General features: G+C 37.8%; 7 protein-coding genes and 1 non-coding gene across 10 annotated transcripts; 7 read left to right on the top strand and 1 right to left on the bottom strand.

Annotated features, from left to right (window-relative positions):
* Positions 1-1,012: 1,012 nt before the first annotated feature.
* Positions 1,013-4,081, top strand: LOC122837336 (leucine-rich repeat extensin-like protein 3). The gene is made up of 5 exons (XM_044127629.1): positions 1,013-1,038; positions 1,325-1,386; positions 1,467-1,511; positions 1,605-1,768; positions 3,111-4,081. Exons 2-5 carry the CDS (start codon positions 1,332-1,334, stop codon positions 3,888-3,890), a joined length of 1,044 nt encoding a protein of 347 aa, XP_043983564.1. The 5' UTR covers positions 1,013-1,038; positions 1,325-1,331; the 3' UTR covers positions 3,891-4,081.
* Positions 4,082-4,704: 623 nt separating this feature from the next.
* On the bottom strand, positions 4,705-10,748 carry cops6 (COP9 signalosome subunit 6). Its single transcript, XM_044127630.1, has 10 exons — positions 10,509-10,748; positions 9,084-9,209; positions 8,761-8,892; positions 7,978-8,066; positions 7,812-7,874; positions 7,672-7,719; positions 7,458-7,572; positions 6,619-6,711; positions 6,327-6,427; positions 4,705-4,902 (listed from the first exon to the last, which is right to left on the bottom strand). Exons 1-10 carry the CDS (start codon positions 10,549-10,551, stop codon positions 4,762-4,764), a joined length of 951 nt encoding a protein of 316 aa, XP_043983565.1. The 5' UTR covers positions 10,552-10,748; the 3' UTR covers positions 4,705-4,761.
* Positions 10,749-12,131: 1,383 nt separating this feature from the next.
* LOC122837338 (F-box/LRR-repeat protein 12-like) lies at positions 12,132-15,462 on the top strand. The gene is made up of 3 exons (XM_044127631.1): positions 12,132-12,502; positions 12,602-12,677; positions 13,420-15,462. The coding sequence occupies exons 1-3, from the start codon at positions 12,402-12,404 to the stop codon at positions 14,470-14,472; spliced, it is 1,230 nt and encodes a 409-aa protein (XP_043983566.1). The 5' UTR covers positions 12,132-12,401; the 3' UTR covers positions 14,473-15,462.
* Positions 15,463-16,511: 1,049 nt separating this feature from the next.
* Positions 16,512-20,483, top strand: aurkb (aurora kinase B). Its single transcript, XM_044127632.1, has 9 exons — positions 16,512-16,628; positions 17,143-17,181; positions 17,341-17,419; positions 17,500-17,545; positions 17,621-17,809; positions 18,613-18,751; positions 18,859-19,007; positions 19,105-19,279; positions 19,618-20,483. Exons 1-9 carry the CDS (start codon positions 16,518-16,520, stop codon positions 19,789-19,791), a joined length of 1,101 nt encoding a protein of 366 aa, XP_043983567.1. The 5' UTR covers positions 16,512-16,517; the 3' UTR covers positions 19,792-20,483.
* A 53-nt stretch (positions 20,484-20,536) lies between these two features.
* On the top strand, positions 20,537-20,618 carry trnal-aag. Its single transcript has one exon. It is a non-coding gene; the product is annotated as a tRNA-Leu (tRNA).
* A 764-nt stretch (positions 20,619-21,382) lies between these two features.
* On the top strand, positions 21,383-36,399 carry bod1l1 (biorientation of chromosomes in cell division 1-like 1). Of its 3 annotated transcripts, none has more exons than XM_044127633.1 (31): positions 21,383-21,638; positions 22,044-22,168; positions 22,859-23,049; positions 23,163-23,639; positions 24,239-24,388; positions 24,502-24,668; positions 24,789-24,885; positions 25,867-25,993; positions 26,089-26,149; positions 26,249-28,760; positions 29,001-29,062; positions 29,135-29,252; positions 29,346-29,453; positions 29,531-29,574; positions 29,669-29,714; positions 29,797-29,859; positions 29,950-29,993; positions 30,094-30,166; positions 30,300-30,358; positions 30,448-30,502; positions 30,915-30,958; positions 31,043-31,199; positions 31,358-31,437; positions 31,607-31,733; positions 32,906-32,958; positions 33,040-33,112; positions 33,221-33,291; positions 33,397-33,511; positions 33,745-33,886; positions 34,136-34,207; positions 35,508-36,399. In XM_044127633.1, exons 1-31 carry the CDS (start codon positions 21,522-21,524, stop codon positions 35,626-35,628), a joined length of 5,751 nt encoding a protein of 1,916 aa, XP_043983568.1. In that variant the 5' UTR covers positions 21,383-21,521; the 3' UTR covers positions 35,629-36,399. The 3 variants fall into 3 exon arrangements, with proteins under 3 accessions (XP_043983568.1, XP_043983569.1, XP_043983570.1); XM_044127634.1 differs by having other exon boundaries at positions 21,395-21,638; positions 33,224-33,291; XM_044127635.1 differs by having other exon boundaries at positions 21,395-21,638; positions 30,918-30,958.
* A 10,635-nt stretch (positions 36,400-47,034) lies between these two features.
* nkx3-2 (NK3 homeobox 2) lies at positions 47,035-50,855 on the top strand. The gene is made up of 2 exons (XM_044126646.1): positions 47,035-47,643; positions 48,210-50,855. Exons 1-2 carry the CDS (start codon positions 47,271-47,273, stop codon positions 48,632-48,634), a joined length of 798 nt encoding a protein of 265 aa, XP_043982581.1. The 5' UTR covers positions 47,035-47,270; the 3' UTR covers positions 48,635-50,855.
* Positions 50,856-53,946: 3,091 nt separating this feature from the next.
* rab28 (RAB28, member RAS oncogene family) lies at positions 53,947-87,086 on the top strand. Its single transcript, XM_044126645.1, has 8 exons — positions 53,947-54,146; positions 54,263-54,406; positions 59,433-59,529; positions 62,777-62,865; positions 65,857-65,986; positions 80,729-80,832; positions 80,916-80,993; positions 85,750-87,086. Exons 2-8 carry the CDS (start codon positions 54,332-54,334, stop codon positions 85,840-85,842), a joined length of 666 nt encoding a protein of 221 aa, XP_043982580.1. The 5' UTR covers positions 53,947-54,146; positions 54,263-54,331; the 3' UTR covers positions 85,843-87,086.
* The last annotated feature ends 56,774 nt before the right edge of the window (positions 87,087-143,860 follow it).

The following is a 143,860-nucleotide window of genomic DNA, read 5'->3' on the forward strand; positions in this document are numbered from 1 at the left end:
TACAGCTTCAGATTTAACATCTCAATCATCAAAGTCTGGACTTTGACTAAGCCATTTTAACACAAAAGTACAGCAAGCTTTGATCCAAACTCTTAAATTGTAGCTCTATATGTTCAGTAATTGCTAACAATTTAAACTAATATGAAATTACACACATAGTGACCTTTATTACTGAAAAGAAGGTTACTCTGAAAAGGTAACTGATACTCTAAGAATATTAGAGTTCACTTCAAGTTATTTGAAAAACTTTGTGAAACCATTTTATCATTTTCTTCCACCTCATAAGTATTCACTTTTACCTGAAATCCAAATAAACATTCAAGTCTAGTTAAAAATACTTTTTCAAGACGCCCGTGTGCTTGGAGTATTCCTTGCAGTAATTGAGATTACCAGCTTTCTACATGGGTATGAGACTTTTCCATGGTAGAAAAATAGCAGCTATTAAACTAGTCAGGTTTATATGGAATGACATCTCTGTGAAAGAATGCTTCACAATGCTAAGCACTTTAAATTTAATAGTGAACATGCTGAGGCAAAAAGTGTGAAAATGCAGCTGTTTCGATAGCTGTCCTCAGATGCGGAGCTGTTGGGAAAGCAGGTGTTCTTACAACTGCAATAACCACTTAGAGGACATAGCTATGTTTTAAAAACCTGGGAAACTTCTTTATAAATATACCTTTATGATTATGATCTATGGTTTCGTTTAGATTTTTTTTTCTGCTGAGGCATTTCTTTTCCTCTGTGCTTATAGTTGGTCCCAGCAGGTGATGATTTCCTTCCAGAACTAATGGGGTGTTTCCATTTGAAGTCTTGTTGTTTATGGCCTTGGTCCAGAGGCTTTTTATTCCTAATTGGTGCTGAAGGGGGTTCACTTTAAACATTTTTTTTTTTTTTAAAAAGGAGGAGACAAGACTTTGGTCTGAAAGTTTGGGGAAATCCAATTGGACAGAGGATAAAATTACTGAAAGGAGGACAGAGGGGTTTGATATTTAGCCCACCTGGTCCTGTTGGACCAGTGGAGACAACCTCCTCGGCCTGGTAAGTGGAACATTTATTTGCAACATGAACAAATTTGCAGCTACAATATTCAGTTAATTGTGTTTAAGCTGTACTTTAAAAATTAGGAGATGTACAAGTTTTTTTTTTTTTTTATATGTTAAATAGAAATACTAATATGTGCTAATTTCTTAGAATTTTTTTTAAAATAGAAAACATTTTTAAGCCAATCCAATACGACGAGGATCAGTAAGTTGATTATTGTATACTGTAGATATATATTTAGATTGCAAATTTTTTAACCTTTTTTTGGTTTTATGGGCTGCAGGTTCAACATGATTTCTTTACCCTGCTTGCTGGGGCCGCTATGCGGTTTCCTCTTTCTCTCAGGTCAGTGTTGATTTCTTTCACTTTGCAGCTATTTTTGGAAACCACTATTCAATAATCAATAAACGTATTTCCTGTCGCAGGCCTGATGGAGGCCAAATCTTTGCTCAGTGCCATCAAACAGGAAGGTACAGATCCTAAGTATCTTAAAGCATTTTAATCTAAGCAGAGTCTTTGATCTTTTTTTATATACATATAGATTGTGTTTTTCTTTCTAACAGAGATGGTGCCTTTGAGTGACGTGAGTATCCACTCGGAGAAAGCCCACGAGTTTCTGTCTCACTCCCGACCGAAGCGCAACGCGGCGGATCCCAGGTGGTACCGAGGAAACCCGGACTTTCAGGCGTACTACAGATACTACAGCAGCATCGGGCACACCGAGGGGGTAATCTTCCATAATAATGTCAAAATCAAATCAGTTCTCACTAGCTTTCAAATTATAATGTTTCATTTAATATTTTAAATTAAACGCCAAGCAACACCTCATAAACTGATATGCTATCCAACGTGTCAAAACCAGAATCAAGTTGTTTACAATGAAACAGAATATTTCCAAGCCAATTTTCTATTATTTTATTTGCTCACTTTTTTTTCTTTTCAGCTAGAGAAAAAATAGATTCTTCTTTTATTACGTGTTTAATACTTGTCATTTGTTTTTTAATTGTCACGTGACTGACAACCAACCCCAACAGAAATCTTTGGCTAGCAGTTGTGCTAGCAAGCACATAGAACTATTATAACTTTTGTACTTTTAAATGCTAGTAAGCGTTTAATTCTAAATCTGTTGTTTAAAGACAACTGAAAAGGAACACAAAAATACTCAAAAGTTACATTAATATGGCGTGAAAATCACAAAAAGTCCTCTCACCGTGTCAAAGTGCTAAACTAAAAATGTATCTAGTCTGAGACTTTTGCTTGGAGATTCACACACACAGACAGTTCCTAAGGTATATGTCAAACTCAAGGCCCGGGGGCCTAATCCGGCCCGCCATAGGTTTTTATGTGGACCTCTGAGGACAACATAAACAGAACCTTCAAGATAAAAATTCTTAAATAGTATTTTAAACAATCAAAGCAGTTTTTATCCCTATACTACCAATTTACATCAAAGTAATAAAATGTTCATTTTTAAAAAAATTTTAAGCAGTATTTACTGAATACAGAGGCAGCTATTTATTAATGTTTGAACAATTTGTTAATGTTTTTTTTTCCAACACATCCTGATACAACTGGCCTTATGAGAATATTCATGATCTTGATATGACCCAAAGTGGAAATGAGTATGACACCCCTACCTAAGTGGTGGGATTAGCTAAGTTCCCATTGACTTTAAAATTGTACAAATTGAAATTATTAAAATAAATTTTCTTAATAGAAAACACTACAATTTAAAAAGTTAAACAGTTATTGCACTACGATGAGGTGGTTTTTCGGCTGTATAAAAAATAGTGCATTTTGCAATGCTACCAATGGAAACACTTTTTTTGGGTCACACGAGTCACATTATTAGTAACCGGATGTTACTAGATGAAGAAGACGACAGGAAGTTATTTTTAATGCCTCATTGCATGAAGAAACCTATTCACCTGAGATTTTAATTGAGTTTCTTATCTCATGGAAACACAATTGCAAAATTGTATATTTTTTTGATATTAACAGAATATTGACAAAGTGTTCTACATATTTGTAGGTTGTGACAACCACATTGATCTGTCCTTTCTCCTCAGCTCTATGAGATCGACAAGCTGCGGATGCTCTACCAGCAGATGAGGTACCTGGAGCATGCCTACGGCCCAAACGCCTCCTACTTCCAGAGCAAACTGGGTGTGCCAATGATCATGTGCGACCCAGTCACAGACAAGAGGTGCAAATATGCCGCTCCTCCTCCACCACCCCCAATGAAAGGAGTCTCAAAGCCCATCAATCCTACGGAGGCTCCACCTCCTCTTCCTCTCGCTCCAGCCATTTCCCAGGCTGATGTGCTTTTCCTGTGCAACAACAAGGACCCCCTCTGCAAGCCGCACATCGTCTACTTGCCCACCGGCGCTGTTCCGGTGCTCTGCGACCCTCGGTACCACCCCCACTGTACCCCGCAGAAAGCCCCGCCGCCTCCGCTGATGGTTCCTAAGCAACCTCATTATAAGAAGCTGCCTCCGCCTCCTCCGGTCTTGGTCAAGAAGTCTCCTCCTCCAGCCCCCATCCGCGTCTTCAAGGGTATGGAGTACGACTGCGACCCCTACTGGGACCCAGACTGCCTGATTGACAACCCTCCAAGACCTATCAAGGGGAAGATCATGGGTCCCCCACCTCCTCCTCCACCAGAGGAGGAAGAAGAGGAAGCTGTAGAGGAGCCAGCGCCTCCTCCGCTCAAAGAGAAGAAACTCAGCTTCCAGCCTTACCCCTACTTCCACCCCAAATCTTATGACCCCAGGGATGAACTGTACGACCCAGTCCGCTTCCAGTACCCCCAGCCAGATGATGCTGCTGACGAGCCTGCTGACGAGTGAGCAGTCCTCTCACTGGCTGAGAGAAAAAAAAAAGTCATGTTTCCACGGACTTTGAAACATTGTTCAAAGAAATGTGTTGATATGTTAAAAAAGACATCTTATTGTATTTATCATCACTGTCACAATGTTAAAAAAAAAATTTGTTGTCAGCCAGTGTTTTAGTAAAGAGGCAATAAAATAAGATAAATTTGGTTTCATCAGTTAATGAGCTGAATTTCGCCCTTTAAAAAGGTGCAAAATGATGGAAGAACAAGGTTTGCTCCTCCCAGAGCCACATGGCAGCTAAAAACAAACCTTGTAAACGCTTAACACACAAGCAGGGGGTCATTATGTCGGCTTCTGCTGTGCATTTAATACCCAAGCAAATGCTGACTCAGGTTATCCACGTTAGTCTCTACGGCTTCCTGTGCTGCCACGTTTCCCTGCCTCCTTCAACCCCTCTGCAGGCAGTCACGCAGCAGGAACGCAACTTAAAACAAAAAACAAAAACGAGTTGACTGTAAAACCGTCAAAGCTCCAGATAATAAACCCACAGCTTCACATTACAAAACTTTCATGGGCTTGTTTAAAACTGCAGACATATACATTTATGGGGTCTTTATAATTACTATAGTAAAAGCCCAAAAGAATGCCCTTCTGGAAGAAGACACAAAGCACCATGAAAAAAAAACCCATTTTATTACATACAGAAACGTGAAACAATAAAACGAACCGGGTAAAATAACGTCCATGTTCAGCGATCTCACTGCTGTAGAGAGGTTTTAAACTGATCTGAGTGGTTTTGGATAGATTGAAGGTGTAAAATCTTTTTTTATTATTTTAACACAAACAAAAAGAGAGAACAGAAAAGAGTGTTTGCCTCCCTGTCAGCTCAAAAGAAGAGTCCTCTCATCCTCCGGCCGATGCCCTGCCTGTCGTACAGGACGTTGAACTTGTTGATGAACTGGTTCATACTGTTGCAGGTCTTGGTGATGGTGCCTAAGTAGGCCATGAGCCCCACATCGTTACATTGCTGCAGGGAAACAGGAAATGAAAACAGTGAGAAACAGCAAAAAGTGTTCATCTCTGAACTTACTGTAGTTGTTATGTTGAACACTAATCTGTTGCCACCATTTCAAAAGCCTTAAAATGTTATTCTGTTGAGCCATGAATTTTCAGTAAAACACCAAGGCTACGTTCACACGGCAATCAAATCCGACTCAAATCCAACTTTTTCTCAGCAATCTAAACGGACCAATTCTGACCTTTTCACCAAAAAAAAAAAATCTGATCTGTGCCACATCTTTATGTTTTACTACGTTGGATCTGCATTCGGAAAAATCAGAAAGGCCCCGATGCTTTTTATCCAACACTGAAGTGAGACATGCATCACAATTCTGCACCTGAAGATATCAGATGGGGGTAAATGCAGACATAAATAATGGCTGGAAATTATAACTATGAACTTATAAAAGAGCTCTATCACTGTGGCACATTACAGACCACTGCTGGTTTGACAAAGCATCCTAACAAACTTCTCTACAGAAGTTACAGTAAATGCTCCACAAAAGGCCATTTCCATTAGTTTTGCTTTTTTTTGTTAACTTCCTTTGTCTAACCCAACTATGTAGTTCCTCTAGGACAATGGTCAGATTTTGTTTTGAGTTGCACAATTTCAGAAGATCTTGCAATGGCATTAATATTGACAATATTTAGATATTAGATATCAGATGCAATATTTGTCAATTTTCTTTTTTCCTTTCATTATAACCTCGGGTTCCTGACCTTCTTTTACCTTTAGCATATTGGGAAGTCATTTATGTCCAGTGTAAGCATCTGCAGGCATGAGACTCTGTCCAACTAAATATTACATCAGCATATAAATTAGAAGTTTATAACATTTGGAGTCCAAACAGTCCTTGCAATAAGAAACTAGCACACACTGATATTGTACAGATGCAGCCTTAATTTTGTTGTGTAAAAAAGTATTTGACCTTTTCCGACCCAGAGCCACTGGACCAGAGGAACGAATCATTTTTGTGCCAAGTTTAAAAATCTGGAATTTATTTGTTTTGATTGGTTGAATTAAAAATAAAAAAAAGTTAACGTCACAATAACACAGCCTGTCTCCAATTTTCTTCACAGTCATGGAGTTTTAATAGGTGAATGCGCCACGTACTGCTCATCATTTTCTCCTGAATCCATAAACCCCATTTCTGACTCAGCTCTATAAAACTGTTGGTCTTTTAATATAATCAGGCAGTGTTAAAGAAAAAATTGCTCTCAAAGCTGTGGAACTCGTATTTCTCGTGCAGATGAAGTATCAGCTGATTGAAGTGTTCATATTAAGAATTTTGCCTGTGTTACTTCATAATATAGGTAGTTAAATAAGTGAACTCAAATCCTTGTTAAAAAAAAAGAAAGAAGAAGAATCCTCAAGTTATGGGGATTACATACATCATAGAAGTCAGTTTTGAATTTTGTGGTGCTGAGGACCGGCAGTCTGTGGCAAAGAGCGTTTGCTTCTCGCAGGATCTCGTGGTTGAACGGAACCTCTCCTGTCACACAAACACAGAAGAAAGATGAATCCAGTGAGGTAACGTTTCAGGATATAGTCTCAGTGCAACTTAAAATTAAGGAAGCGTTTTTGCGGAAAAAAAAATAAAAAATGGAGAAGAATTATTTGGTAACAGCTGCTTTGTATGTATATTTCTTTCCCCTTCTGTGCCTCATAAATATGATTGCTTACCTGCTTCGACGGCTTTGACGTACTCTAGAATGATCTTTACTCGGCTGTGGAGCATCTTTATCGCGCTATGCTGGACAATGAGGTGTTCAGCCACTAAAGCAGAAAACAGAGGGACAAATAAGTATCAAAGCATCCAGTTACTCAACTATAAAATTCATTTAAATGACAATATGTACCATCAAACTGATCTGAATGAGAAGGAATTGTATATTCTCATGTAATCTGTGCTACATGTACAAAAAAAAAATTTTAAAAATCAAGACACATTTGTTAATCAAGCCTGTCTACAAAAATAACGATATTAATCTTTCATGTTCGGTAAACAGATAATTTCAAATGTGGATGTTTGTCTTGGTTTCGGTTTGTAACCAGCCTCTAATCATCCCTTTAAGAGTCAATCGTTCGACCAGAAGGCCTGTCGTAAAACCAAATGTTCTTCGATGATAATCCTAGAAATCATTGTAATAATTATTATTGTAATAAACGATAAAATGATTGCTTAAAGACCATTTTCAATAAATATAATGATAATTGCACAATAATACAAGCTTGCCCTCTCAAAGACCAATAAACTAATTTTGTTAAAAATAAATCACTAAACACTGGAACTGGAAGATATTTTAAATAAAATAATAAATACAAAGAAACAATAATCAAATACAATATAAACAAAACAACTTAATAAATAAATTGGAAATAAAAGTCACAAACCACCAAAACCATAAGTGAAATGGATTATGAAGTCTCTGTAAACACAGTTGCCCTTTAAAAAATATGAATCATTAGAATGGAATTTATCAAGCACCAATTAAGTGATTTATGGCGATAAGCTTACTTACCAGTTGAATTTTCCCCAGTTCCAGTGGCTGTCATTCGAGCCACATGGTCAACACCAATTCTCTCTGCTTCCTCTGTGGCTAAAGTGTATGTCAGCTCAGCAAACAACATGGTGGCCTGGTTAAAAATAACAACAAAAACCCCATAAATAAATAGGAAATTAAGTTAATATGGTAGGAAAAAAGCATTTCGACTGAGCTGGGTAGGAAGTCTTACCTCGCCACTGATGATGTCTATCACAGATTCATAAACGCTAACAGGAAGCTGAAGAAAAAAACAAAACAGAAGCGACGGGATCAAAATGAAATCCATCCACAGCTGCTCCAGCCTTGAACTGGAAATGCAGGTAGACTTACGTCAGTGTGTTTGGTCATCGGGTTAAGTTTGAGGAAGAGGGGGCTCTCGATGATCTCACACACCTGGTGCAAAAGGAAAACAGAAACACATAAATACTGTTGTTTCATCATTTTGATCACTGAAATCAGCCTTAAACTGCTGCCACTGGCTTTTGTGTTCACAAACCTGTTTGTGGATGTGAATGTCTGACTGGTCTGGAGGACCACCTGTGGTGTACCAACCTAGGAACTCCATGTCCTTGAAGACCTGTTTAACTGAGGGACATAAAACTGGTGTCATATTTTATAAGGTTTTATTGCTGCATAAACAAATGTTCTACAGGGCTTTGTGATGGGCACACCCAAACATTAAATCTGTTGTGTTTTAGCCACTTTGTAACTGATTTAGGGGTAAAGTCAGTGCCATTGTTCATTTGTAAGACTCACTTACACTGAAAAGTAAGATTTAAGGCTATGTTTTATTGGAAATGTAATTCAATTTTGTTACATTAATCTGCAAAGAAATGGCAGGCAGGCATAGAAAAATGTTAGCAAGAGAGGGTTGTTTCCCTCAGAGCAAAGAAGAAAGATGAAGTAGAGGGTTATGGACATGACATCTCAGTTCCTTATTTATTTCTCTGTTTCGTGAAGGCATGATTTTTCAGAAACTTTTGTAACCTGTTTTCATGCCTTTCAGTTCTTTCCAACTCATGAAGTTACTTGGTTTAAGACAAGTTTTGCAAACATTTCTGACTCTCCTTAGCAGGTTACCAAAGCTGAAAAAATGACTAGAAATAATCCTTTCATTTTATTTATTTCTTCCAAAAAGATTAAAATTTTAACTTGTGAAAATGTTAAAATTCAACATTTTCACAAATGTTGAATTTAGGCTCCTTGAAATTGTCTTATGCTATTCTATATGTGTCAAACTGTTCTCTTTGGCATTGATAACTAAATAATTGATTCTTACATTGTTCCTCCTTAGTGTAGTAATACTCCTTGTCGATGTGCACTTTCTCATCTATGGTGTGAGACATTAGTTCAAAGGAGTTCATCACCTCAATGTTTCTGCCCTCCTGTTTCCCGATCAGAGCGCCAATCACTGAGAAGACAGAGCAGACAATAAACAACAGATGTGTATCTAAATTGATGCTGCTATAGACAAACTTCTGTTGTTCTTTTAAATATAAATGCTTGTCAAGATATGCCAAAAAAAACCCTAAGATGGTACTGTCTTTATAAATACATAACCATATGTAAAAGAGTAAAGAACTGAAGTTAAATGACTCTTACCCTGCATTGGTCGGCCCTCCTGGGACCGAATGCGTATCCAGTGGTCTGATATGTTGAGGATAACCAAAGGGTGTAAGGCCACAGAAACACTCCCAGTGACCCCTGAGGCCATAACACTGGGGGTGGCTGCAAATATATGAAGAAACACACAAGGTGGGCTTTAGCAGGAAATTGACTAAAACACACAAAAATCTGGACTATCTAAGTAAAAACAACACCGACAAAGGAATTAATAATGCCTACAGACAAGAATGAAAAGAGATCGGCAGAGGAGGTGGTGCCAGTTATCAGATTATCCAATAAACCAAAACCATGCGGTTTTGGTAATCAGATTAATCAAACTATATATAATTATATAGAGATTTAAATTTGTTTGCATTCACTCCAGTCTGGTTTTGGTGATAACTAAGAACAGTCAAATTTAGTTTATAATTGTTTAACCCAATAATTAGCAGACTTAGATATAGGCTGTCTAAATTGCTTGTTACTTTATCCAGATCAACCTCAACTTTAAGTGTCTGGCAATTATTCAGTGTGTTTTGGCTGCTGTTTTTTTTTTTAAAATTGAATTTTATCTTACCTTAATTATGCCTCTAGTTTTACCACACTTTATAACAATTAAATTTTTTTGTGATTTTTTGTTCATTAATAAATGCTTATTGCAGTTCCCTAAAACAATTGCACAATTTAATTGACTTATATTTTATTTACTAAATTATTTTATTATTTGTAATCTCATTTTCAACATTTATTAGAATTTTAGAGTCTCTGCTTGTCAGGATTTTTATGTCTACCTCTAGTGTCTTATCAGCAAAACCCTGTTTATCCCGAGGGGTTTGCATGTCACAGTAATAATAAAAAGTGACATCATCAAGCTGAATTTTGTAATTTAAAACACACACACAAAGACCTGCTAAAGACATGTTCTAACAAGAATATACCAAATATATACTGACATTAGGTAGTGCATGAACAATTAAGTGAATAACACCGAACCAGGGGGAAAATACATTTCCAAACTGTTCAAAACGTATTTAATACCAAATGTATTGTTAAAATTAGTATACACAGATTAAATACTATGCCTGCGCTGTGATCTTCAAGTGACATTTTTGTTTGCCGACTGAAATAGGCAAGTAAAACAAAGATTCATTAAAATATTGTCGGTGGAGAAAGATTAAGATTCACGCAATAAATTCAGTCTCGGGAACAGAGTGAATGAGAAGTGGCTGTTTAACATTCAAAGTGAAAAATAACAGAAGACAGAGATGTGAACGTTGTCCTGGTTGTGTCAGCAACCTTAAAACACGACAAAATCTCCATTTACGATCATTTACAACCAAAATATACAACACGGGATGCAATCTCCATGGTCATTCGTGTTGGTGCTAGGTTTATGTGGTGGGTTAAATTATAATTACTTGCCTGTTCCATCCACTTCCATACCTCCACCATTGCTGGTCGCCATCTTGTCCGGTGTTGTGTCGACAAAAGCATCGCCGTCAGGGGAAGATCATTTCAAGACGCTGGTTTTCCTGTTTACGTTTGTTAGTGTGTTCTCGCAGTTGAATGAACAAAGTAACGCGTGTTTTCCAGTGCTGCTAAATGCCTTATACTGATATCAGTTCTCTAACTATCTTGACAAATAGTCTATTATTAGACAAATTTATTTTCTGGGAGTTACAAGAGAATTTCCGGGTGAAAATCCTAGGAACTGAGCCTGCGTCTATTGCCACCAAAAATAAATAACTTAATGTATATAACGTTATGGTTTCACTGTTAGTTGGAAAGCGCATGTATATTTATTATTTTTGAATTTAACAGAATTTATTGATCAATACAAATGTCTTAAAAAGACGCTTCCGGTGACTGAATAACATGCTTACGGTTGGTGTACCTTTTTCAGCGCAACACCGGTAAACCGCGCAAGCGCAAGAGATTGTTCGCTTAATGAACGTTTGGTGGCAACACTTCCTCTGATACCAGAGGTTAATGTAGATTTGCAAATTAATACAATGAAAAATGATTGGAATTTAAATGAAATAGTGATAAAGACTGATATTTATTTAAGAACTACATATAATAATTACCTTAAAATTTATACAGATGGTTCTAAGAATTTAAAAGGATATGTGGGAATAGGAATATATATTCCAGAGTTTAAAAAATGTATTTATAAAAGAATATCAGATCAATTGTCGGTTTTCTACAGCAGAAATGGTGGCAGTTATATTAAGCTTGCAATGGGTGGAGGAGATTCGACCAATCAGGGTGGTGGTGTGCACAGATTCTAAAGCAGTAGTGGAAAGTATTAAGGGAGAAGGAAATAATAGAAAAGATTTGGTATTAGAAATTCATCATATTTTATTTAGATTATATAGGGGTGGCATTGATGTTTGGTTTTGTTGGGTGCCAGCACATGAAGGAGTAAAAGGCAATGAAAAGGCAGATAAATTAGCTAAAAGGGCTTTAGAGGGGGAAATAACAATTTCAATTCCTTTTGGGAAAGGGGAAGGGAAATCACTTATTAAAAGTAAAGAAATGGAGGAATGGCAAAAAATATGGAATGAAGATAAGAAAGGAAGAAGATTATATGAAGTGCAAAAGTCAGTTTGAATTCGAAGCATTGATGAAAGAAACAGAAGAGAAGAAATAATAATTAGTAGATTAAGAATAGGTCATACCTACTTAAATGACATGCTTTATTTAATAGGGAGGAAAAATAGTGATAAATGTGAGAGATGTGGAGAAAAAGAAAATGTAGAACACATACTGATGAACTGTAAGTCATATGAACTCGAAAGGGAAGAATTAAAGAGAATAGTGTAAATAATTAAAGTATAGGGCATGAATGGAATCTTAAAGGTATATTAGGAAATGAAGGAAACATAACAGATATTCATAAATGAAGTAAAGCATTGTTTATCTATCTTAAGAATACAAAATTAAAAAATAGAATCTAATAGATGTGAAGTAACGCTGCTACATACTCATGTACAGTAGGTGGCGGTATGCACCTTAAATTTGCTTGTGATCCGCCATAATAGAAAAGAAGAAGAAGAAGAACACTTCCTCTGCCTGTCTTCTTAAATAAGGTCCAGTCCTTTGCTCTTTTTTAAATACTTTTTTCAGTGTCATTTAGAGAAAGGCTGCATCGACCGAGTCGCTATTGTACCAGCGAAAACTAATACATAGTTGTGATTTCATCACCTGTTTAGGTCACTCAGTTTATGGGCAACTGTTTCTTGGGGATTGCTGATTTAGGCGCAACCCTTGTGCGTCAGGATATAGGTCCGTGTTGAGAGTTTTGTTTACAAAATGGATGAATTTAAAGGCTGTAATCTTGACTACTTCCCAGAGAACATTTTAATTGACGTACTCTCGTACTTAAGCGTCAGAGAGCTCGTCAGAGCTGGGAGGTAAGTATTTTTGCTTGTGAAACAAAAAGCTGTTTTTTCTTTGTTGTGACTCATTCAAATGAGTTTTTTGTTGTTGCTTTTGTTTTTCCTGCCGTGTAGAGTCTGCAAGAGATGGAAACGCCTCGTTAAAGACCAAAGGCTGTGGAGAACAGTTGATCTGACTGCATGGAAAGGGGTAAGAGTAGACTTTTGTTTATAATTTGTTGTACAAAAGTGTTTACGTCCTTTAAACTTTTCCACATTGCCACAAGCTTCGATATATTTTAATTAGGATTGTATTTCTTACAGCAATACAAAATAATTCATAATTGGGGGAGGGGGGCATTAACGGATATAGGGATCTCAAAACATTCTACAAATAAAAATCTGAAAAGATTGGTGTGAATTTGCAATCTGCTCTTTTTACTCTGATATACCTGAATAAAAGCCATATTGATGAGGACAAGCTTTTAGAATTAGTGAAGTGTTAGAAAAATTAGAAACGTTTACGTGACTTGTAAAAGCTGTGACCAAATAAATTGCTCACATCTGTGTTTAATTCAGAATGTATACGTTATGTATTTTTTTTCCCACTACTGTTTTATGTGATATAGAATATACCATATTTAAAGTACATTTCTAATTTGTTCTTTTACTGTGTAAAGTACAAGTTATCCTGACTAGCACTATACATTTTTATTACGGAAAATGTTTGTGAAAATACTAATTTCTTTATTTTCTAAAAATTCTGTGTGTGAAACAATTTTACATTGTGTTCATGTATGAAGCTATTGTCTACAGATACTATATTATCCTTCTATGTCACTATATGTGTTTGGGTGCATATAGTGACATAGTGCAGTCAGTGATAGAAACTAATAATTTTTTTTCTTTCCACCTCTCACACTTCCATTCATGGTCTGTCCTCTGTGTATTAGGTGACGTCTCGGATCCTGTGGTTCCTTCTGCGTCAGTACCTGGGTTGTGGATTGAGGTGCCTTCGCTTGCGTGGTTTGTTGCTCTCTGCCCGAGGTGGCACCTTTCTTTCTGAGTCTTGGCTCAAGGCTTTGTCCACCAAATGTCCCCGCCTGAGTAAACTCTGTCTTCTGCATGCTGATCTCAGAAGCTTACCAAACTGCCAGATCCTGCCCCGATCTTTGCGGGTGCTGGAGTTGCGTGGCTGTGAGCTGCCTCGTAGTTTTTTCAATCAAAGCTTGCCTACATCACCTGCTCTACCTCATGAACGAGCTGAAGCCACATGTAGTGTTGGTGCTCAACCAAAAGGACGCTGTCAGAAAGGGAAGGGGATTGCTTCTCCTTCAGGAATTGGTGTCGAGAGGTTGGTCCTCAACAACGTCCCATCTTTTACAGACCAGCATCTGCAGAATTTGGCATCCTGGGAGAGACTCAGTCGGTTGGAGTTACGTGATACCTTTCGTGTAACAGCAAATGGACTTAGGAGCTGTGCAGCCAAAGAAGGCCTGTCAGGCCTGGAAGGGCTTTCACGACTCAAATATCTTGAAATAGGCATTACAGGACGACAGGGCTACCAGTTACAGATGGCCTCCCTTGGACTGGGGGCAGGGTGGCTTGGACTAGAGGAGCTGAGTCTTGGTGGGAAGGAGGTGGGACCGGGCTTGCTCTGTGCCAGCCGTCTGAAGGACCTAAAATGTCTGCACCTTTGGGCCTGTACACTCAGCGAGCTGCAGATCGTGCGGAGCTGCAGGATGCTCCGCGGGCTCCGCCAGCTGGAGTTTTTAGACGTTACATTCCAGCCTCGGCAGAGTCCTCCTGCAGAGGAAGGACAGGAGCAGGAAGGTGGTGAGGAGCAGCAGAATGAGGAGGGAGGTACTGGTAGAGAAAGTAATGATGACAACAGGACACTGGAGGGGACTGATCCCTTCCCAAGTCTGCGCCGTTCACTGGCTGGTCTGTTGCCATCATGCTCGCTGGTTTTTACTAACTGCTCTGTTCAGATAAATGTAGACTGAATCTATTCAAGTGGCTAACAAGCATTTATTCCCTTTACAAGACAGTTTCTGGGAGAATTTGGAGTTTCTATAGACAACATAGAGAACATGACAGGGTCTTGCAATGACTATAGACTATAGTTTAACAGTTTGTGAATATGTTTTTATAAAATTTGTCAATGTAATAGGGAAATAGAGCTAGACAATCTTGATTGGATATGGCCTCCATTGTAGAGCTCTTAGTTTTGTTACACCTAGTGCACATAATTTAGTATTTCAAGCAGGAAAAGTTCTAACATTTACATGCAAAGCCACATAAAAATAGAAACAAAGAAATTTATTTTAAAGAAAATGTTGATCTTTCAGATTTCCGTAGTTAGATCTTTAAAAGATCACTTTTTTCAAAACTTATCGATTTGCTTGAACAGTTTGATGAAACAACACAAAATTCTTCAGCTCTGTTTCTGAGCTGCATGTTCATCAAGTAACAGTTAAGTTTAACTACAAGTATTATCTTACTGTTACTATACTAATTTAAACCAGTTGGTTTAAAGTAACTAAGGTTACGGAGAAACATGTTTTCACATTCACGAAAAAAATGAACCATTTGCCGAACATCTTAATGTCAACAAGTGAAAGCAGAACATTCACTTGTTGGCTGTCAACAGACATGCAGGTGTTTGAGTCAAAGCACTGAAGATGTCATAAGAAATAATCCACCTGTTTCCTGTTTCCTAACTGCTTTCTAACTTTGTATACACTCAAAAAATCATGTATTTTCTCATGTGAAGGCTGGTTTAACATTTTTATGACTATATTCTTTCACTGAGTTTTTGCTGATGTGAATTTTAAAGGCGATGAGTACAAAATGATATCAGTGTTTTTATTTTACTATCAACAAAAATCATGGAAGATTTGGAGTAAGGATCTAAATAATGTTGCATTTGACTTCAAATCTTGTAATGAAATTGTTGAACATTTTTTTTTTGCAAATAAATTCTGAGTCATAAATTGTCTTTTCTTGTTTTTGAAAATGTCAGGTTTTTTGAAGCTTTTCTTTAGGTAAAGTGTCTCTACTTTGGTTTTAACATGTTAAGTGACAAGAAAGAGTATTTGCCTCCTTGTAGATTCCTTCTATTTTGACTTTTTCTCCCATTGAAAGATTTTTTCATCATGAAGCAAAATTTAACATCTGACAAACATTACAAGAGCGAATGCAACACAATTTTTAAGTGCTGATCTTTATTTTTAAGCAGAAGAAAACATCCACAACCACCATTTAATAAAAAAGTTAATTCCCTTCTCGCATACAATTTATTGTAATAAAAATAAATGTGTTTAATCAATCCAACATAGAAATTTAGCTACTTCGAAACCTATTTGAAATATATCAACGATTTTCTTAGTTATAACATTTTGACATAAAGAAAGAAATTAGTTAAAATTAACAGAAATTTGTGGATCTCATTTGTTCAGCGTAGTAACACAATTCTATATCAATTTGAAAACTTTTGGTCACATGAAGCTCGCAACTGTTAAAGAATAATTCATCAAGTTACGTACAAATATTAATATAAAGTAACACAATTCTGCATTGATTCTTAGTGTATAGGCCACGTGAAAGCTATTAAATTTGGGAGGTATTTTTGTTTACATATTTCGACCAACTGGGATGTGTTGACGGTCCCTAATCCAAAACAAACGCTTTCTTCAGGTCTCTCTAACCGGCGTCATGACACATTGCTGCCTCTAGTCTAGTGCATCACAGAGACAATGTCCGTAAAACATCCAACTTAAAAGTAAATTTACTGCAGGAGTACAACCACTATGAGAGTACAACCGAACATTTAGAGTGAAAGAAGGATTTGTCCAATCAAAACGGTTTACGGGTAGAGTCGCAGATCTAACTTCAACAACTACCTAGCCCCTCCTCATGCCGTGGTCCAACAGCATGCGAGCACAACATAGGGCGGGTCAAATGATATTAAGGACCAATCACGCACTTCCTTCCGCTAGCTGTTCCAACCAATGGAATGGATTTGTGTATAAAATGACTGACAAATCCTATGCGAGCAAACGGACATTTTGAAAACGTTGGCGGCCTGAGTAGTTTTAAAGTCAAAGCTGGGCTCTCAACGGTTTTAAAATTAAAACCTTTATTTGTTTCTGAAATGCAGGTAATTATTACGTTTTTATATCAACAATTAGATGCAAGTAGATATAATTGTAGTTTTTTTTAGACAGCTTTTCGGAATATGTTGCTGATGCAGTCTTTAGCTAATTTTAGCTTCGAGTCTTCAAACAAATAACATTAGCAGGAGGCCAAGTTGTACACTTAAAATGACCTATTTTCAGCTAAACTTTATATAAATGAGCAAACATGATGTACAGTGGTGATTAAAGTAAACTCTTGGGTCTGAAATATTAACTTTAACGTCAGCGTTCTTCAAAGTTTTTAAAGTAAATGCCTATCTTTGTTTAAATAGGCTAGATCGTACTAACAACATTTTGCCAGCAATTTCCAACGTAATACAATTCTGACTTTTACTTTACCCCCTACATTGTCGGCAAAAAAGCAAAAAGTAGGAAATTTTAGCTGTAGATGAATTTGACTCGGCATTCAAATCTGTTATTTCTTCAGAATAGGGGAGCAGTAGAATCTGATCCTTTTTCCCCCCCCTTTGTTCACAGAATAAGGAAAATCATGAACCCAGGGGTCTTCAAAGACAGGTTAGTGGTAATTCTCCATTTAAAAAAAAATAAGATCAACCTTCTTTGTGGTAAGCCTATAAAAATACATTTACTTGCATTATGGGATTCCATATTGGTTGAAGTAATAACTTTTGTTATAAGGTGTGATTGTACCATTCTTTCTATTCTGAATTTCAGTTTGCACCCCCAAGTGTGACTGGGCCACAACGTGTTCTTGTGAAGCCAAAAGTTGATTCAGAGAAAAGTTATGTTATAGGTAAGTCTTTCCTCTTATGTGCAAATCAGATTTGCATAAACTCACGACTGTAGTAGTTTTTCATGATTTATTCTTTTAAGGTCCTGGGAGAGAATGTGCTAGCTCATCTTCAAATTCACCCCCAAAGTAAGTGCATTAAAAAAAGCATCTTGTCTGTTTATTTCTCTTTATGATGATAAACATTTTGAAAATTTATATCAGGAAACTTACAATTGACGACTTCGACATTGGTCGACCTCTTGGAAAGGGCAAGTTTGGCAATGTCTACCTCGCAAAGGAGAAGAAGCACCAATTTGTTGTGGCGCTGAAGGTGTTGTTCAAGTCCCAGATGGAGAAGGAAGGTGTGGAGCATCAACTAAGAAGAGAAATCGAAATTCAATCACATCTGAAGTTAGTAATTCAGGTTTTGTCATATTTTTTTATGTTGTATTTGTTGTATTTTACGTAAATTATATAAATTACTGTTATAGCATTTTTGGACAGCTCAAAACTTATCTCAAACTTATACATGGTCACAACAAAGTTTATAATATTATCTTTTAAGGTATTTGTGTAAATATTTCACATCAGTAATGCATACCTAAAAGATATTGGTTGCACCACTTAAGATTAGTTGAGTTTAATTTAGTAGTAAAACACTATCTTTGTCATGGTTATTTGACTATTTTGGAAAGATTTTAGGTAAAAATTCTGACTACAACTAAGTGTCTGTTTCTTCAGTATAAAGCTTGCAAAGTCAGTCATACTTTTACCACATTTTATGTATTTTTGTTAGAATTTAGAGAGACCAATACAAAGTAGAGTATAAACTTCAAGTGGAGGGCAAATTATACATGTTTGTTCTTTTTTTTTTTTTCTTTTAAAATTATGTTGATGAAGTGTGCGTTATTCGGTGCAAACGTCTCTTGTTTTAAGATGAGCTAGTTTATAAAGCAGTATCTTAAGCCATGGGCATTTAACAGAGTCTGTTTTATCTATCTTCCAAATATGGATATTATAGTACAACTACACATAAAATGTCATAGAAAACACTGAAGTGCTTGGTTGTAATTTGAAACAGGTTTTTGAGTTGGACTGAATGGATAACAGTGACAGATTCTTTTTATAATTATTTTTTACTTTAAGGGCATATCTTATTTGACCATTTTTACACATGTTAAGTCTGTTTATTCAGTTATATATTTTTCTCTTAGACACCCAAACATCCTGCGATTCTACAATTATTTCCATGATCGCAAGAGGGTTTTCTTGATTCTGGAGTACGCTCCACGTGGAGAAATGTACAAAGAACTCCAGAAGTATGGACAGTTTGATGATCAGCGCACTGCAACGGTAAAGGCTGATTTAAAAAAAAAAAAAAAAAAAAACGGAAGATGTTGTCTTCAATTCCTTGCATATTTGCTTCAGTGCATTAATCAAATGTTGATTTAAACTTCCAGTACATGGAGGAGATATCTGACGCACTGATATACTGCCATGAGAAGAAAGTGATCCACCGTGATATCAAGCCAGAGAATCTACTTCTTGGTTTTCGTGGAGAACTGAAAATAGCTGACTTTGGTTGGTCTGTCCATGCACCTTCTCTAAGGTAAGAACATAACATTTTTGAGAACCACTGTTGGATTATGCTGCCCCTTTAAGCAACTAATTTCAGCTTTTTATGCTCTTGTTAACCCTCCTTACAGACGTCGCACTATGTGCGGGACATTGGATTACCTTCCTCCTGAGATGATTGAGGGACACACTCACAGCGAGAAAGTGGACTTGTGGTGCATTGGAGTCCTATGCTACGAATGCTTAGTTGGCAACCCCCCCTTTGAAACAGCGAGTCATTCAGAAACTTACAAGAAAATTATGAAGGTTTGTGTTTCTTTGCAGGTATAATAAATTTAGACTGCTGAATTCAGTAGTTGTGCACAGAAAAGTCCGGTTACTTGGTAAATAATGTGCTTCAAGAATACATTTTGCTATATTTGGCTTCAAAGTAGGAATGATTCTGTATAAGGTTATTACAATGTAAACTAATTATGGTGATATGGTACTTTCACATTTAAAACGTGTCTTTAATTAAAAAATGACAATTCTGCTTCCTGTTAAATATATATTGTATGACAGTATTGGTTCTAAATACCCTGTGAAATAAATAAAAACCTAGATATTTTTCACATGCTGATCAGTTTTTTTTTCTTTCTTCTCAGGTGGATCTGAACTTCCCCAAAGTCATCTCTGATGGTGCACGGGACCTGATCTCAAAGCTGCTCCGTCACAACCCCATAGACCGTCTGCCTCTTCAGAATGTTATTGACCATCCATGGGTGAAGGCCAACTCACACAGACTCCTTCCTCCCACCTGCCCTACGAAGAAGCCCTGAGCCCCCTCACCTGCGGCCTGTTTTCTGAACGTTTTTAACTGTCCTTCTAAAGGTTCTGCACTAGTCTTATCACTGCCATGATTCCGGTGCATTTTGTAACTGGGGATACATTATTCTGATAAGCAGTGGATATCTGCCTCTTTTAGCTGAAACCTTTCAATAGGAGTTTTTTTAAATTAAGGTTCACTTCTTTTGCTTCTAGGTAAAAATGCATGATTATTGTAATTGATTAAATTGCACCTATTGCTTGCAAATGTAACAGCTTTTTTTAATACAAAGTTTCTTTTTTGTATTTCTGCTATTTACGTTGGTGGTTTAATTGTTGTTCAGTGTATTCCTTTTAAGATGTTGTATACTGCCTTTGAATAATATGCAAGTATTTTCTCCAGATCAAGATTGGGTTTTTGTAGCTCAGAATGGAAAGCATGCATAATTTTATCTTCTGTTAAAAGTTTTTAAAATGATATTCTTTACAGTAAACAAGTTTGTACTATGTTAAAAGATTTTTTCTTTTTAAATGGCACAGACACCTTTACATGTGTCTTTGCAACACATGTAAAAGTTAACAGATTTTTTGTTTGTTTTTGTGCTTAAATATGTTAATCAACTTTGATCTTTGTATTTAATATAGCAGTTCCAATAAAGTTTAGTACTAATAGTGACAGCAATTACAGAAAGCTGTCGGCAGTCATTAGTTGCCCTGGAGCTGTTTATGACAGCAATTTTTCGTACATATAGGCAGTAAGGTAGCGTGGCCGAGCGGTCTAAGGCGCTGGATTAAGGCTCCAGTCTCTTCGGGGGCGTGGGTTCGAATCCCACCGCTGCCAAGTATCTTTTGTCGCTTTCGAGTAAAACTACAAGGGTCTAGGGTTTTAATTTAGCTAGAATCTTCTTCTAATAGTTTCACGCATGAGTGTTTTGCTGTTTGACGTTCTGTTAAGTCAACTGTAAAACGCATTTGGTAGCCAAGAATTATACACTTTTATCAAAACAGTATTTAACATACCGTTTTTGAAATGGGTCTAATTTTCTTTCTAACTTGGTTTTTGTCTTCTCAGAATTGAATTAATTTGCTGAAACATGCCTTCTTCTTTTATTAGTAGACAGAATTTGTCACCACTTGGGGGCGCTCTGGGTTTAAAACATACACATTGACAGCAGAAAAAAATATTTCCAGTAATACACAACGGTAGAATACGGAGCCCCCAATCAGCAAAAACAAACAAACAAAAAAAAACATTTAAAGTGGATGAGTGATAAATCTGAAGTGAAGCACAACTTCCCTGATGCCATTTTAGTAAATTTGGGTTATTCAGCTCGACAAAGGAGAGGTTAAAGAGGTTTTTGGATACTTCGATAGAATCGATTGATCCGCACTGCTTGAGTGTCTGAAAAGACACATCTAAAAACGATGGCTTTTAACCTTAATCTTACATTCAACACAATTTGTAATACAGTACTACCACTGACATAACGTACTTAATTCTAAAAGATCTTTAAAAGATCCTTCAAAAGTTTTTAATTTTGTTCTTTATCTAAATGTTAGACTTTTATTTTGGTGGGGAAAACTATTACCAAGTTCTTCCGGCTCATTCTCGAAGCGCTTTTCTTCTAGTGGACGTCACATCCCCAAACAGATAGCTTGTGCTCTTAAAGTGGGACAGCCCCTGATGTTTATTCAATTTCTGTCCTATTTTAATCCATAAAATAAAGCCAGGTTTCCCCGAAACATGGCTGGTTTGCCTCCGGGGGACCCGCAGCTGGTCTCAATGATCGTCAGTCATTTAAAAACACAGGGACTCTTCGACCAATTCAGGAGGGACTGTCTAGCAGACGTTGATACAAAGGTAACGGTCGAAATCATAACTTCTTCTTTATCGGTGTTTATACTGCTCATGAAAAGATTACAGTTTAAGTAGATGTCCTGTTGTGTTTCATTAGTATTTTCAATCCGTAGCATGTTTAGTAAATATGTTTTACGAGTTCCTCAACGTGAGCTATTTTCTCCTCATCGGATTTGTTTCAAAATGAGTCTTCAGTTTAATTTGAATCTAAATTTGTTGTAAATGAAAAATACAAGATTATTAAGTCTTTACAAAACCCACCGTATTGTCACACCATACTTGTGACAATGAGTTTCTTGGGGTACTCAAGCAACCATTGTCAGCATGCCCACTTTGTAGATGACTTTGTAGCTTTTTGTTTGTCTGTGAGTCGATATTTGCGAAATACTTGTGATTAATGTTTTGCAGCCAGCTTACCTGAACCTGAAACAAAGAGTGGACAACTTTGTCTCTAATCACCTGTCTAATCACACATGGAGCCCTCATCTGAACAAAAACCAGTTGAGAAACAACATCCGGCAACTCGTCCTGCAGTAAGGAAAAAACTGTATATTTTTCTTATTTTTTTAAAAGAAACAGAGTCTTTGTAATAATCAGTACTTTTGAAGCCAGATATTTACCATAAACACATACCAGAACGTTTTAGTCACTTTTATTACTATTATTAAGTCAGAAACATACATACACTAGATTGCTCTTGACGCAATTTTCCTTAAAGTGCCACGTTTATCTGAAAGTATAAACCCCATGAGAATGGACACATTGCTGTTCAGGCAGGAGGTGGTGGCTACTTTGTCCAAAGAATACACTTGTTTTTACAGGGCAAAAGGAAAAAACGTCTTGAAAATCCTGGCTGAAGCTGCTAAGACTGTCATTATCCACAGCAAAGAAAGTTAAAACAGACAGCAGCATGAGAAAAGTATATTATGTAAAAGTATTGAAGCAACATCTCAAGAGCCATTGGGTCTTCCTTAGTATAACACTAAATTAGTCACAAAGTGGTGTAATGAAAAGAAAATTTGTTCTAGCATTTAAGAAATCGAAATAATTTTGATGATTTAAAACAGGAAAAATTTTGTCTGGTTTAATCTCAGTGAAAAAAAGAGTTGTGGTGTGTAGTTTTTCTATAATAGTTTTTTTTTTATGCAATCTTTTTTAATATCTGGTTTCAGTTACATGAATATATGATTTTCTGACACTTTTTGTATTTGTTTCCCTTACAGATCTGGAATGCTGGAGCAGGGAGTGGACAGGATAGTGGCCCAGGTGGTTGATCCCAAAGTTAATCACATCTTCAGGCCGCAGGTGGAAAGGGTGGTCCGTGAATTTCTGTCTCCGGGCAGCTGCTCCGAGGAGCCGCCACTTCCTCTGACAGCAGCAGAGATAAAGACGGACAGCAGCGTTCCTGAACAACGTATGTAACTTTTCATATATTCTCTTGATGCCTTCTATGACTGCAGAATAATCTCTTTCTGTTTATTCTACTAATTCAGAAATGATCTTAAACGCATATTGATGTGTCCACAGCTTCATCATCAGCTTCAACTCCCGGCAGCAACGCCATGTCCATCCTGGATACCATAACTTCTCTTAATCAGGAGGCAAACGTCAGGACCAGCTCAGCAGCCGAAGGAGGCGGTAAAATCCAAGTTCTGGATGAACCAATGGAGCTGGTGGAGGAAAATGAGGAAGACATGGAGGTTGTTGAAGAAAGTGACGATAACCAGGAAGGAAGGTCACTGGAGGAGACAGAGGTAGGAGAAATCCACACAGCAGAAGTGAAGACAGAAAGCTTAGAAGAGCAGATGGAAGTGGAAAAAGAACAAGTAAAAGAGGAGGTTAAAACTGAAGAGGAGGAAGCAGGAGCTCCGGTGCAAGCAGAGGAAAAGAAAGAAAAACCTGCAAGCAAAGTGAGTGGGAAGGTCTCAGATGACAAGTCTGATGATGAGGCAGTGAAATCTACTAGTCAAGCCAAGCAGAAAGCCAGAGAGCGGATAAAAGAAGGTGAGCTATTTTTTATTTTTATGTTTTATGAACAAACAGCTGCATAATTCACTGAGTACAGTGCATTTGTGTTAATAGAGATATTTATTTTCTTGTTTTTGAATCATAGTTCTTAATAAAGCATTTTATTGTGAATCAGACTTGTTTTTTTTAAGAAGGGTGTTTCCATTGTAAACATACAATTTTTGGACATAATTTTTACGTCTTATATTTTAAATGTGTTCATTCATTGATTAGTTTTGGAAAGTAAAATAAAAAAGAAAAGAATAATTTATTATCTAATCTAGCTATTTTCCTATATTGTTTATATTCTTGTTTTTGAAATGATAGAAAAACCTTGGTGCCTAATTCCAAGGTGACTATTCTTATGAACCAAGTAGGTGGATAGATATATTTGTGGCTCATCTGCAGTAATGTGGGCCCGAGTTCAGTTATTGTCAGGAAGGAAGAGGTGGGTCAAAAATCTTTGCTGCTGCTGCTCCTACCTCTGGTCATGAGATGAGGACCAAAGGAACGAGATCAGTAGAAATCTAGTCCATAAACCAATATGTTTTTTCAGGCTAAAAGATTTGAAACGATTGTATTTATTTGGTTTGCAGAATACTCTTTGGAGGACTCGGACCTCGAAGGCCTGAGTGACATCACGGTGAGCTCCGTCCACACCAGCGACCTTTCCTCTTTCGAGGAGGAAAGTGACGTGGAGGAGCAGCTCTCTGATTCTTCCGAAGAGGGCCAGCTTCCACCAGACGGTCTCTACCTCCAGTTTTTCCATTGTTGTTAAAATTGTTTAAAACTTTTTATAAAGAATCAAAGTCAGAGTTGGAGCTTTTTTGTTCTAGTTTGCATATTGATTTATCTGCAGATGAAGATGAGAAAGCGGAGAGGAAACACCCCAGTGAGGAAGCGGAAGGCGAAGACAGGGAGCGTAAACCCCGGCGTAAAGCATATGTCCACAAACCCTTCCTCTACTCTCGTTACTATAGCGACTCGGATGATGAGGTCACTGTGGAGGAGCGTCGCAGATCTGCTGTGAGTTCACAAAAATTTGGTTTAAATGACCAGAACTTTTGTTTTTCATGTTGATAGTAAATTTTTAAGCTGCACGGTCGCACAAAGAAAATGTAAATTTTGGATTTGTTGATTTATCAGGCAAAAGACAAAGAAGAAAGGCTGCTGAAGAGGCAGCAGAACAGAGAGCGAATGGAGGAGAAGCGCAAACAGAAAGCTGTGCAGGCTGAAGAGCAAGGTGTGTTTATTTGGATCTTTGTCTTGGAATGACACATAAAAGTAACATTCTTCATACAATTTCAGCCAACACAGACTGATTTTTAAATTTTTTTTAGAACATATGTTATTTCCAACTAATTCAACCTCAACCCAGGCTTTAATTAGGTCTATGTTACACCCAACAATTACTTTTCTGCACTCTTTATTTCATTCCCACATTTTCTAGTTAAATAGTTGAACTTTTTTATGTTTTGCCACACTCCAGTTACAAACTTCAATGTATTGCAGTGAAATTTTTATGAAGTGGAAGGAAAATACATGTTTTTTTTTTTTTTTTTTAATTGTTTTGTGTATTATTTTTATTGAAATTTTTGACCTATTAAGTATTTTTGGTCTAGTTTCTAGTGCAAACATCTTTGTACACTTGAAATAATATAAACTACTTTGTTGTAAGTAAATAATTCCTCAATATTGAAAAGAAATAATTTTATATTGTTTGCCTTATATTAGAGTTTTTCCCATGTTATAAGTGCAAATAATCTGCCAGTTGAATTAGAACCTTTTCATCAATATGAAGTTTTTATTGACTTATAACAAACTCCTATATCTTGCTGAAAAGTTACTGTAAGTTACTTTTGTCTTATTTGAAGTGTGCTAAGATATTTGCACTAGAAATTAGACCAAAAATACTTAGTAAGATTTTGTGTGTTGTCAATGTAGCAGAAAACACAACATGTGAAAGAAAGCTAACACGTTGTTATATCATAGCTTGTTCATGTGTTTGAATGGCTTAGTCAAAGTTCAGACTTTTATCTCCAAGAATCTGCAAGAAGACTAGAAAATTAATGTTCACAGATGCACTCCTTTAAACCAGAGCGGGACTGAGACGAGCTAAATTAAAATATTTTGCAGGTGTCTTAAAGTGTTGAATACCATGTTGTAATTTCCCTTCGCAGTGTGAATCTACTGCATCGTTTTAGCATGTTTTTATCTTAAACAGACAGCAAAAAAGCAAAGTGTCCTGACGCTGCTGGCATGGAGAGCCCCAAGGCAAAAGAAGCTCGCAAAGAGAAGAAGGTCCTGGAGAAAAAAATGGCGCTCAACAGGAAGAGGAAACTAGACTCGAGGTGTGTTACTAGAAGCTCCACTTCTAAAAACAGCCAGCGCTTTAGAATTTTTTTGAGGATTTCTAAGCTTTAAAAATGTTGTAAATGTCTTCCAGAAAAGAGGGAGATGTTTCGACCAAGAAAAAAGGAGAAGCAGGAGAAATATCCAGGAAAGTGGTATGAGAACGCCAACAGAAAGAGGATCAAACATCTTTGTCATTTTTGATGGGTGAGCTGTTACAACCCTCCACTTTGTTCTCTTGTTTTGAAATCCAGGAAGTGAAACCCTTAACCTCAAAGACCCCACAAGCTAAACTAGTGCGACATCTGTCCGAGTCTGCATCGTCTGACGACCGGCTTGGGCGGACGAGTGGCGGTGTCTCTGAAGATCCCTGCGACACAAAGAAGCTTCCTGACAAAAGCCAGACTCACTCCTTCATCCTGGATCTGGAACAAGGCTCCCAAGAGGCACTCAAGCATCGCTCGTTTGGGAAATTTGACCGTCTGCCTCGCAAAGAACGCAAGGAGAAGGAGCGCAGCCAGTCTGATGAACGTTCCAAGCTCAAACAGAAACACGAGAAGAAATCTGAGTATACGGTGGAAGAACCTCTGCAGAAGGACAGCAGTGCTAAAGTTTCCTCCGAAGAAAAAGTCGAAAAGAAGCTTAAGGTCAAAACTGAGAAAAAAATTTCTGGAAGTATTCGAGAAGGAAAGGTGATTGAAGACAGCACTGATGAAGGAGGGGCTAAAGATGCCAGGAAGATAAAAGGAGGGTCTGTGGAGAAGGAGAAAATAAGAGAAAAAGAGAAGAGCAAAGAAAAGGAAAAAGCTAAATTGGACAAATCTGCCTTTAAAAGTGATCTGAAGCAGTTGCTTCGCCCAGATTCTGCAGGATCCTCTGAGGATCGCTCTGACAAGGAGCCTGGCTCAGACGTCAAGAAGAGAGAGAAGCACTCCAAGGAAGGGTTGAAAAGGTCAAAGAGTCACTCTGAGGACAGAGCAGGAGACAAATCCAAATCTAAGCTCGACGGTGAGAAAGAACGGAGTAAAGCAGAGAGCCAGAAGACACAGAAACCAAACACTGACGCTGACAAAGATCCTAAAAAAGCTAAGCCTGCAGAAAAAGAGAAGAGTGCAGAAAAACCGAAGGCAAAATCCAAAGAGGAGGGAAAGTCTTCCCTCTTAGTGAAAACAGAGAAGCAATCTCAAAGTCCCGACATCAGAAGCGCTGGAGGATCTGCTGTCTGTAAACCTGAAGCAGCAAAAGAGAAGAAAAAAGATGGAAACACTAAAGAGCAGAAGAAAGTGTCTGAAGACGCCTCACATGAGAAACCAGAGCTTAAAATTTCGAAGAAGAAGCTGGAGAAGAAGGACAAAGTTCCAGAAAAGAAGGGCGAGAGTCCAGAAGATAAACCACAGAAAGACGACGGACCGGAAACCTCGGATCAATCCGCCAAGTCTTCAGTCGTCGAGACGGAAGATCCACCGACGAAACAACATCCTCTACAAGACACAAACACCGAGTCTGATCCTGTCGCCGCCACGGTTACTGCATCCTTCTCAGACGACACCTGCGATGCTTTAAGTGACATCACCCCCGAGCCGTCAGAGGGAGAGACGGAGTCACGGCTCCGCGAGATGCTGGGGGTACCGGCTGAGGCCGACGCCCTGCTGGCGCTCATGGACGTCTGTACGTCGGCCGAGGCCAGGCTTCCATCTGCAGGCCTGAAAGAGGAAGTGACTCCCGAGATGGAGCTTCAGGACGCCGACATGAAGATGAAGGAGGCTGCTCTGACGCTGCTCTCCATGGATCCTGACAGCACGGTTTCATCCACCCTAATTGTCCAAGACATGAGGGAGGAGTCGGCGCGGCGAACGCCGGATCCACAACAGATTGAAACGACCGCAACTGAGGAGGAGAAGCAGCTCACTCCAGCGGAGCTCAATCAATCAAGTCAGCAATCAGCCGCCGCAGAAGAAGACGCTCTTTTCTCTCCAGAGGAAGCGTCTCTTCAAACTGAGCCTGAAACTACTGCATCTCAAGAAGCTGCATCAGGCGAAGAAGAGATGCAGCTCTCTCCAGTGGAGGTAGCGCCGCAGGTTCAGCTTCAACCTACTGAAACTTCGCTAATCACATCTCAACAGACTGCAACAAACGAGGAGGAGGATCCACCAAATGCAGCAAGTGGAAATGAAACCATAGAAACAACATTTCCACAAGATGCTGCGGCTGAAGAGGAGAATCAGCTTTCTCCCTGTCAAACAGAACCAGACGTTGAGCTCATTGCAACTGAAGCCCTGGCCACGGCGTCTCCACAAACTGAAGCGGTGAAGCAGCCCTCTCCAGTGGAGGCAGAACCTCCAACTGAGCCTGTTGCAACTGAAGTCTCAGTGGATGCACCTCAACAAGCTATTGCACATGAAGAGGAAAGTCAGATGTCTCCAGAGGAAACGGCACCTTTAACTGAGTTTACTCCCTCTGAAGCGACACCAGATGCAACTCAACAAACTGCTGCAGCAGAAGAGGAGCAGCAGCTCTCTGCAGTGGAGGCAGCACCTCTAACTGAGCACACTGAAACTGAAAGTTTACCGGCTGCATCACACCTAGATGTGGACGAGAAGCAGTTCTCTCCAGTTCAGATGGCACCAGAAGCCGAGCGTCCTGCAGCATCAGCTGCCTCTCAGCAAGCTGAGAAAGAGAAGCTGGTCTCTCAGGTTCAAACAGCAGCTGAGGTTGAGATGAATCCCACTGAAACTTCATCATCTGCATCTCAACTTACTGCTGCAGGTTTGTAGAAATTAATCAATCGTTGAATCTCAAAGTACCTTTTTTTATTCCATAAAGTAGTCAATGAATACAATTTAAAAAATATTGACAAGACATTTTTCTAATCCTATAAGTGGGGGGAAAAAATTGCCAGTGGAACTGATAATTTTTGTCAGTATTAAAGAATTATTGACTTAAAACAAGTTCATATATCTTGCTGAAAAGTTCCTTGTAAATTGCGTCTTTTTATTGATGACTCAGAACACTCAGAATCCAAGATGGACACAATTGAGTCGGAGATGTTGGAGACGGCTCCACCGCCGGTAATTAATCACCGAAACATTCACTGATTAATACTGTTATCAGAGAAAAACTACGGCTGTGTTTCTCTACAGGAGGATGAATCCACTTCCGACAAACATCCAGCTCATTTAGAGGATGAAGTAATGGAAGCTGCTGAGATTTCAGCAGACAGAATAGTAATAATAGCAGCACAAGCAGCCAAAGATGAGGGTAAATTCTTAAACATGGTTTTTATTCTACTTTTTTTTGTCGTTTAGATCTTCTGAAAAATGCTTTCTATTTGACAACCTTTTTTTCCATCAGCGTTGTTACCTGTTGTTGAGCCGGAAACGGGAGAAATCACCAGCAGCAAAGGAGAGAGCTTGGCTTCTGACTGCACTCAGCAAATCTCCCAGATCCCCAGTAAAACTGGTGAGTGCTGACAGACTGATGTTGACTTGAATGTTCCAGCTGCCATTTTGTTGTTTTAACCTGGTCTTGTCCTAAAGAACGAGAAGAACAAAGTGCTGCAGTCCTAGAAACCAGCAGCGAGGTGAGCAGAGAACAACGCTACAGTGAAACAAATATAACTTACTTTGGTTTATTTCAAGTATAAATTCTGACAATTATCAACCTTTAAATTCTAGGCAGTGAAGGGAGAAGGGGAGGAAAACCAGACAAAAGATGATCAGTGTAAGGTTTCATCATATATGCTGTTTTTATTGAATCAAAGAATTATATTTAGCCACTTATTTTTAATCATATACACATATAGATGAAAGTCAGAGTAAAACGGTGGAGGAGGATAGTGAAAATAACCAGACAAGGATGGATGATCGTAAGAAAAAAAATCATTCCAGGTTTATCAAATGCGTTCTTTATTTAAATAAAACAAATAGTAAGGAATTATTTTCTTTTAATCATGTAGGTGAACCTGAGAGTAAGACACCAGAGGAAGGTGATGTGGAGAAGGTACGTAATCGTCTTTTTATTAACTCTAAAGTTCCCTCCAACCAATCGTATTCATTATTATTATAATTTATATATATTTCTCTGCTTCAACTTGGTGTAGATGGAAGTTGACATATCTGACGAAATTGAGCCTGGAGAAACAAACTCAGAGGCCAAATTAGTCAAACAAATCAGTGAGTCGAATGTTTATTTTTCTATTCTACTAACATCTATGATTGTATATTTAAGTGTGATTTTCTCTTCCTCCCACAAAATATTCTTCCTTTTGCACTTAATCTATTTTTGCTGTCTGCCTGAATCTTGCAGGTAATGTCTCGAGCACAGACAGTCAGGAAGATGGGAAAAGCTCAGATGTGTCACAAAAGGTGGGCTGTTTAACATCCAGCTTTATATTTTTAAGTGAGAATGTTTGTTTGGTGACTCGGCTTTCATCAGGAACAATTTTGTTTTACAGGAAGAGAAGACTGAAAGAAGAAGAGGACGTAAAAGAAAGCTTTCACTTAAAAGTGGTGCGTTTAGTATAATATATCGTTATATTTTAATCAAACTTTAAGATTATATAGCCAAAACACCTCTTGTTTTGGCTATAGATGAAACATTTTTAATTATAGGAAATTAATTAATACTAATGAGGTAGATTGCAATATTATTCTACGTGTCTTTAAGTTGGAGTTGGAAAATGTCATCACTCTAAACCACCATCCTTTACAGTTTGTATTGTGATCTCTTTCTAAAATGTTAGTTTCACAAGAAATGTAATGAGACTCACTAAAACATTTCAGTGTTGCAAAATCCAACAGCAGGAAAAACAAGGGCACCACTGTATGCGTCACAACAGTAAATCCATCTAAATAAAAACATCAACAGTGAATGTGAGCAAAATTGAGCCATGGTGAAGTTCTGCTGTTATTTTTCACACAGTAGACGGCACTAAGGATGAAAAGGATGAACAGCAGCCTGTTGAGGTAAGTATGACCTTGATCAGATTTTAGCTTTGTTGTCAAAAAACGTTGGGGCTAAAGTATTTAAATGAAATCTTAAATCATTAGGAAAGTGAGCAGGAGGTGAAAACACCTCGCAGAGGGCGATCATCCAGAAACGCCGAGCAGCTGGAGAAGGAGCAACAAAAAGAAGCGGAGAAATCAGAGAAGATGCCGGGTCGTAGAGGAAGACGTCCAGGAGCCGTAGCTAAAGAGGCAACTGATGGTGGGTCGGCCATGTTTGATGAAGAAGATATTTCAAATTTTAAAATGATGACATTACAAAAAACCCCGCAATTTTGACAATGAGGTATATATTGGCTTGTTTCTGGTGATGGGTGATGTTTGATTCTCTGATGTTTTTGTCAAAATTTTTAACTTTAGATAATCAGGGGAAAAATGAAGCAAAAGTCGAGGACAGCGCTGGTCAAACAGCATCGCTCGAAGAAGCAGAAAAAGAAGAGGTTGGTTCAGAATATTATGTATTTATGTGGAGCTGCAGCTTTTATAGCAAGTGTTTTGCACATCATAATCACATAATGCATAAGAAATGTACTAAATTTTGAACTGCAAAACTTCAAATACTTTCATTTCCTTCAAAAAAAAAAAAAGTTTTACTTTTAACCTTTTCAGAGCCCTGAACATAAATGTGAAGCACAGAAAAGTAATCAAAGCGAAAGTGAAGTCAGCCTGCCTTCTCCTGCTGCAGACGAACGTGAAGTTACTGGAAAGCCAAACCCCCAGGAGAGCGGGGACACGCGTGAGTTTGTTTTACTATCACAGTGGGGCTAATTTTAGTTTATTCGGCAAAGTGAAGCTCTTGAGTTGAAAAGGAAACTCTGGTAGCAGTACAAAGTCCCAGAAAAAAAAATGGCTGTAATGTGTTTACTTTAGAAAGTATTCCCTCTTCTTGTGTGGAAATGTGTGGATTCAGGCTGACTGAAATGCAAACTGGGCTTCTGCAGGCCCTAAAGTTGCTGTGTATGAAGAATGAAAACTGTGTTCCTGGAGACATAAAACTTGATTCTTTTTTTTTGGTAACTAATAACATAACACTGGACTTCTTTTACTCAGACCACAAACTAGAAATGTCTTATTATTCAAGTTTTTTTCATCCATCTAATCTGTTGGTCTTAATGTTTTGATTATTGATTAATCTAATGATTCCTCCAATAAAATATTTATGTCTTTAGCTTTTCTTTATACTAACTTTAAAATTTTATGCATAACTCAAAATAAAATCTAAAGATTTATACTTTACATTGTAAAATATAGTTTATACTTTGCAATGTAAAAGCAAACTGAATTCTTTATATGATTCCAAAAAAGCCTTTGTTTTCATCTGGGCAAATATTAGAGCTGAGATGACATGTTTAATTTCTCAGGATAATTAATTTGATTATGATTTATTAGACTCAATCCGAACTAGTAATGTAAAGCTATGGCAGTTAAAATTAAGTTCATTGCAATAAATTATATTTCTCTTTAATTAGCCAAAACATTTAATATAATTTATGCCACATTTCACTAACATGTAAAGTAACTTGTTTCTTTAGAAACAGTTTTCGCCTCAGCAATTTAAGATTAACACAATTCTTCTGATATGAGAAGAAAAACAACAATACTGTCAGAAACCTCTAATACCAATTAGAGGTTTCTGACAAAATGATTGACAAATGATTTGACAATGATACAAACACTCAGTTATTAAATACAGTTTTAAGTTAATTAGATTTTATGGCTCAGAGATATTATCTGTAACATCTCCAAAATTAAAAATTAACAGTTGATTTTCACAGTTTTCTGGCAGTTCTTGGTTATAAAAGTTTATTTAATAACCACTAACAAATCTTTGTATAAGAGGACTTTTGTGAAGAGCAGTTTGCTTATCTGTCATTGCACATCATACAGTAAGCCATGATTAATTTCCAGGTAAACAAGGAGTTAAGAGGAAGAGATCAGAGGAAACGGAGGAGTCTGGAGAGGTGAGAAGGTTTTTTTTCGTTTTACTTTTGGTCCAAACTGCTGCTGTTGTGTTTTAATTTCCCCAATTTTCAATTCTCCAGGAAGCTGAGGCTCAGCAGGGGCTGGCAGAGGATGAACAAGAACAAAGTGAGGAACAAGATAGCAAAAATGAAGGTGAGAAGCTCATCATTAAAAAGAAATAAACAATCAGATTATTAGCATGGATCGGTTACTGTAGTGTTACGGATGAATCCTTATAAAACATAAAAAGTCTTTTTTCAGCAGTCTCTGCCTCTCAGAGCCATTCAGAAGATGTGAAAGAGCAAAACTGCAGTGAGAAGAAGCCAGAAAATGTATGTTGGCAATGAAATAGAAACTTCCTATTATATTTAGCTGCAAATTTTAATACAATCTGTTATTAGTACTTCTCTTTTATGTGGAAATCTATTTTTGATCAGTCTGCGGAGCAGCAAGACCCAGAGGCAGCTCCAAAGAAACGAAGAGGACGGCCACCAAAGGCAGCTGCTGCCGCCGCCACCCCCACACCCACACCCACCACTGCAGATGATTCAGGTAAATAAAGAAGAAAAATAAAAGAGCAAAACATTTAAAATATTTTTTTAGCTCTATCTAGGTAATCCCTGCACTCCCTCAAAAAAACAAAATTGGGTTTGATATTTCAAAATCTATACTTTGTCTAATAACTTTGATAACGTTAAGCTGTTTGTGTTGTTAAATGATTTGCAAGACATCTCTAAAGTAACTTTTGCATGTTAAAATAAAAATTTTAACAATTATTTATACAGTTAAAAAGGAGAGTAAAGCAGATGAGAAGGAAAAGGAGCAAAACGATGAAGAGGGGGAGGAAAGCGACAACGAAGAAGACGGGGAGAAGGGAGCTGCAACCAAAGCAACGACTCGGTCTGCAGCTCGCCTCGAAGCTGAAAGGTAATTTTAAGTTTTCTCTAATAAATTAACTGTATAGATCAGCCTCAGCTGTGGGTCCCTTTTCTTAAATCTGCTGGAAAGAGCTGAAGCAAAAAGGAACCCGTTCATCTGTGGTGGCACACAAATATCTGATCAGTGAAGGTCTTAATATCTTCAGACTGAAGAACCCATTGACGCCGTTTCATCACATTTAATGAGAGCAGGGAAGATTTAGCACTAAAGCAATAATTTTGTTTTATTGCTCCTCAGAAACAAGCCAAGTAAACCCTCCACCCGGGCGAGTCGACAGAGCGGTAAAGAGGAGACCACAGCTGGCACACGGTGAGTCCGTCTCATTGAGGCTCAGCAGCACCAACGAGCTTTCAGGAGCAGGCGACCAAAAGCGACTGCAACCGGATGCCCTTTCTCCCTAAAAAGAACATTTTATTCAAAAGCTTTCCTGGAATCTCGCGTTATTAGTTCCCAGAATGAAAAGAATAAATCTGTCCCGTGAACTGTAGGAAAACAGGTTAAACTCGCCTTAATACGATCTGGATTTTTGATCGGCTTTCTAATGCTTTTTGGAGAAGCTGTCCATTCCTGCTTTTCAGGAAAAAGAAATAATAATAAAAAACGATTTCTTTCCTGAATTTTCTCTCAGGGAAAAACCCGCTAATCTTAACAATTATTTGACACATTCATCTTCAAGTTCAGCTTAGTAATATCATGTAAAAAGTTCATTGCTTAAAAAAAAAAATCTGTTTTTGATCCAATATTTTTCCTGATTTATTTATTTTATTTTTGTCATAATTTTTTACATTAAAGTTTTACAATAATGCTGGAGTCGAGACCCATTTAGCTACCATCAAGATGTACGACATTCATTTTTTCTTTTTATTCAAAGAATAATATGAATCCAACATGTAATAAATCGATCATAGAAAGTGTAGAATAACACCATTCAGTCAGAATCAGTTCAGGATTTTATGCAAAATAATAGTTTGTTCAGGGCAGTGTCATTATCAGGCCATCACTTGTATTCAAATAAAAGTTTAAAATAAAAACATGAAACTAAAACATGAATACTCTGCTTATTCAGAGACTTTCGCAGTCAGTTGGAATTTTGTAACTGTTTGTGTGTTATTTGCATTGAATGCGCAGTAATGAGGCATGTTTTATGCAGTAATAAGCCACAGCATTAAGTCCACATATTTCATTAAAACTAAAAGTACGGTAGCTTTATTTCTCCACATCAACAAAGTCATAAAAGAATTTTTGTCATTGAAAGAACTTTATGATTCTGGTTGTGATTGGAAAGATTGTATTTTTATGGTAAAATAAATTTTGATCATATGTTTCTTTGTGTCTTTTAAGATTTTTTTTTTTCTTAGTTCTGGTTTTTAGAGCAGATTTATTTATTTATTTTGGTAACACAATTATCTTTTTTTTTACTCTCGATCTGAAACGGCTTCTTTAAGGGAAGTTAGTTTCTGGCAAAACTTATGGACTGAAACGACAACAATAATATTTTTGGTGGAAAGTCTTCAGTTTGTGTTCATGCAATAGGTACTGAGCAACTTCTTCACAAAATCCGTTGAATTAACAAACGAACCTACACTCTGTCCTTGTTTCCCTCGTGCAGCGGGACGAGGGCCCAGGGTTCAGCCAAGGGGGGCCGTAAACCAGAGGCTAGCCCCCCTGCTGTGCGAACACGGGGAGGACAGAAATCAGAGGAGCCCCCTTCTAAGAGAGCCAAACGCTGAGACCTCTGACAGCGGTGGAGCAGCGCACCCCCTCAGAGTTGTTTTTACTCTGCTTATTCAGAGACTTTCACAGTCAGTCGGCATTTTGAAACGGTTTGTGCTTCATTGACCGTTGGTATCGAAAGCCTCTGGATGTTATTATGCACTCTGCTCTGATGGCTGAGTGTAAACCAGAGGATCAGTAAGGAATCCCTCAGAATGCCTTCTGCTGCCCTGCGCCCATATGGTTCGGATCACACTCGTCATTCCACGGTTTATTCAGTAATTCCCAGTGAACCGGAGCATTTCAGACCAATCAAAGGCCTAATGTGCAGCCGAGCTGAGCTTTGAGATAAAGAGGCAGCATCAGAATTAACTGTCAGTCAGCAGAGAGGCCACATCTCAGTCACAGACGACTCTGTTACCCTGACACACACTTGGTGCTAAAGGCGTCTAATCTTTGCTGTGCGTTTTATTTCTTGTTATTCATTCTGTGAATGAAAAGTAAACAGGTTTCCCATCACTTTTGTCTTTTTTTTATATAGCCTTTAAAAAGAAGTATTAGTGAAAGAGAGCTGCAGGAGTTTTGATGTAAACATTGTGTTCCTGTTGGCATTTTTAATAACAGCTGCTGCAAATAAAATACTGTCCCGATCCCAATAAACACATTTGTTTCATAATTGTAAAGTAGTCAGTAAGAGATTTGTTTGGGTTCTCATGTTTATCCATTGTTTTTTGCTTTTTTAAATAAGTTCTTGTTTGTTTTGTTTTTATAATAAATTCTCATCTGGACCTTCTTTGTGAATATCTGCAGATATTTACGTAGTTTCTGTTTTGTATTTATTGTATTAGCTTAAGAGAGAGAAAATATAAGCAACCACTCTATTCACAACATTAACATATCAGTGGATGTTTGAAATAGGATAGGAAGAAGTATAAACTTACTCATTTCTATCCAAGTATCTCAAAATCAAAGTTGTTCCTGTCTCATCATGCTAAAGGAACCATCAGGCATCCTATATTAATATAAATATTCAACATTGGTCTTTAACATGCCTAACTACAGCAAAAAAGACATTGTACAACAGATACAAACATGACATATACATCAAACCCTCAACTAAATGCCATTTTTAGTGAAATGTCTTTAAATCTTATTTTAAACTGGGTGTTGTTTGGACATTCCTGTATTTAGAGACTGAAGTTATTCCCCAGTATCAATCCACAGATACATTCAGTCGAGTATCAGACAAACATTACCTGATTAGCACATGACTGTCTCATAAATTTTCACTGAATTCATAATTTACAATGCCAAAAGCGTTCATATTCTTTTGAACTTATCTGCATTTTGTCACAAACTTGAATGTATTTTACTGGAATTGGATGTGAAAAACCAACACAAAGCCGTGCATAAACAAAAGGAAAATCATATCTGGATTTCAAAATTTTTACTAGTAAGAATCAAAAGGGGCCCATTTATATTCCAACCAAGCAGTAACTACAGCTGCTTGTTTTGGAGGCTCTTTCTCCACCTACTTTTTGCTCAATTCTCCTTTACAAAGAAAGGACAAATATTGTTGCATATTCGCAGCGGGATTCAGATCTGGGCTTTAACTAGGCCATTTTAACACATTAGCTCTAGGTGTCCATTTAGTGTTGTCCTGCTGGAAGGTGAACCTCAAGTTTTATTTTGACTGTAACAGAACTCTTCTCCTATGTGTTTGCAGTGTTTCCTGCATGACTTGTGGCAGGCAGATTGCAAACAGGACCTCTTAGGTCCCTGGTACAACAACAGTTTTCCTCTTTTCACTCTTCCGTAGCAGTTGGACTTTTAGAGGCGAGAACTGTGGTTCATTTGAGCTCCTACATGGTCTTGGCTTTCTTTTTCATTGTCAAGCCTGTATAGAGTTAATTTCCTGCCAAAATGTTGCAAACTAATAAAGCATTATAAACTGTCCTCAAACACTGCAGACATAAATCACATCTGTTGTAGAATTACTTAAGTCCAGTTCTAATAAAACATATGTCAAATAAAATATGTAGAACATATTTTATTTGTGTGCAACATTTTGGCAGGAAATTAACTTTGCAAGCCTGTCTGCTTAAGTGGGCAGCTTTACATACTAAAGCTTAAACTCTGCTTTAAAGTTGTAGTATGTAACTTTTATTTAATTTTTTAGAGAAAGTTCATTTAACATATTTCTTAGAATTGTCATTGTGACAGTACAATATAGGACAAATAATCTGTGAAAAGAAATTGAGCTCTTCTACTTTCTCTTTGTAGACCTGGTGTTAACTGAATAAATACACTGCTCCATCAGAAACAACCAATCAGAGTGAGTAGGTGGGTTTTAGCGCTGTCAGTCACTGCGTACTGCTTATCCCCCTTCCTCTCCACCTCTTGCTCTCTACTACTGCTGCAGCTTTTCTAGGTCAGCAAAGCCTACCATGAATGCTAAGGCTAGCTATCCCCTGATGATGGCTCATAAAAGGTTCTCCTGTAACTGTAAGTTACTTCTCTGTCATTGGCGCAAGTACATGAGGATGATTGACAGCGCTGAGACCTTCCTCTTGGTTCTGATTGACTGTTTTTGACTGGAACTGGTGTATTTATTCAGATGGAAATAGTAACGCTGGGAGGAGGTGGAGGAGCTCAATCGTTTTCACACATTGTCTGTCTCATACCATGCTGTCATGATATAGTGACAGTCTTAACAAATTTGTCAAAAATATATTTTCGTAAAGATTACATACCATAGCGGTAAACTACATACTGCAGGTGTTTCTGATGCTGTTCAGAACAAACCTCTGAGACTTTCACATATGAGCTGGATTTATACAAATGGACTCTCTTTACTGATTCAGTGACTTCTGATGGCTATCATTAGCACTGGATTTTCTTGAAGGGTATCAGATTTACAGGGGCCGCCGACTACATTTGCTTGAAAAAATTAAAGGGGGGTTATTATTACTTTTATGAACATTCAGTTTTTCTCTCTTTGAGCCAAGCTGCTGTAAGCAAACATTCTCCTGGTCTTCTTTTCCTTTTCTTTCTTGAATCTGTGAAAAGATCAAAAGGCGAAGCTGATTTATTTTCATTAGTTTGCCCTCATTATATCTGAAACATTATACTCTGTTTCCCCAAATGGATGTGCTGTGTGCCGTGTGTAAATAAGCAACGACCTTAGCCAATCACCTCTGTGCAGAGGAGAAGAGAGGACATTCCTGCCTGCTAATGGAGGATAAAACTGACAAACTCCGAGTGAAATATTCCACCGTCATTAACACATTAGAAGCCTTTAATCGCTGCACCTGAACCTTTAGGATCCAGGAGGGAGGGGATGAAAAGCCAGAATTGGAAGATTTTTCCAGCCATTCCTGTGGGCTGCTAGGTTTTTTAGTCGTTAAAGGTGTACCTCTCTCAGGTATTTCCTGATTCTGCAATCCAAGCGCTAAAATATCAGACCAACAAATTAAATTAAAAGGCTTGGATTAGGTTTTACTCAGCCAAAAGGTTTGGCAGACAAACACTGCACCTTTCACTCACTCATGTCATTACTGCGAGTTATTTACATTGTAGTCCAAATTTTGTATTTTTTTTCTTTGTCATCCTTGCCAAAGAAGGTTTTCTACACCTATATTTAGGGCACATAGACAGATTTATGGGCCACCATTTTCATAAATGGATTATAAAAGGACCTCACAGCTAGAATAGGATTTAAAGGGGTGCATAAAAAGCAGCAAACTGGGACCAAAATATAAATCAATGAATTTAAATCCTTTTCTTCAAACTGGAGCTACTTTGTAAATGTCGATTGCATTTTTACCCATTCCAACCACAAACTTCTATGAATTTTGCTCAGATCCTAAGCAATAGATGGGGGTGGGTGGCGCTCAAGTCCAGTCCTCGAGAGCAACCACTCTGCAGTTTTCACATGCATCCCTTCTTCAACACGAATGATGCACCTCTTTCTGCTCTGCAGAGGCCTTCTAATGAGCTTTTCATCTGAGTCAAGTGTGTTCAGAAGGAACGCATCTGAAAACTGGAGGATGGTAGTTCTACAGGACTGGACCCGCGCAACCCTACCATAGAAAAGGATACATGGATGTCAGTATTTTAGTTCATACAAAACTGAAAAGTGTGGCATTCAGTGAAGTCATTACTATCTAGAATCACCTGTTGGTGGAATTTCAGCTAAATAAAAAATGCCTCTATACTTTTGCAATACTTGAGACATAAATACCTGCCCAAGCCTTTTTCTTTCTCTCTTTCTTCCTTCCTTAATTTATTTCTTTCTTTTTTTTTTTTTTTTTTTTTTACAAAATAATTGTGTCTTTGCAAGATTTGGCTTGTTAATTTCCTAATAAAAACAACAATCTCTGCCACAGTCTGAAGTATTTTTAAAGCTTCCCTGTTGCCTCTGAAGAGAAGCATCTGAGGTGGCCTAATGTTGCTGGAGATGGTGTACTGAGAGAAAACATTACTGTGATGTGTGGCTTCATTTCAATAAAGGCTTCAGGTTTCATTTTTGGAGTGCAAGACAAATCATAGTCCCTGTCAACAAACTGAGATCTCTGCAGCTCCTCCAGTTACCGTGGAGCTATTGGCTGCTTCTCGGATTAATGCTCTTTTCCCCTTTTAATTCAGAACATACATAGATATGCTCTTTCCATTTTCACCTGAACTACAACGATGGAAACGAAAGACAAAGTACAATATTAAACAGGTACAGAAGAAACAATCTCACAGCTCTTTCCCCCCTTCAGCAGGTCTGCAGGTGGTAACTGTATAGTTTATGCAGCAGAGCTGTGAAAAGATGGCGGTTTCGCATGGCTGTCAACTAGAATTGAGCTAACTTTTGGTTTGAGCGCCGGGGATCCCCGAAGGCGACTGCAGTGGGAACAGAGGGGCTCTCTCCTGCCCCTGTTTCTCTGCTCTGGGAGTGGTCTTTCCTCTACTGGGGATTTGCCCCAGCCCGCTGGCACTAAATGCATTGCTTTAACATGGACCCACTCCTCTTACAAAACATAAAAGTTAACAGGTGTTTAATGTCAAAAGAGTTTAATACACCAGTCTTGGAAATAGCCAGCGACAGGCAGAAGGGAGGAACGGTGACGTTGAGGTTTTCAGCTTCTTTTTCAAGAAGTAAAGAAGCACAGAAAAACATGTTAGAATTTTGTTTTCTCACAGCAGTGTGGAGTGATGTTCTTTGCAAAGTAGCTGTAACTTTTTTTACAGTCGTATAAACAACATGTGTTACTTCTTTGCTTAATAGTTCATAAGAAGCATATTATTTAGGCTTTTTGTTTTACTGCTGCTGGCACTTTCAAATGCCATTTTCAACTGTGTTTTCTATTAAATCCATTTTCTTTTAAAACACTAATTTCTTGTTTTATTTTACTCTAGCTAGCAGAGTGCAATTCAAGCGAGGAACTGCGCATAAGGTAGAAAATGAACCCTGGAATAAAACATGGTGCATTAAGCTGCTGGGATGAAGGGACAGAGAATCTCAATGGGGTTGATGAGAAGGTGGATAGAGCTAAATACAGGCTGAAAACAATCTGTAATTTTGTTGATTTTAGATCTATATTTAGATTTAGAGATCTTGTAAAATTGACATATTTTATTGCTTCTAAATTGAGAAACACTGCAGTTCTATATCAATTTTGGGCACCATTATTAAGAGATTCTTCAGCGGGCTTGAAGGGTCTTGTGTGGTTCCAGAGCCAGATGTTGAAGACCCTAGATATAGATATCTATATATCTTGATATATAGCCATAGCTGCAATGGGTTAGATTAAAGCATATTCATCTGTGACAATATCCTAGTCAAAGTCTAGACCTAAACAAAGTTGAAAATCTGTCGCAAAAATGTATATTTACAGAATCTCATCATCCAACCAATGTGAGTTGAGTTACTTTGCAAAGAAGAATGGAAAAAACACATGTGCCAAAAATATTAATTTGGAAACATTTTTGAAAATCATATATGATTGGCTTACTACTTTACGGTTATGTTCTACTTTGTTGGTCCCTCTACTATGCATTGCATATGTCACATTACATATGTGGTTGTAATGTGACAAAATGGTAAAGAGTTCACGTGATCTGAATCATTTTGCAAGCCACCATTTGACATTCACAGATTAGATCAATTCTGCAGCGTTGTTAGTCATGAACATATGTTTAGTTTTCTCGTGTTTTATTAACTCTGCAGTATCAGAAAAAAGAGGTGAGTTAAAACAGACAAATCTTCACCTGTCATGGTTCTGTTTTGGACAACCTGGACAGGTTTAAACTTTTTTTTTCTTTCTGCATTCCACAAAAAAGGTGATTAATCAGTTTCACAAACTGGGTCCCTGAATTAGATCGAGGTTGCTGTTCCTCGGACACTTCTGAGAGAGATAAATGCAGCGCTTGCATTCATGAAACCAAACTGCAGCTGCTGTCTCTGATTCCCACTTCACCGTGTGAAAAGAAGAGAGCCTTAATATCTCAAGAATTTCTAAATGGCCCTTGAAGTATCCATAACCACATCCACTCCCGCGCCCAAGAGTGATATTTTTTGCATGTGACATGAACCCGGTGAAAGGATTTGAAGGACATCTTTATTTAGGCGTGAGCGGAGGAGAAAAGAGCCCTGAGTAGGCAGCCAAAGGCCCTTCAGAGCCCAGGAGCCTTTTATGATGTGCTTGAGCTGCATGCATTATGTGTTGCATGCCAGAGTCTGATGGGAGCTCGTTTGTCAGCACGACGGCGGTGAAAATAAACTATAAATCACCCCTGTGCTATCTACACATATTAATTGGACTGTAACAGTGAGGAGCTTCTGCTCTTGTGTCTGCAGTTCTGCAACCATTGTTGGGCTGCTTTAAAAAGCTTCCAGGAGACAGCAGATCCTTCTCTCTGCTTGAGTCTTGCTTCCATTTGCTGCTAAGTGTTCTGTCTCAAGTGCTTTGCCATTTTAAAGCTCGGTTGCATGCAAGGATCATTATTTCTTTAAAAAAAAAAAAAAAAAAAAGAAGCTCTGGTTGTAGCTTCAGCGACTAAAACTGCACTTAGAGCTGGCAGTAAGCCCCCACTTTCCAGTGCTGAAGTTGATCAAGTGTGCGATCAGACATCTGATGAGAAATCTAGAGGGCGTTTGGGAGCATTTACTGCAAATGACTCCTGGCACTGCCCTCTCTAATATTGCTCCATCTGATCACAATTTGGCATCAAAAGGAAGAGGGAGGCTTGGGTATAATTTTGGTGCATTTCTCCTTTTTTTTTAATACTGCACAAGAGGAAAAAGAAGAAAATCAAAACCTGTCATAAACACAGCCTGAAGAGGGGAGGAAACAGAGACATTACCAGAGTACATGATGTGCTGCTGCATCGGGTGAGATTTTTTAAAATCAGAGGATTAAAGTTAACAGAAGTGACAAGAAAACATGAGTCAGGATGGCAGAGGTGAAAGTAATGGTGTAATTTGCCATTAAAGTTTATTTCTTTACTGGAAGCGTGGCAGGAATCTCACCTCAGAGTTAAAATGAATGTGAGCAGCCAAAGAATCTGAAAATATCAAAGGATTCATGTCATCAGTGGTGGTGGGGGATAAAATACACAGTTTCCTGGCATTGCCATTATGAAATAAATGTCTAATGTTTCCAGTTTCATTCTGCTGTAGATGTTTCTTATTCCTACCACCAGAGGGAGCCAGCACTCACAAAAGACCCAGTTGGTTCAGGTTTAGTTTGAAATGTCAGATTTCTGGAGAAGGGACCTCAAGAATTTCTCAAAATTCTTGAGTTGTTTATATCTTTCTTTTCACTCTGACATATATTGTTGACATTTTTGAAAGATTTGAAACTTATAGTCTAATAAAAAATATGTCACTCCTTTGTAAAGTGCTTTCCTAAAAGATGCGGTATCTTTTTCTGGAAAGATAAAATTAAATAAATTGAAACATGACATAAACGAAAAAATGTTTCATCTCAGCAATTGTTCGTCGTCTATCTTAGCAATTGTTCGTCGTCAACTACAGAACAAAAAATATTACCGACACTATATTTAACACATTTTTGGGTTTTAGTAACACAAAAAGTTAATTTAAAATCACAATAAATTGTTAAATTGTTAAAATGTCATAAACGGAAAAAAGAAAAGAAAATTCTTTGTGACCATTTAATAAATATATGCAAATTATACGCATTCTTATTAATAATAAAAAATTATGTCATCACAAATCTTACAAAAACGTGTATTTAAATAAGAAAAATTTGATCATAAACCTAAAAGTTTAATTTGTCTTTTACTGCTCCATTTAATTTTTAACATAAATACACAGTGTATTCCTTAAAATACTTCGAACTGCTCTGCTTTTATTTGTCGACCATAGTGTTGTCGATATGAACATGTAATACTGGAAAATAAATCTGCAGTCGATGTTGAGGAAAATCAAAATTAGATTAAACGGGACACGGGAACCATTTCATATTGAAATTCATTCATAGGTTTTCCACTGAGAGTAAAAGTCTGTTGGTCCATCCTATCATCTGCTTAGATAGACAAGAGAGCAGCGACATTTTATTATTATTATTTAAAATATAATTGATTCACTATTTAACAGAAAGGGGAATGACTGTTGGATTTACTGCAGTAAAGCAGAGGAACACCATGACGTTTTTTTTAATTCGGTTTACATTGAATGGCGATGCTCTCTCCAGAGAAGAAGAAGACGAAGAAGAAACCAAGCTGCTGTTTACATTTCCTGCCACTTACTGCTCCTCTTCCTCGCAGTGAGGTTCAGATCAACTAGCAGTGCTCTGCTCCACATCACCAGGATGGCCTCTCATTGTTGGACATCTCTAGTTACCCTCCACTTTTCCCAGTTTGTAAAGCGGCAGCGGGTCAGGGAGCCTGATTTTAGGACAAGAAAAAACAAGAGTGTGGCATTTAAAAAAAGTGTACGAAGGACAAAGAAATGACCAAGAAAAAAAAACCCTAAGCATATTCCAATAGTGGTCAGTAGAAAATGGGTGTGATGTTGGCCTTGGGCGGGATGAGGAGTTCCTGATAGAACAAGGGCAGGGTGTGTGAAAATCTCCAGATGTATCTGCGGTTTGTGTTTCCCACCAATTTCAGTTGTGATTTTTATGTTGCGGCGACAGACTTTTTATTCCCAAGGAGCCTGCAGTCCTGAGACAATGACTCACAAGTCTACGCACCATTATAATTCGCGTTTATCCCACACAGCAATCCTACGTCATATAGTTATTGTTTATATAAGAAATCTGCCGCTGATTTGGGGTGAAATTTTCACCATCTGGCATAAAATATGCAAAGTTAGTTTTACCATGTCTGGTCAGACAAGACATTACGGACGTAAAAGATGTAAATAAATAAATAAATAAATAAATAAATCAGAGAGGTATATTGAGTGACCACTAGATGGTATGATCTGTCGGCTTTGGACGATCTGACCTCAGATCATTTTCTTTGAAATTCAGCATAAATTCAAACTCAGCACTACTTATTATTTATTTAATTCCCTTAAGTTATGTGCAGGCTATGACATCAATGTGATGCTGACTTTATTTAAGGAGGGTTGCGTGTTTTTTCCCCCTGGGATTTATAAAAAACTATTTCAAATATTCTCTAAACGACGAGCAGCAGGGATAAATTGTTTGTAAGTGTTTATATATATATATATATATATATATATATATATATATATATATATATATATATATATATATATATATATATATATATATATATATATATATAACATTTGAAGAACACACGTAGTATATTTTGTCTCTTCAAACGATTTGCTTGTGCACAACGCACAAACAAGTGTAAACTATATACACTTTAATTTAAAATAGTGTTATTAATAATAATAATAATAATAATAATAATAATAATAATAATAATAATAATAATAATAATAATAATAATAATAGACTATTTTATAATTTCCCTCAGTTTAATTAATACATTTCATTTTAATCAACCAGGTCCAGGTTCTCTTAATAAAGGCTTAATAAAGAAAACTTAAATGTGACAGAATAACTCTATAGATAACAAAATAAATAAATAAACAAACAAATAATAATAATAATAATAATAATAATAATAATAATAATAATAATAATAATAATAATAATAATAATAATTGGCCTCCAAACATGAGGCCAGAAATGATTCGCCTAAATCAAATGCCTTTCCAGAAAGGCGAGAATGAAGCAAAGCATTTGGATCCTAATTATGCGGTCATTTTATTATGCACTGCGCACTTAAACAGGCAAAACCTGCGGTTTGCAAATGCGCCTTGCTTTTAATCAGACACGTCCTGCTGTAATTTGGTGGCGGTTTAAGCTGTGAAAGGCGGAGGGTGGAAGGTCCTGATGTGGGTCTTCTGGGCAAATATTCAAATTTCTAGATTCCGTGATGTCGCTATGGGCAACATGTCAAGTATTTGTATATTCTTATGTTTATAGACTATTAAAAAACTCAGGTTTTCTTATTTCTCAAATATTTTCTCAGCGCGCAATTTTACGCATCTTTGGGTCACTACATATGATCTGAGGCTTTAATGATATTAAACCCACCTCAACTGAGACACCCCGCAGTCTACAGCTGCATTCAGGCCCATATTATCAGGAACAGAGTGCACATGTTGAGGTCTACCTGCTACTTTCTTTCTTTCTTTCTTTTTGCTTGTTTTTGTAGCAGCACTTCGACTGTGGTGCAGGTTAAACAAAACACAACAAACCCCGAGTGATCCGGAAAGCATGCTTCTCCCACTTTGTTGCGTCAATTCTAGACTTGCTTCCCAGTTTAAGGAAACACTCATATTAGGCTACCGACAGAGCTGTCAAAATGATGAAGTAAAAATAAATAATAAACCCCTGTGCGTAGATTGTAATAAAGCACAATAATGTTGGATTTAGGCGATGTGGAGAAACCTGGGTATGCTTTCACATTTGTTTTATTGTTTTATTGTGATATTGGATTGTTTTATTTTTCTCTTTGTGCTTTAATGTGTCTATTCCATAAAATGCTAAATTCTGACAATACAAATTGTTTTACATGACTTCAAAATATCCAAACTCAACCAACAAGCAAAATCCAGTCCTACAAAGATATAGTTTGATCGCTGATTTGGAGAAGTGCTATGTTAAAGAAATAGATGAAGATCCAACCTGCTTGTCACTTCAGGGTCCAATAATTTAAAAGAAAAAGCTTCCTTTAAACTTTTCTTCACTTTCCCCCACCCGATTGAAGGCAGCATGACGTCATTTATGCAATGCCCAATCATTAAAAAGGCTTCCCCGCAGTTTAGCCAATAGCCGTCAAAGGGGAGTGCATGCGAGTCACAGGTGAGGCTGTTTGGTTGAAAAAAATGGGCAAAAAGGGCCGGAGTCTGGAAAGAGTCTGAGCTGATGGCAGATCTGTGCGGTGGATAAGCATCGCGCCAGCGGGTTTTGCAAAGTCTCCTCTTTTTCTGCGGGAATGAGAGCGGAAAGGAGCGCTGGAGGGAAAAAGTTCAGTTTGAGCAGAACTCTTATGAGGGAGCAGCCTAAAATGTGGATGAACTGACATTTCCTCCTCCACCAGGGCTGATTACTCAACTTCAACACCGAGCAAAGCGTCGCTCCCCTTGGAAAAAATGGCCGTCCGTGGTAACTCGCTGATGCCTTTTTCCATCCAGGCCATCCTGAACAAAAAGGACAGCAGCAGACACTTACCAGAGCTGGACGTATGTTTCTCCAAAGCGGCGTGTTGGAAAATATTCGGAGAGATGAACGACGAGTCCGGGAGGACCGAGGAGGCGTCCTGTGTGCGTACAGAGCAGAAAAGCTACGACTCGGACTCCGGACTCAGCGACGACAACGACGGAAAAACTCCGGCCATGCGCAAGACTGAGAGGAACGGCGAGCCGGGGTCAGATGTGCCGGAGGAGAGCCTGCAGGAGGAGACGGACCATGAATCTGCGGCTGCGGAGAATGCAAAGAGTGACAGTGAGCCCAACAATACTACGGGTGGGTAGGCCTTTAGAAGACGCGCATACGTGCGTAAATACACCTGAATGTGTCACAGCGACTGTTTTTGAGTTAAAGCTACAAATTTTGAGTCAAACTGCGTAACAACTGTTAATAATAGATGTTTTATTTTGTGGCCAGAGATGTGTCGACCACGACGGTCGTTTAAGGACGTTGGATCTAATTTGCGAATACCTTTCCACATTCTGCTCTCTTTTACGCACGAATTGTTCTCTGCTTATGCTTGATTATGAATGGGAAGTCTGGCACATTTTTAAGCCCCTCACTATTATATGTATGTTTCCTGTATTAATATTCATTTATAGCCTACTGCAAGATAGAATTGCGGAGTTCATGAGACATTTTTCATAGGCTATTATAATATTCTACAAATCTTCTGGATAAATTGGAGATGTTTCTTTATAACTGAACAATCTCAACAAGATAATTCAATGCAATTTATTTACCCGAAGCCAAATAATTTATTTTTAAAAAAGCGAACGACGTAAATTATTGCCGAATATCAGAAATTACATGCACGTCCAATTTGTGTATCTTCTCCGCAGACTCCAGCAACCCAGACGAGAAGAGCGTGGAGCAGCCCAAGCAGCGGAAGAAGCGCTCCAGAGCCGCCTTTTCCCACGCACAGGTCTTCGAGCTGGAGCGCCGCTTCAACCACCAGCGGTACCTCTCCGGGCCCGAGCGGGCGGACCTGGCGGCCTCCCTGAAACTAACAGAGACACAGGTCAAGATCTGGTTCCAGAACCGCCGCTACAAGACGAAACGCCGGCAGATGGCCGCAGACTTGATGGCATCCACCCCGGCGGCCAAAAAGGTAGCAGTGAAGGTTCTAGTGCGGGACGACCAGAGACAGTACGGCCCCGGGGAGATCCTGCGACCCCCGCTGCTCTCCCTGCAGCCTTCCTACTATTACCCGTACGCATACTGCCTCCCTGCGTGGACACTGTCTACGTGTGCGGGGAATCAGTGAGAACCCTGAGACTTTTATTTATTATTCATTTGTTTGCTTCTCTTCCCGGGAACCAACATAACATTACGGTTTTTTTTTCTGACAAGAAGAAGAGCCCTGAGGGGAAAGTTAATCAGCTCTGCGTCCCTGATTTGTCATCGGATTGTTCCTAGACTTTTTTACACTCTCAAATACTTTAAATAATATTTTAGTAAGAGTCTGTGTCTGATTTGCAGATGTCCTCAAAAACTATCTGGAATGATATGAAAAACTGATTTGTGTCATTTTATCTCGATGCTGGGACCCCCTCAAGAACCCTATAGACTAAAAATGACACCTCATATAATTTTACAAGCGCCTTCCTACCTCTGCAGTGATTGGAAATAGATATATTCCGTTGACATTTTTTTTAAAACAAACAACTCTCTGTTAGAAATTGTGTTTTTTTTTATTAATTTTTTGCTGTGTTTGTAAAGGTAAGATATTTAAGCACTTTTGAGCATATATGTCATTTTTCTTCGTGCAAAATGCATGCAGCGCGCATGCTCGGGTTCGGACTTAAAAGAAGGGCTTGTTGGGCCTGAGAGTGGCACGAAGCGACTTCTGACTGAAATTTGCATGTTTTTGTGTTGAATGGTTGCTTAGATCGAATAACATTAAAACATATCAGGCATTAATTAATGGATCTCAATTATTGGATTAATTTGCAACTTGGCCAGGTAAAATGTACGCATGATCAGTAATAGTAATTACTAGTTCTCTAGATTGTATTCTTTAGTTTATGATATACCCACCTGCAGTGACCAGGGCGATGAACTGATTTGGTTAAATCATTTCCATGCCTTGAACTGGTTTTTCTATGTTTCCTCCTTGGAAAACTCCCGGGGTTTGATATATATAAAAAAACAAAAACAATGATTTACCTAGCAAATAAAGTGTAATTTATTTCACCCTCTCGTCTCTTTCTAACATAATCCCTCAGAGATTTTATTTCACCTGAGCCATGGTGGCTTTCCTCCTGTCACTCCATGATGAATTGCTCTGTAATTCCTGCACAGGCCGAACTGACAGCTACCTTTACGGCTCTATGTCATCACAAATAGAGGAGTATTCCGGGGTTAAGGAGGCCCATGTCACTTCACCTACATTTGAACAAAGAATAGGTTTCTCGTTTTGCCCTTTGAGTGTTTTTTCCCTCCTTCATGCTAAAGAAACGCTTAAACGCCTCTTTCTTCGCGAACTGAGGTCTTTATATTGGAACTGAAATATTGCAGGAGTCGCGTAGACTTGTTGTTCCGAGTATATTTACAGCCTGGGTGTTAAGTTGAGGTCAGAAGGGAGCTGCCGTGCAATACTCCCTCATCTTTGACCTTGTAAAGGCTTATTCAATCCCTTACTGACACTACTTGAAAGCACTGGACTGCAGATCAGTCAAAACGTACTGAATCACTTAATATTGTCTGCTTCAGATGCCTGTGTATCAACTGTTTCTCTTCATTTTTGTTGCGCAACAGTTTTACGCACCGCTGATCTGTTTGATGCAGGCATGCGATCCAGAGCAGCCAACGCATTCTTGGTTGCTTCAGATTTCGAAATGAAACACAGTGATGATAGTGACGAATGGACCGTCCCATATACTTTACATGTATATGTACCTGCATATGTATATATCTGATACAGAGGGACATACAGGAGCAGGTATTCCTTTCAGCCTTGTATTTAGGAGGGAAACACCCGTATTGGCGTCCATTAACATCCTGTCTCCCCATTATTTCTGTATTGCGTAAACGCTACTGGCACAATAATAGCCCAATTTGAGCGATAAATGAGTAAATACTCTTTGCAAGTAAAATGAATTTATTTCTATAATCCAAAAAAAAAAAAAAAAGTTTGCAAGAAAATTATTCACGGACTTTAATTCCTGCTCAAAATATTTGGGATTTTTGATTATTTTTTTCTTGTTTCGCTGCGATACGTATTTGTAAAAGGAGAAGAAGAAGAAGATGAAAAAAATTTACACCCCTGGGATCAGCTCTGGTTTGGTTTATGTATTTATCTTAATTGCCCCTCTGTATATATAAAAATATCTGACTAATTGCTATTTAACAATAAATTTCATTTAAATACTCAATGTTGAGTTTAACGTGCGTAATTTGGCGCATCATGAGTCTGGGGTCACGTAATCAAAATTGTTGCTCCATATAAATTATGAACGAGGTAATTAAATCAAATAAATATTTTACTGGTCATCGTTATTTGTTTTTCTTCAATGTTGTTTTTTCAACATCTACGTCATATAGTCCCGCAACACGAATTGGATTGTGAATGTCTTCTGTATCCATATAGTTGAGTCTCTCTCTTAAGTATCTAATTAGTGAAAATTATTGACACTTCTTTATGCTAACTTATGTATGATGGTTTGCTGAATCAAGAGCCCTGGACTTGGGAAGGAGAACCGCAAAGAAAAAATCTGAGAGAAAAGGCAGTCAAGTGTAAAATATTTTTTGTCCAAATGTTTTATCAACAGACATTTGAAATAGATATTGATCAGCTTAGTTGTTTGTAAGTATATCGGTTTATTAGATAAAATAATAACAAGCTGCAGCAGAATTTTCCTTTCCTTTCCTTTCCTTTCCTTTCCTTTCCTTTCCTTTCCTTTCCTTTCCTTTCCTTTCCTTTCCTTTCCTTTCCTTTCCTTTCCTTTCCTTTTCTTTCCTTTCCTTTCCTTTCCTTTCCTTTCCTTTCCTTTCCTTAGCTTACCTTGCCTTACCTTAGCCATGTGCTTCACAGTGCCCCAGGAGCAGATTCCTCTTCATCCTCTGTGATTCAACCTCTGGACCACATGGATCACACTTTCAAACAACACTGTCCCCAAAACAGCTGGAGGCTTTAAAAAGAGTTACACCCAAATACCTTGACATAACAAATTTTTATTTTTAATTCTGTAAATTGGAGGAGAACCAACTATTGGTTGGCATCACACATGAAGTTACAGTGTGATTATTTCACAGCTTGTAGTTTGACAAATTTTAGAGTCCCAAAATAATATTTTTAAAGATTTTTTTAAACTTTTGCCAATAATTATTGATTTAAATTGAATTTGGACATCTATATTTGATATGATTTGTACCTGTTTATCTTGTAAGTTACCTTAAGAGGGTAATAGCTTATATAGCTGTAATTTGCAGCTATATAAAAAGAAGAAAGAAGGAGAAAATGGAACCCTGAATGCTGCTTGGAGTAAAAGCTGGATTTAAATCAACAAAGCATAAGTGAATTGTCTAAAATTATTGCATTACTATATGAGAAATTTCTCTTAAGTTAAGCTGCTACAAGTTGTTGCAAAAATATTTGTCTTTGTAATGCTAGAAGGATTTATAAAAACATCTGTATATTTACTCTCTATTGGGCTAGAATCCTTCAGAAAAGCCTGTGAGTTTGTTAGTTCCCTTTGGACTTAATGCTGATGTGAGCCTGTGTGATTTCATTGACCTGAAGTAAATCCTTTTCAGAAACAGCTCCCCAAAGAATTTCTTCTACAGCCTGGCACCTGGTTTCACAAGCAAATGATTACTTCAAGACTTGTTTTGACTGTCTACATTTTGAGTTCAATACTTACTTTACAAACTTATTTCGTCACCAAAACTTGATATATTTAAGCAAAAGTAAAACCTGAAAATGTAATAATTCATCCCAGTAAGACTGCTTGTTGTATATCACAGTTCAATATCCCTTAGTAATTGATTATGTTTACAAAAATATACAGTTACTCAGTTTGCAGAGTGATAATACATTTCTGAAAAGCAGAATGCCTGTCTGAATCAAATGTCTTTTTGAATTAAAAGGGTTTTTTCAACAGTATGTCAACAGGATGCATAACAGTCATACACCTTTTCAATGATTCAGTGCAAACCCTCAATATATTACTGCCATGTGTGCCTTTGATAGGTGTTCAAATGTGGTGCCCAGATGGGAATCACTGATGGTCCAGGGATGCCGCACCAAAACCAAACATCCTAACCAAAATTACAGGAGTTTTATTAAGACGTTGTCATTAATGGGTGAGTGGGGGCTTAGGTTACAGTAGGAACAAGTGACAAGTACTCAAAATGTCAGTGCAGGGGGACAAAATAAATAAATAATAGTTGTGTGGGGGAAGCCTCCCCCCACATAACTTCTCCAACAACTGCAACCAACTTTCCCCGGCAACTACTGATAATACAACTGTCGCAATCCACCCATTTCTGACCCTTTCCACTCTGTTTCCATCAGGTTAGGAATACACAAGCATCTGGGCACATACCTTCATGTAAATTCCTCTTAGTTTTACTTCCATGAAAGACATAATTTATTTAGATTCTTTTGGGTCTGCTTTTTGGGTTAAAATATTCTTCTTTTTTTTAAAAGAAGACCTCCATGACCCTCTAAAGTTAAGGTAGATAATGGATGGATAACATTTTGCTTGTATTTACTGAATTTATTGATTCTAATTTATTGATTGTATTCTACCATTCTTTACCACACAAAACTGAGAAGCTCAAGAATTTTATTTCAGTAGTATTTGTTGTACATGACAATAACTTTTATTGAACTGAACTGACTTGCCAAAAGTCAAGCTGAAATGTATCCCTCAGGGGCACCTAGAGTTTTCAAAAGCGAGGACAAGGTGAAGTACACATATAATTATTAATAAAACCAAAAGTCATATAAAAATTTCTAGAACTATGCTACATGCACTTCCAAAGCGACATGCTAAAAAAATAGAAAAGGGACACAGGAATAAATAGAAAAAAATAATTCTTGATTCTTCCTCACTTCTCTTCTATCTTAAATTCATATAAACATCTCAACCATATTATACTTGCCAGCTGGGGGATTACATTTACAAGGGTAGTCATCCACCCAAGGTCCCCTTTGTTCGTGCCACTAATAGGATTTGCTATTTATTTTCATATTTATTAACTTTTTAATTTGTTTTTTAAATCAGTAAATGTTTTTTATTCCAACACTTTCACCAATAATTCGTGAAGCCGAAATAACAAGCGGGCAAAAACACTTTATGATGTACATTTTCCTCTATAAGAACAAAAGAGTTGTTAACGTGGTCTATAAAACGCTTATATTTGGGTACTTTAATGTTTTTCACGGCACCAAAACTTCATAAAACGCACTCTGCCATAAATTACAAAAATGCATTAGAGTTTGAAATAAATAATGACCAAAAATGTGAATTGTAAAACAACTTAAAATCCTGCAGGCTGTAATTGTTTTAAGTATTTCTTTGATCTTTAGGTTTTCACTTTTCACTCCCTAACTTTGTCCGGCGTTATCATGGCAACGACAGCACGTCATACACGGCACAGACTGGACCCCACACACGCCGGAGGATTCTGTTTCCGGTTCGAACCGTTTCCTGTGAACACAAAGGGGTTCATGGAGATTCTGACCGTGTTTACAGACTGACATGCCAAGCCTTGGCTTCGAGTGTGTTTTTCTTGCAGTCTGTTTCAGGAGGAAAACGGTCGGGGCAGCGGTACGTTAGTGGATCATACCGAGAGGAGAGCAGCTGCAGCCTGCGTTTATAGAGTCAAAATGGCGTCTAGTTCTCCAGTCAACTCAGCTTTAATCCATCTGTGATTATTCCGACAGCCGGACAGCAACCTGTAACTGGTTACCAGGGCGTATCGGACTGACACGGGTTGGAGCACAGGCAGTGTCATGTCGGACTCGGAGGAGGACAGCCAGGACAAGCAGCTTAAAATTGTGGTGGTTGGAGACGGAGCATGTGGGAAGGTGAGACCCTTCGTAAAATGCACACTGTACCTTCCCCACTTTCAGCGTGGTTAGAGAAGTCTGACTTGTGTTTTATTTTCACGCCAACATATTGTTTTTTATTGGGAGCTGAACGTTGTAATTAGCATCCATCTCGTGCTCCCGCTGACGCTGTACTGTCCCCGCCTGGTCACCATGGCGACCGACGCTAACTTAGCTTGACAGGCTAAAACAACAAAGCTAACAACATTCAACTCAGATTAAGCTACTCAGTATGAGATTCTGTTTGAGATTTCGGCTTCCATAGTTCAGTTAATGCTTAAGATATACGTCATGAACAGTCTAAAACATAGAATAGGTACTAAAGAAAATGCTGGCACAGTTCTGATTTTGCAAAAGACAAAGTTTAGTTTTCATATTATTTAATTCAGTTTAAATTTACAGTGTATGCAAAGGATTACACCATGCAGATCTACTAGATTTGACTATGCAGGTTTATTTTTATTCATAATCCCTGGAAGATTGATGGCATAGCAAATAAAAAAGAAAGAGTTGATAAATAATTCTCATTCATTTATCCACTCACAAGAGAAGCCAAAGTATCAAAACAGAATAATAAAATAAACATAAACATACAAAGATGATCATGGAGGTGCACACTTATTATTAATGTTTAGATGTAATTTGGGGTCCTTTAAGATGAGCTGTAAAGATGGAATAATTAGAGGAGTGTCTTGAAATTGTTCCTAAACAATTTCTGTATTTACAGTTTTGGACTCTGTTGGTCCAAACACTGTGGGAATAGATGATGACCCTTTACGGTCATCTTTGACGGTGTCCCTTCCTATTGGCACTCCTAAACCTCTGACTGATTAAAAACATTTTAATAAGGCTGAGCAGGTCATTGTAAAATCCTATACATAAAACACAAACGTATTTAAAATGAATAACATTCAAAACATACACAACTTGTTACTCATGTAAAAATAAGCATAATGTATTTTGTTTTAGCTTATTTAATAAAAATTTCTTAAGCTGTCACCTGTAAATCAGTTTACTTCTGTCAAAATAAAAAAAATCATAATATACATGTTATGCAAAGTTTAAACTATCATTAAATGCGAGGGTCTACATTACAATTTTGTTTCTCAACAGGTTGCTCAGTTATGTGATGTACATAAAAAATGTTTTGGATGAAAAATCTAGAGAGGGTAACAGCTCACTTGATGTTAACATAGTTTGCAGTGCTTAGAAATATGGAAAGCTAGACTGATTGGAAATATAACTTGCTTTTGATTATTAACATCACCTTTACTCAAGTAATGTTTCATAAAATTAGTTAAGGTAACTGTATGTTTAGCAAATATAAAACCACTCATTTCTTTTAAATGGCTCATAGAAAGGTTCTAATTATCTAACCTATATGTTTTCTACAATTAGTAATGTACATTGACGTTTTATTTTCTAAATATTTTGGCATCAAGCTAAACATGTCTTCTATAAAGGAACAATAAAACCTTTCTAATTGCAGGTTTTATGTGACATCAACTATGCAAAATGAGTATTTTGTGCCGTTAAATCTTACTCAGATCTGTTGCTTTAAACCTCTTAAGTCTGTCTGACCCTTAATCCATATTATATCCACACAAGAGGATAGTAAATAAGCGTCTCTCATGCAGTGGTTAAAAAACTATTACCAGCCTATGTTGTTAAGATTTAATTACCTTAATAAATGTATATTTGACTTGTCAAGCTTCATATCTAAAAAGATGTGTCTCTAAAGTCATGTGTTTTAGCCAACCTTTTTGAGTAAAACTTGTGCACTATGCAGCACTACTTGCTGTGTGACAGTTGATAAAGACCTCAGTTTGCTGGGCCCAAATCCTGCAGCTTGTGGTTGCTTTCCATCAGCAGGATCTCCTGGCAAATGCACATGCAAACTCCATATGCATATGGCTGCAGGGAGAGGCCTCATTTAAAAAAAATTATGCTGTATCAGTTCCTGTGAGAAAATGCCTCTGTGTTCCCTAATTATGACCAAAAAACATTGGATGTCATTCATAGACTTTTGTATTAGTTGTGCAAGTTAACATGTATGGCTTTTGCTTTTAGATAGCTTTTATTTTTGAAAGCTTAAAAATTTTAAATGCCGTTGTTATGTCCTGTTTAGCTTTGTAGCTGATACACCGGGTTATGTTTAAGTCTTGTAAAAATAGGCAAGCCTACATTAACAGCAGGGAATTTTTCTTCTCCTTGTGACATTAAACAATTGTTTGCAGTAAAGCGAGGAGGTTGTCATGACAATTCAGCCACATTTCTTCTTCACTGCATCTTGAATCCCAGACTGATTGTGATTTTAAGACAGGCTTGTCAAGTGCTTTTTTAGCCACACATCCCCTTTTGTGACTAATCTCTCCTTCCTTTTGGGAGATAGAAAATGAACGTTGCTGTAAAGGGGAGACACGAAGAGAAAAATTAGTGTTCTCATTCCAGAAGGTCGACATTTTCTTCTGGGAGGCACTGCCTTGTGTGGGACATACACACACATACATGCACCCACGCACACACACAACTCTTTGTAGATACGCTACATTAATAACCCCCGCTCACATTGCTCCCAGGTGTCAGCTCATCTCTGTCTCAATGACTTACCTGCTTGTCTGTTTTGGACAGAAAACAGCAGCCCTGCCCCCCCATTTTGACTAGGCACCCCTGACTGACATCTTGAATGCCGTTTCCTCCCTTATTAATGTCAATTTGCTGAGCAAATTGCAATCGGATCAGTTTTTCTTGGACAGCGTTTTCATTGGTATTTTAGCTTGCGGTTTGTTGTCCGTTCAGAATATGGGGAGATGTGGAGAGACTTGTGCACCTTAGTGAAATGTTTTTAAAATATGGAATCTCAGATATAGCCAGACTTTTAAGACGCAGGGCTGACCTTACACACTGCTCTATTTTTCAACCTGAGTTAGAAGACTCAGTTTTTCCTTAGTATTTGCTGCTCTGTGATCCATAGGACAAAAAGGAACTCTAGGCACAGAAGAGTAACAGAAGAGTAAACTGTTAGCTGGACAACATTTCCAGCTTACTGTTTTTAAAAGTAAAAAGAAAGTTTTGTTGAATCACATGATTGTTGTCAATGTTCCATGTTTTTTTTTTTCTCTCTGCAAGTTTCTGCCTCCAGTTTCCCGGCAGTGGTATCAGTGGTGACCCTGTGCTGTTCTCTGTCTGTGTGTCAGAATTACGCCAGCTTTTACATTTGCTGGTTAGTTCCATTTGTACCATGGTAAAAAAAATTAAATAAAATAAAACTGTGTTGAAGGAAGAGAGGCAAGCTACTGCAATGCCAAGAGAAATGGCCAATAGGCCCAACATGAGCATGTGGAATACATTTCTGCAGTCCAGGCTTGTTAGTCTTATGTTGTCACTGATTGTTTGAGCTACTTAAATGGCTGATTTTCTCCTTGTTACGTCAGTCACTCCTAGCAATTTCTTCTTTACGCTGGAGACTGAAACACGTTCTTTGGTAGGTAGTACTAAAAAAACAACCAGCAAATGTTTTCCAAAAATCAGTGAATAAATATTTTACATTAGTTTTAATGGGCATGTTACTTGTGAAAACTCTGTATGGGCGAAACAGTAAGACTTAGATTTGAGATGCACTGATTTGGCTTTTTACTGCTGATATTAACATTCTGCTTGCTTTGAAGTCTTGACCTGCTATGACTCTAACATATACAATAAATTTTTTATTAAACAAAAAACATGCTTTAGCAGTACACCCTGTTTTCTGGATTGAAAATGTTTGCAATTCTTGATTTTTAGGTATTTAATAAATGAGGAACGTTTTTATTCCTTTGATCCCATTTAAGGTACATTTTTAACTTAAGAGATAAATTGCAGTGCTAGAAAATCAAACACATTTGTATGTCTCTAAAAGACTTCAGTAAGCCATTTTAAGAGGCTCTCCTATTTACACTATATTATACTGTCTCTTATTGGATTAATTTGAAAGACATCCTGCCTTATTTGTAAGACCATTAGACTAAATCTAAACCCTTTCAGCTGAAAAGGACACAGGCTTAGCTTAAAGCTTAGTGAACTGAAAGAAAGAATCGAATTTTAAATCCCTCAACTAGCAGTGATTGTCAGACATCACATTAAAATTCATTTACTGACAGTCATGAACTCTAAGGGAATCCCACTGCTTCCCTTCTCTGTTGTGTTTATGTAAGCACGCTGCTCTAAAGATAGCTAATAGACATCCACCTCTTCATGCTTTTTTCTTTGGCTCATCCATCAAAATGAATTACAGTTGGCATGTACTGACTGTGCTATGAATTCCCACGGATTTTAGGAGAGCTCTTGACATGCTATTTTTTCCGCTTTCTCAAATGCAACAATGACAGTGATGGAAGTTTAATAATTGTTTAATAATTATTAGGTCTTCAGTCCAGAGACATGACACATTCTTTGACACCTGTTTTTGTAATTTACTATGATTTGAACTGTCACTCCTATGGCTGAGGAAGCAGACAATTACATCAGTTCACATTTCAAAATCAGTTCAAATCAGTCAGAGTTTCTGACTGTTTGAAAGATGAAACTTGTCGTAAAGTTTCTAACATTTCTAATAAATTATGGCTGCATGGATTCCTTATGAAGAATCAGGGAACTGTAGTTTTCTTGAATTGTGAGGAATATTTTAAAATGCAATCATTCACCAAAAAATAAAAAATAAAAACTGAAGAAAATCGAAACAGACTGGCGTTTTTTTAATGGGTCAAAATATCACCTTTTCAGGAAGTTCTTTAACATTATGTTTATTTTCAATGAAAAGGGTCCGATTTCATCCCTTTTCACACTGTGGTGCATAGACACTAAATTAAATAAATAACACACACTGAATAAAGGCTTCTCCTGTATCCTTAAATCGTTTTTTGCACCCATAGCTCTGCTTTGAATGGCATATTTTTAGTTCTTTTGATGACTCAAGAGATGTCTGGCTCTAATTCTCTACGTCTGTCCTTTTGTCATTCTGTTTCAGACATCACTCGCCACCAGATTTGCACAGGAGGCCTTTGGGAAGCAGTACAAACAAACCATCGGCCTGGATTTCTTTCTGAAGAGAATAAGCCTTCCAGGTGAGACACCTTCATAATCTTTAGGGAGTGCTTCTCATTTTGAGAGACTGCACAGACATATGTTGCACAACTGCAGAGAATATGTATTTTCAGAGCTTGACCAGTCAACCTTGCCAGTACAACACTGTAAATTTTGTATTTCTTTTATATAACCTCAACTTTAATAGAAACATCTATGACACAAAGGTGCCCGTTGTTCCCTATTAGTCTCTGTCACTTATTTCTCCTCGTTTTTTCATTTCCAGGCAGAGTTTTTCATTAACGTCAATGTGTGAGCTGAATGTGTCTTTTCTGCTAGCTCCTCATTGTCGAGTGTCTGCCACTTCTCAGGCTTATTCGCTCTGAAAGCTCTCCTCTCTTGAGCAAGCGGCACAATTTTTTATGCTCTCCACAAGACCACTGGTCAGATTTATGCCCAAAGTAACAATTTATGCTTGAGTAAATGCAATTTTTGTGTTTATACATAACTCACTTGAAATAAGGGCACTTTATATATTCTCGTCAAATCTAAAAATTAAATGTTTATGGCTTTTTGCTTTGTTTGAAAGAAAGTTTCAACCCTCTTTTAAAGTCTCTCTTTCTAAAATAGGAATTTTTTGCATTTAAATGTATTTTTTTCATCCTTAGCCAAAGCCTAAAATCCAGAAAGCTCCATTCTTTCATTACTAATAAAACAAGATTAAGCAAGGCAAATTAAGTGCTAAAAGTAAAAGTCATGCTGATTCCTGAGTTGGCTGAGGGACTCTGTTTTGAATTTGTGTCCGTTTCAGCTCAGAAGGCTTAGGAGAACTAAACCCCCAAAAATGTTGCGGTGGAGTCTGGTTGAAAAGAGCCAACTATCATCTCAGGCTGTGCTGAGCTACTTAATGTGAATCTGAACAAATGCTGTTAATTGTATGACCTCTCCCTCTTTTCAGTGTTTTATTTATTAAAAAATTTTTTTTTTGTTTGAAACCCAGCATTAAAACTGTTGGCTCAGTTTAAATATAGATTTCAGATGTCTGTATTATTGGGGCGGCAACAAAGCTGGAGTCAACACCCAAGTTGTTAAATGGCCCATTTTCTGGGGAATCGGGTGTTGATGAGCTGATGAAGAGGAGTGTGGCTCCTCAAGCTGGGTGGTCCCAAATTTTGTCAGGACCCCCGCTCGCCCTCGTTTTGGAGAGGTTGTGCGGGTCTCTATGGGGCTGTAAGGGCCTTCTGCAGCAGGGGGAAGAGTAGCATATAGCCAGCGCTGGCTCCTCTCCCCATGAAGGCCCAGCTTGTCAAACTTAATGTACATTTTCCAACGCAGGCAGAGGTGAGAGGAGGCCGACTGGCACACAACAACCTCCTCTGTGTGTGCTTTTTATAACAATACTTCTTCCAGATGTCCCTGCCAAACCAGTGAGGTAAAGGCAGCGGAGAGGGGCCTGACAGGAGCTAAAATCCACTTGATAAACTCTGTCAGACCTATTGGCCCTTTTTCTCCTCGTCAACGTCAAATCCCACTAAGATAAGTGATATTAGCAACATACTGTCTGTTTGATGTTTACAATCAAATAGCCAGAGGATAAAATTTGACATTGGATCTGTAGGTGAAATAGGAAGAAAACAAATTTCTTTCTACTTAACTTTTAAAACCTAGGACAATAAGCTCCCACCATTTTTGGTCTATAAATACATCAACCAGCATAATATTCTTATTGAACTTTTATTTTAGATCATAAAAAAGTCAGAGAAAGGTTAGGGATATATGCTTTAACATTTAAAAAGAAAAAAATGTATTTTCTGAAGTGCTTAGTCACTCTGCAGTAGAAGCCTCAAAAGTAAAAAATTGTGCCATGAAGAAGAAAAAACGTATATGTTGCAGGACCAGCCAAACCATAAAAAAAACTGTAACTTGTACTCCCAGAAATATGGGAGCTTCATAATTCTTTTATTTTTCAGTTGAATTAAAACTTCCCAGCTCAAACAAATAATTTATGAGAATTTTTTGTGCCACAAAAAAATGGAATCAGTATATTAGACCTGAAATCAATATCGACCAGCAAAAATCAGATCGGTGCATCCCTAGTTTTAGTGTTTCGGTCTTGCTCATAGTGGCATTTTGTGTTTTTGCTGTAAATATGCAGAATTACAGTCCCTGTGTTTAGTCAGCATAGGCCTTTTTAAAACCCAAAGAAAGCTGGTGTCTGAGCATGCTGGGTGGGTGGGGATGGCTCTTTATGACACCAGGGAGCTGTAATTCGTTGCGTTCTCTGGTGTAACTTGACGTTGACGGTGTATAGTCTAGCTGTAGAGACTGTGAACCTCAACGCTTCCTGTCTTTTATTTAAAAAGAGGACTTCTGAAGGGGTCGACTCATCCAGTCGTGTCCAGAGCGCACGCTCTCATCCCCATCGGAGCTGCAGGCCGTCACTCAAACACAAATTCCTCACTGTCCGGTCCTCCCTCTTCCTTTTTAAGCCCTTTTCATTTTCCGAAGGAAGAAAATATTTATTTGGTTTTTGGTCTTTCTCTCACTTCCCATCATTCAACTCTTCTTTTCTCTTTCCACAAGCATAAGCACAACAGTCTTCTGTGTCTTTACTATTGCATTTAATTATTGCTATTTCTCCTAACAGCACATAATTCTCCTCACTTTACCTACTTGGCAGGCGATGGCATAATACAAACAGGGAAATAAAAAGTCACTGAGACTTTTAAAATTAGAGGGTAAGCGGACATATTCATTCCCCTCTATCTCTCTGCTTGATATACTTGGATCTTAGCTACATATAATCTGCCAGTTTAGGAGCCCCTAGCATGAAAGATTAATTACTACTTTATTGTTTTCATTTTGTGTGAAAAAAGTCTTTAATATACCAAAAAAAAAAAAAAAAATCTGCTGTGCTTAATATAGGCTGTGGTGGAATTCATCCATTACTTCCAAAGGACTATGGTGTTTACTGAAAGAGAATCCTGGAAAGAAATCCTTAAATGTCAGGCAGATCACATTTTATCGTTTTTTTAGCTGACAAAGCATTAACAAAGTAACTTTGATCAAGATATTTATATCTTGATAAATATTTGTAATGCTGGAGTAATCTGTCTATTTCTGACCAATGTATAATTCAAGTTTTTTATGTCTTTTCTGCCTGTTGCAACTTTTTATTCTAAGAACTGTAACCAATAAGAAAAAGGTGGGCTGCAGGTTTATTTGTTCTCTTGCAAATGTAATCTTTCTTAATGTTTAGCCTATTTCTGTCTTCTGTCTTTATTCCAGGCAATTTGAATGTGACCCTGCAAGTGTGGGACATTGGAGGCCAAACATTAGGGGGCAAAATGCTGGATAAATATGTATATGGAGCTCATGTAAGTTCACTCTTATTTTATGTTGTTGATCTTTGTACAGTGTGTTTCTTTGCTTTGGGTACTTTGTTGAACCACTTGAAGCACAAGAAATATAACTATTAATGTACAATCATATGGTCCTAGATTTCCGTTCTCAAAGTATCATCAGCAGAAAATCATAGCCTGTCACTCTTTTGCTCTTTTGCTAAATAATATATAAAATATAACATCTGCAGTTCGTATTGAATCTCAAAAAGTATTAAACAGGAACATTTCTGCTTGTGTAATAATCTAATAGTTAATTTGAAACTGAACCAATATTTTGAGATTATGAATGTATATTGTTTTTTCCCTTTTCTCCTATGTAAAAATCTGAAAAAGGATATTCATACATTTTATATTATTACAAGTAAAAACTGAAACAAACAAATCTGAAGAGGGCTCTGACTGAAGACTGTTGTATGAAAATCTCATGACTTTTATGACATAGTAACACCTTGCTATCCAGCCAGCATAGCAACATGTCTTGCAAGCACTGCCAGTCTACCTCATTTGCTTTTGCCGCTCCTGTTTAAATCTCTATCTGGCTGTGCGGTTAGCAGAGACGTGGAGTCAGGGATTTGATTTTTGCTCATGTTGATTGACGGAAGAGACGGTTTGAACTTCCTCCCTCTCTCTTTGATCTTTGACAGAACAGCTGGACTTATACTGAGTTCAAAATACCCACTACTAGACTATTTTCACATTAAGTGAGTTTTAAATGACAGTTCCAGGTATATGAATGCTTTTGTAAGGTGCTATTTCTATTGAAAATGCATCCATAATCGCATTTAATAAAGTCAGAGCCGCCTGTAGCATTAAGTGCTGCAGGCACTTAATTGCTACAGGCACTTAATGGACCTTACCAAGCTCCGCCCACAACCGACCCACGTGACCACAAGTCTCACAAGCAAAGCCTCGTAGCGCGTTGTTTCTATGTAAAAATGACTCCATTAGTGCATCATTTCTACCGGATTTTCACAATATATCAGCTACTACAATGGACAGAGGAGGTAACAAGTTCATATCATCATCTGGGAGGAAGTTACTGGTTTCTCAGTCACAAGCTGGTTGCAAACCTGAGGCTAGCAGGTGTCAGTCAGTTATGGATGATCTGAACTTTGGTTTGATGACTTCAATATGAGAAGCTACAGACTGATAGAAGGATCCAAAGAGTTCTGTTAAGGTAAAGGCAAATCTTCTCAAGCTGGGATATAATTAATTTAATTTCACATAATTATCGCGGTAGAAGCCATTTGTTTGTTAAAATTTTATGAAATATATTTGTTCTATTTAATATTTGTTGTGAATGACGTATAGTCACAAATGAGTCCAACGTAGTCCAACGTTTAAAAACTACAGCGGCTGTAATGCGCCACAGCAAAGGTAAACAAAGGTAAAATAACCCGAACAGGTGATCAACTCAAAACCACTCGTACCTTTTTACCCTCTCTCTCTTTGTAGTTTAAGCACACCTGTTACCGTGGCAACCGCCTGCGCCCCGCAAGACGAGCAAAGATTACGTTAATATTCAGTCCATTACGATATCAAGTTTCCAGGCTTGATATTTATTTCTCGATTATTAATCAGCGCTTCCCTGAACACAGCGATGGTTGATTGACTAGCTGCACTTGGTGCTATTGTGGCTAACACGAGTAACAGTTTAGTCCAAAGCCTTCTCTGCTAAAATAAAATCTTTAGTGTATGTCACATACAGTATACATTGCATATTGAGCTGTTTAGCTAACGTAAGACTGTGCAGAAGTTGTATCAGTACTGCTATTATGCTGTACTTAGTTAACGGGAAGCGTGTGTTTGTGAGACCGCCAACCACGTGACCACGTAGAATGAGCATCAGCCAATGAAAAGCGGCCCCTCTGGTAAGGTCCATTGTACACACAATTAGGGGGCCCTACTTATACTGTGAATGTTTGTTCCAGTGTACTAGCTGTATAACTTTTCATCTAAACAGAGGCCAGATAAGACAAAAAAGGTGTTTTTTCTATGCTTTGATAGGGGAACTTTCTCAACATTTTTCAAAACATACTAAAAGTTTAATCATAAATCATGTTTTTTTTTCCTGTTCTTTCCTTCTTGTCATACATCTTTGCCAATTTATAACACTTTGCTTACTTTACCTTTTCTCATAAGAGTTGCATAAAACTTAACGCCTTTTGTTTGGCACTGAATATCCTGTAATCAATCATGGCTGTTCAGAAAGGCTCTGGATAATTGTCGGAGGTCTAACCTGTCATCACTAACATTACGTGTTGTGACAGTGCGTGTCAGTTGAACAAAAAGCAACAAAAAGCTTTTCAGTCATGTTGCATCATGCTGTAAAAGGAGAGTTATTTTCCTCTGCACTCGCTGCTTTCCAGTTCTTTGAAAAATAAAAGTTTTAGTATTGATAACGATGTTATTGATCCTAATTTCAGTCCGCAGGTTTTCTGTCTCTACAATTTCTACTTTATTTTTATGTTCATGTAAACATCTCTTGACCTGACTGTTCACCCAAACATCAGTCTGTTATTGTCTTGTGACTTTATTTTTTATTTTTTTTACGCTGTTCTGGATTACTGAGGGTGGAGAAAACAGGCGTAGACAGCCTACATTCATTGGCCCAGAGGAATTGACCTAAATTGACCTCAGTAAATCTGAATCTTGAATGACAAATTCTGAAGTTATTTATATGCAAAGCTATATTTTTATTTTTAAAGAGATCCTCTTGAATTCTTGTAATCATATCAACATAATATCAGTGGGAAATTGTTTATCTGTGCTTAAGCGAGACTGTGCTTCACTGTAGAAAGAGAAGCAGTGCCACCTACTGTTTCTATTTTTATTTGATATGTATCATCAATCTGCCTCAGATAAAATTAAACAAAAATTTATGTTTTACTTCCTTTTTGCCATAATTTAATGCATGTTTGTCAAATCAAAAATAAATAATATTCTTGTCCTTTTCCCGTACAGGGTGTTCTTTTAGTATATGACATCACAAACTACCAGAGCTTTGAGAACCTGGAGGATTGGTTCAGCACGGTGAAGAAGGCAAATGAAGAGTCTGATATCCAGCCTGTTGTCTTCTTGGTGGGCAACAAAAGTAAGTACAACATTAACCTACATACACAATGTCTTATAAAAGCATTTGTACCCCTGTTTGTCATGTTGCAGTCACAAACTTCAATGTATTTTAATTATATTTTATGTTATGGATCCAAAAGAAGTAGATAATTATTGTGAAGTCTAAGAAAAAATAAAGATATTATTATTATTATTTTTTTACATTCACTCCCCTGTACTTTTAACCTGAAAACCTTGAAGTCACCTACCAGCTGTTCTTTGAACACCTCAGAGGTTTCCTAGAGAACCTTGGCTGACCAACAGTCTCATAAAACCACACTGCTTAGGGAGAAAGTAGGTTAGATTTTAAAACAATATTCTAAGCTTTGGAAATCTCACAAAGGACTGTTCAAACAACCTTCCAAAAACTGAAAAGTTATGGGGGGGCTTCACACCTGTGAAGACATGGCTGTCTGCCTAAAGTGACAAAGATTGATCAGTGAAGTGGCCAAAAAGTGGCCTGTTGTAACTCTGGAGAACATAGAATTTCCTTTATGGAGTGATAGCAGCACCATGCTAAGAGGGGTCTATTTTGCAGCGTGAACAGGAAAACTGGTCAGAGCTGATCGGAAGGTGGATGGAGTTACATGTAGTGAAATCCTGGATAAAAACAGAAGCTGCAAAAGACAAAGGTGTGCCAGAAGTTCACCTCTCAACAGAACGGTGGCTCAGAGCGTAAAGCTACAATGAAAGATAGATTTGTCCAAAGTCCAAACCTAAATCTAACTCAGGCTTTAAGGAAGGACCTGAAAATAGATTTTTTTTCTCCATTCAGTCTGACTGAGCTTGATCCATGGTTGCTGGTAGTGACATGCAACTGTAATTCTAGAAAATAGTTTTACAAATTAAGGCCAATAATTGGCCTTTAAAAAATTCTGATTTTTACTTTGGAAAATATTTCAAAACTGTCTGTAGCTTTCTTTCAGCTTTTCAATTATGCACTAATTTGTCTTTCTCTGTCATAAAAAGCCCCTCAAAAAAGTCATTAAAGTTCAAGGGGTTTCAGTAATTTTACTAGACACTGTAAATTCAATGCTTCACTTTAAACACTGTGCTTCATATTGTTTATAATTTTTTTTTATTTCAATTAGTTATGACTAAAATTAGGTCCAATTTGTTAGGCAAAGCTTGTCTGGATGAATTGCTTTCTGATGCATATTTTTTGCATGTGTGTGTTTGCATGTGGAGGAGTGAGTGTTTTGATGATAGCAGACATGTTTGTTGGAGCATCCAGATAACTGATTGGTGTGATAAGAGAGTTTTAGAGCAATGGGAATGCTGGTGTTTGTGAACTCATGGGAGTGACTGACTATGATTTAATATCCCTCAGCCAACAGACACAGGTTACCTCTTATCAGCAATTCTTTCCCTCCTAGTCGGTATTCGTCTGCTCAACCCCGACACCCCCCACCCTTCCTATCTCGTCCCACGTAGTCGCTTAAGGTGAGGAACTCGATGTTAACCAGATGATTCTTCTCCTATCGGTCTGCACGCCTTCTCCTCCATCTCCAAAATAAAGACCAATAATGAAGACTCGTTTTAAACATCCTCTTGACAAATGTGGAGTCATGGCTGCCACTGTGTTATTGTAAAGTAAGGCATTTGTGTGTGTGCATGTAATGGCAACTGTCCACTTTCCCGAGCAATGATGAACAGTCAACAGAGCGGTGCCTGCACACTGAAAGCTCCCTAATGTTACTCAACAGGGACCATAGGTCATGCTTTAATTCAGCTGTCTGGAGCAGATTCTCTTGTCTTCACATCCGCTGCAACTTCGGATACCCTGGCTTAAGCTCTGGGCGCCTCTGTATTTAGGCTAGATTTTAGATGTGTAGGTTAAGTGTGCATACTGTAATATTTAGGTAGTCCCATCACTTTGTCAGGCTCTGCAGCTTCCCACCTACATTTACGCTCTCACCCTAATGGCTTCGGTCCTGCTCATGCTCCATGTTTTTTTTTTTCCCTAAAGGCTGAAAAAAGAAAAACAAAACCACACGCAGATTGCACCTTCAGGAATAATCAGTTATTTTACAAGACTGCATGAATCTTTGAACCCTACCAAAGACCGTCATTTTTCAGGGATCTTGAAGTTTGACACAGTGTTTTGTGATGTGTGTGATGACTCAAAATTTATTTATTTTTTTACAAACCACAGACTTGAGTAATTTTACAGGGATTTTAGGATAGACCGACAGTAGTGCATAACTGTAAAGTGGAAGGAAATGTAGAATTTTCATAGTTGCAAACAAATGTCAAACATGTTTGGAATGCTTTCCCAAAGCCATGTAGGGACACAAGAAACATTTTGAGTAAGATAAAGCTTGTGAGGTCAAGATTTACCAATTTTCTCCTCAGTACATAAAAAACACCAGACATGGCAAACAAAAAGAGCAAAAATGAGAAATACTAATGAAGATGTATTGACAATCTTCTGGACCATACTGTTACTGTTAGAGGCACAAGACAACATAAACTAAAAATACAGCTAAACGTAAACTAAAAACTAAATTAGACTAAAGTTGAAGCTTAAACCATAATCTCTCCCAGAATGTGCAGATTCCACAGTGAAACATGGTGGTGGTACCATCATTGTGTGGGAATGTGTTTCATTAACAAGGATTAACATGTGTTTCTTTTGCTTGTCAGAGTTGGCATAAAATAAATGGCGGTAAATGTAAATTAATCTCAGAGCCTGTAAAACACTAAAACGTGGGAGATGAGGAGTATGTGAGACCCTGCCCATCTGTCTACATATTGCATTACCATGTAAAATTCAAGTTTATAACACCTTGAATGTATTAAACAACAATTTCTGCACTTTGAACAGTCCTTTACATTATGAATACTGTGCACAGGATGATTTCTTCCTGATCTATTGTGTAACCTAAGCACAGTCAGGCCTGTGAACTGAAGTTGTTTAACTCATGGGCAAACATTTTTAGCCTTTACATGTGCAAACCGTACAGTTTAAAAACATTTTTAGCCTTTACATGTGCAAACTGTACAGTTTAAAAGACTTGTAAACTGTGAAAGTCTAATTGTGGACTCAAGAATTAAAATCAGTAAGGCACCGGCAATGAGGTTATTTCATTTTGACTTCATGTATTTAAATCACAATGTATGGTCTCCAATTTCTTTTTTCGCTTCTGCATCTGAGTTTTTATTCTCCAAGAATTGTAGCTTTGCTCTGCCTCCAACTTCTATCCTTGGCAGACATTAACAGTAAGTTGGGCAAATGAATGCGCCACATTCTTTTTCAAGCAAAGTTTAGATTTCAGATGGTTCCCATGATGTTGCAGAGAGAGAGAGAGAGGGGCAACATGTTTGTGACTGCTGAAATAGACGTACAGCCATAACAAGGAGTTCAGCAAAACACTTTAGATTTATGTCTCTGTGAGGGCTCCTATCTGGGGAGATTGTGGTGTTTAACCACTTGGGCTGTTTTTATAGGCTTTCCAATGAGTTAAACTTAAGGAAAATATTGATTGTAGATGGTATCCTCTTAGTGAGACTTAATGAACAAGTCAAAATGCATAGTTTTGTGTATTTGAGGGTTTTCTGGAGTTTTTATGGGGTAATTTAAGAGGTATTACACCATGGTGTTTTATTACTGGCATTACCTCTGTTAGTTGATAACAAATACATTTCCAGAATAACTGTGACTGCAATCTGGTTTTTGTAAATCATTTAGGGTAACTAAATTATTAGTGTCATTCTTGCCTTTAAATGCTGGCTTAAGTCTTTTGTTAAATAATGGCACCACTTGTAACAATTCAGACTGAAACAGATTTCTGAGAGAACATGTGTGTGCACACCATTATTTATGCACATGCATCAAAACGTACACATACGCTTTGATTAAAAAAAAACACATTTGTGAAGTTTCTGAGAACACGTTAGTAATGGAAGAGTGCTCAATTTATTCAAACATACTACAAATGTGCTTACAGTGCTGCTTCATGCAACTCCGTACGTTACACAAGAACTTTATAGTAAAGTAGGCATAGACCACTGTAATGTTCGTAAGAAACGATAACCCTAAGTATTTTTATTTAGGGTTATCATTTCTTGCGATAACCCTAAGTTTGCTTAACAGACATGGTTTTGATAACTTGCTGTAGTTTTTAAACAGTGTTACCTTAATCAGAGTGATGGACCATACTTCTGTATATTCACCTGAAACTGTCTTGTAGCCTTATTTCAGCCTACTGACTGGCAATGCACACCAACAGGTGGGGGAAAGTCTTCCTATCTCACACAAAGTCAGGGGGAAAAACGAAACATCAGTCTCTCTGGAATCTGATTGAATGAGCTTATAATTGTAGGAATTATATTGGGAAATTTTGATCAACTTTGAGTCTGTATTTTCTCAAATCTAAGTGTACTTTTCAGAAACTGAATTAATATATGCAGGGGAACTGTGGTGTAGTTTTTAGTTATTGATTTTTATTTATTTATTTATTTATTTATTTTTTTTTACAAAAGTTCCAAAAAGTAGAATTCTGTCACTTTTTATGTCAAATGCATTCTGCTTGTTTTTGACTGCCTCTTCAGTCAGATTATGACTATATAAACACATGGAAAATGTAGTTATCATTGGAACTCTAAATATAAACATGTATTTATATTTAGCATATTTCTTTTACTTATGTAGCATACATTTATTTAAAAGGTTGAGTATTACTTCGAAGTGGTTTACGTGACTGTTCAAACTTAGTTTACATATTTCTTTTTGGACATTAAGCCTGTGCCGTTTGTCAGCCCAATTTGTTTTCATTAAGTGGCGATCGCAGGACCCCTCACTCACTTCCCACCCATCACCATTCCCACTGCCATGCTCTCTTTCCCTCAGGAACTCTGGAGCATCTATCACAGGCTTGCACAGAACCTTATTTGGGTGACTTAAATGGGTTCAGTTCTCTTAACCCCTCCTCATCACTCATGTTTTTTTTGCTCTGTGGTTCCATCACTGTTCACTGGCGATTCACTCAGGCCTGCCATGGGAAATGTTATCTAAGAGATAAGGACTCAACGCTGAGAGAATATACACCCTTAAAGATGGCTTACCTTGTTTTTTCTTTTGCTCTTGTAGTTTCTTTACTTCCTCAAGTGTCTATCTGTCAACATCTCTAAGAACATACTTGCGCAATTATTTTCATCCTTGTGCAAACAGACTCTTTCAATTACGTGCTTATACCCACTCTTTATGCTTATCTCTCACAGGGGTGGACTAACACCTCAGCTGTTGCTGCCTCTGTTTACAATAATGTCTTTTCATTGCTCTGTCTCTCTGTTGTTAAACAACATGCATATGTTTGTTTTCTGCATGCTAAGGCAGATCTCACTGCATACCGTTACCTGTTGCACTTCTCTCGCCCCAGGTTTCCGTTCAGCTGTGTGAAAGTTCAAATAAAACATGGATATCCTCTAACTCCACATTTCTCACCAAGCATGTCTTTGCCCAACAACATTGTTGGTCTTGAGTTGTTTGCCCTCTTGGCTTGGTCTTTAGTGGAGTTGAAGCCCACCCTTCTCCCTACCCTGTCACCTCTTTGCCCCTGTAAAGCTGCCACAGTTCCTGTCTGTTCAGTGTAGGCCTGCACATTTCTTAATAGAGAGATGCTCAGAAGTCCAGGAGCGCAGAGGAGCTCAATGCACTTCTGTTTTTGGTTTAGCTCAAAAATGTTTTTTCTGGCTCAACCCACTCGTACTTAGGTCCTCTTACAACAAACTAAAAGGCCCTAATTGCCCCCAGGGGAAAGGTTTAGCCACAATAGACATGTGGTGGGACAAAAGCCCAGTACTCATACCCAACAACCCCCCCACCCCAGATAGGAGGGATGAACACGTCAGCAGTGTCTGTTTTGCTCTGTGGGCAGCAAGACCACAGGTTCAACGCTGTAAAACATTATATATACAGCATATAGACCCAGTAAGGCGTAGTGTATGGTTGGGTAGAGACCTGGAATGTTTACAGTTTACAGCAAATCCAATCTTTCCTGTTTCTCTCCACATTTTATTTAAGGTAAAGGGTCATACTGAATGTGTGTATCAAATTTTCTTGCTAACCGCACTGACTGTAAGCTGCTGTCTGTCTGCAAATCTGGAAAAGATGGAAAATGGGGATTCGGATTACAAGATGGAGAGAGATGAATAAAGAATTAAAGCTCCATTATGCTGTGGGTTATAAATCAGTGTAAAATCACTACTGCAGAGACTTGTACTCACCGATAATTAAGACATTTTTTTCTATTTTTGGGGCTATGAGGGATTGACAGTGTATTGGTAGTTTTTCTCATTTATAGCTCTGCTCTGTTTGTCCATGCAGAATAATGTAAGTGCTGGGATTTAATTGTAAAAATTTTTGACCCTGCATTCGTCTCTCTTGATTCTTACGCCTGTTGAAACATGGAAAGTCCTCATTCATTGTAGCCAACCATAAAGCAAATATTGTTGCACATGCAGTAGATGATCAGTCTTCGAATAGCTTCTTGTGTGGTAAGTCATGGGCCATTTGAGTTGCACAGCACAGCTTAGCCACCTGACCGAAGTGCAGCCTGGAACCCTCATCACACTCAGCCTATACTTTATTTCTTCACTGCTTCACAACATTGATATGGAGGAATTCCTGGAAGGGCCCATGCTGACACAGGACTGGGCAAATAACTGATTGATGTGAATCCACAGACATATATTACGGTATATATGTATGCGAAAAAGCAACACAGGTCTTCCACAGTTTTTTGCTATATTTGCTAGTTTTTCATAATGTGAAATATGACATCATATCTTTGAAACTAGATTCTGCTTCACATTTTAACTTGGAGGCTGTTTCTTCAGGCAGATGTGATCAGAAAGCTTTCCACATTAGGGTTCACTGCTGAGGCATCTGTGGCCAGTCTAACGCATCAATGTCCATGTGGAGACTTCATAATCACAGATAGACGTATGGAAATGAGATGCATATAATTTTGAAAACCTTCCCATGCCCTGTATAATTATTATAGTTATGGTGCCGGCTCACAGAAGCAACCATTACTGCTCTCCCATAAAAGTCCACTTAGTTTAACAGCAACAGGAGAGAGCAGAGGACATGGCCAGTGAAACCCCCGGCTGCATCTTGTGCGGTCGGCTCAGAACTGGGCTTTTTGTTCACTTTTCATGAGTCCTTAGAGCCCGTAAACCCAGCCTGCGAGGCCCTTGGCCCCATGTTTTACTATACCAGTGACAGCCCGGCGCTCCAGCTCACTCTCTGCCTGCAAAGCTACCGCTGGACACTTTGTTATACATTCCCTCACCGGGGAGGAAGACCGCATTGTTTTAATAGCCGCCGTGGAGTATCTGATTATGCTTTAAAGTGTGAATTCATGTGCGCGTGTTTGCACGTGTGTTTGTGTCCACACATCATTTGGCGAGCAGCGATCGAATGACGAGATGATCTGTGATCAATGAGCTGTCGACAGAACACTTCTGACCTAGAGAAAAGCAAGTCCCGCGACGGTGCTGGCCCGTTTCAGGCCACCGGGGCAGGGGTACCGCTACACAAAGAGTGCTCTGTCTCTGTCAGGAACCCCCGGAGGACTCCTGCACGGGCCTCGCTCTCCTCGACAACACCCAGCCTAACTAACAGCACTTCATCTGTCTGTCCTCATTCAGAAAAGCCAAGATAATATTATCAACTTACCTTCACACTTAAACATACTGATTATTATTTCTAATAATTCTGCTGCGAGTTTAGATGAAGTTAGACAATGTCTGAAGTCAGTGAAAAATTGTTACCACATTGGGCAGGGACATTTCTGCTCTAATTTTACTTTCCTCTTCTATAACTGGCTGTCCGGGCTATACTACAGTAAGTTTCAGAATCTTTTGCAGTAAATTAAATGTTCCAGCTTTTTAAAAACAAACTGCAAACTTCAGACAATACCTACACTGTTGCATTCTAATGAAATAGACTCTTATTTGATTTCTGAAAAGGTCCTTAGTCTAAAGAAATCAGTGAAACTTCTCATCATTTCACTTCATTTCTCAAATGAGAAAATAAGCACCAGTGTGTAATTTTTAGAAGGGGGAAAAGGTAGCCATTTTTTTGCATTATGTTGCATGTATTATATGTTCAGCACAATTCTGCTCTGGGTATAAAAACCACAGTTTTAAGAGCTCTCTTTGAGTCATGTTGGACTCAGTCATTTAAATGCTTCACATAAAAACCAGCAGTTATTTTGTTTTATTAGCCGCATGTGCTGTGAAAGTTAAATCAGCGTCTAATTCAATCACACATCACATCAGGTTGATTTATTATACTTTTACTGACTTTTTAAACTGTTAAGCATTTTCCTGTATCATCTACCAGAAAGTTTATTGACTGAATAAGATGCCGCTTACAATTAATCTTACATGAGGAAAAATGACTCTTGCTTCTTTTAGACCCCTGCAGTTATATACAAGTGTGGATTACTTAACATCCTAAGTGACCATGTACTCATTGTTATGTTTTGTGGCTCTTTAAAATGTATTGAAGTATGTGGTGAAATTTAAGAAACTTATGTGACTGAATGTGTAATTGCATAGTTAGTTACTTTATGTTCCACTAATGGCTCTTAAAATGCAAACATAGAACCTCTTTAGTGTGCTGTATGACCACAATCCCTTGATTTTAGGTGTTTTGCCTCATGTTTTACCTTGAGTGAATGATTTTAGATTCTCAGAGTATGATTAAAAAATAATTTGCAACATACTTTTAGTGTTGCAAAGGGGTGGAGAATTTCTTCTGGAATTTCTGGATTAATTATTCATTTAAGGTTACTTATTATGGGTAACCTTGAATGCTATTTTCACAATGGATGAACCGAGAAGCACATTTTCAACATACTTCTTCAATTCCACAGCTGTAGCAACTGAAAATGTTTCCCTCTTCTGCCATTACACTCCAAAAATGACCTCTGGCTGTAGTGCTATCTATATGTTTTGGAAAGTTGATTTCTTGTAGCAAAGTTTTGTTTTCAACTCTAAAAGTCAGTTTGGCAATAATTTATATTTAGGGCATATTGTGCATTCAATTGCATATCTTGTACTTTTAGTTGTTTGTATTTATGTTTTACTGTACAGTGTTTGTAGGTTTTTCATAGTATGCTTGTTTTCTGTCTGTTCATGCAACAAGCAAACTTGCAGATCGTCTAGTCTAAATGAAACAATTTTCTTCCCTAAAAATATCCAAGGGAAATTTATTGTGGTTTAGTTTTGAAAAGCATAATTTGCAATTTATTAGACGTGACAGGAATTGGAAAAGATGAAAATGGCATAACACACCATAACATACAAAATAGGATCAAGTGGCAACTCCAGCATGAGAAAAAAAAGTTAATAAATAAAATGGTCCCCATATTTTTTTCTATTTATATAAAAAGCCTTAATATTCAACATGTTGTAAATGTCAAATATAATAACTAGGTCCTTATGATTTTCTTTTAAAACCCTTTGAAACGTATTGCAGTTCAATAAAGGTGATAGTTAAATAATTCCGGTAATACCAGTTGATTTTAGTTATATCTATTAACAGTATAAATAAACAGTAGCCTGAATAAAGCACATTAATACAGGTAAGCACAGCATTGATCAAACCAACCTTGGTCCATATTTTTGCATTAAGGTTTCTTGATCAAAGAAAACCCATTTATTACAAAACATGCAGTTTGTAGCCTGGCTGATTTAGTATAAAAACACTTTTCTCTTCCTTAAAGCAACTTTAGGTCTAACACTGTTCTTTGTGACAATAGATATATTCAGACAGGGAGATTTGTTGTTGTTTTTTATGGTAAGGAGCAAGTGTCTCAATCTTGTTTTTACCAGCTAAATGATACTGAGCAGTAAGTAACAAGTGAGGCAGGTCAGTGCTGTGTTACTCTATGCCCCAAACAGCTGAAGAATACTTCAGTGTCTCTGGCACTTTCCTAGACATTTCATAAAAGGAACTTTGAACTGCACAAATGGTACATGATAGAAAGTTTCAGCCTTTTAAGAACTAGAATTGTTGAGACCTTGATATACCTTGATACTGGTTACCATCCCATTCGTAGTTCCAAGCATCACTTAGGAGTATATTCTATCATTAAAATCTGTCTTTTGAAAAAAATTATACCATGTAGTGAAATGCATATTAAGTTTAGAAAAATGTTCAAACAATATTCTTCACATATTTGGAACATCTAATAATGCTATACAAGAACTATACAGCTCTTTTAAACTTTAACAACCACGTAATGGTTAATGCTACCCTTAAGGTTCACTGTGCCTTATTAAACTGCAGACCTGGAGATTTGTTAAGAGATGTTTTTAGAGTCAATGGTCCATGAAGATTTAAGTGAAGAATTGGACTGCAACATTGTAAGTCATGCCATTAAGCTCTGTATTAAAGTTGATTATCCTTGCCTATAGATTCATGGTTGATATTTTTGGGAAACTGAGGCAACAGGGTTTTAAAGGCATAGTGTGAGGTAATGTTGGAAGTGATAGGGTCTCCCCTGGGGTTGATTAAGCTCAACCTTGTAACTTTCTCTTAATGGGATATGACCCTGCAGAGCCTCGAGACTGACTGCACACTCACAACTAGCCATTACTAACACACACAAACACATAGGGGCACACACACTTCATACATTCCACCTTAAGTCCTCATAACTCCCTAACGCACCAACTGCTGTTTGGTTTAAAACTGGGCTGTCGGCAATTAACTGTGTTATTTCAAGCTTATTCTCTAGCTGTTGCTCACTGAATAAACTGTTCCAATTGCTCCCCAGCAGCCAACTGAGCAGACCAGTGAGTAGGTGTTTCTGTTATCACAGAGTGGTTTTGAATAACACACCAATGATTTCACAATTTAGTCCAATTCAGTCTATGATTTCAGCTTGGTTAGCCAATGTTAACCTATTATTTTATAGTTTTACCAAAGCTGGATCTGTCAATGTTTTTTGATTTAAAAATGCAGTATGCCAAACTTGGTACCAAACTTTCATGCTAATTTATCTGATCAGCTGGAGATAGCTCTAAGCCAGATAAGTATCAGAGTAACTCAGACCTTATGAAGGCCTAGATTAAAAATGCTAAATAAAACTTTGATGGGCTGCTGATAACAGTAGTTTTTGCATCTTAACAATAAAATGCTAGGTTTACATAACTGTCCCAAAAACCTTTTTCATTTTATGTCACTGGGCCTTTATTTCAATAATTGTAATTCGGGATGTTCTCTACAAACAGCCACTTAATTTATCGGTTTCAATAAATTAATAGAGTATGGAGTTTTGCAATATTGATGACTGGATTGAAATATTTCTTCCAACACAGCATAGTGGGTAATAGTTTGGTCAAGAATTATCATCAGCTGTATCAGACTGAATAGTGATATTGCACTGATACATTTTTAGGCTTTATGTCCTTGACACATTGTTTCAAAGAGAGAGCCTGTAGCATTAGCCCCACAGCTCTGATATGTATACCATGTGTACCATTCACATATGCTTCCAGTACATCTGTAATTTGCATATTAATCTCACGCAATTCAATGCTATCACTCTTTTTGACCTAATGAAGACTGACTCACCTCTGCATGATGGCTGCTTGACAATAAAAGTAAAGCTGATGTCATGGACACTGGATGTCTGGATTTGTTATTTACTGTCTTTCATCTACTTATAGTTGTGCATGCCCAACATAATTCATGCCCTTGGCAGACTTAAGTTTAAAGTAATCTTTTAATTCGACCAACATATTTCTTGTGATTTGAAGTAATATTCATATTTAGAAGTGTCAAAGACAGTAGACCTTCCAACCTCAATTAAAATTAAATATAAGACACGGTAATGCATTCTGGACCTTGTTTTATTATCTTTTGACATAGGCGTATCTCATTTCCTATCAGAAACAAGCTTCTTTGTTGAATAAAAATAATTTTCCATAATAATTTTTAGATCAACTTTCATAAACTTTGTTATTTATATATGAGTTTTAGTAAAAATATGGCTACAAATATGATCCTCTTGTCTCTCTTTCATTCTCAAAATGAATGAGACAAGAGATTGCTTTGTCTCTACACAATAAAATTATTTTGATCAGTAATAATCATGTTATGAAAAAACTTCATTTTCTAATATTCAACAGACATAAAAACCTGTGTCTGTCGGGATTCAGGATGATCAGCTCTGCCAGTGAGTGGATTCTTTCCATGAAGGAGCTCAGCTGAGATCAACATTAGACTAACTGGTGGAGGAGATATTTTTCTCTCATTTGGTCTTACCCTCATTTAATAGGTCACTGCTATAATAAACTAATTACTTACGGTAAAAGCCTAATTCATCCAGCAGATATTAATCTCTAACCGTTGTCTGGTCATTCAGCCCAACCACAGAAAGACCATTTAAATAAACATTGATGGTGACCAGAGAGAGGGAGGGCAATCGCTCATGACGAGTGATGATCCTCTCTACTATCTCTATTTGCTTGGAGGCCTAAACAGTTTATTTCGTGTTTGCAGTCACTTCCTAGAGGCTGTTAAGCTGATGTACAGTTTGACAGAAACGGAGGGAAACCAGATCATTGGAGGAAGATTGTTTTGACCTGATAAGTACAGAAGGGTACATTAGGGAGAAAAATGGAGTAAAACACTAAAACTCCAGGATTAGCCTTGTATTCAGTTTACACAGACCACAGTGTAGAAAACATTTTATGTACAAAAGTAGACATTATTCTCTGACTAATTGGAGCTACATAAGTCTTTATTGCCTATGATCCTTACCATTTACAGAATTGATGGTAGTCTAGTTGTCCATCAAGATAAACAGTATTTTGACAAATAAATCTCACCATGTACAAAATTAATAATTAGACTTTTCACAAATGTTTGAAGAAATTTAACTAACATCTACCTTTCTGCAATAACTCACTCCTGAACAGTAGCTTTATTCTCATTCTAGAGTTACATATTTAACTTTCTACTATTCTACATAATATAATCTATTAAGCTACTTTTTCTTTTAAAGTTGTACATTTTTATGCAGAACAAAACTTTTGGTATAAAGCTATTGGTATCTCATAAAAAGGCTAATACTTATAAAACTGTAAGCTCTCTGCCTGTGACACTTCACACAAGACAATGTCAAATTTAATTTCAAATGTTCTCTTAATTATTCTTTTACAGAATCATCTCCTGTCTTTTCTTCACTTTTGCCATAGCATGTGAGTGTAAAATATAAAGTCTTGTCTTGATTTTTTTTAATAAAAACAGATGAAGTACTAGTTTCAGGATTTTTCTGCAGCTTAGATCTTTCCATTGATGCACACTTTTGTGGGTTGAATTTACAAACACAACTCCATTTACCAAACAATGATGGGTCTTTCCCAGCTCACAGACTATAGTGTTAGTGGTGGTTAATCTGACTGCGACAAATGATGAATAACTTTTCCCAAGTGCACAGGATCCAATGGATTACCACCGTTTACTTCTTGCTATATGCTGGGTATCTCCTCTAGCAATGACTAGAATTGATAACCTGCTGTGAGAGGCAACAATGTTTATGCACAACTAAACAGTCACATTGAGTAGTTATCAGAAAGGCTTCATGGGTAAAATTGTTCTCCATAGATTATTTGACTTTGACTAAGACATTATTATAAAATTATTGCAGTTTACATTTCTTGCCGTGCATCAACTACCCTTCTCTGATTTTATCTTTATTCCCACCATCTTCTCATACACATATTCACAAAAACTCTGAGGGGCATGAGAACGGGCTAAATCCTTGACAACTTCAATGAAACCTCACACAAAGACTAAAACTCAGAGCCGGGGCGAGAGAAATGCAACACCTTACAGTAGCCTGACCTCCTCCAGGTAACACAGACATGTATGCACCAGATACCGGGCGTGGCCAGCTCCCCGCACAAAGCCAGAAATAAAGAGCGAAGCTATTGCTTTCAGCTTCAGGACCCCCAGGTGACCTTCCTTATCGACCCCTGCATGACCCCCTTAGTGAGGGGAAAAAGAGCAGGAAAGCTCTCGGTGTCATTGCACAGAAGTTAAAGACACAGGAATATCTTGACAATAACTATAAAGGATGCTGTCATTGTGCATTCTCACTGGATCAGTGTGTAGGTAATGGTCTCAGCTCTTGGATCCTTGCGTCCGCCTTAAAAGCCAAGGATGGTCATAAGTCAAACTCTTTTCTCTATCTCCTCTCTCAATATGAGTGTAGCCTCAAGTCTTTAGTCATTCATGTATTGTTCCTTATGTTTTTCTCCACAGATGGGCTGCTTTTTCTTTTTCGGGTCAAAAAGAGGTTCATGGCTTTAGGGTAGAACCGTGCTAAACTTACACCAAGGAATGTCTCTCATCAAGCTTTAACACCAGCTGGGAATGGGGGCTCTGGGCCACAACGTTTTTCATTCCTTTTCTGAAATTTCTGCCATAAATAATTTCAAAGCCTTCTACAGAAGATGACTTCGGTTGAACATAACTATTGGAATGTGTTTTGTTTTGCAGTGACTTTATGTATACCACCTCTGTACACTAGGCAGACGTCTTCCATCTTAACTCGTGTGTAAACAGTTATCCTTTCTGTTTATGTTCTGATATGTTACGGTGAACCCGGTGAGAGTGCTCTATAACCACTATATAAATCCATCCATTCATCTTCTGTAAGATTTCTCACATTAGGGCGTCTTTTCTCTGCAGTCGACCTGGAGCACATGAGGACCATAAAGGCAGACAAACACCAACGCCTGTGCCAGGAGAACGGCCTCATCAGTCAGTTTGTATCGGCCAAGACGGGGGATTCGGTTTGTAAAACCCTCCTTTGAGTCATGCTCAATGTTTTTTAGTAAAGTTTGTATGTTTTATTTTTACTTTTGTCTTTCTCCAGGTTTATCTGTGTTTCCAGCGAGTAGCAGCTGAAATTCTTGGTATAAAGCTAAATAAAGCAGAAATAGAGCAGTCCCAGGTGAGCCATAAGCACATATATTTTTAAAATTCTTATTTACTCCTGAGTAATTCACCAAATCTTTTGCCAAATATTTCTTGTAGGAGGTTCAATAAAATTCACATTTAAGTTGTGCAAGAAATTTGAAAAACATTCATCATTTTCCTTCAACTTACGGGCTATTCACCACTTTGTTTTGGTCCATGAAATCCCTCAAAATACATTAAGATTTGTTGCGATAACATGATGAAATGTAGAAAAGTTAAGTGGGTATCAATACTTTAGCAAGGGGTTGTGCATTCTGTGTTATGCTTGAACTTAAGGGAGGTCACAGAGAGTGTGTTAGGTCATCAAAGGTTACCACACCCTGACTTTTTGTACTTTTTGTTGTGTAAACATGAGTTTGTTACGTCTGCTCCTCTGTGATGGTCTTTCTACCATTGACACGGTCCTTCTGTAAATAGAACCACGCTGACTGCATTAATGCATGAAGTCCGGGGTCAAAGGTAGGCAGTTGTAAGGGTGAGAAGGTTAGGGCGGGTTGTCTGATTTATTTAGCTTATCTCCCACCGTTTTAGGATGAAACGGGGTCTCTGCTTGCCAGTCAGTCCAAGGTGCCCAATGGTGGCAGCTGTAGGATTTACAAGGCCACCTCCCCCAGAAGCATTAATCCTGGGTCTGATATGAACGGCTGGAGCCACACTGGCTGGGCAGTGGTTGATGAGGATGGGGGCTACAGAGAGGTCAGGACCCCCAGAGAAGGGAGAGCATATAGAAGAAGGACTGACCAAATTCCCAAGATCCACTCCCAACACCAACAGGGCTGCTGACTAACAGAAAATGGCTAATAGAGCTGTCCGTCTACTTTCCTCTCCCAGGCCTCCCTTGATAGTTCTGTCACTTAAGAAAAGTGCTTTAATCCAGACTAATCAGGCTGGGTGACTGACTGAATCCACTTTACACCTTGAGGAAAAGGGTTGAGATGATCTGACATGAGCCAAAAAATGGAGCAATTCAAATAAACAACTATAGACTTTAAGTCAAGATTACTTTTATAGTCAAATATTTCTAAAATATGAATGTGCTACAGCAGTTAAAGGTGAGGTTCCCTCCAATTGAATATCTTAATCAAGGTCTTTTTTATTGAAAAAGAAGTTCTTAAAAAATTAGGACAAACAAAGGAAACATATATAGAACATCAAACTGCTTATAAATGAACTCTCTGGGAACCACTTGCTTATCTGCTAGACTTAGAGAAATGTACCAAAAGAAAAAAAGAAGGGGAAAGGCAGATGGGTTGGGGAGTGGGTGAAATTAAGCAGAGTTATATAGAAAATGACATTTAGAAACATATGTGCACACATTATCGTTCATATCATTCATATCAGCTATTGTCCGTCTTTCCTTTTATCAGTAAATGTCAGAAATTGTTGCCAGGCGGTGTAAAAGCTGCATTGCAAAAACGCAAAATCTTACCACGTACAATTTTTTCACAGATTTTTTCACTTATGAAAAAAAATCTTTTGTTCAAAGTGAAAAATCTGCCAGTGGAACAAGTACTTTAAAAAAATCAATTTTAAGGAATTATTGACTTAAAACAACCTCCTTTATCACACTGAAAAGTCACATGTATGTTAGATTTGCCTTATTTCAAGTGTACTAACATTTACACCAGAAAATAGTAATAAAAATATTTTCAGATGTTGTGCTCTTTCAGTGTGGACATGAATCTTTTCTGCATAACTTCAATAACCCATTGTGAACATGAAGGAGGCAAGGAGTCTTTCAGATGCAAATAAACAACAATAGACAACAACACAAATCTCCTGGCTAAGAGAGCAAACAAGGAAAAACTCTTAAAAAAACAGTTCAGAAATATGATTACCAGTTGTTATATTTTCAACACATTTTTAAAATGTAGATCAATTTGAAATTAATTTAATGCATTCAGCTAATGCAATTAACTTATGTTTAGTATAACATTTATCAATGTTATTCCAAGTCACTTTGACACAACCAGGTGGTATCCAGTACTGATTCAAAATCAGTCTAGATCACTGCAGTTTATTCCAACAGGGTCCAGTTGGACAGTGACACTCAGGTTCAAGTACTTAAGATCCCAGGTATATTATACCACACTCAAAGTCAATTCGTCATATAACAGCTATGAAAAGCTGTTTCTATGGAAGCCCAGCTGGTTGGAATGAATTGTTGACCTTGCAGCATTTGGAGTTTTCAGTCAATCACTATTGATAAAAAAACACAAAAAAACACATTGCTAAATACGAAAATCACAATTTTACTAAAGAACTGTTGCAGACTGAGATCTTTGTTTTGTTTGGGAAACACAGGAGGGAAATAAAAGTAATAACCATACATGTTATGGAGCATTAGAAAAGGAATGTGCTTCGTTTCTCTTCCAAGAAAAAAAAAAAAAGAGCATTTTTAAAGAACGCCTGAGTTTAATGTTTGTGTCATGCATCCAGAGATGAGGCTTTGAGCAGGTCATGGCCCTGGTTGTAGCTGTAGGCCCAGCAAAGCCTCATTATCAGCTGTCATGTTTAGAGAGCTGAACATGAGGGTCACAACCCCCCGACGGTATTATATCTGCCTGGCAGCCCTCTCCGTCTTGGTTCTCTGTCTGCCGGATCAGATAGTGAGGCTGCAGATCACTCAGTAACCCCGACACCAGGCTTCGGCGGCTCATTAATCAGACAAGCAGCCGAGAAATTCAGCAGGGTGGACGGATCTCCAGTGGTCATGCAGAAAAAAGGGTTGACTTCTGTAAAACTGCCATAAAATATATACTTATTTCAATAAAAAGAAGTAATGACCCTAATAAGAATAGAGTACTGCAACATGACTTTAGTTTAAAACTCAGCCTGCAGCCGTCCAAAAAAATAAAGTGAATTGAGAAGCAAATAAGTCATATGTAATACCTGTCAGCATCAATAACAATTGAGTTTCTAATGTTTGTTAAAAATGATTGGCTGAATATATTTTAGATCCTGTTTCTAATTTTTTATCCTGGTTAAAGTCAATTTAAATTAGTTTAAATAATCTTAGTTTAATAATTATTTATTTAAAACTAATGTACATTAGTGCGACAGACTGGCGACCTGCCCAGGGCGTACCCTGCCTCTCGCACGAAACTTTCGCTGGAAATAGGCTGACCCGACTAGGGACGAGGGTGCACAGAAAATGGATGGATGGATGTATATTAGTGTCTGAATTTAAATTTTTGTACTGCTTGTATATAGGCATTGCTTCTTGTTGATTTTGTACATTTGGCTTAGATGTGCCCACTGGAGCTATTTTTCATGTTCTGGATTTTATTTTTAATCAATTTCCCATCTGTTGTCTTTACTCAAACTTGGTGTTCATTCTTCTCTTTCTCACTGTTCTCTTTTGCCATTTTTCTGTTTTCTGTTTTTCATCTTTCCTTCTCTGCATTCATCCACTGCTCAGAGGATCGTGAAAGCTGAGCTGGTGGACTACCCACATGATGAAGGCCCAATTAGACAGGACAACGCTCAGCAAAGCAAAATCTGTTTGCTTCAGTAACTTAAAGTATGCCACTTCAGTTACTGAGTAGATCTAAACTCTGCTGTAATGCAGACACTGTAGCTCGGTAGTTGGTAATCTATTCCCTGTAGTTCAGATATGACCTCTAGAAAAATATAATAGAACCTGATTACTCATTAGTTCTCTGTCATTTTGCCACAAGTGATTCAATTATATTTTACTGACCTGCCTTGATGGTAACTTAAATTTTCAGGTACCTCCAGACCTTCGTTTCAACCAGAGTTTTAATTTCTGGCATGCATACTGAGCCTTGTGTTGAAGAAACAGCTCAGCAGTTTGAGATCATGCTTATTCAGAGTCAGACCAACGCCACGTATGTCTGCATGCTGCATATGTTCCCACAGTCAGAAACTGTAGTAAATCACTCTGTACACAACATGTCAGAAACTGTAGTAAATCACTCTGTACACATTTAAAACCCCCCATTAAATGTTTCATTTTACAATCCTTGTTCAAAATTATGGAATTCCTTTGTGTGAAAAATGTGTAGTTGTTTTACTTTGCAGCAAAAAAAAACAACAACAACAAACAAGCAAAAAAACCAAAAAAACAGCAGTTTTATTAACTAGTTGCACATTCTGTAATATGCAGTTCTAAAACAAATACATGCACAGATCTGACTATGCAAATGATGCTGCAGTTCAAGGATGGCACTTGAAGATGTTACTGAGATGTTGAGCCTGCTATACCAAACAAATGTGTAAACATCACCTGGACTGTTCCTACTTATTGGCGAACGGAACCGGCCAGGTGGCAGGCATTACCTTTCCAGTAAATTGAGAGGTGGACAATAAAATTTTAGATGTTTTTTTTTCTTTCTCTTTTTTCTTGATGATAATGCTTTATGCCAGCCCAGATGTTTTAACCAAGTCATGCCGTATAAAAGGCAGATGTTGCAAGTACTAAGAAATTGTGCAGTATGTGCACTTCTGTATTTAAAAATGAAAAAATAATAATAATCTAAGATTTTTCTGGCATTACGCAAAATAGAAATAAGTTTTGTAATCCTAACTGACCCACAACAGGAAACGTTAAGTTTGATTTAATGTCATGCTGAAAAAGAAAGGTTCCCTTTTAAAGTGTGTAAGTTCATGGTTTTAACTTTCCAGTTTTTAGACTCCTTTAGTAATGGTATCTGATGAAATTGTTGCAGCAGATTTTTAACCCTCTGCTTATGTTTCCATTTTTACAGCGTGTTGTGAAGGCAGACATCGTGAACTACAGTCAGGACACCGTAGCCAGGACAGCCAACACCCCTCGCAGTTCCATGTGTGTGCTTCAGTGATCCTCTCAAGCACAAAAGCACGCACATTAAAATGTAAAATCGATCATCTTCAGGCAGTATTAGAACTTCAAGTGAACTGGATGAGAAAGTATTCGGAGTGAGCTTTCTGTGTTCCTGTGTGTCAGTCATGTTGCTGGGATGAAGATCAGACTGCGTGGCTCCGAGGCCTTGGCATGTAGTTCGGATATTTAGCAGGAATTAGTTCTTGGGTGGTTCATCAAAAAAGAAAATGGGACCTCAGTTTTTTAAGTTTATGTGCAGCTATCAATTTCTTCTACACCTTTAAAGCTATTACCTGATTGATACTTTAGGGTGAAGGTGGTAATTTAAAGGAGCAACATAGCAACTGAAAACAATGCTATAGAGACTTTTTTTTTGCTTTAGGTTTTAGTGTGATAGTCTGCATATTTCAGCTTTAACATATTTTCAGTTAGTTTTTTTTTATTGAAAATTTCAAATAAAGGACAGGCAGAGGTAAAATCAATATCTTTCATACTTTTATTAAGATCTTTTCTTCTATATGTGCTGTTTACTTGCAAACCTGAAAGGTAGAGTGAAAATGCTGCTGTTACTGAAATAAAACTCCAATTACTGTTTGCCAATTAGGTGGTTGATTGCTCAGTGTAAACAGTTTGCTGTTATTTCACTTAGAGATATTCCAAGATTTATTCTTAAATATTTTTTTTCTTTTTCTTTTTTATCCAACAATAAGTTACAACCTGCAAAGTAGTTCTATCCAATTTGTTTTAGTTCACTGGATTTTAGTGATTCAGCTCTTCATATAATTTTACATTTCCACTCTCATTTTGTTAGTTGTTGAAACATTGATAATCCTAAAACAAATATCTGAGTATATGAGTCATTTAAGCTTTTTTTAGATTAGTTGTTGGACTTTCAGTTGTTAACTAAATGTCCCTGTTGGAGAATGGTAATGACGCATAAGGTCTTAATTTTGCTGTCTTAAATGCTTGTTCTTTAGCTTGTCTGTCCCTTAAATGTGTTAAATTTTAAATGTTTTCTTTCCCAATCAGCTTCTACATGATGCTATATGTCAGCATGCTGTTGAAACTTGAAACTACATTGTTGATTTCTGTGTATGGGTACAGTAACTCATCTAAGTGGTCAGAGAACATTTAGCAAATGCTGAATATGTAAACAAAATGTCCTTTTTGAATGTAGAGATATATACATTATAAAGCAAGAAAAATTTGTTTCCAAATAAAAAGTTGCAACATGGAAAACAAGATGTGCTTGTGTCCCTCTGTTAATACAAAACCTGTTCCATATGGTGAGTTTTGAAGTTTTCAAAGTTCTCTTTTATTATTAGACAATGAAGTTGCATACACTTGCTTGTATCATTTGTAGTTATGATATCAAATACCACTGCCTAAATATGGATGGTTGTGAAATAATGATGAACATTCTTAAAAAAATTTAACATTTCTGTGGTTTATGTCATTTTGAAACTCTTGTAGTTTTAAAATGACATTTTTAAAACTACTACATTTCCAGGGTTTTTGATAAACTTGCTTTGTTGGGCCCCAGAACTTCACCTTTCCATAATCTGCATCAGTCTTTGCAGAATTTGGCCATTTGTAGCAACCATTAGACTTGTGGCGAGACTAGATTGAAATCGGGAAATTGTAAAGTTCTAAACCCAAATAAAATTGCTCCACAGCGCCACCTTGGGAATTTCACCCAAGGAATATTACTCCCCTTTTTGATAGGACACACAAGTTCACTCATGCATGGATTAAGACATCTGAGACAAGTTTAAAATGTACAAACAGCTTTTTATTAGATTCTTCTTAAAATATTCTTTTTAAAACCAATTCTTTATAATACTAAAGGGAAAAAAAAGAAAAGTAACTACAGTAGCTGAGGTTACCGGCGGAAGGGGCCACTATAAGACGGTATCCATCCAAACACAGCAAACAAAACCCCTGTAAAACACCAGACGCAGTGAGACAACCCAAACTCAGGAATCACGGCACACAAAAAAAGAAGACACCGTCACTACACCAACACCGCCGCCGGACCTCAGCACTGCCAACAAAGAGAGAAAAGAACAATTAATAATGACAACAATCCAAAATATACAACGAAAAGAAAACAATATCAGCCTAAATGTATAAATAGTTAGATCACACCAAAAAGGCTGGAACAAAAATAAAGAAAAACAAATTAAAATGTCCGAATCTGGTGCGACCCTCTGGCCACGCCGCAACAGGAGGTGAATTGAGCGCGCCGGTGCCACACGCCAATGCCGCACGCCAAACACCACTTCAATAAGGGCGTGTAGCCGCCACCACGATCCGAGGTTGATAATGCGCAGAATCCGGGATATCAACAGAGCAGCAATGGTAATATGGGGGAGATCTGTAAAAGTTAATTAGTCACTATTTAACAGAACTGCAACAAATTGGCGCTAACAATGAGCGTTACTTCTTACCTCCCAATCCAGACAAACTCATGTACGCGCGCACACACACACAAACCGACGAGGAGGAGGAGGAGAGCCGCAGAGTAGCGTTTTGCCTATGATCACACCTGGATTTAGATCTTCTGTGAACAAACAGCAATAGTGCAGAGAGAGGGGAGACCTACCACCACAAGATCAGAGCAGCGTGCACCTGATGTTATGCCTTTTTGGCTGTCAGTCCCTGAGACGCAAGTCACAGCCAAGCTTGAGGAAGACATGTGTGTCCGATTGGGCGCAGCGGCTTCTTATATACCACGCCCACTTTGCCCAACCGGAACCCCGCACCTGAAAGCTATTTGTATAGCAATATATATATATTTCTATACCACTACATTCTACCCCCCCTTCTTGCATCGTCGACCCGACGATGGCTGATTCAAAACTAATATTAGTTCCAAGGTCTAAACAACGCTGACACAGTTGACAAAGATGCAGAAGAGCCCCCAGGATGAATGTCTCCTGCTGGCCGTGGGAGATGGTGCACATTAGTATGTTGACCAGCAGTTGGACGTCTGGAGCGACGTAGGGCCACTGGGTCAGCATAGCTGGTAGATGGAACAGCCAAAGATGTAGAGGGTTCAGAAGGTGACCCAAGTTCCTGGGATGGAGTTTGAGGCAGCAACCTACCAGAAGGTAAGGCAGAAGCAACCACTAGGGGTTGCTCTTCACAAACAAACAGATCATAATCAAAGGGGCCACTATCTTCAGACAGTCCCTTTTCTACAGGAGGCAAGTTATGGGGAGAAATGTGATCAGGAGGAACAACACCAACCACAGGTTTTAACATGGTACGGTGCACCTGTCTTACTTTAGTTTGGTCATCCAGAGGCACAATGGTGTAAACAGAGCCGTCCTCGTTTGGTGCCCTCAATACTTTGTACTTCACAGAGCTCCATCGGTCCCTTGTCTTATAAGGCCCCCTAGCAGTAAAGTCACGCAAAAACACAAGTTGCCCTTCTTTTAATGGACGATGTTTCACCTGAGTATCATGAGTCTGCCTTCGGCGATCTGCAGCATGTTTCAGGTGCTCTCTGGCCCCATCAAAGGCTACCTGCAACCGAGCTTGATGTTCTTGAACCCACTCATGGACAGAACCACCAACTGGACTCTCAACTCTACCCAAAAGAAAATCCAGGGGCAATCTAGGTTCCTGCCCAAACATTAAGAGAAATGGTGACTCTCCAGTAGACTGGTGAGGAGTAGTATTATAACAATAAAGAACCTGGGGCAAACAGGCATGCCAATCTCTTTTTCGGGACACAGGCAGTGTTCTTAACAGGTTGTGCAGTGTCCGATTGAAGCGCTCACATTGGCCATTTCCTTCTGGATGGTAAGGAGTGGTGCGTGATTTTACAATGCCATACAAGTTACACAGCTGCTGGATAAGCAAGCTCTCAGTTACGACCCTGATCGAGTGCAACCGAGCAGGAACACCAAACTTGTAAAACCATTCAGACACCAAAACCTTAGCCACAGTGGCCGCTCGCTGATCCCGTGTAGGGACAGCAACAGTATATTTACTAAAAACATCCGTCAAGACCAAAACATTTTCCAAACCATTATGGGTGGGCTCTAAGGTGGTATAATCAATGGCCAAAATTTCATTAGGACGTGATGCCAGTAAATGTCCCATATAGCCATAAGCTTTAGGGTGAACATCCTTTGCCACTTGGCATCTCTCACAAGCCTGGCACCATTGAGCCACATCAGAGGCCATATGAGGCCAATAACACCGGGACCGTAAGAGCGCCAATGTTCGCTCCACTCCCTGGTGACCATGCTCTTCATGGACTTTAGTCAGAACATCCTTAATTAGCACACTTGGCAACACCAGCTGGAACACAGCATCACCACCATCTGATCTAAATACCTTTCGATAGAGAACTCCATCTCTCTCGACAAACCGGTCCCACTGCCGCAGCAGAACCAAAGTGGACGGGGACAGCTGGGCTCGCTCCTCTCGACTGGGATGCTGTCCTTTCCTCCAGAACACCAACACGTCCTGTAAAAAAGGATCAGCCTGCTGCAAAGCACAAAGTTCGGCCGTAGTATACTGCGGCAAAACTGCAACAACCGCCTGGGTTGCCTCAACCTTTTCAAACCCCAAAGCATCCTGCAATGCTTTAGGCAAAACTGTACCTGGGAGCATTGCTTTCACATCTGGCGGATCAGGTGGATGCTGACGAGAAAGTGCATCAGCATTGGTATTACACCGCCCTGACCGATACTTGATCTCAAAATCAAAAGAGGCTAGCTGAGCAGCCCACCTCTGTTCAGTGGCAGCCAATTTAGCAGTGGACAAATGGCTGAGAGGGTTGTTATCAGTATATACAATACATTTGTTTCCCAACAGATACTCTCTAAACTTGTCAGTCATGGCCCACTTGAGGGCCAGAAACTCAAGCTTCATGGAGCTGTAATTTGCCATGTTTCGCTCTGTGGGTCTCAAGCCTCGACTAGCATAAGCAATCGGTCTCACTTTGCCTGCCTGCATTTGCGAGAGGACTGCTCCCAGGCCACCATGGCTGGCATCAACCTCCAAGTCCAAAATGGTTGAGTAAAATCTGCATAGGCTACCACTGGTGTTGTTGTTAGCTTAGCCTTCAAGGCTTCAAAGCTCTTTTGACATTCATCAGTCCAACATGCAACAAGTCCACGATCAGGCTTCTTACCGGTACCACCACACTGAGCCACCGCTTTATGCAAGGGAGCTGCCAATTTTGCAAAACCTTCCCCAAAACGATGGTAATAACTGGCAAAACCAAGGAAGGACCGAAGTTCTGAGGCCTTAGTGGGAGTTGGCCAATTGGCTACAACTTCAGTTTTACTAGGATCTGTAGCAACCCCCTCACCAGAAATCACATGTCCTAAATAACGTACCTCCTTTTGAAAGAAGGAACATTTACTGAGCTTTGCTTTAAGCCCCTGTTGTTTAAGTCGACCCAGCACCACTTTCAAGCGCTCCAGATGTTGATCCACACTTGAAGAGAAAACAACAATGTCATCAAGATATAACAGGACAGACTGGTACTGTTGGTCCCCAAAAATCCGCTGCATTAGCCGTTGGAAAGTGCTAGGCGCATTACAGAGCCCGAAAGGCATTCGGTTCCATTCAAACAGCCCAAAGGGAGTACAGAAAGCAGTTTTTGGACGGTCTGCCTCCACAACTGGAACCTGATTATATCCGCTAGCGAGATCGAGGGTAGAAAACCAGCATGCACCAGACAAGGCATCCAACGATTCTTCTATTCGTGGAAGGGGGAAAGAGTCTTTCCGGGTCTTACTATTTAGTCTTCTATAGTCAACACACATACGAATACTCCCATCTTTCTTCCTCACTAAGACTATGGGAGATGCATATGGGCTGCTACTTTCTCCAATGATCTGTGAAGCAAGTAACTGATTTATATGGTCCTTCACCACCTCATAATCAGAAGGCGGAATACGCCGATAGCGTTGTTTAACTGGAACATCATCAACCAGAGGAATGTGTGGGCTATCACATTAGTACAGCCCAGGTCACCATCATGAGAGGAGAAAACTGTCATATACTGATTGAGCAATGACCTTACCTGACCCTGTCCTTCCACAGACAAAGAGGACAAATCCAGGTCCTCCACCTGCTGTTGCACATTAACTGAGGCTGTCTGGCACACCATCGTAGCTACCTTTGCTGGGACTTCTGTAATTCCTGCAGGGAGACTAACAACATTGACAACATTTAAGGTGCCAACAATAGTGCGGGGATATACCACCACCTCCGTTGTACCAACATTGATAATGGGCACATAAGCTGTACCCCTGATTACCTGAACCAAGGCAGGGAAGCAAGCAAACCAGAAGGCAATCCGGACTCTAAAGGCTCAAACAAAACAGTAGAACCTGAGTACACATCAGAACATGTGGCAGCCACAATCTTCATGACTCCACCAGGGATCCGACAGCCCTTCTTACCCCTGACCTTAACCCTTCCAGGACTACCTCGAGGCTCTCGTGAGTTGGCAGACTGGCACTGCTGCAGTGCCTGCATGACTGACTGAGGGGCCTCTGAAACACCAGACACAGAAGACCAAGCTACACCATGTTGCCCAAACAGTTCTTGGTAACACTTCCTGATCACATTCATCCCCAAAACACCTGGGACTTTAGCTGGGACCTCACCACCCGGGTCCTGCACAACCAAAACACCACAGTGGGGAATCAATTTACCACAGAGGTGCACATCAAGTTCCAAATAGCCAATATAAGGAATCTTAAGACCATTGGCAGCTCTAAGCTCCAACCAATGACACGACTGGAGGTGCTCTGAACCCCAAGACTCCATATGCTGACGAAAAAAGCTTTCAGAAACTGTGGACACCATCGAACCAGTATCCACCAAACATGGGACTGTCACCCCACCCATGACTACATCTGCATGAGGGCAATCTGAAATCAACTTAGAAGCACCCAAACTTCCAATAGTGGCTAGTGAGCCAATAGCATCCCCACCCAAACTGTGGCTCAGCAGTTCGGTGGGAACTAGTTTTCCGCCACAGAAGCAGCACGGGACTGGGCAGCTGAATTTGGCGGACATTGGGTTCGACGGGGGACACGCACCCCATCACACTCTCGTGCAAAATGACCTGGCTGGTTGCACCGCCTGCAGATTACTGGACCAGTGGTGCGTGGATGATTAGGGCGGTGGAGATTCTGCAAATGAGAAATGCTCTCACTAAGCTGCTGGAGCTGCTTTTGCTGACACTTAAGCATTTCTCTTATCTGACTCATTTCCGTTGCTGATGTTAAGGAAGCTACCTGAGGACCACCATGTACCCCATACTGGACGCCACAAACTGAAGGAAACGACTGGCTACGGCTCCTCCCACCATGAGGTACCCCTTCGCGTTCCCACTGGATTGCTGCGGCCCTAACCTCAAGTAAAGTGCTGTCAGGCCTCGTGCGTACCAGCTGCTTCAGCTCGCGTCTCAGGGAACTGTCCAACACCTGTTCAACAAACTGATCTCTTAACAGCGTCTCAGAATTCAACATACCAGTAGGTGCACGTTGCTTTACCCTCTCCATAAGGCCCATTAATGCGAGGGAGAACTCCTGAAGACTCTCTCCCTCTTGTTGTCTTCTAGAAAAGAAGGCCTCTTGAAGAGCCACATAGGACTCAGAACAACCATACAACTCTTGTAGGATCTCAAATATTCTAGCAGGGTCCTCTCTCTCTGCACTAGAGCGATACTTTATTTCATTTCTAGCTTCTCCCTCCAGGTGGTCAAACAGGAAAAACGCTTGGTCAGCTACAGACAGATGTCGGGCTCTCATACACACCCTCGCTTCCTCAGTCCACTCACTCAAACCTATACCTGTCCTTCCTCTAAAGATGGGACATTTCCTATCTCTAGGCACAAAAATCAGTCTCTCTGCTACAGGGAGACTAGGTGTGGAAGGGGCATTAGGCAATGCTGATGAAGTGGATGGCTGAGCACTTAAACTAGCCTGTCCTTGTCGCAACTGCTCATTGTCAGCTCTTAAGCTTGCTACCAGATCTTTAAGTTCCTGAATTTCTTCTTCCATAATTATCACCAGCTTATTCTGCTTCTTGTGATTACTACAGTGCAGAATTACAACCTAAGGTTAACTGTTAACACCTCACCCACCGCTTTGATGCTCTGCACGAAACCACTGCTGCTCTGTTGACGGATTAGCCAATCTGCACAAACAAAAAAGAAGAGAAGAACACACAAAAAAAATACAAATATTTAAAAAACTACTTGTCTCAGATGTTCATAAAAAGCATGAATCCTGCTCACAGCGCCAAAAATGTGGCGAGACTAGATTGAAATCGGGAAATTGTAAAGTTCTAAACCCAAATAAAATTGCTCCACAGCGCCACCTTGGGAATTTCACCCAAGGAATATTACTCCCCTTTTTGATAGGACACACAAGTTCACTCATGCATGGATTAAGACATCTGAGACAAGTTTAAAATGTACAAACAGCTTTTTATTAAATGCTTCTTAAAATATTCTTTTTAAAACCAATTCTTTATAACACTAAAGGGAAAAAAAGAAAAGTAACTACAGTAGCTGAGGTTACCCGGAAGGGGCCACTATAAGACGGTATCCATCCAAACACAGCAAACAAAACCCCTGTAAAACACCAGACGCAGTGAGACAACCCAAACTCAGGAATCACGGCACACAAAAAAAGAAGACACCGTCACTACACCAACACCGCCGCCGGGCCTCAGCACTGCCAACAAAGAGAGAAAAGAACAATTAATAATGACAACAATCCAAAATATACAACGAAAAGAAAACAATATCAGCCTAAATGTATAAATAGTTAGATCACACCAAAAAGGCTGGAACAAAAATAAAGAAAAACAAATTAAAATGTCCGAATCTGGTGCGACCCTCTGGCCACGCCGCAACAGGAGGTGAATTGAGCGCGCCGGTGCCACACGCCAATGCCGCACGCCAAACACCACTTCAATAAGGGCGTGTAGCCGCCACCACGATCCGAGGTTGATGCGCAGAATCCGGGATATCAACAGAGCAGCAATGGTAATATGGGGGAGATCTGTAAAAGTTAATTAGTCACTATTTAACAGAACTGCAACAAATTGGCGCTAACAATGAGCGTTACTTCTTACCTCCCAATCCAGACAAACTCATGTACGCGCGCACACACACACAAACCGACGAGGAGGAGGAGGAGAGCCGCAGAGTAGCGTTTTGCCTATGATCACACCTGGATTTAGATCTTCTGTGAACAAACAGCAATAGTGCAGAGAGAGGGGAGACCTACCACCACAAGATCAGAGCAGCGTGCACCTGATGTTATGCCTTTTTGGCTGTCAGTCCCTGAGACGCAAGTCACAGCCAAGCTTGAGGAAGACATGTGTGTCCGATTGGGCGCAGCGGCTTCTTATATACCACGCCCACTTTGCCCAACCGGAACCCCGCACCTGAAAGCTATTTGTATAGCAATATATATATATTTCTATACCACTACAGACTGTTTCCACACCTGATAGTCTGGTAGACTCTCAATGATTGGGGACCAAGATTGGAACATTTGATTTCATTTCCAGCTGATTTGTTTCATTTTCACACTGCACTGTGTCAAATGAACCAAACCTTTGAAAACTCTGTTCACCCATTTATCTATTGTGGTACTGCATCACAAACCACTAGAAACGACATGAAAACCTCTGAAGAGGACAATGAGCGCAACTTCTTTCTTTACAAAATGTAAGCAAAAATGGAGTGGTGTCAGATTTTAGTTGTAGGATTTCACTTTTATTGTTGGTAAAAGACCACGTGCTACTTCTCCCTCTAACGATAGACATGCATTTGTTTTGGTTGTACTTGCTCAGAATACCCTGGGCTATATTTTGTTTTCTGCTTTTGGAGCAGTCTCCGGTTTGCCTGCATTGTCATGAATTTGAATCACACCAGAATTCAGCTCAGCCGAATTGAGACCTAGATTTTTAGGTGGACCAGAGTTTGGTGCTTCGGTCCACATCAGACCAAAAAAGATAACTTTTTGATGATGCCATGGAGTCTCCTTCAGGCCTTCATTTGTCAAATTTACTGCAGAAGAACTCACCAGAGGCATGTTTCTTGCTTCTGAACAGACTGAATGACATTAAATGCTATGATACTAATCAAGGTTAAACACTTTGAAACATCACTTTAATTCAAGGATTGATTGTCTCTTTAAAGGTGCCAGCAAACCATTCCACTCTATTTAGTACTTCTTTGTAAAATTTGAAACCATGTTTATTTTTTATTCTGTCTTTAATGGCAAGGAGGATTGCACTAGACAATCACTTCAGGATTAAGGATATACTGTCAACAGAATATTGGAGTATTTATAGTAATAGATTTAAAACTGAATGGGCACATTTTTCCTTAGCTCATTATCTGACTCATGTTACAGTGAATGACTCTTAAATGATATTTTATTTGGCCTTAAAAACTAATTTGTTAAACTTTGCAGAAACCTTGAAACAGCAAATGATGCTCATTTGAGAGGTATAGTTTTACCGTCCTCAATGAAGCTCTGGTGAATGTGTGCAGACTTTGTCATTACTCAACCTTTGTTAGCTTGTAACAGATTCAGGGCTGGGTGTCACCGCAATATTTCACTTCGTGCTGAGAACAAAATCTAAGAGGAAGAGGCCCCCGGAGGAGGTCATGTGAGCAGCAGATGACGGGATCTAGACCATTGCCAATGAGTGCATCACAGATTAAAGGTCCATGCGATGAAATTTAAGCGTGAGGGACAGAAACCTGACCACCTTAGTGATCCTCGTCTACACAGACCTGGCTAATCTCTAGTAGCTAATGAGGCACCTGGTCTTTGTTCAGTAAATCTTCTCTGAAAAAGCACCTAAATCCTCTCAGGACAGATGATACAGATGGCTTTATAAATGGTTGTAAGCTGTATTAATTAATCACCTTCACGGTCCAGCCTTTCCTGGCTCACACACAACTGTAACAAGGTTTGAGTTGAGCTTTTTTTTTTTTTTTGGTACCCAAGTCAATACCACTAAAATTATGACATTTTTATGGGAATTAGGTGTATTTGGAAACCCTGAGACAAACAAAACAAACAGCATGTTTTCATGCATATTTCTCACATACATTTCCCCCAGGTGCCTTTAAATGGGACTTTCTTTGACTGCAAACAGCTATGAAACTCAGTGGCGAGTGAAGCAGCCCAGGTGGGGTCATTCCTACGCACGTGTATTGTTTCGCCTGAGTGGACGTCTTAGGATACGTCTCTGTTGAATTCCTGTCCAGAGCTGTCACCGGCGCTGACAGGCAAGTCTGGCTCTTGGCTTTGCTGCTGTTTAGACAGGTGTTTTAGCAAGGAAAACAACTGCAGCAATAGAATATCAGAGCGAGGATAATTCCTGGGGTAGAATTGGCAAAAGACAAAAATGATTGGTGTCTAAATTCATTTATCAAGGACTCTAGTTCAATATATATTTGCAAATGTTTAGGTTTGTTCTTCAGTTTTAGGATAACTGATATAATAAGTGACTCTATATCAATATATGTAGCCAGTCTCATTCAGTTTCATAATTTATCACCTGAATACTTTACCTATCATGAGAAATTAGTCACTTTTAAAAAAATGGAACGGAGAGTCTGCATATATTCAGGTAAAAATCAGAATAAAATAATACAAATACACTCTAATACAATTCTTCCATCTGCTTCTACAAAAGAAAAAGTGAAAGCATCATCTAAACTGTTGGTTTCCAAAACTGGGCTTGGGCCTTTTTTTGGGGGTCACAAATCATCAAGTATTGGATGTGTGCCTCAAATTAACTCAAATGAGCCAGTCAATCAGAGATTTGTGAAAGAAAACCCAAAAGGTTTGACTCAGGTCATACAGTTAAAAGACATTTATTCCTGATACTTACCAAATATATATAAACTTCTAAAGTAAAAGATTTCAATTAATCTGGACATGGACATTTTGTGCAGGTTGACCAGACTTTGGAATATTGAATATTTGTACTTTTTCTCATTTTAAAATGCTGAAATTTCAAATGAAGAAAAAATTAATTATGAATAAAGTAATTGAACTATGCCAAGCATTTTAAAGATGGAAAAACAGTCAGCTTTGTGGGAACTTCTTACAGAAGATTGTTGCATATACACAAAAATATTAATAGACTGGTAAGTCGACGAGGCTTGGTTTGAACGCATTTGGTTTTCTTCTTACTGGTTCTAAATGAAAATAGCATTTATTTAATAATGCACTGCACTAGCAGCTTCTCAGGGTGAAGCTTAATAGAGGAAGCGTAATAGCTTAAAAATACCTACACATTGAAAGTTTCAGGATGTACAAAGTCACAACCAAATCATTCTTATTAATAACTTAGATGTGTGTAAGCGGTCAGATTTTTTGTGTGGTCACTACAATCACTTTAGTTCCAGCAAAGAGGCAGAAATAAACTGACAAAAAATGTTTTTATGTACTCAGCTCTTTAAATTTACTCGGGACTTATGATCTCAGTTTGTGTTTCGGTTTACCACCAAAACTAGAACACTTCTTCGTCCCAGAAACCTGCTTATTTAAAATCAGTATGTACAATTCATGCCTTTTTGGATTTCCCTTTCCTCATTCTTATTCGTCTGGGTTTCTCATTGCTGAAACTCTGCTATGACAGTCTCAAAATCCACACGACAAGCTGGTAAGAGGGTCCATAGTTGTGGGCTGGGCTCTCGTTTTGTGTTTGGGCAGATAGGGGCCAACACCCTCTTGATTACCCTCTCACTCTCATCTGTTTTCCACCTGTGTAGAGTGCCAGACCCACAGTGCTGTGGGAGAAGGCAGAACTGAGTCAGGCCCTCTCATGAGCTCTGGTCCCGCTGGTTCCTATATTAGTTCCCATCCGCTGTTGCACTGGGCCAGCCAGCGGTGACTGGATTGACAAGCAAGACAGATACAGAACCTGAAATAGGAAAACATTGCATCCATTTATTCAGCACTCTTAAGGAGAGTCGACGGCGCTTAGTTCCCACGATGCGACAGGAAGATTACACTCTTTTTGCTGCAGGGTTTCTCAGAAAGTCTGTTTGCATTTTAAGTTGAAGAAATGCTAATTCTGCTCATCTCATTTGCTGTTTGTGTAGAGCAGTGGCAAGGTCCTGGTAGGTGCCCTGTGTCTGTTCCAGCAAAGAGCCACTCGACTTATTTTAGGGGTAAGGATGTGGCCATTCAGAGGGGTCGTATATTTAGTCTGCTGGTGTGGTGAGAAGTCAGGCCAGAAAAAGCAGAGATTCTGAGAAAGACGCCCAGGGGACACAAAACTGAAAGTCTGACGCACTCCAGAAAGTGTGCATTGGTGCTTTCTCAGCGTAATCCGAATAGAAAAGAATAGAAATATCCTTTATTGTCCCACAATGGGAATATTTCTGTGCAACAGCATCAAAGTTACAGGCAATATAAGGGGATAGACCCATAAAGATAGAATATGAAATAGGAAAACAAAAAAATATAGTGCAGATACAGTGTAGTTACAAAAATAGTGTACTCCAGTCCAGAGGAATGTGCAGCTGAGTTGGTTAGTTAAAACCTGTACAAAATGTGAATGACTCTTTGAGCATTAAAAGACAGGCTAGTTACAATTAGAACTAAGGAACATAGAGCTAGAGGAACTAGGAGATCTAAACAAATAAATAACATAACTAGAATAACTAAAGGAAGATATACATAGACTCGGACATGGAAGAATAACTGAACCCATGGTGACGAAATTAAGAAATAAACATTACTAGAAACACTGCAGGGAGCCTGAAATAAGAAATAACTAGAAGGATAAAATAGAATTAAACTATAATCATTAAAGAAGGCTTGACAGGGACTCAGATAAACAAGGACAGAACTTGAGGTAACTAAAGAATGAACCTAGAAACACTAAATAGGACTGAAAAATAAGGAAAGCAATAAGATAATTCTTATTTCACTAAAAGCCTCAAATAATAATAATAATAATAATAATAATAATAATAATAATAATAATAATAATAATAATAATAATAATAATAATAATAATAATAATAATAATAATAATAATAATAATAATAATAATAATGCTCTGTTGGAGAAAAACACAGTGATGTTGCCATGTAAGTGATATTAATTATATTTACCTGGACACTTAACCTGTTTCTTAGCTCCTCAGTTCAGCCTTTGCTCGTCTTCAGACAGAGACACCGTTGCTGGTTGGAAACAGAGTTGGGTATCACTTCTTACTGTATCATTAGTCAGAGACATGAGGAGAAAGGAGCTGATGGAGTACAATGAAAATATAAAGAGGGAGGCAGATTACAGGATCATTACTCAACTTTGCTTTCCTCTGTCTACTTACTTTGTAATTCCTTCTTCATTGTTCCCTCAAAAAATGCTGTATGCAAACCTTATACAGCTGCTATTCAGTTTTAAGTGATATTCATTACCAACCACTGGAAATAGCATTTATTTTATGATGACACTTCTTAGTGGGCTTTACAAAAGCAACTCAAGAGTTTCTGCAGGGCCTTCAGGCACTACAAAGTGTGACTTTACAGGTGAGTATTGCTGTGAAAAAATATTCCTTCCTCTATAGATTTCCTCTGTTTTTGCTCTTTTGGCATACTTAGACTTTTCAGATCATTAACTAGTTTCTTTCATTAAACAAAGACAATATACAGCAAATAAAAAGACAGATTTCATTTGATAATTCATTCTATTAAGGAATTAAGCTATCCAGCTCAACATGGCCTGATGTAAAAAAAAAAAAAAAGAAAAAAAAATTATGGAAAAAATCATTATTTGAAATCCAATTTTTTTGTTAGTTTGATGATTGGAATATATTTAGCTGTGACAAAACAACAAAAACAGAATAAATCTGCGCTACGTATTTTCTTTTTATAATACAGTAGGCTGGAGAGTAGCCTGTGACTTAACTAGAGCGACAACAGTGACTGCCAAAATGAATTGAACATTATTGGTAATCACATATGGCATATATGGCTTATACCCTCTAGTTGCTTGGAAATATAGTAATAATAAGTTGATCTGAGCCACAAATTTCGTCCCATTTAACATGCAACAGGGTGGAACTTCACTGAATCTGACTGGAAAATTCATTCAGTGCAGAGCATCAAAAATGAGCCTCTTGTTCAGGCCTCAGTGGAGAAACAATAGTCTATGAAGATGACACTATCACAATTTCATTTCTTTTTGTTGACATCCATGAGTGATTGCTTCAGGTGTTAGCTTCCCAACAGGGACGACCGCTCCACTAGCACAAATGTGCTCAGCTGTGTTGAAAACATGTGGTCTGTCTAACCTGCCTCTTCCCAAAGAGCAAATATGGACATAAATCTTAATTTTTCCACCAGGTGTTTTTGGGAAATGGTGTACTGATGTGTACAGAGGGCATGCATCATCAGTGAACCTCCACAACGTCAACTTGTCAGCTATTGAAGCTTATTTTTGTGTGATGGAAATGTTTTTCTCATCGACAAAGATTTTGGAAATGTTTGTTGTAATCCTGAGATAAGAACAGTAAACACAACTTCAGTGTATTTTGTTGAGGATTTTAACAAATTAGCCTGTTTTTATGAAGCAGAGATAAAATGATTGTTCTTATTATTTAGAATTGAATAATGAAAATTTTGGCATGGATTTCTTTTTAATCCATTTATTTTAACTCTAAAATAAAATCTGGTGAAACAAGTTGTCATTTGATGAGTAAAAATTATTTCATCTTTGTATAAATCCAGCTGTTTTATAAAGACCTTATAGATTTGTTAGAAATTATTTAACAAAGAGAATCATGAGAATCGTGAAAGAAGGCTAGGAAGAAGTTAAAGGTGAGTTTGGGTTATGAAACACTATCACAGGTTTTGAACACTTCCAGAGGACTATTCACCTGAAATTAGAGTGTTGCACAATTGGAAAACCTACCAAGACGTGGTTGACCATGTAATCTAACTAACTGGTCATAAAGAACATTAGTCAGCAGCAAAAGATCCCATAATAAGACAAGAGCTGCTGGGATCCACATTATAATACTACATATCCTCCTCATTGTAAAACCTGGTGGTGGCAGCATCTTGCTGTCAGGATGCTTTTCTTTAGCAGTGAAATAATTTGATCAGCGTTATTGGCAAGAAAGATTAAACAATGCTGTAAGAGCTACAATGGAAACGTTTAATCCAAAGCACGATTTTTATTTCTTCGATTGGACCAGCCAAAGTCTAGATCCAAAACTAACAGCTTGTGCTATTTTGAGAAGAACAGTGGGCAAAATGCTTCAGTCTTTTTCTGCGTAAGGCTGGCAAAGAGGCATCCCAGAAGACTTGTAGCTTTAATTAGAGCAAATAGTGTTTTATGAAATATAGCTTCAAGGGAGCTGCCACACTTTTCAGATTTTACTATGTAAAAATTTATGAACAAATTAATTTTCACATTAATTTGTCACATTCTTGTCTTTACCCCAATGAAACCCATTTAAGGTTGTGCTTGGAACTTGACAACACGGAGGCTGAAATTACTCTGCGTAGCACTGGATTTACAAAAAAAGCTACGGGACGCCACCCACTAAACTAAAATTCATCCAAATCCCAATATTATTGTCATAGTTTTGGTATTTCTGTGTGTTTCTTCAATATAGAGTGTGACATTGCAATAAAGGGCTTATAGAAAATGTAATTATGAAATAGTCACAGCTTTCAGCTGCTTTTAGGAAGGTGTTTGATCCTGTGATAAACTGCTCAACACTTAAACATGTTGTAAATTAACATGTCTAAAACATGTTCAGCTTATCCTAGAGCTCCTCACATGTTCACAGAGTTACTCTAAATGCCATCAGCATGCACCCCATGCTCATTTCCTTCTGGACAGTCGGACTGATATTGTGTAGTTTGATCTTAGCAGGATCCTCAGACTGAAAACAACCCTGGAACATAAAAAGTTTACCGGTAAGCTCTTGTTTCAGGTGATGGTGAGAGTGTAAACAAATGCAGGAAATTCAGTTTGAGAGGAAGACTTTTCAGGTTTACACTTCATTACGAGACCCAAACACTTTAAACAATCTGAAAAGTTTGCCACTTTGTTTGCAATGTAAAACGTTGAAAAGCCCAAAGCAGGTCCAAACGCAACATTTTTGTTTTCTTGCACTTTTTCAGATGGGTCTAAAGGCTGTGTTTTGTTTTCATAAAGCCACGTCAGCCTGAACACAGGTGAAGGCTGCTTCCGACCTGCGTCCCTGCAGCTGGAAGGAATTCCATATCTTGCTGAAGGGCACCTCAGCAGGGTAGATTTTGGCTGTCAAGAGGAATTGAGCCCCAGCTGTTTGGCTGAAGTACCATAACACCAATCACCACCCCACCCCACTGGTTTAGCCAACAACAATATATAGCTAAATGAGCGACTGGCACGCCTCAGAGCGGCGCAGAAATGTTTAAATTGAGGGATTTTTCTTGCTGCGTTTGAAAGAAATGTGCCGCGACAGTGCGTGGGTCATTTCTTGGAGGTAACGGACAGCGTCCTACCACTGTTTTGCCAGTAAGGAAACTTGCATGTTGGAAAAAAGTAGCAGGATTACGTCGTGAAGCACGACAGCGCTGATATAATGTGAGGTGACGTTAGAACTCCTCGCTGTGTCCAACACAATGTGGCCAGTGTGGAGAGCCTGGATGGTGTGACTTTTTTCAGAGTATCCATCACAGCATCACGAACGCTGCAGGTCTCACTTATTGTACGCAGCAGTGTTAATCAAAACCAGCCTGCGCCAGGGGCTCAACGGTCATCAGCCAAGAAGAGGAAATTATTGATGGAAATAAAGGTGGTGCGCTGCCCTGAAGGCTCACCCTTACAAACATACTTAATGTTGAGTTCTGGACAGGCCGCACGATGAACAAGGAGGAGTTGTTCACATCTGATTTACGGGCTGCTTTTGTCATACACCGAGCCAAAGAAGGAGTCATGCTTATATTGGCGGCTTCTGTTTCCATTTCTTGACCTGCACTGAATGTCCACTAAAAGTTAATAAGTTTTTAATATTTTCTTACTTTGAAAATTGCCTTCGGACAGAGCGGAGCCTGTGATTTACTGACGTCGGTTGCTTGAGCTAAACATCAAGGAGCTTTTCCCCACCCCCACCCGTTTAATAACATATGAAATCACTTAGAAGTAGCTACTAATTCACATTGATCTGCCAAACTGGTTTTATGCAGACATGCAGCCATTACAGAATGTGATGACATTGCGTGTGCGAGGCATGGCTGGCTGCCATAATTTGGAAAGAGAAGTGCCACAGAGAAAAGTGTCACAAAAGAAGAAAAGGAGCCGTGAGGGTCAGGTTCCCGAGCGCAGGCTGTTGTGTGAAGTGTCTGATGATTGCCAAGCTGTTCTGAAGACGCTGCTGGACAGGGAGGTGAGAGGCAGGTTAATTACTATACTGAGAGGGAAGGGTGAGATGCTTTACAGAGCCCTTTGTGGTCCCTGGTCTTGGGTTTCCAGATCAGAGATGTGTGAGCCAAAGGTGCTGGAAGATGGCAGAGGGTGACGCTGCCCTGGCCAATTCCATCCTCAAGTCACCTCATCGATCATCGGAGACAGGATCAATGAGAGGTGTGTGAAAATTGTACCATTACACTTGCAGTTGGTCTCAAGCTGAAGGAAGGAATAATACTGTCTGGTAATAAGGCCAAGTTTGCATATAATGTTTAGTTATTTCGCCCAAATTTCTTTTTTAATATTTATGATCTTTGGAGTTAGAATTTCCTGTTTCTCCAAAGAAATTTCAAACACCTTAAGGTGTTTTCACATCTAACAGTCTGGTAGACTCGGTTTGATTGGTAAAACATTTGTTACATTTTCAGCTGGTGTGTTTCACTCTCACACTGCACTGTGTCAAATGAATCAAACCCTTTGAAAAACCCGTCTCCTCCCTCGCCTGTTGCGGCGCTACACCAAGAACCACTGAAGAACACGATAAAAAACATTTGAAGAAGACATAAGCTCAACTTTATATTTCACAAAATGAAAACAAAATGGAGTGGCATCACATTTTAGTGGTTATAGTTTTTGTTTTGTCTTTGGTAGAAGACCATGACCCGTTTTTCTCTGTAGTGTTAGACACAGGTTTGTTTCAGTTGTATTTACCCAGAAAACTCTGCTCTTTAGTCGACATTCTTGATCCATCCATCCATCCATCCATCCATTTTCTATACACCCTTTGTCCCTAATCGGGTCAGGAGGGTTGCTGGTGCCAATCTCCAGCTAACATTCCGGGCGAGAGGCGGGGTTCACCCTGGACAGGTCGCCAGTCTGTCGCAGGGCAACACAGAAAACAGACAGGACACACAACCATTCACACACACACTCACACCTAGGGAGAATTTAGAGAGCCCAATTAACCTGACAGTCATGGTTTTGGACTGTGGGAGGAAGCCGGAGAACCTGGAGAGAACCCACGCATGCACAGGGAGAACATGCAAACTCCATGCAGATAGATCCCCGGCCGGGAATCGAACCCAGGACCTTCTTGCTGCAAGGCAACAGCTCTACCAACTGCGCCACTGTGCAGCCCATTCTGCTTGATATTAACATAATTTATTTTAATCATACCAGAGTTCACTGCAACCAAACCAAGACCTAGGTTTTTAGGCAGACAAGCGTTCATGTTTGTGGTCTGCATAGAGTTTCTCCCCAAACAAACCAGACTTTCTAGGCAAATAAACTAGAGTTTGATTAAAGCTCCAGTTCAGGTCCATTTTAAGGGTATGAATGGACCCTTAAATTGTGAAGTCTGTACAGATGTCACTAGAGAGATATTTATTGATTAGAATATTGCCTGGAGCACACAGTAATTACAATATGTGTTGCATGACCACAACGGTTATATTGGCAGCTTTCTCTTTCATAGATTAACTTTAATCTTTCAGGCGTATGAAAGATTTTCATATTTTCCATATTTTGACACATCGTAGCAGTTATTGCTTCAGTGTATGTATCTGATTTTGAGTGATAAGTAATACATTTTTGACTTAATAATTACTCACCAAACAAAACTACAGAGCTGAGCTAGGAAACATACTCCTATATGTTTTAAAAAGCACCATATTTTCATTATTTTCCCACATTAAAACAAATATAATTTTCCCTTTCTTTTAAAAGGTCCCTGAGAGACTATTCTGAACACCTCAAGGGTCTTAAGAGCTTTACACCAATGTTACAGCAATGACTGTGTCCTACCTTTCCTTCTCTCTAGACCAGGGGTGGGAAATCCTGGTCCTAGAGGGCCAGTGTCCTGCAACTCTTAGATGTCTCCCTGGTCCAACACGCTTGAATCCAACAGCTGAATCACCTCCCAAGTGCAGTCAGGTTCTCCAGAGTCCTGCTAATGACCTCATTATTTGACTCAGGTGTGTTGATGTAGAGATACATCTAAAAGTTGCAGGAAACCGGCCCTCATGGCCTGGAGTTGCCCACCCCTGGTCTAGACAGCAAATAAATATGGGTACCAAAAACATAAACTTGTTTGAGCATATTTTGTAAAAGTATTAACATTAATGTGTTTTAAAACACCTCCCAGACTACATAGACCCTCAGCAGTCTTACTTCCCTTTCACTTTTGGCACCAATGGCACCAGTTTGGTTTCACCCTCACTTCTCTGTATCTTTTGGCCGTTTCTTGTATTTCTGGATATTTTGCCTCAGGCCTCACATATGCCCTCATTATTTTTCCAGTGGAAGGCCAAAGTGTGGAAACGCTTGATTTACGGCCCCAGAAAGCAGCCTCAGCCAGTCTTTGCTGGTGGTTTAACAAACGCATAAGTGCAGATATTTACTTTTTATTCTATTGCGGTCTTTTTACAGATGAGTCTGTCTTGAAACACTATGCAATGTCTGTTTGTTTTCCTCAGAGTGATGTTTTTTGCAGCTCATTAACTAAATGAGCAGGTGCTTCCCCTTTTTAAGTATTCACACACAACTAAGTCAACTATTTTTAAAATTATTCTGCAGTTAGAGACAGGAAATGTAGAGAACTCCAAACATGATGTGCGGTTTCACTCTGCTCACTCATTCAAGAGGAAGTTTTCTCATGTGGAAAAGAAAACAAAACAGCAATGCTTTGGTATGTATTTTCCAACCTGAATATACCAAAAAAAGGATTATACTAAGTAGAATGAAGATCTATTTCCTATTAAGTATAATAGAATAACCAAAATGACTATAATAGAAAATCTAATCAGATCTTTGATGTGTAGAAAGGTGGAATATGAGGTTTAATCTTAAGTTGTTTCAAATAAAAGTATATACAGTTAAAACAAATGTTGTGACATTTAGCAAATGTAAATCATTTTGGGAATTCTAACTGACCTAAAACAAGAGAAATTTAGTCTGATTTATCTTCAGACAGTGAGGAAAAAAAGGGTGTGTCTTTTTGTTCAGTGTATGTAAATTTCTTTATCTGTGTATGGGAACATCCAAATTTAATTCCTTTTCATTTCATCTCACGCAAATAAGTAAGTTGCAGCATATAGCAGGTTTTCTTTTAAGATTGGCAAAATTTCAAGTAGCTAAAGGCTTGATGGAGAAATGTTGTGATGATGTCCTGAAGTTAAGAGTGTCGGAAGGAGCAGGAGCTTCTTAAAGACACAGAGATCAAATTTCATGGCATTAACTTGCAAAGTCAATTAAGACCAACTACTTCACCATTTTGCACTATACTGTCTTGATATATCAGCTAAAACTCAAAAACTACATAGAAATTCAAGGGATATTTGTACTTTTGCACAGTAATGTACTCCTGGTGATAACTAACATACTCAAAATACATTTGGCTATAAATGCAAACCATGAATTATTTATTGAAGTTATTTTGAGTCTTAAACAATAACACATGCAACACATTTGCAAGATGAATGTTGGCTGTTCCTTCATCAGTTTGTGTCTCAATAATTCATCATTGTCACAGTTGGGGAATGAAAAAGAGAAACTGTACAGGGAGGAAAAACTTGATCCCTCTCCCAACAAGGGGAAGTGTGAATATGACAAAGCCTCCCTATGTGACACCCAAGCCAACAAACAGCCATCTGTCTTTATATAAGTGGCACCTGATGTGCTGCACTTAAGGGACACCTTGAATCTTTCATGCCGCAATTAAACTGAACCAGTTATCATCTGAATTATTGAGCCATATTTCGAAATGCAGCGTTCAGATAAAGAACAGCAGTGGTACACAGCGACGTCTCTGAGGGAACCCTACTATGTGCTACGGATTCATTTATTGTGATGGGAAATAATGTGGTCATTGTATCATGTACCTACCACGTCTTCCCCCGTCAGCGATGCCAACTCCTGGGTTATTAATATTCCTGGAGTTGAACAATAGAAACCTCTTCAAACACCATAACAGCTAATCCCCTCAACGCAAAAAGTCACCTGTCTCAGGTGAATCGAGGGAGAATGTCAACTGAAACATAATCGCTGTGATGGAGCTTGTGAAAAATATTTTCCTCCTTTTTGTTCGTTTGACAGGACTTAACACCACTTACAGGCTCTTTGACAGGTTTGGGAGGTTTATTTTCAACCATTATGCTTTTTGGGGTGTGGAAATTAAATCTTGCAACAGGGGATTTGATGACACATAATATTCATTTAAACAGGATTCATTAACATCTGCGGTATCCAGTGACTAATCTTAAAACTGATACAAAGACACAGGGTGGAGAGGAGCTCTGAGGAAAGCTTTTTTTTTGTTTCCTTATCTGCTTTCTTTCTTCTTGACCAGAATAAACTCACTGGAGAGCCATTTGAAAGAAATTATTCCATTGAGACAAATCCAGAAAAACGAGTTTTACATTGTCTGTAACAAATGCAGCTAAAGGTTTTAGAAATAAGGTGAGAGTTTATTTAGCACCATTGAAAACTCTGTATTGTTTGTTTTGTCTGGGTTTGTGGAAGACATAAGTGTAAGCAAAAAGCAGAAGATATTTAATCAAAAAACATAAAAGAATATTGCAACAATAACAATAAGAAAACATAAAAAGACTAGAAATAAAAAGTCTACAAAACAAAAAACACTGTTGCTTCAGGAGAAAGTGATACAAAACAGCTTCCATCTTAGGATGGTAGTTACTGCATGAAAAACATGGGAGTTTAATTAACTACAGGATGCAGCTGTGAGAGGAGAAATGAGCAGGGGTGAAATGGGAGAAAACATTCTGTGTCTATCAGAATGACTGATAGACACAAAAGAGAAAGATGGGGAAATGAAGCAGCATGATCCATCCATCCATCCATTTTCTTTACACCCTTCTTCCCTAAATGGGGTCGGGAGGGTTGCTGGTGCCTATCTCCAGCTGCGTCCCGGGCGAGAGGCGGGGTTCACCCTGGACAGGTCGCCAGTCTGTCGCAGGGCAACACAAAGACATACAAGACAAACAACCATGCACACACACACTCACACCTAGGGAGAATTTAGAGAAACCAATTAACCTGACAGTCATGTTTTTGGACTGTGGGAGGAAGCCGGAGAACCCGGAGAGAACCCACGCATGCACAGGAGAACACATGCAGAAATGCAGAAAGATACCCGGCTGGGAATCGAACCCAGGACCTTCTTGCTGCAAGGCAACAGCTCTACCAACTGCGCCACTGTGCAGCCCAAGCAGCATGATAAAACACAGAAAAGAAAATGACCAAAATAGACAAAACAGATGAAACAAGGAAACCAGGGAGTGAGTAGATAGAAAACAGATTACAAAACAAATCAAGAATTACAGTCTATAAAGGAAAACTGTATCTGAGATCAAACGCTAAACCATACATCAAAGGCCAAAGTACAAAGTATTGCTAAATGAGCAAAAAAAATAAATCAAAAGACCTATTTGTGACGTTCATGGAGAGGACCTCAAGGTATAGAGGTTTCTTTTTTGGGATCCTTGGGATTTTACTTTTGGGTTTTTTTCCTGGATGATGACTTTTTGCTCTTTTCCTCAAGCTGTGATACTCTCCGTGTGCTGAAGCAGTTCCAGCTAATTAAATGTTTTTGTCCATGATTCTCAGTGGGAAAAATGCAGCATTCCTTCTGAATCAGGGCTGAGTGTCAGGTATTTCATTGTCCTTTGTACAAGTGATAATATGGTGGAGGGTATGGATAGAGTATGGCCATTTGAGGCCTCGTCAGCAGAGATGAGGTTAAAAATTTTAGCCCTAACTATTATTGGAAGATATAAATCTTGAAGGAAATGATTTGATTTTGCACATAAAGCTAGGTACTACAGCACATTCAGCTGTAGTATCTTGAGTTGTTGAGTTGAGTTAATTAATCTAATATAACAAATTAAAAAATGTAATATTTTATCTGTAAAGATTTACATTGTCTTTCATTTAATCTCCAGATGTAACACTGAATGTGGAGTCCTCTGTGTGACTCTGCAGGGCCACTACAGAAGATTCCCCAAGGTGTGGATCTGAAGGGCACGGTAATCCTTGCTATCCTGGCGTCATTGTGTATCTCTCCTATGTGAAACTTTCAGCCCGGGACTGAAGAACCCTATCCTCTGCTCTATGAATAGCAGGGCAGCCAAGGGCGATAACAATAGCAGGAGGTTTGGGTGTTCCCTGCATCGCTTACTCTAGGAGTCTAGCCTTTGGTTCATGCCTGGTTCTTCATCAAACATTAAAGCTACTGTCAGTCAGTAGCAGGAGCTTATAGGGGGGACACTTTTCACAGCTGGTGGGTTGCTGTGGTTGGATCAGCTGACAGTAAAGGCTGTAAATATTGGCACGGTTGGTGGTGTCACAAGATGTAGCTGCAAGTGTGTGAACACCATCTGAGGAAGTGTGTTCATTGCGGTTAGTAAAAGTTTTCCAGATTTAGTTTTCCAAAGGTGATTCACTAATTGCCTGCTAATGAAAAAAACAAGTAAAGTGATCTAAAGTACAATAATGTCAATTGGACTCAAGTGCAACAGTAAAAGTAGCGATGACAATATCGTAACACCACCTTCTTCCTTATAAGTCTTCATCTGTTTGGTGATAAATGTGATGCAAAGACAACTTAGCCAATCTTAATCCTTTATAAAAATGAACCTACAACCTTCCACGTTTAAACCTACCTCTTAAACCACAGTTGCTCCAGATATTGCTGTTATATTTGGCTCTTAAAATCTATTTTTGTTATGGAAGCCCATTTTAGACAGTAGCAAAAGAGAACCTGTTTGGTATGTTATATTTACAGTACACCCAAAAACAGGGAAACATTTATTTAAAAAAACATGAAAAACACACATCTTATTCTTACATTTTCTGCACCCTGTGCTTTATAACAGAGCAGAGTTAAGATCAGACAAGAAGATTGTTGATTAACATTACATAGAGATCCATATTTGTTATCCTGACTCCTTTTTATCTAAATCCTCCTCCTGAAGCAACCCGGTTAAGGGGGATCCGACCTCTGACATGTTGACACTAACCATCTCATCAGCACTCCTTGCCCCGTTCGTATAACTCACAACTCAAAGCTACAAGTTCACACTATGCTTTATTGTCTGACATATAACAATTTAAAAGAAAAGGAGGAAGCTACCAGTGAAAATGATGGAGTTTTACTTATAAATTGGTCAACAGAACAAAATTTTGAGTGGAACATTTTTTTTTCTGAAATAGTTCATGAAACAATAGAAACATGACACCTTTAAAATACACTATATCAGTTTGTATCCTGCCTCTATAAACAAGTAGCATCCAATCTTATGCTTAGTGAAAAACAAACAAAAAAAAGGATGTGGACATAAAATAAACGTTTCCTCTCAGGTCTTTGAAACTACAGTATTTAAAAACAAATCTTATTGCCAAAACAAAGTTCACCATCATGCAGACTTCCCACAGGACTGACACTGCAAAACAGAGTGATGATAAAGCTATTCTCCAGGTTAAAGCTGAGCTAATACGCAGTGTTGGTTTTGTACCTGAGCTCAAAGGCTAACATGAAATATACAGTATCATATATCCTGCAGGTGTCTTCTCTGGAGCTCAGTATGAATCCACAGGATTTACTGCAGGACTTACAGGGGCACTCTCCTCTCTGGCAGTGTGCCTGAAGGAATGAACTTTTCTGGCTTTTTTTTTCAAGACAGCTTTCAAGACATCCATGAGGGCGCAGTGGCAGCTTGGAAAGAAACACTGAAACTGATCTTCCTCCTTTGGCCCTCCTCTGCTCAATTCTCAATCCATAAACCATTCCTGAACAATCTCATCTGGCACAGCTAACCTCCTAATTGACTCCCCACTCTGCTGCCGACAGACAGCAACAGCTCTTGTCTTCTCTGGGCCTGGAATTTCACTTTTCACAACTTTCAGGCTTTCATTTCCACTGCCTATTTTACTCCTCTGTCATCTTGTCATTCAAGTCCAATCCTTAAATAAAAATGTTTCTCTTCAGTTTGTGCAGATTCCAGCAACAGTTCAGCTATTTACACACTTTTTGCTGGACATACATGAGAAGAAACAAAAAATCTTTTAGCCTCACAAGTTGCTGCTTTACCGTTTGGATTGTTCAAAACTTTTGTAGTATTCATCAATTTGAAACTAGAGGTTCAAGATTCAACAATCTAAAAAATAAGTATGAATTTGAATTTATTATGAAAAATAAAAATGACACTATAGTAAATATAGACGATGTGACGTTTTCAAGGTAAGAGATCCTAAAAATACCACAGTATTGACAAAATTGTGTAACTAAAACAGAATAATAATTATACTATTTGGTAAAATAAAATTTCTTATTTTTAAAAAAAATGTCCACTTAGCAAGTATTTATTTGTATTTGCAGCTTATCATTCAGCACAACGTTTATGAAAACTTGTTGGTCTTTCTAGGAGTCTTAGATCTTCTGTATTCACTATTGGCTCAAAAGAAACCAACAAAATTTGTTTGCACAATACATAAATTATTTAAGAAAGAATTTGAGATTCAGAAAACTTTTATTATTTTTGTAAAACACAAAAAACACATTGAATCATTCATTTAATGCACTTTGACTTAATTAGACCTCGTTAAACAATTACAATAACATAGGTTTCTCAAAGATGAACCCTGACTCTGCAAAATGTGAAAAAGGAGACAGTTTTTAAAAATATATATTTGAAATCTCCATCAACATATAACTTCATCTCTCTCTGTCTACTTATATCAGTCAGAATTTTATTATTATTTTTTTAGTTCTTATTGCTTCTGAAACTCTAGCTTTTTTGTGCAGGAGGCCCGAGTGCATGTTTTTTTTGCGTGGGGTGGCAAAAAGAGGCTCTCATCCAGAACTTCCCTTTCCAGAACATGATCTGATTTTTATATGCATTTGCTCAGAAGGTATCTTCAGGTGCTGCTTGTTTCCTCCATTAGTTTCTTTCGTCTACTTGTCTTCTCGCAGCGAGGACAGTAGCGTCCCTCTGCTTTCTCATCAGTGACCTCACAAAGCCACAACACAAACAGTGACAGCCATACCGGGCCCCAGCTGCCGACATGTCTGCTCAGCGGCATATTTATTTAAACCTGCCGCTGGCCCTGGCAGTGCTGAGCGGGGCCTTGCTGGGAGCCTCCTCAGCTTGTTTGAGAATCCATTCACACCTGCGCATTAAATTACTGACACTAATGTTACCAGTAATGCTTGGACTGATTCCAGCTTTTGAACTCATATGACTGCGGGAGCTGAGAAATACTGGACACGATTAAGGCAAATGTGACAAGTTTAGATTCTTGGGGTGTTTTGTTAGATAAGCACAAGTCTCTCGTGCATTTTAGCAGATAGTTGTATGACAGATGTTATTAAATATAATTAGATGCATATCCAAGTGTTGGCAGCTGGGGTAATAGGTATATTTTTATTCCCGATGTGTGGAAGAGGATGGGTGACTTTGCCTCCTTGAAGCCCTCTGACAGTGTCGCCTCCGGGTAAAGGGGGTGGAGGGGTGATACATTGTTGAATGTTACCTGGCTGCAAAGGACTCAATGGCTTTTGAACTTGAGAGGTGTGGAGGCATGAACACCTGCACCCCCTTCCCTCCCAGTCCCCCCTCTCTCAGGATACCTTTCACCTTGTCTCACTCTGCAGCACTCAGCAAGTGGCTGAAAAGAAAAGGGGAGCGAGCGGAGAAAAGAAAGTTTCCAAAGACGCCTCCCAGGTTGTCAGTTTGGGGTCAGAGGTCTGAGGTCAGCATGGAGGGGCTATGTCAGGTGTTAAGTGGAGCAGACAAGCCAATGGAGAGCTTGTTTACTGCTTACCGGACAGGGAGCTTACCTGAGGCCAGGTGGGAGCACAAAGCACTCGGCTTTAGCAGAAGGTCACCCAAACAGATCACAGATCAGAAGAAACTGTTGTTATGATGATGAACACAGGAAGTAGTACGCTGATATAAAAAAACAATTCTCAAATATCAAACCAGTAAAGATGTTTGAAAATATGAAGGCAAACAAAAGGAGACTAAATTATTACAAATGATAATTTTTTTAGTATTCCAGAATCAATTGAAAAGCTGCGTATTAGACCTGAAAATGAACTAATGTTATGAATACTTGACCCCAGCATACCACTTTTTGCTACAGTGAAAGAAAACAAAGAGTTTTGGTCAATTTCACTGCTTTTTTCCACATTTCCATGTTTTTACAACTTAGTAATTATTGCTGATGATGCGCACTGTAGGTATTTATCATTATTATTTTAATGTTTCCATTTCTTGAATCATGAGGGTCACCACATCTCTGAATGCCATATTCTCTTGTCTTTCCCATTTTAAAGAGTTGGAAACAGAGACAGATCTCTGATTTCTGATCTGAGCCTTTTTCAACATTCACAAGTATTAACTAAGATGGCCTTAGCTGGAAGTGGGCCTTCAAATTAATTTATGAACTTTGGACAGCCCCTGATCTGCACACTTCTGACCAAGTCCTTTATAAATATTTTCAGAGAAACTGAATATTGTCTCATTTTGAAAAGAGAGTGGAAAAAAAATAAAAAATATATATATATATATATATATATATATATATATATATATATATATATATATCTTCTCTTCTTCACCGCTGGTGGTGATTATATATATATATATATATATATATATATATATATATAAGTCCACTCCAGCTATTCAACTGAGAGACTTTGATGAACACTAAATCCCTGAGAGACAAAAAGAAGGTAACTAAGAAAGAAAAAAAGAACAAACAGATAATTAAAACAATTGAATGTCCACTCATTTTTTGGACCTTTGAGAATGTGAGAAAAGCATGAGGCTCTGAAGTTTGAAACTTGAGTTAAATTGTTAAAAAGTCTCAGCTGAAAGTTGGCAACTGTTTTAAAAATAAATTTTTGCATTGTATTTTTGTGTTTGATTTGATGTAAAGCACTTTGAAATGCCTTGCTGCTGAAATGTGCTATACAAATAAAGTTTGATTTGATTTGATTTGATTAATTGATTCATTTTACACCATTTCTTTAATTTAGTAATTATCTTTTAGGAATTTAAGTTAGCATGGTAATAGTACTTAAAACAATTTTAAGCAAAAGGAAAAGACTGAGTAGATTATAGCACTACAAAAAAAGTAATTTTTTTTAAAACACTCACTGTCTGCTGTCACGTAACTCTTCTGTTTCCATACACATCATGTTCCCTGAGTAGCGAGAGCTTAAATCACAAAGGCTGTACACGTAAAGATTAAACGAGGCATTGCAGCTCTAATCTGCAGCATCAGTTTCAAGCGATCATTTGAGTAAACCGTCCGAGACCTTTTTAATTAGAATCCAAATTAGCGTAGCGTGATACTGGTTCGCAGTATCCTATACTGGGATGCTGATTACTGAGAATCTGGCACTGGCTGATGAAAAGGATTATTTACTTTAGTAGTGTGTGTGTGAGTCTAAGCTGAGAAAAATTGTGATGGGACATTAATGATGATCTCAACAGACGGTTGAGGGGTGTACTCTTCAGTCAGGAGAGCACTGTGCAGAGCTGCTCTATTATCTATTGGTGTTTATTCATTAAGCCTATTGTGGGCTCAGCATGGAAACACACAGTGGAGATGTGTGAACATAACACTTAAGTTCGGTGTGGCCACATTGGATGACAGTGGAAAATATGCACAGAAAATAACATTTAAAAAAAAAATTCTTCTACATCTGTTTAAAAGAAAGTCAAATTAATTTCGGAAAGCTGACATTTATGCGGCTTTGTTTTGTTTGCATCATGCTGCAAATCAACTCAACAAACCAGGTGGGTCAGTCTCCCCTTATAAAAGGCCTTAGACATCCACACCTGGGTCAAACAATACGTGTAAACAGCTTCAGGGGGGTTTGCAGTTTAAAATATTTATGTTCCAGACAAGCTGGCATTCAGGAGGGAATGTTGCACCTGCAGATAATCTCCTAATATTCCATAACTGCCTTTTATTCTAATGGAGGATTACGATGCCAAACAAATAATTTATTCTTAGTTGTTTGTGCAGAAAAACATACTATTTTAAAGTTTGGAGCAGAATAGGATCCATAAAATAAATTATCTGTGATGGTGACCTTTAACACTGATTTCCACTACGCTGCTCACAATGGGAAAGTTGAAACTCATCCGGCTTCTAATGGTTCTCAACAAGGAACCCCAACTCTAGTTCTCAGGGCCCAGAGATCTGAAACTTTTAGATGTGTCCCTGCTCAAAACACCCGGCTGGAGCAGCAAAGTTGGTTCTCCATAGGTCTGTTAATTAACTAATTATTTTTATTCAGTTGTGTCAGAGCAGGAACATATCCTATTCCTGTCTTTACAACTCACTTTTTGTCGTGTATTTGCTTCAACACAAATACTGTAGAACATTTGAAGTCTGTTCATGATACCTTTATTCGAAAGAAGTGAGTTGCAGTAGGAATACATGTACATCTAATTGATGTAAGAAATTGGTTCACAAAGGCCATAAGTGTGTAACAGGACTAGTTTTAGGTCCCAGCCACTAAAGTAAAGAAACTGCACAGAAGAGTGACCCATTTATAAAGTATTTAAAGATATTAGTTTTTTATAAACACAAGATGGTAAAAGTCAAGGCTGTGGTTTGCTGATCTATTTATAACCTCTTACAGTCTTCATGACTATCTAGCCATTTCAGGAAATTACCTCAATCAAGGTTCCATTCTCATAATTTAAGGTCAATCAAAACAAAATTAGAATTGGTGCAATGGTCAGTTTGTGCAGCAGGGGGCTGAACCGAGGGCCACTGCGTTTTCCTATGCTTCAGGCAGATGTTGCATAAAGGTATTGTCACAATCCAAATATAGCTTGTGGATAACTTATCCCTCTGTGACACTCTTGTGCATCTAGATTATGTTTCAATGGTGTAATAAGATACACAGCCTTAGGTAAATAAAACTGCAGCATTGCCTTACTACGCATTAGCTTCCATTGCTAGATTACCATAGATTTGTTAGACATTTACTGGTACATCTAATTAATATTTTGGATTATGTCACAGCTCTCAAGTCAAGTGTCAAGTTTGGACACACTTTCTAATTGAATTCATTGAGAAGGTGTGTCCAAACTTTTGGTCTGTACTGTATTTGTTACAAAACTAAATTTAGAAGTGACTGTAGGAATTTGTGAGTTTTCATTTGAGACATGGACCAACAAAGAGCACACGACTAATAGAAAAAAACGTGTGATAAACATCACAAATATTGAATTTTTCCTTTATAAACCTCTGAGTGATCAGTGTTGATACAACTCACTATAATAAACCTTTTGAAGTCATAAATTCAAAGGCTCCTCTCAGGTCATGAGCTTTAGGACTCTTCTCAGTTTTTTTAACTACCTCATTCATTCATTTAGCTGAGAGGCTATTGTTTGTGTGACTGCCATCCCAGTATTTAAGTTCTTTAAACCAGGAAATGTTTAAACGTAGATAATTAGCCTGTAATGCATGGGTCTGGCAGCTCCTGTCTGCAGCTGACCTGAAAGGAGTCGGGCCCTCTGGGGTCCCGCGCTTCAATTATGGGGCTATTAAGAGTGCACAGTTTTAGAAAAGTTCAGTTCTAGATTTTCTTTTCTCATATTTTTTTAATGATTTGTTTTATTATGATAGATAAAAACAGTCTGGGAGAGAAAACTGCGGGTCTGAATTCGTCAGTGTAACGGTACAAACGTTAATCATCCACACAAATTTACGTTTTAAAAATCAAAACATACAAGATTTATACGGTTTATTGAATAATCAACTGAACCTGACTGCATTGTTTGATAACTAGAATCAATTTGCAATGTGTGTAATGGACTTGGACTCAGTCTGTGTGTTTGATTTGAAATTTCTTTTTTGTAAAAAAAAAAGGTATTTGTTATGAATTGGACCAACATAAATAAATTCAATAGAAGTTATTTTACTGTAAAATTAAGAAACCACCTTCAATGAAAAAAGCATAAACATATTTGGTCCTTTTTTTTAAGAAAAAGGAAGAAAAAGAACACATTTTTCCAAATTACATGAAATTATAATGTTTATAAATAAAGGGGATATTAAATGTAAACTTAACACTTTTAGGTTTAATGTGTTTCTCAAATTCTATATAAAGCAAAAAGATTGTTGCCATTATATCTTTACATAATAAGTATTGCTAATATCATCATAATGATGATTTATAATATGACATTTCATGCTTTTTAAACTGCACTATTGGCTATAAATTAGAAGTTTAAACTACAAAGTAGTGACTAAAATAATCTTTATTTTGCTATTTCTTCTTGTTTTCTTTTAAAAAAATAATGAATCAGATAATCAAATTTGAAAATCAAATATTATTAGTTAATATTATTAATGGTAGGCATTGAAAAAATTATTTGTGTCTATACATTTTTTATCATTTTAATTTTATTTTCTCCCCTAAGTTACTTACAAATTATCTTTAGCTCACAGCAACAAACCTGAAAGTAATATGTTGAAGATTTGTGAGGAAGACAAGTCCACCACATTTTAATATTTGAAAATATTTGTGACAAAATAAGAAGAACAATACTTGGACCAGACAGGCATGCCGAGAGAATCCCCAGCGCTGTTTCCTTCTCTCCTCTGTAAACACAGCTCCCCCTGGCTGCTTTGTCACCTTAATGTACTCACAAAAGGCTGAATCTATAATCAAACAACACACTATTAAAGCTATCAAAATGAAAAAAAGACTAGATACATCTATGGCCTTTAGAATAAATGATTCGTCCCAAAATATAGAGAAGTAGAGCATGCTATTGGAGTGTGCACAGCGGTGTGTGAAATTCATCTTTTCTTTTAAAAAGAACATTTTAAAAATGCACCAAGCTCAAACTTAAACATAAAACTAGAAAAATGAGTTGAAAATGAAACTTTTCCATCTATGTCATTTGTCCAAATTGAGTCTGTCCAGCAACTTTAAAATTGACCCTTGTTCAGTCCATTTAATCAGCGTTTTACGTACATTTTGACATTATTGGATCTGATTATCCAGGTGTGTTTTTTCCTTCGTCACCCATTTTCACTCACTTTTTCTTTCTTTGAAAAGAAGGGAAAGTCTTCTAATTCATGCGTTTTTGACCTTTTTCTTTTATATTGCTAGTATTTTTTTTCTAAGTAATTATAATACGGGCTCTTCAATAGAGACAGGAACTGCAACAAACCTTCATACTCACTGAAAGGTGAGATTCGCTAAATATATACATATATTCATATATTATTAAACAGGGTCTCCTTCCATCCAGCTCAGCTTCATTTTCAGTGAATGTAATGAATAATTTTCAATGTATATGACAACAACTTGAACATGTCTAAATAAATTGAATTTAGGGAAAAAAAGAAACAACATAAAAGTTACAATGCACAGCAAAAGATAAAATAATAAGATTGTAAAAAGCACAAGACATGAAAATTATGCTCAGAAGCTAATTAGACATAGAAAATGTAAAAGGAAAAATAATTAAAATGGTAGTAGAAAGTACAAAACCTTTTAGAAAATCTCTGACTAAAGTGATTAGATTTATGAATCCAATGAATCAACTATCAGAGGAAGAAGATTTTTTCCCAAGACTTGAAGCCACAGCAGGACAGACTCCTATATTTATTGGTGTTGGACTGAGAATAACTAAAACATTTTGATTTTGCAAACAGAATAAAAGATAACATTTTCAAATACTTAATTTGAAAATAAAATATGTTAGTGCCTGGCTGAGCACTAACATTTCTTTCTGTTTTATGTTTATGTTATAATCATTTATTACTCTCAGTGTATGATACATTTCTTATTTCTTTAATTAAATTTTTTATATGTGATGGTTAATATTTTAAAAATAAATTCTAAACTCAGGAAGAAATTATTACTTTTAATTTAAAATAATAAATATATAAACTGCCTAGGATGTTCCAGTGACATTTCCATAACAATCTGTTTGATTTATAAGTGCTAAAGAGAAACTTTGTTTAGTCCAATAAACAAGATATAGCAAGAGCATAAATTTAGGAAAAGCTGAAATATTTCTTTCAAGTTCAACTGATGGGAAAACAGGTCTGAAATTTGTAGTGTTTCTTTTCTGACAGAAGAAAGATTATGAGTTGGATTATACTTTTAGATTGGGATTAAAATGATTCCCACAGTATAAACTCTGGATTTGGTAGATGCAAAAAACGGATGCAACAGCTGTGATCATCAAATGAATGGGGACATTTTTAGCTAAAGAGATTTTTTTTTATCTTTACACAGTTTAATAATATAGCTACCTTTTCTGAAAATCACCAGCATAAATATGAAATGTCATCAAGAAAATGACAAAAAAATAATACTAAATATAAAAACTGACTGCTGGGAATCTCACATTTTCAATTAAAAATTTTTGTGCAGTAATTCAAAAAAGAAGCTAAACATTTCTTCAAGGCAAAAGTGTCCTTTTAAAATGCATACTGATAAAGATCTTATTTGTAAAAGTCCAACTTCTCAGAGGAATTTAGAAGTTGATATGAGGTGAACACAACAACACTCTTTGTGCTGGGAGTTTCCAAATTTAAATTGTTCTTTGGCAAAAGTGTGTCTCAAATTATCCAAAATGTAAGATAAACAAAACTCAGACATGACTCACCTTTTCTTTTGCTAATTACCATCAATAGGAGCCGAATTTCGAAGCAGAACCTCAAACTGAAACACTCGCTGCTCCTCGATGACGAAATTAAGTTGTCATTGGAGCATCTGCCTCAGTCCCGCGTGCTTATGGAAAAAAAGGTTCAGAGAGCTATGTAACATTCAATTACAATTTAACAGACTGGTCTCTATTAGTTGGTGTTCATTTCAGGGTTGGAGGCTGAAGGTCACAACCTGCTCCTCAGGCAGGTGCTTATGTTAGACCTAATTTTTCTTTTCTTTTTTTTTTAGAACAACTAAACAGAAAGATTACGTCCCTTAAAAACACACCTGTGGGATGCTTTACTGGAGTTTATTTATCACCTAGAAACACACACGCTCACACACTGGAGTGGAAATTTAAGCTGACAGTCAACATCTCAAACAAATATATTGCTCAGTCTTTTTGTTTTAAGATATTAAAGTAATTTCCATAATTGTTTGAAACAAGTCCACTTTTCCTAATTCCCATCTGCGTCCTTGACAAGGAGGTCAGAGCCGAACGCCAGATGGTGAAGAGAGCAAAGAGAAAGAAAAGAGGGGAGGGGAAAAGAAAGGAGAAGAGAAGAAAGAGGACTTCTGACAACGTCAAACAGATTGAATTAGAGTTATTTCCCTGTCTTTGAGTTGGCTTTAGCACCCAATGCATCAAGATGACAATCTTCAGGCAGTAAAAATTACCAATGAAATGATTGGAAAATCCCTCTTTGTTGGAGAAATGTTTGGACTTCAGGTTGTGCGTAGCCTTTGGTAAACCACGGATGGCAGAGTTAGTCCGAATAGAAACAAATAAAACAACTATTCTAACCCTGTTTGGAAAAACAGGAGGGAGTAAAAATAATAGTGATAATGAAACAAATAATAAATGGACAAAGGGGCTTGAACTTAGTTCAAGTTGATCTAAGTGTAACAACAGGTTTACAAAACATCTTTTTTCAATAAAATGACTAAAAATAAAAAGTAAAAAATAAAATCACTTTATTAATCCAAGCTCACTAGCACTGTATCTTCAGCACGCATGAATGTGAAAGCCCAAAATCTAAAACAATTTTATATTCCATCTACATAATATAAAACTGAAATATCTGTTAATTTGTTGTTTTTTAAACTAATACTCTGATTGCATAAGTGGGTAAATTCATGCTAGTTGTTGTTTTCTAAGTATATCCTGGATTATTATGATCAACAGTATTTGTTCTACTTGAATGAAAGAAAATGTGAAAATAATTTTTAGATGAAGCAGAAAAAAACAGATTACTAATTACAATTTATTTTCCACTTATCAATTTAAAAAGTGACTAATAAAGTGTGAAAACATTGCAGATAACCTTAGGCATGTAAGTCTGTTTTCAATAGTGTTATTTTTCTGTTTTTAACAGTTTATGTAAAATGTTGCAGATAAAAAAAATAGAATCATATCATCTATAAACAGAAAATATTATCTGCTAGATCAATAACTTTTCCACAGGATTGTCTTTATTCTGCTAAATCATTTTGAAATTTTCTTCAAATCTTGTTCACTTCTTTGCCTGTAGATGGATTTTGCTTCTTAAAAGCACACATATACAGAAGTGTGCATTAAATGATAGGTTAACACTAAATATTAAATATAAACAAGCTTTCTCTGCAAATAGTTAAAAAAATGTAATTTAATCAAACTTAAAACAGGACTTTGTAGACTGGATCAAATTCTATAAAATATTTTAAGACTGTGAGCAAAAATGGTTGATGGTAGAAATCAAAAGCAAAAAGTTGCTTCCAGACATTTTATTTTTTTTTGTTGTACAGTTAGAACATGCAGTTACACTTTCTATGTGTTTAATCCAAAATATTGCGTATTTATAAACTGGCTCAGTATTTGATTTCCATTCTGAAGTATTTTACTTTAGAACTTGTGGATGTGAGTCTGTGTGTATAATAGAGTAGTTTTAGGGTTTCTCATCTTGTAAGGCCCCTTTTTACTACATTGTGAGGACACACTGCTTGTCCTAGGAGAATTGCTGTTTTGGATTAGAGATTAGGTTCAGGACTAAATTGAGAACTGAGTTTAAGTTTAGGCTTAGGTGTAGGATAAGGATTAAGATAGAAATGAAAGGAACATGAATGGAAGTCCTGAACGTCTGTGCAAAGTTCTTATGAAGATAGAAAAATGTAATGTGATATGTGTGTGTATGTAGGTGGGCATGTGTGTGTGTGAGTGTGTATTGCACTTTGACAAGCCACGCTGCAAAATCACTTAAACAAATTATTCAATGCGTATTTGCATGTTTGTAATAAACTATGTATATGATGTAGAGGTAAAAATCTCAGTTATTTTAATGTGTATGTTCAGAGCAACAACATAATTTAAAATCTTTGAATGAGGGTGAACTCATGTCAGTATTTCATATTGTTATATTATATAATATTCCCTTAATAAGTTGCAAACATCAAGTTTTTAATGAAAGTTATTCAGAGAAAGATAGCAGATGTTGGTCACATGTTTGGCCAACACATTCTCACTCACACTTGGGACTGTCACATGTTGACGCGTCGGGTACCCCTTTCCCGTCAATAATTGACTAATTGGGAAGGTTCCCTCAGCGTCACATGTTGACGCGTCGGGAAATCACTTTGCATCAATAATTGAGGATAAGGGTTCTCTGATTGAATACTGTACCACTCCCTAAGCGTCCAAAACCGACGATCTGGTTAAGGTTAGGGTAAAGTTACCCTAACATTTGTGTCAATTATTTACACGACGGGGGTACATGTGACGTTAACATGTGACGCTGAGAGAACCTGCAAAAGCGTCAATACATGATGAGAAGGGAGTGAGAATGGGTTGGTTTGGCCCCGCTGGTAAAGATGTGTAAATAGAAAAAAGAATTTGTCATTAAGAAATAATAACTGGCATCAAAAGTAAGCACTGGCACAAAAATAAAAGAGAGCGATCATTATCCTGCTAGATTCATCTCTATTCTAGTTTACCAACAGAGTCCACCAGATTTTCTTTTTAAGATTGTCTGGTATTTCATGAAGTCCCAGAGCATCATGGATCCTCTGCCATGCCTAACAGTGGACACATGGTACCCCCTGGAGTGTTTGTTGCTAAAAAGCTCAAGACTGACCAAAGCAGTGTGGTAAATGTTTATATTTGTGAAGGTAGAACAAAAATAGATTTTCTATTCAGTATTGCTTGGAAAACATAAACATTTGCACAAATATCAAATTTGGCAGATTACAGTTATAACTGTATGTCTGGATTGTCACCATTTGCAGTTAAATAAATAATATGCTTCTTACCAAAAAAAGTTTTAAACATCATTGCCGTAATTTTATTAGTAACAAAGTGAAATAAAACATGATGGCAAAATACAGGTAACTAAAATACTTGCATACGTAATTTTTAATGTTTGGCATATCTGTAAAAAATATATAGAAATACAATTAGCATAATCTGAAAATCACTAATTGTGAAACAGTTTGTTTTAAGAGGTCGATTTTCTTGTCTGTTGAGGCTGGACCTTTTAGACGCAAAACTCAGAGACTTTGTTAAAACAAAAATGCAAGACGATAATGGCGTAAGTAGGTGTCAGAAAACATTCCATGAACAAACAGCGAGAGGGTAACTGGAAACACTCTCCAGTTTCTCCTGCTTGCAGAAAACTCGCCCTTCAGATGCCGAGGCCCTCAGGAGAAGCAAACCAGAATAGCCAGCCCTCTCTGCTGTGACAAAGCACTTGAAATGTAACTTAATCGGGTCAACTCTGCAGAGATAAAGCAGACTATACACGCATGGCCCCTGTAAGAAGTTATTCAGCGGCTCAATCCTCCTGCGTCCCCTCGCCCAGATGCTGCTCAGCGTTGCAACTGTTAAATCTGGTTCTTATCTTGCAAGGTGACAAATGTAACCAAACAAGTGCAGAGGGAAGAAAGGAGTGGGCACCGTGCTACACGTGTTCGGTCCCAATAGAAGCTTGAAAAATAAGCAGGCGGCGGGCTGACGACATGAGCAGCTCCATGGGGGATTCCTGGAAAGCTCCAACCACTCCTGTTGGGCTGCTGTGTCAAACATGGGAACTTGGGGTTCAGCAAATGGTTTTCTTTCTTTTCAGAGAAACTGTCAAACTGCAAGCACCATCAGTGTTTTCTGCTGTGTATAATTTCTGTGTGGTTTTTATTAAGAACCTGTCAAAAACTCTATTTTTAAACTATTTGACATGCTACTTAAATGAACAGTTATGGAAAGTAATGAAATATAATAAAATGCCTTCAGAATAAAATAATCCCAACTTTTCTTGTCTCACAAGAAAACATGTTATAGCAAAATGTTTTCTTGACTAATTAATTTACAAATGAATTAGTTTTATGATCAATGACTTGTTGGGAAATAGCTTACTCCAGTTTTATATCTACTTTTGTTTTCTTTTTGGGAAGGTTTCTGCCTCGAGGAGCTGGAAAATTTTCATAGTGGTGGCCGGGGTGAGACCGTCATTCACGCAAAATAATTCACTAAACACAGAAAATGTTTTCTTGAAGGCCTTGCTATATTAATAAGTGTAAGAGTATAATGATACTATCACTGCCTGTTTTGGAGGGGAGCTGCTTATTTTCGTGCCTAAAAGAAATTTAAAAGAAAAAAACAACAACATTAAACTCTCTAAAGTTTGATAACCATACGAATTTCCAGCAACATTATTATTATTTGTTAATTTATTTATTTTTACATATTTTTAAAGTGCCTTTGTGAAAGGTTGTGGATGGATTTTCTGTTGTGTCTCTTGCACCAAATCTAAAGACAAAGAACTATTTCTAATTTCTTTGAAAAAAAGCTTAACCTCAATCAGACTGGATGTTAGAGCCTCTAAAGATAAATCATTAACCTTTGCCACAGATTCTAATTTGGATTTAGAACTGGACTTTGATTAGGCCATTCTAAACCATAAATATTCTTTGATTTGCATCATTTTATAGTACACTGTTTGTTTGAGACCCATTGCCTTTTTTCAGACTCTAGCAGATTTTCTTCCAGTATTCTCTTATTTATTTCCATTCATTTCTCCATCAGATCTATCAATGTTTTCTGTCCTTACTGAAGAAAAGGGTCTCCACAGCATGATGCTGTTACCACCAGGTCTCACTGTAAAATTGGACATTTCAGTCACAAAACATTTGTCTAATCAGATCTGTGCACATTCACCCATGTCTCAGCTGCTTCATTTCCTGACTTCCTGGCTCAAACTGCAAAGATGATTTCTTCTGACTTTCATCGAACAATGACTTGATTCTTTCCACCGCCCTATAAGCGCCTAAATTGTGAAGGGCATGATTAATAGTTGTTTTGTCAACATTCCTTCCTGATTCATAGATTTTAAGAGCTCATCCCGAATTATCATGACAGCCTCTCTGATTAATGCTCTCCTTGCCCGGAATCAGTTTCGGTGAATGACCCAAGATTTGCAGTTTTGTAGTACAATTTTGATTTTTGGAAGATGGATGAAAGATTGCATTGTTTTCTAGTCTAGGTCTGTTTCAAATTTCATGACAAATCCAAATATTTCTGCCCTTTCTTGTTCATTGTGTTCACAAATGTTCTTTAATAAACCTCTTGTTTATTTAGGGGTATCAGAGCGCTATCAGTTAAATACTGCATTTTCTAGACCAATTGAGAGTTTTATTGGAAAAAAAACCAAACAATTTGTGCACTATTTTGTTAGTCTATCACATATAATCGCAATAAAATAAAATAAAAATGGAGTTCAAAATAAATAACGCTTGATGTAAGTCACCATCTCCAGCGCAGCAGCTGGCAGAAGCTGCCAACATTCATCACTACGTCCCTTCTGCTTGTAGACCTTTCCCTATTATTAGTGTTAATACAAGGCCAGAGGACACGGAGGGGAAACAGGCCTGGCAGTGCTTAAAAAAAATCAAATGTCAGCCCATGACATGCTGCCAGCTGCCAGAGGCTTTGATATGCCCAGGCTGGATGATGCTTATTTGATCGTTTCATTAGAAAATTTGGTCTAGGTGTCAAAGAAGTTCCCTATGTCTGTGCTGCAGCTATTAGGCTCAATTAAAGCTGCCAGAAAAAGGGAGAACTGAGCCGGCTCTGTGCGCTGCATTCAGAGTGGCCTTAAAGAGCCACTGAGAGGGTCACAGAAATTGCTATTCATAACACTTAATAGCTTATGAATTAAGTTTTCCTTCTAATTATTCATAATCAGACTGAACAAAAAACGGTAATGACATGTTTGGCTTTGGAGACCTCAGGAAACGTGGTAGTTTATCTGTTTTCCTGCAGGTTAAGCATTTTTATTGAAAAGATATTTAGAACTTTATAAGCAACACTGGTGACAAAGACTTTGGTTTCATTCACATTTTTGTTTAAGAGAAGATAAAACTCTGGTTTATTTAGACAAATTGCAAACATGTTAGCAATTGTTACATGATCATTTTCCTGCTGTATTGTGGTTATCTAGGCAAGTCATTTTCTCCATGAAACTTGTGCACAAGCACATCACATCAAAAAAGAAAAATATTTATTGGTACCCTGACTACGAACAATCCTAACACAAGCAGAAGATGATGCATGGCACAAACTTTCCTGCTGTGAAATCATCCAGAATGACAACACCCTAGCAGAGATGTGATCATTCTGTCACACTGAATTACAGGAAAAATTCCCTTTAGAAATTATTTTATGAAAGGACCATAATCTCTGAGGGGGAAAAAAAATCCCCTCTTCGGCTGAGCTGACAGACATGTGTAACGAATAATGGCAGCTTTAATTCGAGGAGTCACAGGTTAAAAGGCCTGGAATCAAGCTTGATAATAAGTCAGCAGTAAATTGATAACAAATGTGAAAACCACTAGACGCGTTTTTCCTTTTTCTGTGCAAAACTGCCAAAAACATTCATCGGCAATGCTGGGATCAAGGGCTGCCCTCTGCATCAGAAAAAAAGCAATAAAAGATTTATAACATCAATTTTTTAAAAATAATTTTGCTACAGCTTTAAGAGAGGAAATTGATCCCTGGAAAAAAATTGCAGTAACAAAAGTTCTGAAACCAAATGTGGTAAAAAATAATAATAATAAAAAACATCATGTCCACTGTCAAAAAAGCCATCCTCTTTTAAGTTGACCTGTTTCAGTTTCTATCTTCAGCATTTAACATTTTTAATTACCATTTTATAAATAGTTTCATGTAATGAAATTGAAATTTATTCATTTCATGTCAAGATGGTTTTTGAACCTCTTAGTACATCCTTTTCAATGTATTTTTGAGATGTATCACTACTTCTGTTCCTACGGCTATGAATAATAATAATAAAACCTGGAAGGTAGTTACATGATTTTGTTTCCACAATGTGACAATTTATTTTAAAAAATTGTCAAACTGAATAAATGTTGTGTGGAAAATGAAGTGCTCTAATTTTCTTAATAGTACTTTAGAGGGTAAGTGGGTGTCATTGGCTTCTGATGAAAACAGTTCATTAACTGACCACTTACAAGTTTAATCAACTCCTTAAAACAGATGCTTTGAGAGTTCCCTGGTCCGGCTCATTCATTGCCAAGAAGCAAAATACTTCAGAAATGATTCAAGAGAAGCAAATATTTATCTTCTTCAGTTTGAGAAGGACTGCAAATCTTTTTGAAGTCCAACTCAGATCTCAGGTCTCCAATGAATGTCTAGTCTGCCAATAACTCTGCATTGCTGTTAATTATGAATTCATACACTGTCTTAAAAGGACTAATTTAACTCCTGAACATTTGACATATTTATCATAGTCCGTGTACAAATTACCACACTAAATTATTAATAAACATTTAGGTGAAAAACTGTTAGGAGGCTAGCCGAAGCTGGTGAAATTTATGAAGGTACCCAACAGAAAATTATCTTATTTTGAAGAGCAGTTTGTGTTTTTAGAATTTAAATATTAGTGAAAAATAAAAATTTACTCAAGTATCACTACAAATCTATTCATTGATCACTTCAGTACTGGAAGTTTGGTCAAAAAGTCTGATTTATTTTCCCAAAGTGTTGTAATCAGATAGATGGAAATTGTGTGCAAATTCTGGCAGCCTTTTCTTTTCTTTCTTTTTTTTTTCTTACAAAATAGAAAACAAGAAATACAAATTTTAATCTCACTTAACATAATACTTTTAAGACTAATACTAGAGTGAGTTATTTCTGCAAAGCAGGTTCTGCATGTAAAAAATAACAGAAAAATGTTCTTGAATAATCAGGAGTTACGTTCCACAGAAAAATCCACAAATAAGGTGGGGTCCACTATACTTCAAAATAATATTACACAGGTAGGAGTAAAAAGTGTGTTGTGGTGAAACTAATCAAGTTAATGAAGTTACTCAACTATATGCCCTCATATAAAGTTTATTCTTTTCCTCTCCTTAATTTGAGTCAGGCATAATTCAGAAATCTTTGGCTAAATTTGCATTGAAAACCATTGTTGTGTTTTTTGAATGACAATCAATGGCACAGAGCAGTTTAGTCAGTGAATGAGAAAGAAGAGTGAATTACTGAGAAAATGTCACAGGAAGTGTCTTAATAATGATGCTTATTAAGACACTCACTAATAGAGTGAGTAAACAGCTTGATTTTTAATTTTTAATTTTTTTTTTTACAAAGTTCAGCTTGAGAGACATCCATGTGGTCAATATCATGATGCTGCTGAAATCATAAATAGGTTCAATAGGTCATTAATATCCCACTATCTATTTACGTTCTAGAGAGAGGATAGAGTTATCGTCTAGGACAGAGTTACTAATAATCAAATGAAAACAAAATCTATCTCTAAAGCTGCTGTTACCTCACTTCACAGTCATGAGTTCTTATTCATACTGTTTTTGAATGTTACCATGATAAAAAGTCATACGTAAACACTACTGTAACTCAAATGAGCTGTACTTGCAAGCTTGCTTACACCACTGATAATATAAGAAAGAGAGCGTTCATGGGTTCCAGCCTTTAAGTAAAAGCCAAGAATCTTTATTTTGTAAGTTTGACTTACAAAATAAAGATTCTTGGCCAAATCCCTACTGTGACGCCAAACTTTTCAGTTTCAATCATTGGTATGGAAAGGCTATCCACAAGAAAATCACATTTAGGGTAGCTTGAACTCATCAAAGTAGTGAATTTTGTCAAAAGAGATACTTCAGATTCTACTATGACTAACAGAAATAATAGATATTTGCATTTATAAAACACTAAAACAACCTATTTTGTTTGGATGTCAGGAGGAAGCTTCTTAACAACAGCTCAAAGAAGGCCATTGAGTTCTGACACATTGGGCTTGTTCTGGAGCCTGAGCGCCTTGCAAGACCAAAATATTATCTAATAATGAAATTATGTTGAAATACAGATACAATGCAAAAATATAGATTACAACAGAAAACCTCCAAGAAAAACCAGTATGTTGCTGTGACCCAGAAAAATCTATAAACAAAAATCTCATTTATAAATCAGGAAATAACTGAATATTATTTTTGCCGTCTCTTCCTAAACCACAGAAAGGCAAGAACTTTTTTACCACTGATGTAAATAACAGAATTGTGACACAATGATGTATTCCATTACATCTGGTACGAAGACAGGCTGCTCTCTCTCTATTTTTATTCTGTGTACTCATGACGACTGACAGTCAGGGCAATATTACCTATTTAAAAACCAATTTTTTAAAATTGCATGTATGACATATGCGCACATACATGCGGCAGTTTTTCTTTTTTCTGAGCCACTCACAGATTAGACTTAATAGATGTGCCGGGAAACGTGCAGCCGAAGGAATGTTGACCACATGTTCAAAAATAAATAGACCTTCGAGAATTGAACACAAGCACTCACAAGGTTAATCAAATGTAATTTCTTTATGGTTTCTCTGCTTTGGTCGTCCTGCACTTTTGCTGTCATATTATTATTATATATTTCAGTCTGTGCAACAGCGATCCATGCAAAACTTGGCTCCACAGACTGAAATAGCTGCAAACACATGTAGGGCAGAGTGAGAGTATCCGTTTCTCACCTTCTGCATAACACGTTAGAAGAATGTAGCGTTGCAGCAACATGTGGTATGGCAGGAATCGCACATTTGGATTCTTTTCTTTTTGTTCTGCATTTCTGTGGTTAGTGTGCTGGTGTAGAAGCCTGTCTTCATTAGTAGCAGCTCTAACCTCAAATGTGATTAAAGGGCAAACAGTATTATATTTTAGAGCTGTGAAAATATTAGAAAGGTGAAAAATAAATCTCAGAATGTCTTTCCATTGCTTTTTGAAGCAGAGAAGTAATTTGCAAAACATGTTTACCTTTGTAAAAATACGTCTCTTAAAACAAGGAAATAATTTCTATATATGAAGGATGGGGATGATATGTCTACATTACCTACATGATCTTTGCCATAAGTAATAAAGTTGTACATAGGAAAATAAATTCTTTGATTAAAAAAGTAAATTTGTGTTAAAAAAGTCATTTTTAACACAAATATATTGAACACAAGTTTGGCCTTGTGATAAATTGCAAACTAAATCTCAGATTGAAGGAATAAACAGAGTTGATGCCACAGCTTGGACAGAAAGCTGAAGGTAGAGAGTAAACAGTCAGACCACACATGTTGTGTGTGAACATAAAGTTAATCAAGTAAAAACTGCTCTCTCCCAACTATAATTCTGTATGTTTAACCTTTAACCTTTTTTTCACATCTCTGTATGAGTTGTTGATATAATGTAGGCCATTCTGGCGTACTCATAGGCATGTCTGTGGACATTAAACTTACAATGCTTACAAAGCATTGAAGCAGAAATTACATTTATTTAAATTTTTTTAATTACATTTTATATTAAAAGCAGCCATTTTTCATAGCAATGAGTTACATGCAGACTGGAGATGCGAAAGGCTCTTTCAAATCCTCTGGAAGGTGCCGGTTTGTTGGGTCTTCAAGCTGCGACTCTCAGGCATTATTTTCTCCACTGAAGTCCAAATTAGGTGTTGCAAATGTAATATCATGAGTTCTGGTAACTTTCAGGTTCACTATTCTAAACTTTTCTTTCTCTCACACTATTTTGCATATTTCTATCTATCTGTTACGAAAATAAATATGAGCCATGAGTCTGAACTTAACTGAAAGGGCAAACACCGGAAAAGGGAAAATGTATATATATATATATATATATATATATATATATATATATATATATATATATATATATATATATATAGATATATATATATATATATATATATATGTCCTGTAAGTGACTGGCCAGAACAAAAGGAATTAAAGGTTAAGAGAGGAGGAAGAACTCTGGTCTGCATCGTTTCCTCCGGCCATTTCTCTTCCCCCCCGCTCACTGAGGGTGGCGTCTCAGCGTTTGGCACACATCCAAGCTGAAGGAGTGTTAAACCTCTCTGGCTGCGGGGAGAAAGAAATGACAGGACTCCTTCAAGCTCCCCTCTGTTCTTCTAATGGACTCCTCCGTCAACATGGCAAGGTTAGAAACATCATAAGTTCATATTCCCCACATGAGACTTTCTTCTTGCCTTTCCCCCATTTAGTGGTGTTGCCTTTCAGATTCCACAGCGGCTCCGTTCCTTTCGCCCAAAGAATCGGAGTCCTATCAGTGAAATCAAAGGCGATTACACAGCTCACCAGTCATTTAAGATCTCTGTGGCTGTGGTAAGTATGTAACGCAGGCCGCAGCCCCATAGTCTCTGTTTATTCAGTGAAAGTGCTCTGTAATTTATTTAAAATAATCTATTTTAACAAATAAAGAGGTCATTGAGAGAGCGCATTGCTGCAGGCGCACATTTAAATACCTCTTTAAGAGTCTGACCAGTTGACAGGCTGCTGAGCTGGCTGGACCCTGAGGATGCAGAGGCAGGACGTCTGCTCTGAATAAAGCGGCTCGCCAAAATCCAAAAGAACTGCATTGTGTTTTATGCAAAGGGCTTATTCCCTCTGCTGATGTGTGAGCAGTATGTGCACGACAACGCTGACTTTTCCCACCTCTGATTGAGATGTTTGATTCTGATCCAGTGGACTTGTTTGAAGAGGGGTGGGCTCAGGCCCTCCTGTATGCTTTGAGAGGAGTAAATATGACGGATGGGATTACAAGGAAGCCCTCTCAGAGATTTTTGAAGAGCCTGAAATAGAGCTGGTTTTTCCTGCATACCAGCACATCTGCCCACTTGCTCTCTGTGGTAGCTTCAGCAGCTCAGGTGCACTGTATCTACATTATGGCTGCCTGTCTGATGGGATCTGACTGCACCACAGCGCTGAACGCATCAAAGGGGGTCAAAGAGGGGAGTCCAGTCCAACTGTAAGAGGCCCAGTTATATAAATGGAGCCAAAGTACTTTGCTTTATTTGGACTTGTTTGGCCTTATTTGTTTGTACACCACACAGCTTCATACTTGGCGAGATGTAGAGCAGAGCTTTTCCGCCCTCTTTAAACAGTATGCAACTTATTAGTTCATAAAACAGCTTAATTCACTCATAAATCTGTACATATAATGTTTCTCTGCTATTTTAACAAGCCACAGATTCTTTTTAGATTGAGTTATTGTTGGTTTTAAAAAGGGTTTTGCATTTTAGGTTTTTAAAATGTTGGCTGATTTCACACTCCGAAGCAGTGTGAGGTTCAAATAAATGACAATTAAAAAATAAAAAAACACTATGACATTTCATCCAATGCAAGAACATCAGTAAACCGTGACAGACATGTCATGCAGTAAGTACTTGGTGTATTCTAGCTTCTTCTGTTCAGCGCCAAAGAAAACTGGATTTAGTGAAGCTGTCGTTTCCTTGGCTCGCCTGATGGCAGTTTTGCAATGTTTTTCAAGACATTTCCTTCCCAATGCAGGAGTCACAGAGCCTTGTGAAAAATATTCACACCCCCAAAGCTTTTTTGCATCTTGTGACATTACAAAAACAACTATTTTTGTAATGTCACATAAACACTGTTCCCTTTCATTTCATAAAAAAATGGAAGATAACTTTTTGATGGTTTTAAAATGATAGAACAATAAAAATTTTGAAAGTGATTTTTAGATTTTTTTTTGTTGCATTGATAAAATTTAATGCTACTAATTGTCATCAGAAGCCAGCTATTATTAAACAGATTTCACCTGTGTGGCATTTGGGCTCTATAGGAATACAGGTTATATAAAAAAACATAAAAAACAGCATCCCTTTATCAGGGATAAAGTAAAGGATTATGTTAAAGCAGGGTTATGTCAAACTACAATCTTTTCTGGTTTAAACATCTTACAATGTAACTCAATTACAAATAAATTGTAACTCTCACAATGAGATGCAAGTTTACCAGGACACCGCCAGCTACCTAAATGGGTAAGCAATATTCTAAGTGACTCTGGAGGAGCTGCAGAAATCCACTCCTCAGTTAGACTTATCATATCAACCCATGAGAAATCCTGTTTGCATTTTGTCACAAGCTGTTTAGCGGTCAACATGTGGAAGAAAGTGCTCTGCTCAGATTACATCAACCTTAAGCCTCTTACAAATTTTTACATATGGCAGAAAAATATGATTTCACATCACCCAAAATGCATCATCATTGTAAAACATGGTGGAGGCAGTTTCAGGCTGCAGGAATGCTTTTCTTTAGTAGAAACATTAAACCTTCAATGTTAATGGAAAAATCCATGGTGCCAATTAAAAAAACCTTTCAAAAGACCTGACACCTAAGCAGATGCATCTTCAAGCAGAACATCAATCCTAAACATGCAGCCTGACCTGTAATGAAATGGTCTAGATTAAAGTTTAGACCTGAATCCAACAGAGAAGTTCTGTAAACTGATACTGACAGATATTTATCAAAGTAGAATGTACAAAGTGTTCAGTCTGCACTTGGCTAAAGCTGATGGTGATATACTAAAACACTTGAAGCCAGGATTGAACTGGCAAGTATTGTATAATAATATAATTGTATTGTTGCAGCTGCCAGTTATTATCATCTACTACTAGTGAAACTCTGCATTACTGAAATGGACGATTTATTATTGGTAAGTAACCAGAGAAATAACACTAGTGAAATTTTCATACTTTAAGTAGCCACTTTGATGAAGAGGTCTTTCTTTTACATGGATATATGGTCTTCCTAAGAGCATAATTATCATTTTATATAAACAGCATATTCCATAAAACAGTGAAAATTTATCTCTACCAGAGTTTCTCTGACATTCACTGTGTTTAAATGTGACACTGTGGTCTTCTCTCCCAAGTTGAAGAGTGTTGAAAGAACAATTTTTTTAACATGCTTACTCTCCTCCGTGTGGGTTGCTGTACTTTCTTTTCATTTATGACACAACGCAAAGTGCAAATATTTCCTGTGGTACATCGTGTACCTTTTAATATCGTATAAATAATTATGGTGGACTGCAATGGCCAAAAAATGCCGGGTTCTCAGTCCAGCCTTGTTAGCTGCAAAGCTAACCAAAGCTTTGTATTGGAAGTGAAAGGTGGTTCTCAAAATTCAAAATGCACTAAGAACTATTCAGTATTTCTCTCCCACTTCACAACTTTAGACTACTTTCTGTTAATGTGTCACACAAAATCATAATAAATATATTGAAGTTTCTGGTTCCTGCAAAACGACATATTGATCTTTGCCTCTTATGCAAATATGTTTTCTGTCATTTTTCTTCTAGAACCTGTGTATTCGTCCTCCTCTGATCACATCAAATAGGGTCTTCTGAACTGTGAATGAGACCATCTGTATAACCTGACATTGTGGTTTGGGTCACTGATTTAGGGTTAGGCTGATGGATTACTTTACTAATGATTTTGGCCCAAGAGTGAGCTTGTTTTAAAAAGGCAGAAGTCGGGGTGAGTCAGTTTGAGTTTCATACGATATTATGGATTGGAGGAGTCATGCGTAGAGCTCCTCTTCGACGGCCAAAGTAGCTGGTTGATTATTTAATGTTCTTCTTTCACAAACTGGGTTTAATCTGCAGAGCAAAGAAACAAGAAATTTGATCGTCACGGATAATTTTAAAGCGCTGAAGCAGGTTGTACTTTTCCCTCACAAGGAAAACCTGCAAGCTGAATGGTAGGGACTTTCACCGTAACATAATATACTGATTCAAATTTGAGATGTTTGCATGTACTGTACTTTCAACGGAAGATGTCCTCTGTGATTGAGGCCACCCAGACAGCGGTGCTGTGAGGGAGCGCGCCCCTTACCTCCCATCGGGGGCAACAAGGTCCTGTGTCCACATTTCAGACAGGGCTGTCACTCACAGTAGGGGAGAAAGGGCTCTGTCTTGGGGTCAGCACTTATGTTCTCCAGCTAAAAAAGCAAGGCTGGCTCTCAGAGGACAGGCGGTTGTTCAACACAGCAGGCTTTGTGTTGCATCCATACAGGCAGAGCTGGAAAAGCTTAAAGATGAGCAAAGAGGGTGATTAAGATAATCAAGAGTATTTTTTGACATGTCCTTGTAGGGAGGCGTAGAAGTGGAAGGGAACAGTGTTAGCAGTGGAGCATAGTAAGAAGGAAAGAGTTTTCTATGAAAAAAGAAGACATAAAGAAAATAATTTAAAAAATCTGAACGTGGTGACTTTGTATTTTTATTATCATGCATAAACATCATGAAGTGACACATGTTTACAACCAGAGCTACTGAAAAGCTTTATAAACCCTGACAAAACAATCACTTTTCCCCAGTAGGAATAAAATAAATGTATGATGCAGATTCTTACACTTGGTATTAGTGCTATGAAATGAAATAACCAACAAAACAAATATAATAATAACAAAAATTTCTCAGATATTCAGGTAAAAAGGAATATTTCCACCATCAAAGAGTACTGAAAGTTATTGTTGTTGGTACTTGAACTTTCTAACTTTACAGGGCAGAAGAGGATTTTGTTTTCATGATATGCAGGAAGCTATTGCTCAATAAAGTAACTTTCAACCGGATGTCTGCTTTCTTCACTATATCTGTTTTTCACTTGTTTTTTTGTGTTCTTGGACTTAATTATTGCATCAAAGTATTTGCAAATATTGAACAGGACTGCCAAAATAATACATCTTTTATCTTGCAGCATTACTTTAACAGTTATTCTTAACAACAGATGAACTACAAAAGGACCTCTAGAAAACCTTCCCAGTATTTGTACCCTGAACTTCAAGAAGCAAAAAAATATTAATTGCTTATGGTATTTTATTTTTTTTTGTTGTCTGCAAAAACTCAAGAAGCCTGCAGAATCCCAACTGTGTTTGATGAAGGGTAGTTTTTCAAATTGTTATTATATGCATATCTAACATCATGTTACTATGTTGTGCTGCTGGCATCACTGTTAGTAAATTAGCTTACAGCTGCATTTTTTGCATATTTTAACATGTTAACTAGGATAATGTTGATCCTAACACAAAATTTTCACATTGTTTTATGCTTAATCCACAGATTATTAAACAAATTATTCTCATTTCTGATGGCATACATCTCTTTTTTTTCTTATTTTCAGTGGTGCCTTGAGATATTTGTTCTGAATTGGTAATATACAAATAAACTGAATGCAATTAAATTAAACCAGTAGCATGTTAAAAAAAAACCCACTTGGAATAACTTGGAGACAGGCACACTTATCTGCTTTTTTAAATAATAGTAGGCTGTCTGGACTTGAAAACATGAAATCTCAGTAGATTTTTCACTTAGTGCAAACATGCTCTCAACTTGGTTACAACATCCCTCCCACATCTAACTTTCAGCTTCTGTTATCACTTTCCAAGATAGCAGATCTTTTCTTTCTATGCTTTCATTTTCAGTTTTTTGAGTTGGATACAGGGAAGAAAAAGTGTTGTTCATTTAATTGTCTGCAAAAACTACTTAGTTTAGGTTAGTAAAATAATGCTTTAGTAAGCTCAGAGAGACAACAGGTGGTACAACTGGCTGCACTGGATTGAGTTGTGAAGTGATGATGAACTCAGCCAGAAGTTTACTTATATTCATCATTCATGTTTGGGGGTTTTCTTCTAATATCTGACTATAAGGCTTTTGGTAAGTCACTGTAAAAGCAGATGGTTTCTTGAAGCCATCAACAAATCTCTGGTATAAATCAGGCTGGATAGTTGACCACTCATCAAATCAGAGTGTTTGCGTTCCTGGCTCAGACCTGGGTTGTGGGCATTAATAATTTTTATTAGGTTTGAGGTCTGAGCTTTGGGAAGTACATTCCAGAAAATTAATGTTAGTCTGTTTTATTCATTCCAACTCCACGTCTGATCTGTATTTGAGATCGTTGTAATGTTGGAAATTCCTCTTCTGTCCATGTTTCAACAATCAAGCTGCTAATTTGGGTTTAAGTTTTGAAAATTTGGACATTGTCCTCTTTATTTATTATTCCTCCCATTTTTCCTAATTCAACGTTGTCACTATCAGTGATACTTTATGACGGTATCATCACCTTGTTTACAAACAATGTTAGTCCAATAAATACAGCGCTCTTGGGCCTGAAGGCCTTGTCTGGTGGTGTCCTCACATTCTTCCCATTCATTGTTACCAAATACTTCAGTCTTTTTAAACATAAAATGAAATGAAATAAAATTAAATGTTTCTTCAGCATTCATCTGACTTTTCCATGTGAGCAGCTGTTACGTTGGGTGAAGCTTTTATGGTTTTATTTTGGAGCAAGGGTTTCACTTTTAGTCAGCCTCTTCATATATCATGTTGATGTTAAACTGGCATCAAGAGTGACAGTGGATTCTTGACCCTTATGAGGAACTGCTGAAAAGTCAATAACTTGATGGATTTGGCAGGATTATCAGAAATTTGTTCATTAATTTAATCTGTCTGTATGATTGGATGCATAGGTATGAATTTGATTTGTTGTGTACTTCCATAAATTTGGAATCAAATTTGGCCATTTTTGTTTTGAAGTGCCTTGAGATCATATTTGCTGCTAATTGGTGCTACATAAATAAACTGAGTAATACTGAATCAATGAATTCCAGAAAATGAAAGGAATGAACCTTGGTGGTTTTTAGTTTGTTCAAATTAATTGTTTTTCATCTGATGGTGACAGTTTAGGTCAGATGGTTGAAATATGGACACGGTTAGGACATTGATTCCAAATGCATATGTACATTTTGAGGAGAATAACAACAACCTTTATGAATTGCCCTGACCTCAGTCCTAATAAAAAAATGAGAACTATGCTTTAGCATATTCTTTTCACAGGAACAGTAAATTCAAATACATTTTACCAGTTCTGGTTAAATTGGTAGATTTCCAGATTTATGCCTGAAGCTCATAGATTAAGCTTGACTTCTCATCATCTTGCTAAAGGACAATAGGTGGAATGTATGTAAATAATTTTGGATCTGAGAAAATCCAAAACAAATACAAACTTGTGCACCAAAGTTTGAATCGCTGCAGTTGTTTTCTGTGTTATCACCTAGTTTTGGAAAAATGCAACATCAATTTGACATTCATACCAATTATGAGTACTTGTAAAGTTTTTCTGAGACATATATACTCTCATTATTGTCTACAAAGTAGTTATTGAAAGTTTTTTTCTTTTATCTTAGGATCAGATATGGTCAAGCACTATAATTTTTTTATTTTTTATTTTTATTTTATTTTATTTTTTATTAACTAGTAGTATTAAATAGTTTTATTCTTTCCCCAGTATCACCATCAGCTAAGAAATGTGCAGAGTGCCTGGTGTCAATTTGTCCATCTTTGAACCTATAATCAACTTAGCCACAATCACCATGAACAACAGTCCCTACAAGAGACTCAAGCAGATTAAAGTGGAAGATGGGAGCGACGGAGGAGTGTGGCGGATCGACACATGTTTCGGCCGGTGTCACCTCTTAATGTAATTTGGCACATGCTCCAATGTGCTTCATCTGGTGTAAGGTTTCTTTTAAGTGCCAAATGAGTGTGGTGGGCGAGCACCCACGGGGGACAAGAGAGGTCAGTGTTTTGGGTGGAACGTGTGGAGAAAGTGTGGGGGATCTTCCTGTCATTCAGCACACATTTCTAGGGCCCTGGCGACCTTTGACCCTACCTGTGCAGACACACCACTGATCTCAGCCTCACTTTGGTAGAAAAGGCTTGTGTAAAACACCTCATTGTGTTTTACTTTCTGTTAACAACACAGTCACCTAAGGAGATAAAATAAATCGGTTTAACAAAATTGCATACATAGACATACAACTGTATATATAAATATACATTATAACCAGATCAATATAAAAACAATAGAAAAACAAACTAAACATTCTTTTTAATATTTTACCTAATTAAGTGTGGCAATCTTGTTCTGTTAAATTCAACAACTTCATACCAGCAGAAGTTGTAATTCAGGGAAATGTGAAACATTCAAAGAACAAAAAATGTTTAATGCAAATATTGTATTTGTGTTTCAGCTAACTGGCTGTTAAAATCTTTGGTAAAAAAAAAAGTTCGGGAGAGATCAACCCAAGCAAGTAAGAGCTTTACTTCAGTTCTGTATTTATTAATAGTTTAAAAATATTTGTGAGATGTTTGATTGATCTTGGTCAGAATCAAACAAAAATAAACAAAAGGACTACAAGGCCAATAAAAGGTATTTGCCCCTTTCAGATTATTTCTTCTTCATTTGCAGGCTTGACACACTTTAGGTTATCCCTCCTGTCTTAACAGACAAACATAGACAGGGTTAATATAAAAACCATAAAAATTGAACTCAATGAGATAGCTCATTTGTTCTGATGTGTCTAGATAATTCCCAATTCACAGTAAGAATCAACATCAGAGTAAGAAAGGTTTTGTCCGCCAGACTCCAGATGTTAAACTCATCAAGAGTCTCTCCAATGAGCTGGAGGAGACTTCATAAAGCTTTGGGACTCTGTGTCATCAATAATAAAATCTGGGTAAATAAATGACTGCAACGACGGACTGAAATCAGTTTTAATGACGGTCTTTGCCTTAACATTGACATGATGAATGAGGTCCAATTAATTTTGTGGTGGTGTTTTTTTGGATTTGTAAGGGCAGCGTTTTGGACTGCTGGACTAAGAGTAGCATAAAGAATCTAAAATGTTAGTTATTTATGTGTGCATTCATGATGGAGGACCACTGGTTCATCAATTTTAAAATTATATTCCAGCTAATTTAGTATGCTAACACGTGCTAATTTATTGCAATTTCACGTTTCCTTTCTATCAGGATGAATTTTCAGGGTTTTCCACTTCTGTGAAGATTGGCAAACTTATTAATTCTTTCCACTTTTTAATAATTTGTCTGTGATGTCATGCACTTCAAATAATTTGGAGATGACATAACATTTCTCAGATCCTTGCTAATGTCTCTTCATCTTGGAATTATGCTAATATACACACCTGCATGCCTCAGAGCAGCACACAGCTACAACTCCAGATTTTAGAAAATCTATAAAATTCATATAGCTATCAATTTGATGTCTGTTAGTTAATAAACAGTGCAGAATCTGTTAGTTGTATTCATGAAGTTTCATATAAGTTTGGATAATTTTAAAACCTGGTGGAATATTTAAATCTTCTGGATATGTAAAAATATTACGTTTTTTTTTTTTAATGAAATGTCCCTAATCTTAAAGGAAAATTGCAGCTATTTTGTTATTAAAAGATATTCATACAAATATTTAAGATTACCTGCTGAAAATATTTTCACTGTTTTGGATGTTTCCAGATCACCCTGACACACGTTTCATATTAGTCATCCAAGATATGCAGAAAAGGTTAATATAATGTTCAAAATGTAATAAAACTGAGCTGCTACCTTTACACTGATCCAACACAGGATGACCGACTAGTTGGTCAGCCATGTTGTCTTTCAGCTGCCACTCAATGGCTTTCAATCACTTTTATTTCACTTCTCAAAACCACAGATGCAGTCATATTCTTCCATCAGGGTAATGATAACACAACCTCTCATTTTAATGCACATCAGTCTCTGTCCAGCTTACCACCACCACACACACACAAATGCACACGCACACACACACTTCACACACTTAAATGCAATTTGCACAACTGGCAGACATCTGTTGATAATTATTGGCCAGTCTCTGCAGAGAACCTGTGATATTTAATATTTCCTAACCACTTGAACAAATAAGCTATAATAACTGCAAGGTACTTGACCACAGGAGTAGAAGAGATGTGCAGCATGAGAGGAATCATGTGAGCTTTGGTTGGATTTTCTTTAGTGTGATAGGATTTTACTCCTGGCACGTATTTGGAAATCATTGTGAAAATCTACCACCAAACTCTTCACCTCCCTGAAGAAACACTGCAGCTTAAACAGTGGACAAACATTAGAAATAATTTCTGAAAAGTGGAAATAAATAATTCCAAACTCGACTCATATATACTGTACACACAAGCATACTTGCACACACAGAAATGCACTTCAGGTTGATGAGCTGCAGAGATGTTGCAGAGCTGCTGAGCATCCAGAGACATTCACAAAACACTCATTAACTTCCTTTACAAAGCTTCCTTTGTGACCCACCAGGTTCTGGGCTACTCTGACTGCTCTCTGCTCTCTATACACACTCACACACACACGCCTGCACACGCACCCACCGAGAGGGATGTTTTCTACCTCAATGAAAAAGTACATAGACACCCAATGAGAATAAAGTTTGAATACTTTTTTGAAGATACTTTCTTGTAAAATTAGAGGAAAATAAATACTATCAGTGAAGATGCATTTCGCAGATTACAGGAAGAGTTACAACATCTCTTTTTTTTGTGATAAAAAATGCCTCCAATCTCACACAAACTGGGCTCCTAGTTAAATAATCCTTTCCCAGCAGATTGGTCCAAGTAAAATTGAGGATAAGATTATGGTGCAATAGATTTATATGAATAAAATGAGCTAATCGAGACACTCCGGCATCTCAAAATCTTTCTAAAAACAACCTAGAAATAGAACGTGTTCTTCAATTAAGTTTGTGGGAAGAGTGTTAAAAGGAGTCAAAGACTAACTGAAGTCACCATCTGAAGGAGAAATTGTTTCATCATAGCTGTTTTTACGTGTGAAAACTCTGCACCAGCAGCCGAGTGATGGAGCTGCTCTTCTCCAGTGATGACTTTACCACCAGGTACTCCTTCCTGTCTGCCCTCACAATAAAGTGAGCGACCTGCTCAGGTTTCATCTTTCAGGAGGACCGGCTGAGGCGGCGAAGCCTGTTTCCCTTCCAGCAGATAAGTGGAGAGGTTTGAGGAAGAGGTCAGCAGCACACCAGGGGATTCCCTGACAGCGGCTTTGCCAAAGACCACCAAGGCGACCGGGGAGATGATTTGACAGGCCACATTATTTTCCAGAGGGAAAAGAAACATACAAGCTGCTGGAAGAGTATACTGGTGGCATGTTTTACTTTGTACTGTTTGCAGGTGTAAAGAAAGATTCATCTGAAAAATATTGGAAACCCTACTTTTTTTTTTTTTTAACATACCAAACAAAGGAATGTTAATTTTGAATTCTAATAATGTATTTATTCCTACTTAAAATGGCAAATGTAGCACATGTGTAAATCACTTAAGCTGTAGATGAAAGAACATCATCATGTTGAAGTGTGAGAAAACAAAACAGCGAGACGTGTGAGTTGACTGGTAACTTATGAACCTGGTGAGGGGCTGAAAGAGGTCTGAAAAAAAAATTAATCAGCCATTGCACTGTATGCAAAATAGTCTGCAAGTGGAACATATGCAAAACAACTACCAACATACAACTGCCAATGTAAAGTCTGTTCAAATCCATTGAAATTTATTCTGAAAGCAGATTGGAAGCTGCTAAAAGAATGGAACTATTGAACTATTACTATGGAACTAAATCTACACAAGTTTCACTTTCATTGGTGG

This window comes from Gambusia affinis, linkage group LG09 (assembly GCF_019740435.1).
Source record: "Gambusia affinis linkage group LG09, SWU_Gaff_1.0, whole genome shotgun sequence".
Lineage (NCBI taxonomy): Eukaryota > Metazoa > Chordata > Actinopteri > Cyprinodontiformes > Poeciliidae > Gambusia > Gambusia affinis.

What these genes read in the sequence shown, in the direction of transcription:
- aurkb (XM_044127632.1), top strand. Translation starts at nt 16,518, where the DNA reads ATGCGAGCAAACGGACATTTTGAAAACGTTGGCGGCCTGAGTAGTTTT. An exon ending in CCAGGGGTCTTCAAAGACAG is followed by an intron (nt 17,182 to 17,340) that starts GTTAGTGGTAAT and finishes TCTGAATTTCAG; the next exon opens with TTTGCACCCCCAAGTGTGAC. An exon ending in AGAGAAAAGTTATGTTATAG is followed by an intron (nt 17,420 to 17,499) that starts GTAAGTCTTTCC and finishes TATTCTTTTAAG; the next exon opens with GTCCTGGGAGAGAATGTGCT.
- rab28 (XM_044126645.1), top strand. Translation starts at nt 54,332, where the DNA reads ATGTCGGACTCGGAGGAGGACAGCCAGGACAAGCAGCTTAAAATTGTG. An exon ending in GAGACGGAGCATGTGGGAAG is followed by an intron (nt 54,407 to 59,432) that starts GTGAGACCCTTC and finishes ATTCTGTTTCAG; the next exon opens with ACATCACTCGCCACCAGATT. An exon ending in CAGAAATAGAGCAGTCCCAG is followed by an intron (nt 80,994 to 85,749) that starts GTGAGCCATAAG and finishes CCATTTTTACAG; the next exon opens with CGTGTTGTGAAGGCAGACAT.
- LOC122837336 (XM_044127629.1), top strand. Translation starts at nt 1,332, where the DNA reads ATGATTTCTTTACCCTGCTTGCTGGGGCCGCTATGCGGTTTCCTCTTT. An exon ending in CGGTTTCCTCTTTCTCTCAG is followed by an intron (nt 1,387 to 1,466) that starts GTCAGTGTTGAT and finishes TTCCTGTCGCAG; the next exon opens with GCCTGATGGAGGCCAAATCT. An exon ending in CAGTGCCATCAAACAGGAAG is followed by an intron (nt 1,512 to 1,604) that starts GTACAGATCCTA and finishes TCTTTCTAACAG; the next exon opens with AGATGGTGCCTTTGAGTGAC.
- nkx3-2 (XM_044126646.1), top strand. Translation starts at nt 47,271, where the DNA reads ATGGCCGTCCGTGGTAACTCGCTGATGCCTTTTTCCATCCAGGCCATC. An exon ending in TGAGCCCAACAATACTACGG is followed by an intron (nt 47,644 to 48,209) that starts GTGGGTAGGCCT and finishes TCTTCTCCGCAG; the next exon opens with ACTCCAGCAACCCAGACGAG.
- bod1l1 (XM_044127633.1), top strand. Translation starts at nt 21,522, where the DNA reads ATGGCTGGTTTGCCTCCGGGGGACCCGCAGCTGGTCTCAATGATCGTC. An exon ending in ATCTCAACTTACTGCTGCAG is followed by an intron (nt 28,761 to 29,000) that starts GTTTGTAGAAAT and finishes TTGATGACTCAG; the next exon opens with AACACTCAGAATCCAAGATG. An exon ending in AGCTAAAGAGGCAACTGATG is followed by an intron (nt 31,200 to 31,357) that starts GTGGGTCGGCCA and finishes TTTTAACTTTAG; the next exon opens with ATAATCAGGGGAAAAATGAA.
- cops6 (XM_044127630.1), bottom strand. Translation starts at nt 10,551, where the DNA reads ATGGCGACCAGCAATGGTGGAGGTATGGAAGTGGATGGAACAG. An exon ending in CGATGACCAAACACACTGAC is followed by an intron (nt 7,720 to 7,811) that starts GTAAGTCTACCT and finishes TTTTTTCTTCAG; the next exon opens with CTTCCTGTTAGCGTTTATGA. An exon ending in TCAAAACTGACTTCTATGAT is followed by an intron (nt 4,903 to 6,326) that starts GTATGTAATCCC and finishes GTTTCCCTGCAG; the next exon opens with CAATGTAACGATGTGGGGCT.
- LOC122837338 (XM_044127631.1), top strand. Translation starts at nt 12,402, where the DNA reads ATGGATGAATTTAAAGGCTGTAATCTTGACTACTTCCCAGAGAACATT. An exon ending in GAGCTCGTCAGAGCTGGGAG is followed by an intron (nt 12,503 to 12,601) that starts GTAAGTATTTTT and finishes CCTGCCGTGTAG; the next exon opens with AGTCTGCAAGAGATGGAAAC. An exon ending in ATCTGACTGCATGGAAAGGG is followed by an intron (nt 12,678 to 13,419) that starts GTAAGAGTAGAC and finishes TCTGTGTATTAG; the next exon opens with GTGACGTCTCGGATCCTGTG.